A 135,468-nucleotide genomic window follows, 5' to 3' on the forward strand; every position below is an offset into this window, starting at 1 on the left:
GCACATTATCCTCTACCACTGTACTTTGTCCTTTAAAAGGACTTTATTATATTTATTTATTTGAATAAATAAAGTCTCAGATATGCATGTAATTATATTTCCTACGTTCAGTTTTATGGGACTTTTTGTGTGTATAGCAAGAGCAGCCACACGGTAGTCATAACTTTGTTTTTTAAGAAATTCTTCTAAGAAGAAGAAAAAAATTAAGTTTAGAATTAATCTAACCAGAAAGTGGAAAACTCACGTGACAGAAACAACCTTATTAAAAATGAAAAATGACATCAATTTTTTTTACAAAATTCTAAACAACTTGAATTGCTGTTGTATTTTTTCCCATTTAAATTGACAGCTGGTTTGGATACTCATATGTTCATATAGCCAAAATAATGGGGAAAAGGTGGTGCTGGTTATAGTATCCTTTACATAAGACATTCTAATTTTTAAAAGCTAAATTGAATTTTAACAGTTAATTGACTCATGTGGATACATATGGCCTTAAATCATCACTGGCATAAGTGGTGCCTTTAAGCATTGTTAGTTTTGTTGTTGTTGTTGTTTCTGTTTTTAAAGATGCTAACAATCATGTTAGTTAGTTCAGTGTGTTCAACATTATTTATTTAAACAAGAGCATAAATCATACGGATTCCAGAATTGGAAAGGACTTTCAGACGCTTCATTTTACTGATAAAGAAACTGGCATGTAGAAGGCTGAAGCATTTTAACCAGGACTTAAACTTAAGATGCTGAGTTTCTGGGTCAGTGACCACAATGTTTTGATAAAGTAGTAGAGAAAGTTTGACCAAATGTGTAACAGTTTTATTTCCATCAGTTCTTTTAAATTGCTCTGCCAATGAGTCTGAGATTGATTGAGATGATTGATTTTAATCTTAACTGCCAGACTTTAGCTTTATAGAACACATAACTTGATTTCTTCTATGCAGACATTTTATTAAACAGGTTAGAAAAACTGTGTTACCCTGCTATACTTTTAGAAAACAGCATAAGTCTATAGCCCAGTACTCATTCTCTGACCATGATCTTATTAGAAATTGAGTGAGAAAATGTGGTCATTGTTCTCCCTGACATTTATCTCAGAGATTAGAGTCATATACCAAACATCTTTTATTTCACTGTATGAAACTATTGTCCTTTAATTTCTCTAAATATCTTTCAATTCCTGTATGCTCGGCCTATGCTGTCTTTAATGAAACTGGTTCCATAAATATATTAGGCAGTGTGAAAAGATAATTTTTCTTGTTGTTGTTATTCCGTAACATTTCCTTCAGTTGGCTCTCTTTGACTGTGAATGAAGGTAATGTGGTCTCATTCAAGAATTATTTTACTAAATATTATATGCCAAGTATGCCAAGATACTGTCCTAGGCACAAAAAATAGATATGGGACCTTCCCTCCTTCTAGTATGGGGAGAAAAATATTGCAGAAATAATAACACAAAAAAAATTTACTTATAAATTGTGACAAGTCTTATCAAGAATATATAGGATGATTATGTAGAGAATGATTATAACAGGATTACTGAATTTATACTACCATATTAGAGAAGGTCTCTTTCATGTTTATGAACAAAGGTGCAAAAAGACTGTTAAAGTTACAAAAACTTTCTGATGACAGTCTTTTCACAATCTCTACAGGAGCTGGTGACTTGGGAGACTGGACTCTTTGCCCTGGTAGATATGACAGCATAGCAGAATGGGCATAGAATTCCAAAGTGCTCTCTACAGTTCTGTCAAGAGCTACCTTTAAGAGTTTAGGAAAGTGACTTATTGTCTCTAATCCTTAATTTCACCAGTAGAAAAAGTCTAGTACCTCAACATCCTTTTCTGGATTATTAGTACTAACACTAAGTGGTCATTCCTTTATGAATCTAAGTTGGAGATGTTCCTTACCTCTACCACACAGAATATATATTCTTTTTGAAAATTTTTTATCATTTTTTTTAACTCATTCACATTACTCTGGGATATTTACTTCGTCTGAGTTATTTTGGGATATTATAATCCAGAGAAGTTAAAATCATATACACCTGACATTTTACTAGGCATAAAAGATTTTTGAGATCTTTATAAATTATAATGAGCCTTTAAAATGGACCTGAAAAAAACTAAAAGTCTTACTCTTGAAACAGAAACATTCTGTAAAAATATTGTTTTACTACTTTAGTTATATAGATGTTCAACTGGCACAGAAGCCTGATTATCATATCAAATTAAACTACTTTATTTGTAGCCCCAAAAGAAAGCACACTGCTCCTTATTGAGCCTTTTCTAATTAGATAACCATTTATGCAATATGGAAGAGGTAGCCAGAATCACAAGCAATCAGGCTACTTATTCCAAAATGATTGTTTGCATATTTCTTCCAAATCTCTATTATACATTTTTCAACCATCATGGATACAACTTTGTTTTCTGAAGCAGAAATGATACATTTAACCTGATTTTACAGAAGATGCTATGAGGCATCTCAGAAAAATGTAAGTGATGATGTTAAGTAAAAATATAAGTTAAAAAAAAGATGTATGACACTTTTGTTAGTCTTTTTAACTAAGCAGGACATGAGCTGATTTCATAGAAAAGGATTTTCCGACAAGGAGGAATTGATAAACTGTTAGTTATAATACTCACCATTTTATATTCATGTATCATATTCCATCGAGTGAATGAACCGTAATTTACCAAGCTTAGTCCTTATGTTGGACGGTTTGAGTGGTTTCCATTTTTATATAGTATAAATTATACTGGGATAAACATTGTCAGGCATATAGCATTTAAAAAATATTTTGGATTATTTCCTTAGGATAGATTCCCAGAAGTAGAATTACTAGGTTAAAAGAGTATGAACATTTTTATGATTCTTGCAGCACATTGCCAAATTGCTTCCCAAAAAGGTTATATCAATTTACAATGCCATCAGCAATATAGGAAAGTGCCGTTCTCATGATACTCCTCCAGGTATTTGGCATTACATAGTTTTTAGATTTGCAAATTTTGAAGGCAAGAATGTTGTACCCCATTTTAATATATATATTTCTTAAATTTTTTAAGGCAAAGATAAATATTTTTACATACAGTTTAATAACTTCAAATTTCTAACATGTTCTTTAACTATGTTTTGATATTTTTATAAGCCTCTTCAGAATTACATGTGATATATACTAATCATTATTCATAGTATTATACAAACCATTTTATCTAGCCTGTTTTCAACTTGCTACATGTATATGTACGTGGTTCCTTTAGGAAGGCATATTGAGGCTTCAATTTGTGTACCTGGTCAAATGCGTTGTTTCCTGTAATTTTTCGTGGTGCTGTTGCTTTTTAGCATAGTATATCATAACTCTGTCTCTCTGTATCATGTACTCAAATTATTCTGATTTTCTTAAGTAGTGACTTTTAAAAATGTTAACTCTTGAACTCGCTTATAACTACGCTGATATATGAAATAAGGCATGATTTTAAGTGATCTTTTTCCATATTGGTAACTAGTTATCTCAGTCATTTATTGCATAATACTTCTTTTTTTGTATGTTTTAGGTAAAATCTCATCTGTTACATAATTAAATGATCTAATTCTTGGTTACATCTTTTTCAGTGATCTATCTGTCCTCGAGCCAGAGCTTGTTTTATTTAATGTGGAGTCTCTTCATATGGCTTTTTTCAGTATTTAAAATTGGTCTTCCCTATTTTTTCTTATATCAACTTTAAAATCCTGACAAATTCTAAAATAGTCTGCTTGAACTTTCATCATTTCTTTTAATTTATGTAATAACTTTAAAAAAACTGTTAAAACAGCATTTATTTTTGCCAAATCTACACCTCTGCATTTATTTACATCTTTTTTTCCCCTCATAAAAGTAGTACCTGCTTATTAAACTAGAAAAATACTGCATATAGTAAAAAGAATATAAAGTTGTTCATATTCATAGTCATTCTAAAATCTAGGTACTGGTCAACCTTTTGTTTTCAGACATTTTTGTTTTGCTTATTGTAAAAATACAATGCATATTAATTCAACAAATATTTATAGAGGATTTACTTTGTGCTCGGTACCTTGAGAGGTATTGAGGCAGGCTCTGATTTCAGTGACTAAAATAGACAAACTTATACCTTAAGTGTATTTTATCATAATCTGTTTTTGTATTTTAGCTTGCTTTGCACAACTGTTATTTTAATAATGGCAAATTTAATTATGTGGGTGAATCAGTATGTGTAATCATTTGCATATTGTTGGACATTTCCAATTTTTCAATATCATTTTTCTCACTTTTAGAATGTTTCCTTAAAGTACATTTCTTGAAATGGAGAAATCTGGTCAAAGGGTATGGCAACATTTAATGCTCCTGAAAAAAACTTCCAAATTGCTTTTTGAAACATGTACCAATTTTCATTGCTACTAGAAACGGGCAAAGGGATTTTTTTTAAAAAACCAATTTTCCAGGAATTATTATAACAACTAAAAATTGTTTTTGCTATTTTGGTAGATATTTCATTTCAACTTTCCTTTCTGGATAACTAGCAAGGCTAAATTTTTGTTATAATGTTAAATATTTCTTTAAAAATCTTTCTGTAATGCCTTTTGACATACTAAGGTGCTCATGGTTTTGTTTCACGTGTACAGGCTCCTTACCATGACATAAGCCTTTCTGGGTATATACCTTCCCTTAGAGTTATCTCAAAAGAGAAATACAGAAAATAATCACTGAGTTATCTGACGTCAAACCAAGGCTTATGCACCTTTCGAACTCCAGGGCTCAGCCCTTGGTGTAGCACACAGCAGGTTTTCCCCTCAGGATGCAGTGGAAGTGCACCCAGATGTCACTGGGTGCACTTGGATTCTGGGGGTCCAAAGACACTGGGACTAACAATGACAAACAAGGCTGTGTAAACTAAGGCTGAGCCAAGAAATACCTTTCTAGTAAACCAATCCAGTGTTTATGGGTAGAAAGAGAAAACTGCTTAGCCAGAGGACTGAGGATACAAGTAACTGGAAAGCATCAGAAACAGCCAGTAAAACTGAAGGGACACTCAGAAAAGTTATTGACTGGAAGGAAACAAAGCACCTTAAAATCAACAAAATAAATTCATATGTATTCTACATCTTCTATGTGTGAGGGATGCTGTTGGTCATGGTGGATGAGTTGAGGTCTATACCCCAGCTTACATAATCATTCAATTAAGAAACTTCTCAGGTAATTCAGTGAGAGATCCTGTGAAATTCTTAGTTACACATACTCACAATTATGTACACAGATAACAGAGACTCATTGAAAGGAAAAGCATCTCCCAAACTACGGAGGTGCAAAGGATTCTGGGGTCTGACTTATTTGCCCTTAGGCAGGCCTCTTTTTGTCACAACATTTGGTGGATAAGGGGATAAGAGATAATCATTGTAATACTGCAATTGGATTCGGCATCTTCCCTCCTACTACTGCCCTTCTCAGGGCTGTGAGTGAGAGGCTGGCAGGACCCCACACCAACAAGAGAAAAGAAAAGAGACTGAGAAGAAACAATCTTTTGTGTGGTAGCTGGTGTCTGCTTGTGAAACTATTCTGAGGGACCTTATGGGAAAAGGGCGCTTTTTATTATATATTTTATGAAATAATTTCATTAGGTCAAATTTATATGCTCCCAAGAGTGCCCGTGAAACATGAACCCTAATTTCAAGGACTGACATAGCAAAAACAAGAGAGAGAGAGAAAATAATTACAAAACAGGTTGTCACATGAGGAAGAACTAAACATTAGAAGCAATTTGTACCTTACAAGTTACGTCTGGTGGAGGTGATGCCATGTCATCTGGGAGAGGAGCTGTGAGTTGAAATCATTTGAGCAACCCCTTGAGTCAGCTGAATGAAGGGAGCCAGGCACCTCACATTGGGGGGGCAGGGCACTACTGCCCCTAACCTCATGGAACCATTCATTATATTTATGGTGACTTTAACAATAGGTATTATTTGTTGAACACCCAAGTTCCAGGTATTTTGCCAAGAGTATTACCTATATTATCTACATTATCACTAGCCCTAGTGCTCTCTCCAGGACTAATCTAATGTTTCCTTCTTTGACGTTTACCTCACGCCCCACAACTCCAACCTGAATTAATAGTTCCATTATTAATTAATTGATGATTAAGAATGCTCTATTCTCATTCACTTCTTTAATATAGCACTTCTCATTCTGCAGGCTACTTTTCTGGCTGCCCCACTACACAATCGAGCTTGGTTAAGAGCATGACCCATGTTTCACTCCAGTTTCCCAAGCAGTTAGTAGATCCTGAATATTCTGTTGGGTGAAAGTTAAGTTAAACTCCATGACTTCAAACTCACCAAAAAATCATGGAATCATGGAATTTTTGAGAAGAGGGTTTAGAACCTTTGATACAATCTCCTTTTACATAAGAGTAATTGAAATAACTTAACTTGCCCAAGGTCATATGAACTTAGTAGAATGAGGATTAGAATACACTTACCTTGCTTTTCAACCCAATACTATTTCTGAAGACGTTACCAAACACAACTAAATATCTTTCTCCCCTAAGCTCCTCACCCCACTAAATCCTATCAGCAACTGGCCTTTGGGCCTTCAGGCTATTTCTGTGTTCTTAAATTTCCTAAAAGAACCCATGTTTAGCATACAGCTTTCCTTTTATATCTCCCCATTCCAAACAAAGCAAAGCTTGAACTCCAAATTGTCTGGCTTTTGCTGTAACATCACATCGTGTAAAGCTGGGGGAAAATTCTGCGTTTATTTTCACTAACAAGCTTTTCCCACAAGCACTCTTTGACCCAGCCAAATCAAAATGCTCGTCCACAGACCGACCATGCTCTTTTTTGAGGCATGAGTTATTCTATCTGTTCATTCTGAGTGGAATATCCTTACTGCTTATGAATCTAGTGAACTTTAATGAACTGTTCCCCTTCTGGATGAGGAGCTCTTAGCACAGAGTAGAGACCTGGCTTTAGTCACACAGCAACTGAATGAGTGTGTCCAGCACCTAGCAACATAGAGCCCTCAATAAAGTTAACTGAATGACTGTGTCTTTGGAAAATTACGTAAATGTAACTTATTCTTTAGAGTTGTTATCAAGCTTTTACCAAAAGTTTTCTATTAGGAGAAATAATAAGCAAATAGTTGGCTCACTCAGTCTTTTCGTCTTTCCCTTAACTCTGGTACATGTTTTGACTCTGCCATTCTCACTCCCTCTGTGAACTGCACATTCTCACAGCACCCCTGCCCCTGGACACTTGTGGGAGAGGAATCCACAAATTCCTTTGAGGCTCCATCACCGGAACAAGTTCTCAGTAGCTGGAGAAGGTCTGGGCGGCAAACAGGAAGTTTTTGTATTCTGGCTACTTTGTGCCGCGGGGTAAAAACCGCACAGTCCACCTGGAGACTGCAAAAAGAATGGTAGAACAAACAAAACTGTCACTATCTCCACCTAAAGCTTTTCTGGGTGGACATTCTGACCCACCATCACTCAGGACTTCTTTCCAGAACTGGCACCTCGTGCAAGGCAGAAGAGTCCCGCAGAAAAGTGTCATGTATTTAGCTCTCATCGCCACCCCACAACCCCAAACTCTTCTCCTTCACTTTTAAGAATGTTGAGCGGGACATTTTAAACACTGTTTTGGATTTTTAAGGTTTCAAAGCATCCGAAGGACGGTCTCTTTTGGCAGCGACAGTTGCAAGCTGTGAGCCAAAAATAAATAGAGGTTGGTCCCCTAATCAACAAATATATTCTACTCTCTTCAATGCCCAGGACCCCACCTTGTCCCTTCCTCCAGCTTACACGAGGGGCAAGTGGCAGCTCTTCTCCGCCTGCGTGCCTGGCCTCGCCAACAACACCCATTAGTCTCCCGTCTCCCGGGGCGGCGGGGGACTCCCAACCACGCGCCCAGGGCCCTTTCCCAGGTACTGGGGCCCCGGGAGCCACGACGTCCCCCACGCAGGCGGACGGGATGGAACTAGCCCTGGGGACGCGGGTAGCCCAATGGGCAGCCTCCGCCCGGAGGCGGGCCCAGGCCGGAAGCCACCCCGCGGCACAGCGGCCCCACGATACGGTGCCCGCGCCCCCGCCTTCTCTGGCACAGGCTCCGCGGCCAAGGGCGGCAGGGGCCAGCCCGCCAGGTCCCCGCCGCGCTCTTTGTCCTGGCCGCGCGCGGGCGGACGCGTGCACCCCCCGGGTGAGGGGAGGTGCGGGGAGCGCGCGCGGGAGCGCGCGGGAACAGCTCGCGCCCGCCGGGCGCCGGCGGCGCGCGCCCCTCCGCCAGGCAAGCAGCGAGCACGCGCGCCGCCGCCGCGCCCGCCCCTCCCCCCGCGTTCGCCTCGGAACTTGCTGACTGCGCGGCCGGGAGGAGCCGAGCCGGGCGGCGGCGGCGGGAGGCCACAGCGCGCGGGGGTCTCCCGCGTCCCCTCCGCCTCGCCGGGAGCTCGCGCCCTCGCCCAGCCGAGCTCCCACCCCCCCTTTTTTCCGAAGGCGCTGGGCGGCGCCACCCTCCGGCCGGAGCCCGGCACTGCACAACCCCCTCCGACTTTCAATGTTCCACACTCCCCGGCCAGAGCCTCCTCGGCTTCTTTTTTTCCCTCCCCCCCCTTCCCCCCCCCACAGCTGCCTCCATTTCCTTAAGGAAGGGTTTTTTTCTCTCTCCCTCCCCCACACCGTAGCGGCGCGCGAGCGGGCCGGGCGGGCGGCCGAGGTAAGGCGGAGGGGCCGGGGGGCCGCGTGGGGGGCGGCCGGGGCGGCGGCGGCTGCGGTGGGGGAGGGGGCGGGGGCGGGCAGCTTTGTTCGCGCCGGGCGCCCGCGCCGCCGGTGTCCGCGAGCCGCGGCGGGGCCGGCCGGGCTGCTCGCATCACTTGGCGCCCGGCGCGGCGAGCGCTGCCCGCGGCCCCCGCGCGGCCCTCCCCACAAAGGGCCGCGGAGCTGCGTGGCCGCCGCCGCCGGCCGCGACTCGCCTCCGCGGGCGCGGAAATTTGTTGCACTTCTTGGGGCTTTGTTTGTTTGTTTGTTTTTCCTCTGGGTTTCTTATTTTTTTCGTTATTTTGGACAAAATGTCGGTCCGTGATGTAAAAATTGAGCGAGGAACCTTGGTGGCATTGGGAGCTTTGCAGAAGGTGCAGTTTGAATTCTGCTTTTCCCAGGGTGGCAGCTAGGTCTTGGCCGGATGAATCTTCGCTGCTGGCGGTGGAAACAGCTAGAGGAGCTCGTTAGTTGATTTTTAAATTTCCAAGTGTTGTGTTTAAAGCCTTTACGTGCACTGAGAAGGAATCGCCACCTTAAATAAGCATATGGGCGATTAACAGGGTGTGTTTTCCTCTCGGAAAGGGAATTTGGTAGCTTTGACCAATGTCAGTGTGTAAATATTTAGACGTTATTAGTGACTTTTAAACATTTTTTCAGCGAGATCTGTTATTTACAGTATGTCATATGTTATTAATGCTTGTTGCCTAAGTTCCTTGGCAAATCTGTTTCATGCCTTCTGAGAAAGTAGACAATTGATAGATTGTCCAAGAGATGGAAAAAAATGTGAGTGGGTTTTCTAACTTGAGTTCGGCAAATCCCTGAACGCTGGCGTTGTGTGACACATCACCTCCCTTGTAACCCTTGTTGTATGATGAAATAAGTGTGAACACTTTTGAAGCTTTTTCATTACAATACGATATTAGATGAATAGAAGAAAATGCTGTTGGTTTATTTCCTAGATTTAACATTTTCTCCCCATCCTCCCCTGTTCTCTTTAAAAGTTTTCCAAGAGATAACTTCACCAAGATGTCCAGTGATAGGCAAAGGTCCGATGATGAGAGCCCCAGCACCAGCAGTGGCAGTTCAGATGCGGACCAGCGAGACCCAGCCGCTCCAGAGCCTGAAGAACAAGAGGAAAGAAAACCTTCTGCCGCCCAGCAGAAGAAAAACACCAAACTCTCTAGCAAAACCACTGCTAAGTTATCCACTAGTGCTAAAAGGTAATGTGTAAAAGAAGGATCCAGCACACTTTGTCAGGTTGTCTTCCAGGTGGTTGGACGCTTTTGTTGGTTTTACATCAGTAGCAATAGTTCAGAAATATTTACTTCATTATCAGTTTATTTGTACTTGAATGAGTTGTCATTCTTTAGGTGGTATGTATGCAACCTTGCTAGAATTATGCTTTTAAGCAAACTTATTCTGTACTTCGGTAACTTCAGTTGAGTATCCTTGAGTAGAGATTAGACTAACATTCTGACAGATTGTTTAAGGAGTTGGCAAGGAAAATTTGGTGAACCCAAATTAGATGGTACTTTGGGGATGTTTCCTTTTATGAGTCATAATCTTCTTTAATGAAATTGACACTTCCAGAGATTAGCAGGGCCTCTCTTCATGAAACTTAATGATCAGAAATGATCATATTTGCTAGAAAATTGCAAATTCAGGCCTTTGCTATGTTTGAAAGCAGATTTAAAATCGTGCTGCAAATCTGCTTACAGTTTTACAAAACATGACTTTAAATCATGTATCACAGGTAACTTTCGTGGTTAAATTATGATTATCCCTCCCTGTGCTTGTGAGGGCAAATCAAACTGAAAAGTAGCCCTTTACAATTTGAGGTGTCACTGGTGATAGAAAACTTTCATTGTCCTTGGACCTCTTCACTCTGAAACTTGTGGATGTGCTTGACAAGTTAATACTCAACAGCAGGAGAAACATATTTAATTGGATGTAAGTGGAAGATCATTTGTTTCCTATTGATTTATATTTTCTGATAGAGAAGAAAAGATTCTGTCAATGAGACTCTGTCAGTGGTAGTAGTAGTGGAACATCCACAAACTCTAGTAATTATACATAAAATGTATAATCTCTACAGCGTTAGCCAATGTTGACATTTTGTTAATTTTTATTGATCACAACTAAAGGAAAAAATATTTCTACAAATACTGCATTCTGTGGTGATTCATAAATACTCATATTTTTCTATGGATTTTCACCTTTATTGTCTCAGTAATGATGTATTAATAACTTGAGAATATTTTTGAATGGCAGCAGTCTTTGACATAATATAAAATCCTTCTCAATTTGGTATAGTGTTGATGCAGAACATATTAGACACGTCTAAAGTTTTGAAAGCATCTTAAATTTGAATCAAATCAGAGAACTGCTTTTCTCCCCCTTAACTCAGGCCTATGTATTTTCTCTTTCTGTCAATATTTACTAAATTTAAGTGCTGTGCCTATGATCAGGGAAAACAGAAATGGGTAAATTAGAATGTCATGTAGTCTTCGAAAGTTTTTCACCAGTAAAGATATTTGTAAATTTTAAACTTTTTTTTTGACAGATAAAATATTGTCAGAACTGTTAATGTGCTGTTGCAGTAGCCTGTTAATTTTTACCTCAGTAAAAGTCACTCGAAGTCCTTGTCAAATATTCCAGTGCTTTCCCTCCTCCCTTTTTGTCTCATTTGCATATAAGCTTGAAAAGAGAATTTCTTTGGTAAAAAGTGTTTTGAAATAGATATTATATTCTTTACTGAGTACTAGTGGATGAGTATTTCTCAAATCAAGTGTAAATGACTTACTTATTTGCAGCAGCAAGTGAGAAAAAAAGCTGCAAAGTTTCTGTTAAGGGATTTGGGTTATGCCTCTGAGAACAAAGAGGAAGCAGCCATGTTAGCATTACTGAAGGCAGAGCCAGCCTTGCATTTAACTGCATGATGGTAGAGGGCAGTGTAATTCCCTGGTTATTCTGTAGACTATCTCAAATCCTTTTTGTCTCTTCTCATTTCACTAACAGAATTCAGAAGGAGCTAGCTGAAATAACCCTTGATCCTCCTCCTAATTGCAGGTAAGAAATGAATTTTGTTGTTTCGGTTTCAAATTGTGGAAAAATATCAAGAGATTGATGTATTGTCTGGATATGTGTGCAGCAGAGGAGACAACGTTTGCTTCTTTACAGCTTTGCAAGTGCATTAAACAAAAATTGTAGAAGGTGAACTAGATAAAATTGGGAGAAAAATACTTTTTAGCATAAGTATACTTTGTGGATTTATGAATATACTGATTTTGTGCTTCTGAGATTCTTATGAATGGTGCTGATTTTTGTTCTGATGTATTTCTGTAGAGGGTGTTTATTCAGAAGTATACTGAAGAAACTTCTAAAATTTTGCTCAGCTTTAAAGTTACTGCTTGTGTGCAGTCTGTACTGACCTTCCCTATTTAGAAATTGCTGAATGTGGTGTTACAAAATGTAAATGCAGTAAACAAGCATATAGTTGGTTCTGTTTGATTTATTCAGTTACTAGCCTTAAGGATAAATTTTATGGGCTAAGCTAATGGTTTTAGTCCTCGTTTTCTACAGAATGCATTGTTGGAATTATTTACGTTTTAAGCCAATGTCCTGATGGCTTGAGGAAATTTTTAGTAATTTTGGTAGTTGGAATTTGTGTATGAAAAGCAGTAAATGAATTGGAATTGTGAGAATTCATTTCAGTGGAACTCAGGTAGATGAATTTAAGATTATTGGTTGGTATAAGATACATTAAAAGTATCTGGTTGAGTATTTTTTCTCCAATAATTTTTTTCATTTCATTTGTATAGCGCTCTATTCTTTTTTAAATGACTATATGGCTTACAAAATTGAACACACATAGAAAACAATATTGTAGATAATTTGTGAAGAGATATGTGCCCAATAATGCGAACGGCTGCAAGAAATAAGGCAGTTTTATGGTTTGATAGGAAAATGTTTTCGTGTTTAACCTGTATTTCTGTTACAAGTTGTATTCACTTGGGATGATAGACCCTATCTCTGAAGTCTACTTGTGATATATAATAGGGTATAATCCAATTGCTTCTTACTGTGTATGTTAACTGGATCCTCAGATAAGGTGATTTGATCCTGATTTATCCATTGAATGAACAGTTTGCTTGTATTTGTAATTTCAGTTCAAACAGGAAACATGAATGTAAACTAATTTTAAGGAGATAGTGGTATGTGAGATCTCAAAGTATTACTTAAGAGCTGTGCTGTCCAGTAACGTCACCACTTGCCACATGTGGCTGTTGACCTCTTCGGTTGTGGCTAGTCCAAAATGAGATGTGGTATAAGGGTAAAATTTATACACATTGGATTTTGAAAACTTTGTACAACAAAAGAGTGTATAATATTGCATTGACTTAAAAAATATGTTCATTGCATGTTAAAATAATATTTTGGATGTATCTGGCTATATAAAATGTTATTAAAATGAATTTCAATTTTTTACTATTTTAATATGGTTATTGGAATATTTAAAATTACATATGTGACTTGCATTATATTTCTATTGAACAGTGCTGCTTTAGAGAACAAGCAAATCAAAGTATTTTCCCTCCAGCCTTCTAAATGGTGTGTCAAATCTGTAGCCATTTAGGGAGGTCAAGTTAAATTTGCTCGCTGGAAGAATCACTTAACTTGCAGAGTGTGTTCTGATATTTCCCATTATGAAAAATGTAAAGATCTATCAATTCAGAACTCTTAAATGTTTTAAAATTGCATGTAAGGTCAAACATTTTTAAAGGTTTCTGTTGATTTTCTGCAAATGGAAGAAACTAATGTATATGCATAAATCTAGAAAGCCTAGTAGACATGTGTTGAGTGCCCTCAGAGCAATAGCCTGCTGTTGCAGTTACCAGAGAAATCTGCTTTACATGTTTAACTTGGGAATGTTTCCTCAAGGTCACTGAGGATTATTTTAGAGGGAGTAGAATCTTTCCACGAGATAGGTGGTTTCACTTGTCTTTCTCTTTATATACCAGATTTCATTTAAGTCCTTGAAATAATGCTTCCTCATTTAGTGATTAGACTAGTGAAACATCAAAACTTTGAGTTTTCTGTGAACAATAACATGGAACACCTCATCCCTGCTTTCCCTTGTCACAACCTGTGATGACTCTCACCTATTGCAAATGACATCTTTTAGTTCTCAAGTTCTTTTAATAGATGAGTTTATGTGTGGCTGTGGTATGTGAAAAACAGACATAAAATATGTCTTAGTAGGGAACCAGGATAAGTTGTTGCTTATTATTGGAGGCAGTGTTTTTCCCTATGCCTCACATGTAAAATATCCAGATACTTTGTTTGTCTTCAAATTCTTTTGGGTGGAAGAAGACCTACTTTTTGTCCTTGAGTGGGAATTGGAATACTGAGTATTCAGTAAAGGTGTTTTAGAATTTTGACAAGTAAGAAGCCTGAATTTGTATTATATTTTTGCCTTTGTGTCAGATCTGTGACAGACTGTGGTGTTATGTTCTTTTAATTCACAAGTGCGTAAATGAGAATTTTAGCTTTACGGTGATTGTACAGTTTAAATTTATTAATTTATGCTGTAATTAAAAATGGAATCTATATTCATAAATTCTAGAATATGTGAATTCATATTGCCTGAGATCTATGAAACCTAATACATTTGGCTTTCATGTGTAGTTATTTAATCAGAATTCCATTACAGTCTTGAATACGATTTTTACAAGTTTGTCAAAGTACGTGACAGCTTTAATTCTTCCTCGGGGAAGAAATGTAAAGTATATCTGTGTACATTCAGGAAAACGTTGAATGAAATACAAGAAAACTCAGCAAAACAAAAATTATTCAGACTGGGACGATTTCTTTAAAATCCCTTCCTATTTTTTAATTAATGAAATATTGTTTAATTAGTATATAGTTATGTCTAGTACATACACACCCAGGGTGATGTTAGTATTGTGTATGGCTTTATACATGTTTTAGTATATTTTGATAGCATTGATATTTCTTTTCCTGATAATGTAAAAGTTTGATAATGACGTTATTTCCAGTGATTTGATGTTATTTTAGGTTTTAGGTATTGGAGGGCCATGGACCATAGTGTACTAAACATAGGGATATATTATTTATTGGTTTCAATTTATGCTGTTTACATAGAGTATAAATAATTGATACATCAATGAGAGTCAAGGGAAATTGTGTTATGGGCATTTCCCTATTTGTATTTAGAGAGAATTATTGACTAGAATTGTTTAGTGATGTGTTATTAAGACATTTACTTTCCATCTGTTTCCCAGAGGGTGTCCTTGTCCTCTCCTAGTCACCACTTGTGCGAACAGCAAAAGTTTAGCAAGGTACTTGATTTCTAACTTAACCCTTAATTTCTTTCCATATAGGAAGAAGCACAAATATACACTCTTAAAATACTCATCAGTATGTTCAGAGTGAATCTATTCTGAAGATATTCGGGGGTATTTGTATTAATAAATAGTTTATTGATGTGGGAAAGGCCATATTGGGGGATATGTATTACAGTTTCAAGTTTATAGTATGAATACACTGACTAGCAAAACCTGAGATGAGGTAATTTCGTTGACTTTCTTCTTTAAAAATAAAAAAATAATGAAATCATAAAAGAAGCAGTTGTTTCTAAACCAGTAGTTGGTAATCTCTAGCTTCCTCATTAGTCTAATTGTCTGAGGATAATTTCTACTTTCTTATGAGGGTTGCTGCCACTTTCCATCATTTTCTAGGGTAGACTAGAACTTTGCTACTTAAAAGAGTGACCTGCCGACTGTCAGCATCTGCGTCACAGATGAGTTTGTTAGAAATGCAGACTCTTGCTTCCCCCAACCCCCAACCCAGAATTTGAATTTAACAAGATTCCTGGTGAATTGCATATGTAAGTAGGTTTGAAAAGTGCTGGTACTGGAGCAAGACTGTCTGGGTTGAGATCCATGCTCTGCCACTAACTTGCTGTGTTACCTTAGATACATTTTGGAATATTTCTGTTCTTCTCAGTTGTAAAGTGGGGATTAAATTAATACTCCCCTTTATAATAGGGTTATTGTGAGGATTAAACGAATTAATATGTTTAAGTTTTGTAGCAGTGTAAATGGAGTCAGTAAAGTGGCCACAGCAAGATAAAAATGGGAGACACAGTGTAGTGGTGTGCTCTCACTGTTGCTGACATTTTCTCCAGTGCATTGATGTCTTATATAATTTTATCTTAATTCATCACCAGATTATTGAGTACAAGTACATAACAAGCAATTTGTTTTTTATTATCAGTAAAAGTAGTTCCTAGAAACTTGTGTAAAAAAAAATAAACCTAAAAGCTTCAGGCATAGATGAACAAATACTGCATCCCTTTTAAAGGAACATACATAAGATCAATGATATTTAATTCAATAGAGAATATTATGATTGTCCAGTAAAGTATAATAAACAATTTTTAGATAAGAGTAATGATTGTGTTTTCCCCTTTTAAAATATAAGAATTTGTGATTTTACTGTGAATGGGATTATATCAGCAGTTCTAAAATTCACGTTCTGGATTGCTGTTACCTGCATTACCTAACCCCATAGCATTCTTTCCTTGTCTGTGAACTAAGGAGAAATTTTGAAAGCTTTTTTCTAATTGGCATATGAAAGCAGGTAATAATTGAAATAACGTGTGATCCCTATATTAGCTTTGTTGGTTGATTGTAGAGTACTTGGTTGTAAACTCTCTCACACATATAGATAGATTGCTTTTTCTTAATACATTTGATTGTTTTTGTTTTGGTGTTTGCTACAAGATTGTATCTCATTGGTTATCTAGTCCTTTTATTTTCAACTCTTCAAAAAAAAAGATCCTGGAAGCCCCTTTTTATAAAAATTAAATCTTAATTGGAAGCTCGACTGTAAAACAGATAAATATAGAACTACTCTGACAAAGTATTTTTCATCCCACTGTGCCATGGTCATCTGTAGGTACTTTATATTAGTTTTATTGTTGATAAATTCATTTTGGCATCAGTGTAGACCTCAAAAGTCGTGAGGATTTTTCTGAGGACTTGGGCGTTAGTGATAATTTTAAATGATTTATGATCAAAGCAAATTGATGTTTTATTTCTCAATAAGCCAGTAGTTTTTTTCAACACAACTGTAATAAAGTACTTTTTTCATGCTGTATTATAATACTTGTCTACCTTCTGCAAGAGCGAGTGTTCCTTGAAGGCAGAGATTGTCTTATTCATTTTTGTATCTCTTCCTTCCTTCACATGGTGCTTTGCATGTGAAGGTCTGTTAATAAATAAATTGAAGTCTCTCAAATTGACATAGAAATAGCAATTCCAGGCAAAACAATGACTTCAGAGAAAATTTATTAAATATCCCATATGTTCTTTACCTTTTTCATAATTATGATATTTAATATTTAATAACCTATTCAAAGTTTACCTAGCTACTGTTTTTGCTTATGAGAGGCAATTGATACTCACAGTAGGCCTAGTTATTTCCTTCATACATGCCAGTGTAGCAAAAATGCTTAGTACCCTGTGTGACTAGAAACATTTTCCAAAGGAGTGACCAAGTGAAAATAATATTCTTCTCTCTAAACTTCACATTTTTGTTAAGAATCTATTAAGTTCAATGCAGATAACGTAATTAGAAGGTGGGTAAAACAGTGTGTGCTTTTAGAAAAGTTATGTGTTGACTTTGCAGCTACATGCTGCAAATCATATTCCTCTTATAACCAATTAGTACTTTATTCTTTCCTTAAATGTGTTGCTGTAACAGCAACTATGGCTATGTTTAATTTTCAGGAAAATCAACAAGTCTTGCATAGAGTGTAAGGACATTCAGATTGAGAATGAAGAACTTGACCTTTCAGTCTCTTCTTCCCTATCAATATGAGATGAAAACATAATAAAATCACTTGTAAATCTAGAGAAATAGAAAGTGATTTTTTTTTTTCACATACCAATTTTGACAGGTAAGTATATTTGGGCATTTTAATTGGAATCTGGAAGCTGAAATATCTTCAAACTTTTAATCTTTTTTTTCCCTTTGGATCAGTGGTTCTCAACTGAGGCAATTTTTGTCCTGCCCTTCCCCAGCCCCCCCAGTCTAGGTGACAATTGGTAATGCCTGGAGATATTTTTTGCTTTTCATAACTGAGGGAGAAGGGGGCTACCACTGACATTAGTAGGTAGAAGTCAGGGATACTGCTGAATACCCTATAATACATAGGACAGACCCCCCACAATAAAGGATTATCTGGGCCAAAATGTCTAGTGCTGAAGTTGAGAGACCCTCCTATAGATATTTGTTCCTGTACTTTGCCCCTTGAATGTTTGAATAGTTTGCTTTTGACTGTTTTCCTGTCTTATTAGTGATGCCTCTTTAATATATTCACCTACATGCTCCTCAGCTGGTTCTTCACTTCCTGCTACTTCTGTGCATAGTTTACACATATCTTACATTATTTGACATACGCGTGTATTATTTTTTATGCGAAACCACAGGAATGGCTACCTTGAGTACCTGCTAAATTATGGTCTTCTGAGGCCAGAAATGCTTACAGCAGTATTTTTATTTCTTTTAGGTCTTGTGCCAGTTAATTATATCCCTGCATGATCTAGCTTTAGGCTGGTTATGTCTATTCTACTAGGAGTATTAAAATAACATCATGGAGAAATAACATTGGACAGTCATCAAAATTCAGTTTGACATTGAGTTACACGCAGGTTAGAAATTTGTGCTCCTCATTTGGGTTTTATTTTCATCATTACGACAATACACAAGTTACTTCAATTTTTACAAGTTCCCAATCCTTTATTTCAAACCCTTGGGGCCGGATGTGTTTCAGAATGCAGAAATTTTCATGTTTTAGAAAGGTAATATGATATGTTTGTGGTGCTTTATGTAATCTGTTCCACAGCATTACTGTTTCTCTGCATTACTGTTTCCACACCAAAAATGTATTAATATTCATACAGGTGGGATAAATAGAAGCTACAAATAGTTTCAAGTCAGTTCAGATTTAGGGTTGCTACCAAATTATTTTGTAACAACCTTATTAAAACTTCGTTTTTTTTTATCCAGAGTTTTGAGATACTAGAATTGTAGATAAGCAGTTAATGGCCCTATACAGTAGTTCCCTCTTATCTGTGGGGAATACATTTCAAGACTCCTCTGTGGATGCCTGAAAGTTGACATAGTAGTCATTGTTAAGCAAAATGAAGGTTATTTGAAAATAAGCACTGCAGTAGTCTATAACCAATTCTAATAGTGGAGTCTGATAGTCAAGACCACTACTAAGTGACTAGAGAAAGCTTGTTCTACCTGCAGCCGTTGGGCCACATGGTGGCTAGGACATCTTTGAAAGTGGTCTGACACATTCATAAACTTTCTTAAAACATTATGAGATTTTTTTTTTCTTTCTCTTTTTTTTTTTTTTTTTTTTAGCTCATCGGCTATTGTTAGTGTATTTTATGTGGCCCAAGAGAGTTCTTCTACTGTGGCCCAGGGAAACCAAAAGATTGGACACTTCTGGACTAGAGCATATGCAGTGTGGGTAAACTGGACAAAAGTACGATTCAAGTCCAAGTGGGATGGAACAGGGCAATGTGAGATTTCATCATGCTGCTTAGAATGAGGTGCGATTTAAAACTTAAGAATTATTTCTGGAATTTTTCCATTTAATATTTTTGGATTGTGGTTGACCTAGAGTAACGGGAACTGTGGGAAGTGGAACTGCACGGATAAATAGGGACTGCTTTGCTACTTCTGTTACGTGACCATGACTGAAATTACTTACTACTCATGATGAAAGGGTGTTTTTATTTGCTTTGCTTTCTTTTTTACCTGTTTCCTAATAGCTGATTTTGGTTTCTCAGTTGTTATTTTTGGTTTATTGGGTTTTTTGTTTTGCAACTTGTATGCTTAAGAGTTCTTTTCTCTTAAGGTGAAACTATCAGTGTCCACTTGTTTTTAAGTTGTTCTTTGTATATTGGGTTGTTTTTTCACTTTGCTTTCAAATACTGTCTTTAAATCATTCCATTCATTCTAGATGCACAATATTACACAGAAAGGAAGGTAATCTTTAATACTTAAACACAAGTATTAAGTAATACTTAATACTTACGTATGTATTTTGCCTTGCATTAAGTGCAATTAGACTATAAAAGGAGACATTAAATTTTGCTGGTTGTGTTGTGATTACAAACAAAACTAGAATGCTCAGTGGCTCAACATATAAAGATTTAGTTTTCACTCATGTGAAGTCCACTGTGGGTCCAGAGACTATCTTGAGTAGCTCTTCTCTGTGTTGACTTGTATCTATATATCTTGTAGCTCTGACATTTGGAACATGTGTCCAGGCAAGACACCTGGAGGGTCATGTGGCAACTTTCAAGTGCTTTGGTCTGGAAGTAAGGCATGAATTAGTCATCCGTGTAGAGTAACTGCAAAGTAGCTGAAAAATGTGTAGAAGTGTACAGATGCTTGGGGAGAAATCAATTTCCGTGCCACAAAGTAGGCACACATTCTCTCTCTTTCTCTCTCTCTCTCTCTCTCTATGAATAAGTGACTTTCACTCTTACTTCAAAAGCTTAAAGAGGAAGTAATTGAGTACCAGCTTGGCACTGTGCTAGGTTCCACAGTATAGTAACCTAATAATACAATATTTTGTTTTAAATCCTAAAACAACTCTATGAAGTAAATATTATTATTCCGTTTAAATTTCAAAACTGAATGTGAGTGATGAGAAAATTGCCAAATGTCATGCAGTGTGTATGTATATATGACAGATCCAGGGCAAAAACCTAGTTTTTGACTTGAAATGAAAGCATTTTTGGTTTTGTACAGTGCTGTTTGAAAAATCTTGTAAAAGCAGAGTTCATATAGATCTCTAAGTACATGCTTAGTGTAAGTATATCCCTTTCATTTGCTTATTTCTCAAAGGATCCAAAATACTGTTCCTGTCAGGCTTTAGAATCTGGCAAATAAAGTCCAGATGGTGAATTGGAGAAAGAAGAGGGTTTCCTTCTTTGGCTTGGAGATGCCAGGCCCTTCCTACATTTATCTTTTAAAAATTATCATTCAGAAGCATTTTCTTTTCAGGTAGTATTCCCCAAGTGGTCAGCTGTCTTGTCTTGTTCTCTTTCTTTGTAGGAAGACTGTCAGGGATTGAATATGATCATAATGGAAAAGGTAAATCTGTTTGCAGCCATGTAGTTCTTTATGTATGGCTTTCTTACAGGCAGAGGAGTAACTTTTAAATCTACCTTTACTTTTTTCTCTGGGGTGTTGTGAAACATTCCATGTTTATGAATTGCTTTGAAATTGGAAAAATTCTCTCTGCAGATAAGAATTTTTGTGTTTTATGAGGAAGAACTCCAATCATGTAGGATTTTAAGGGATTTTTAAAGCTGATATCTCAGTAATGTGAGCATGTATTATCTTTTAATATTGATACCAGCTCTGATTTTTTTTGCAGAAATTTGGATTTTTTTATTAGGTTCCTCTTAATTTTGTCTTGTTTTATATATTTCATAGTTTATTTAAACTGTTTCTTCTAAACTTACGAATTTGTACTTTTAAATTTATGTAAACTGGTGATCATTAGTATGGGGATTTGCTTTTTCTCTTTTTTCTTTTTTTTTTTTTTTTTTTTGAGACAGGGTCTCACTCTGTCACTCAGGCTGGAGTGCAGCATGATCTTGTCCCAGTGTAACCTCTGCCTCCCAGCCTCAAGCTATCTTCCCACCTCAGCCTCCTGAGTAGCTGGGACTACAGGCGCACCCCACCATGCCCGGCTAACTTTTTTTTCTTTTTGGAGACAGAGTCTTGCTCTGTCACCCAGACTGGAGTGAAATGGCACAATGTCAGCTCACTGCAACCTCTGCCTCCCAGGTTCAAGCAGTTCTCCTGCCTCAGCCTCCCGGGTAGCTGGGACTATAGGCATGTGCCACCACACCCGACTAATTGTGTATTTTTTTAGTAGAGACAGGGTTTCACCATGTTGATCAGGCTGGGATTTGCTTTTTCCAGTGAGTCTCTTTGGAAGAGTGGCTGGTCCACTTTATAAAACAGAACTAATGTTCTCAGGGTGATCTACCACATTTATATATTTCATTTTAAATTGATGACATTATTGAGTTTTATTAAGCAAATACATGCCTTGCATCTTGTCTAAATGCAGTAGTAAAGTTAAATTCTAAAGCCTTGAGATTTTTCTCTCTGTTGACATTGTATCGGTTTTATAAGGGTGTATAGAGAAATAACAAAAGCTTGTTTATTGCATCTGTTTTGGATGTGCCTGTCGGTAGGTGGTGATAAAGTAATACCAATAGTGAGGATCAGCTCAGGGTCATTCAGTTTTTAAACATCCCAGTTCCTTCTTTTTGGTCCTTGATGTGTATAATAACTGTTTTAATTTTATGGTTATTCACAACAAATGAAGCTTTGAAAGGAACTGCGGTGTAGTCTGTCTTTTTTGGAAGCTTTTGGACTAGTTATTGCCATTCCAGAGTTTTTTGCTGCTTTAATGTTCCAGAGCAAATATACTCAGTCATTCTGTTTAACTTCCAGCTTGTCTGGGGAAAAATAAAGACATCTCTAGTCCAAAATTGCTTTTGGGAGTATAGTTCCACATCTTTTGGTCTGAATGAAAGGCCTAGGGAAACATGAATTTTGTTACCTTTTTATTTTATTTTCCTTCACTTATAAATCATCATCATGATCCTCCCTTTACATCCATGCATCTCACTTTTTATAAACACTGTTTATTCCCTTTCTGAGGGTGGTTATTTGTAGTTAGTTTTGCCATTTACAGTCTTATAGGTCCTTTACAAATGGATCATTTTTTCACATTAAATTTTAGTAGGTCAAGAATCCATTTATTCAGGGTCCCGAAGAGAATGGATCTCAGAAGATTGTGGCTACATATTTTTTATGGCTTCCTATTGCTTTCTGTAGTCTTCTCAATTTAAACAGTAGCAATAACAAAATGTAGACGGTAGCATAAGGCATTGGCTTTATGATTTATTCTTGCCTCATACTTGTTTCTTAGGGTATTGGTGTTATTTGTTAGATTTGGAATATATATGCTTGTACTAAATTTACCTGGTATCACAATGAGAAGAAACCTGGCATTTGAAGGCTTTGAACACAAACTCAGAGGCATGTAAATCTGTGGAATTCAATGGCAGTTTTAACTAGTGTGCCTTTAATTTTTATTCATTTTATATTTACACCAGTGTCCTTGTTAAATTTTAAAAGACATTTTTCTCATCTTCCCAGATGCTTACTATCCCCATTTCCATTAGAAGATGCCAAATACTCATTTTGTTCTTTTGAAAACCCTAAAATAAGCATGTTGCAATTACCACTTTTCCCTTCTGCCGAGGTTTCTTAATTTTGGAGAACTTGAAACATACACAAAAGTAAACAGGCTGGTATGATGAACCTCCATAAATATAACCTTTATCCAGTTTCAGTAGTTACCTAATCATGGCTAATCTGGCTTCATCTATGCCCCCATCCATTTCACTCTCCCATTATTACATTAAAACAAGTCTCAGACATCATTTCATCTGTATCTTAAAATATGCAAGTATTTCACTATGCACTTTCAAAAGATAAGACTCCTTTTAACTTAACCATTGTGACATCAGCATGCCTACAAATTTTCAGTAGCTCCGTAATCAGTCATTGTTTAGGTTTACAAATGGGTGTTGTCCTTCCTTCCCCACAGTTATTTGAATGAGGATACAAGTAAAGTCCAGTTGACCTTTGAACAACATGGATTTGAACGAGTGCATTCATTTATACATAACTTTTTTTCAATAAATGTATTGGAAAAATATTTAGAGATTTACAATTTGAAAAAACTTACAGATGAATGGTGTAGCCTAGAAATAGTGAAAATATTAAGAAAAGGTTAAGCTTGTCATGAATCCACAAAACACGTGGATACTAGTCTGTTTTATCATTTACTACTGTGAAGTAATACACAAATCTATTATAAAAAGTTAGAATTTATCAAAACTTACATAGACATTTACAGATCATACATGGTGCCATTTGGAGTCAAGAGAAACGTAAACAAATGTAAATACTAAATCATAACTGCATAAAATTAACTATAGTACATACTGTATTATCGCAGTAATTTTGTAGCCACCTCCTGTTGCTGTTGCAGTGAGCTCTAGTGTTGCAAGTATCTGCTTAAAACTATGTGATGCTGATCATTTCTGTATAAGCAGTTCATCACTCCAGTAAATTGGGTATTGCAGTAAAAAGTGATTTCTCCTGGTTCTTGTGTGTATTTTACTGTGTTTAGTGCAATACTGTAAACCTCGAATAACACCATGGGACCCATGTGAAGTGGCGCTAGTGATGCTGGAAATGCTTCCAAGAGGCAGAGAGAAGTCATGACTTTACAAGAAAAAGTTGAATTGCTTGTCATGTACTGTAGGTTGAAATCTGCAGCTGTAGGTGTCTGCTGTTTCAGATGAGCTTACAATATTGATAAATACAGTATAGTACTGTAAATGTATTTTATCTCTCATGATTTTCCTTTGCTTATTTTACTGTAAGAGTACAGTATATAATACATGTAACATACAAAATGTTTTTGTTATTGGTAAGGCTTCAGGTCAAGAATAGGCTATTAGTAGTTAAGTTTTTGGGGCATCAGAAGTTATACTCAGGGTTTTTCTTTTTTTATTTTCTAATCTATAAGGTTCTCCTCAGTGTTTTCTTCATTTTTGCAATTTGTTTATTGAAGAAACCGGGCTGAGTTTCTTAGAGTCTGTTTTGCTTATTGGATTTCTGTGGTGTAGTTTAATATCTTTCTTCATCCTTAGTGTTTCTTGTATGTTTGGGAGTTAGATCAAGAGGCTTGATCAAATTCAGGCTGGATTTCTTTTTCTTCTACTACTACTTTTTGTTTGTTTGTTTTGTTTTAACAAAACAAAACTCCTGATGTGCTTTTGTATCAAAAGGCACCTAAGATCTGGTGGTTGTTTTGTGATGTTAGCAGCCATTGGAATACAGTTCTAAACAGAAACTTATTCTCATCTCCTATTTGGTTACCTAGTCATGCAAGTTGCATACTAAAGGTATGATATGTGCTTAATGTTTTTTTCCCTTACCAGTTTTTTCTTCTTTTTCAAAATAATGAGTTGGTGTCCTAGTATCCTTTTCAGAATGACTGCCAACTCATAATTGTGTTTCAGCCCATTGTAGTACTTCAGTTTATTGCTATCATCTTTATAGAATTTCTTAATTAAAAAAAAACTTCAGCTTAAATTGCTTTGCTCTAGGAAACCTTAGAGGGTAAAAGTCATATGGACCTATTTGGTGTGTAACAATGCAAGTGCATGCATTCAACTTAACCATTGCTCTAGGTATTATTTTGAAAACTGAGTACTTATTTAAGCTGTTGTTTCAAACATGACATTCTCCTAGCCACTTCCTTGTCAGTTGTCAGAGATAATTAAGTCTTGGCATTAGGAGAACTGAGATATCTTTATTAAAACTATAGATCTGCTTTAAGTTTTGAATTAAACTGAGGGGTAGATTAAGGTAGAAGGCAAACCTTTATCAGAATCAAATTAATTTGTCACAATAATTGAACTTAAAAATTAACTCTGTTGTTAATATACAAGAAGCAGCCTCCTTTGTTTCGTGTTTCTCGTCAGGGGCATCTTAGTTATTTTTGACTGGATTGTGCTTTGACTTGGAAGACATTGAACATCCTCGGACTCTACTAACTAAATGCTATGTTCTGGCCACCAAAACCTGCCTCTTCCCCCCATTTCCAGATATCTTGGAGGGGAGGGGCTATCACTTGCACTTGCAAATTACTGGTCTAGATTCCACATTGCAGTGATAGCAAATCATAATGCTGTAAGAAACTAATTTTATATAGCATTACTTTGAGTAAAATATAATAATTTGTAATAGTTGTGTTTCTTACATGAAATGTATCTCGACTAAGTTTGTGTGATTTTTACTGCATATGTAATTGTCTAATATGTGAAAAAAAAAATTTCTTCCTCTAGATTTTTACTTTTTACACCTCCCCGCAATTCTGAACTCTCATAGTACATTTGAACTTTGTGCATGAGCTTAATGGGTACGTACGCACACACACACGGCTCTTATAAATATGTGACTCTGCGTATCCCTTTGATCTTTTTATTATTAATGAATTCTTTTTTTTCATTTACAGGAAAACTTTTGTTCTTAAAAGGATTTCTGTTTACCCCATTGCTTCAAACTACACTTTTTTTAACTCTTATTTCTAATCTCTCTTCAATTATTTAACCTCTTTCTTTTTCTAAGAGTTTTTTTAAGCTCATTTAATTGTTTCATCTTTCTCTACTTATTATCCCATTTATCTATCTATCTGTATTAATTTTTTTTGTCCAGTTTTGTGTCTTGTATTTCTTTCATCTTTTTGTTATCTGGCTTTTCCTCTTTCATTTTATTTTAGAAAGGTCATTTGGAAATATTAGCTGTTAGTATTTTTTCATATGACTTATTCTGTGTCTTTTTTGTTTTATATGCCCATGTTCTCTTTAGTTTAATCTTTTCTGATGTACTTGAAATGTCTCTTCTTTCTCCCACCCTCCTTTAGTATTTAATATTTCTTCATGTTGTGATATATATTCTTTTTTCACGCTTGTGTCGTTTATCCCTTCTCATCTCCCCTAGGCTCTCATGCCACATTGTATCATAGCTGCTTTTTGGTGATGGATTTCCCTCAGAGTCCCAGTGGTTGTCTATCAAAATTACCTGCATTTAGCTCTCTTAATTGATCTTTATTTTTATCTTATCTTTATTTTTTTTTCCCATTATGTAGAAAAGTCTTATGTTGTAGCAAAAGTATTGTTTCCTACTACCTGAGTAAAACTTGGGTTTTCTAGATTCTGCATCTTTGTTTACATCTCTCGTTGCCTAGAATGGCTTTCATCCTTCAAGTGGTAGTGATCTTTTAAAGTCTATTTCAAATTTTGCATCTTTCCTGCACATGTCTCTTTTGGAAGACATTTGTACTACTAATATTTAATTCACTGGTACTGCCTCTTGTCATGTGCCCTTTTTTCCCAGCTGAACCGGGCGCTAGGACTGGGTATAGCTCTTACGTTTCTTTACATTTTCGTGTCAGTAAAATGCTGTAGCGCTATGAGAATAATTTTAATTAACTTAGTTGAAAGTAGTTCTAAAACTTGCCAGATTCTCAAAGTGTAGAGCACAGCAGCAACAGTGTTTGACCATACGCCTTGGTTTACATCTATTGTCTTGACAAAAATATTAATAGCATTTCCTTTCACTTTTAGAAATACCCGAGTTTGTATGATAAATTATAGGTTCACCTTACCCTCATGCTATAAATTGGTGGTGCTCTGGTTGGACTTGGTGAATCAGGAGATTCTTATAATTAGCAATTACCCAAAGCAGAGATTCTTATTTAGTGGGCCAAGGGTGGCCTGACAATGTGCATTTTAAGAAGGCACATCTAAGGATTCAGGTAGTAATGTGAGAAGCAGTACTCTGTGTCTGGTACTGAGGCCAGTGGTCTTAGTAGGGATAAGGAGAGTGGGCTTAGTAGGGATGAGGAGAGTTGGGAAGGGGCAGGGGGAGATGATGAAATTCATTTATCCCCTATGAAGCTATGGAAGAACAATTACGATCATGTTTCCTACTTGATTTTAATGGCTAGTCATTTCTTAATCTAAGCACCCCGTGTAATTTGCCTACGTCATAATGCAAAATAACCGTTGGTAATAATGTTGGGGGGAGGAGTCTGTACAAGAATATTAAGGCCCTGTGTGTGAGCGTGTCTGTAGTTACAGAGACTGAGAGAGCATCACATTGTAGTGCAAACAGCTGAAAGTAGAAGTAAATCGGAACATAATAAGATGCAACTTTGGAGGAGCTGAAAACAACAGGTATGTTTTTATACTAAAAGGAGTAAAACAAAAACATCTTCAACAGCAGTTCCTTCAGATAACTAACAGATGATTCATTCGAAAACATTAACTAGGTTGTATGTAAAAGAACTTTTTTCAATTTATACTTTTAATGTTTATTAAATTACTTTTCTCTGTAAGATATTTTAAATGTGTAAGTGGTATAAATGTCCCGTGTGTCTTATTCTAGAGCATAAGACAAGACGGGAGGCTACCTCAAACTTGTTTTGAAGCAAATGTCATAAGCATCCCCAAGCGTAACACCAGTACTGCTGAATGACAGTTATCTAATCTTACTGATGAACAAAAATATTAAAATTATAAAAGGTCAAATTTATTTATTATGATAATAATACGCGTCCACGAAGGGTATTACAAGACCGTGAAGAATTGCAGTTCCCAGTACTCTGACACACCACCGTAGGCTAAAGAAGAAAAACTGAACATTTCAAGAAATACCACAATACCCAAAAAAAGATTTGGTAAATTTTGTCTCCTCAGCAGTTGTGAGCCTTTGGGTTGTTTCCACCTTTTGGGTGCTGTGAATAGTGTTGCTATGAAGGATTCACGAACACACATTTGTTCGAATACGTGTTTTTATTTCTTCACTGTATATTCCTAGGAGTGGAATTGCTGTGTCATATGATAATTTCTCTGTGAGGAAACATTGAACTGCTTTTCACAAAAGCTGTACTATTTTACTTTCCCAACAGCATATTAAGGTTCCAATTTGTCCACATCCTTGCCATACTTATTTTCTGTTTTTTTCTTTATAGGCACCCTCCCCGCCGCCCCCCTCCCCCCCCCAAAAAAAGAAAAAGCCAAAATAAAAAACAGATCTTGTACATCCGGGACATCCACATGACGCAGATAAAGGGCTTTGGAGTTAGACAAATGGAAGTTCAAGTCCTGGCTTTACAATTGAGTAACTGTAAAAGCTTGAGCAAGTTATCGCCTCTGATTCTCAGAAATGTGAATAATCCTGTTTCATTGTTCTTAAGTGTTTTGGATATTATGTAACTGGTATATGTTACATATAATGATATAAAAAGCAGTTGTATGGACAAATAAACAGGCGTGTTTATGAAAGAACATTTTGAAAAATGAAGTATTAGAACCAATTATAATACAAAGATATATTTTTGAAAGTGGTTCTGGCCCACAAATAGCACTGACCAGTGATACAGAATAAAGTACTAATACAGTTTGATAATCGTTTTGTGTTTTCAGCAGCCTTTTGCAATTTTTGTTCTTGGTATTTAACCCAATTTCTAGACATATTAGATATATACATATATATAGTTTTGAAGTTTTGTTCACTAGATGTTCAGAATAAGACTCAGTATATTATAAAACAAACACCTCTTAAAAAATCTACTAAAATAGCTTTCTAAAACACGGGGTTAAGATTATTAAGTGACAGGAATATGTGAATAGTGATTTTAAAAATTGTTAATCACAACTTTTATAATATAAGCTCTAGATGGATGAAAATCTTATATGTTGTAAAGGATTAAGCTATTGAAAAACTTTGCAAATAGTCATATATATTACTGGTTGAATCTAAAATGTTAACGCTGTACAACTCCAGGATGTACCATTCACACTGTACTCTGTATTCAGCATAACACAGCACAGAATAAGTATAGTATAAATGGTATCCATGGAGTTGTATAGTGTCGCGGCCAGGATTAGACCTTAAAGAAAAACTTTTTTTTTTTTTTTTTTGAGATGGAGTCTTGCTGTGTTGCCCAGGCTGGAGTACAGTGGCTCAATCTCAGCTCACTGCAAGCTCTGCCTCCCGGGTCCATGCCATTCTCCTGCCTCAGCCTCCTGAGTAGCTGGGACTACAGGCGCTCACCACCATACCCAGCTAATTTTTTGTATTTTTAGTAGAGACGGGGTTTCACCATGTTAGCCAAGATGGTCTCCATCTCCTGACCTCGGCCTTCCAAAGTGAGAATAACTTTTTAAATTCATAAGCAAAATCATGAAGGCATTGATTGAAACTCTGTTGTGTAAAGTAAGAATTCTTGTGCTTTGAAAAATAACAAAATTTTAAACATTAGTATTTGATGTGTTTAAAATATTTGCATCAGCATTACGAAGAATATATGTTATGCATCGTTAACTCATATCAGTAATAAAAACATTAAGATTTACAATGATGGGATGGAGAATATGACACACTGACTCTTAAAGAGGCAAAAATTGGAAACAACTTGGGACGATTGCATTACTTGGACTCTTTCAAAAACCTGTTGGAAGTTTTGAACCACCACTTCAGAAGAATGCTTAACAATTTTTGGTTTTCTGGACTCCAGAGTTCCTTTCAAGCTCTAGTGTTTTATAAACATGAATTACTACATTTAATGTAAATTAGAGTGAAGAAATGAAATGAGGTAAAATAGTCACTTATTCAGGAAAGAGAGGTGGGAGAGAAATACACAGTAGCCTCCAGAAAGTTGAGAGCTGGGATTTCCAAAGTAGAATTTTCTAGCTTCTTAAACGGCTGGGGAAAAGAAACATACAATTATGTTTTGCCTTGAGTCCCAGAAGTCCTCCACCCCCCACCCCCCAACTGTGAATGTAGAGGGTGGGACATCAAGACGTGGAGATACAGCAAGAGAGACAATTTGGAAAAGGAGTCGATTGATACAGCACCTGATAAGTAGATTTGCTTAAGCACAAGAGAAGGAATAGGCAGAAAGGTGAAGAAAAAAATAAAGGAGATTAGGAGCCTGAAATGACCTAAGAGGCCTGTCAAAACCGAAGATAAGGATTCTGACATGTAAAGGCCATAGGAAATCTTTACAGAGTATTGAAAAAAGGAGCTCGGATTTAGAAGGTGACAGATTAGCATATAACTTGAGTTGTGGTGGTTAAAGAGACTTGGGTAACTAACAAACTGGGGAGGGCGGAGAGAAAGAAAACAGGCTGAATGCAATTCAGCTTTCATATCTGTTAATATACTGTTCTCAAGTATGGATGAGGGGATTTTAAATTTTATTATTTAATCCTCTAAAATGGCAAGACTGTCTTTACTATTAAATACTTGTTGATGAAAAGAAATGTATTTTTACATGTCTTTGCTTTAATAATAGAAATTTGCAAAGAAGTTGTAGTTTTCCACCTGTTGCATATGGAGATTGAAGGGCTTGACTATCCCAAGCAGCAGACAGTACAGTATCATAGAAGCCTAGTTGGCATTAACTAGAAATACATACGGCCTTCCACACCTAGCATTTGCTGGCAAATGAAATAGTAGGGATGAGGTTGACTTAATGGCTGGCCTACCGATCACATCTTGGAATGAATTTGTTTTAATGGATTTCTATTTTACTGAAAATCATATCGCTTGTTGTCTGCATGATAAAAGTACTAGTACACAATTAATATAATGCCTTTTGATCTAATTTCATGTTTAATCTATATTATCCATTAATATGTTTATTTTTTGTTGCTCACTGCGGTAGGTAAGGCATCCCAAGAGGTTGTATGAAAATGTATAGAAGGATAAAGTACATACAGAATATTTAAACTGGCGGATACCTATCAATTCACAATACTTTTTTTAAAGACAAACTTAGGAATGATTACAAATGAAGAAAATCCTCTAAATTCATAGATTTAATTGCCATGATTTACAGCAGTGCTTTCCAATGAAAATGTAATGTATACCAGATACGTAATTTTCAGTTTTCTAGTAGCCACATTAGAAATTGAAACAAAGGAAATGAATTTTAAGTTTTTTAAACTCAAATATGAAAAATTACTAATTTTAATGTAATATAAAAATTAAGGAGATATTTTATAATTGTTTTGTACAATGTTTTTGAAATCTGATGTTAAAATATACGCCACCTTTTAAGGGCTTAGAGTAGCCACAGGTAGCTAGTGACTGCTGTATTAGACAGCAGAGATTTACAGTTGCTGCTCTGTGTTCTTCCACTTATCATGGATTACCTTTTATTCCCTCTTACATCTTTTTATCGTGCATAGATTTCAGGAACTGGGGCACACCCCAGTTTGTAAAAAGGTGGACATCCCTTCTTGGCTAAAGGTAATTAGATGTGAAAAGTCTGAAAGAAAACTCAACATCCTGTACAAAAATGCAGGCTTCTTTTTAAAGACTTTTGTTTTGAAACACATCTCTCTGCCCATGTCTTTGTTATTGGTATCTTGTGTAGTACATGTGTGCTTTTTGTTTTGAGAGAGTCTCTCTGTTCCTTTTGAGAATGGAGTATATGTCCTGAACATCACTTTTGTGACAGGAAGTAGAATATATGTAGCTTAATTAGTATTCCCAGATGGAGTTTATTTAGTAAGGAGCTTATATTAGCCTAAATATATTTTCATTGGTGTTCTGAGGTGAAATGTTATTTGTTATGAGTTTAATTTTTTTTATATTAACAGCGTTAAGCAAACATGAGCTAATAATGTATTTATAACTGCTTTATCACATTATAGGCAATCTTGCCATTAGCAGTACTCATGTTTCAGATGACCTCTAATGAGCAAATGTGGTATTGTCACTTGAGACATTTCTAGAAGTACTTTGTAAATAACTTTAAGTCAAATTATTTATGTCTACTTTTGAAGAACTTCCAGGAGGGATGACGCTGTCTCAAGAGTTAAAAACAATCTAATTACGATTTGATATAAATTAAGATGGAGTTTCTGGATATTTGGATTGTGATTTTACTCAGTACCCAAATGTCATAAGTCAGTTTGCTGGCTTTGAACACTGAAGTTGAATATTGTAAAACTTTATAAAACAAAATGTATTTGTTTGCACATAGTACACTGTGGAACCAGACTGTCTTTTCTAAGACTTCTAGCCATGGACATTTTTATTGCCATTTACTTTTTCCTTATGTGATGAATTGTTACAAGTATCACTTAATTGCAGCTATATATGCCCATTTGAATATGGTTTCAAGACATTACTGGTTGAGTGTGGTAGGTACTATTCTAGGTAATTTACATGTATTGTTGATATTTCTGCATTCTCCCAGGAAGATGTTATCTTTTTAGAAATGAGAAGAATAAATCCTTCAGAAATTATATAACTAAACACATACTAATAAATGATGGAAGCAGGATTCAAACTTAGGTCTGTCTGACTAAAGATCATGCTCTTCACACTGCCTGCATCAGGTGTGAATGTGCATTCGGGAAGGTCTTTGCGAGCCTGGAGTGGAGAGTTAAGAAATGTCTACTACTGTGAAGTTAAATTAATCAGTACAGCATAATACTTTGCTTTTCTCTTCACTTTCCTCTGTATTGTACAGAGTTTGAAATTAATTGACTCAGAGCAACTTTCAGAAATTATAATTTTTAGAGTTGAAACCAATGGTGTAGTGTGTAGTAGTTTTAGTTGTAAAACTTGATAACATAATGCTAATATTTTAAATTTCTTATTTGTACACAAAAAGTTAACTAGCTTATTAGCAATAGCTTAAGAAACAATACAGCCGAGTGTGGTGTCTTGTGCCTGTAATCCCAGCACTTTGGGAGGCCGAGGCAGGCGGATCACAAGGTCAAGAGATCGAGACTATTCTGGCCAGCATAGTAAAACCCTGTCTCTACTAAAAATACAAAAATTAGCTGGACCTGGTGGCACATGCCTGTAGTCCCAGCTACTCGGGAGGCTGAGGCAGGAGAATCACTTGAACCGTGGAGGCGGAAGTTGCAGTGAGCCGAGATTGTGCCACTGCACCCCAGCCTGGCGAAAGAGCGAGACTCCGTCTCAAAAAAAAAAAAAAAAAAAAAAAAAAATTGTATTAAGTAACTTTTGATTTGGGACTAAATATGTTTAATATCAGGAATACTTGTCAGTTTATGTATGTGTCCTTTGCACGTGCTTACAGCATGTTTCTTTTTAAGGAAGCTAAGGCATCATAGCCTCCTATATTGTGAAAAAAGGCAATATATTATGTAGTAGGTGACAACCAAGGCCTTTATTGTTTCTTGGCCTTTTGCCAAATGTGATTTTGAAGGCTAGTGTTTGTATGATAAATCTTCAGACAATGTCTTACAAAGAAAATATTTTGAAAGGATTTTAAGTAAAACCCAAAACTTACGTTTGCATATGCTTGCATACTGTCAGCATATAAGACAAACTCAGCACTGTGTGTGTGTAAGTTACTTTTAAAAATTGACTTTGAATACCTGTATCGGAACTCATTTGGTTGCAACGGCATACAACTCAAACCAAACTGGCTTGAGTAAAACATGAATTTGTTGGTTCACATAACTGATAAAGTCAGAGTAGATTTGACATTCGACATGCTGTCAGCATCTAATTTACCTTTCCATTTGCTTGCTCTCCTTCCTCTTAGTTGACTCCATGTTTAGACAGACTTTCTCCTTGTGATCATAAGATAACTGGTAGTACCTCCCAGCTACGTTCTTCAGATTGAGATGCAGTGTGAAATAGCGTGAATCTTGGCCCCAGTTTTTTCATCAGAAGTCTAATGCATTTCATTAATTCCAGTTGGGTATATTATATACATATGGTTCATGCCTAGGCCACTGCTCTGTCCCCAAGATAGGAATGGCATTAATTCCATTGGAAGCATATAGACTATTAGAAAGGGTGCAAAGATGAACTGGGTTATCACAAGTTAAGTAAATGAAGCTGAGTAGCAAAATTAGTATGTATCTTTTTGGAGTGATAGGCATTATCTGTTTCCCCATAGTCCTTACCTCTTTCTATTATGATGGTCACTTAACTAATTTACATTACCTGTGTGGCACCTTACTGACATTTGGGTTTGATTCCTCTGGTTTATAATTTCCTGTTATCTATTGAATAATTTGTTATGGTTATATAGTTATATATTTTTTCTATTTAACAGACCTACATTTATAGCTTTAATCTTCTGTGTATCTATGTATTTAATATTTTTATGAATCTGAAGTTATATTTATTTCAGTTGTGAAATGGCAAGGATGTTTATAAAGGGTCAGATTAATTAGTTTTTTTAAATGATTTTACCAAACACAGGTTTATGTGTTGGTTAAAGCTCAGCTGGTAGTCTTGAACTGCTTCTGGCAATTTCTTACAAGAGGCTGTAGCCCAGATTTTGGCTCATGTGTATAATTATAGCTAAGCCAAGAGCTACTGATGTAAACACCAGTTTATGGGCTGAGGGCTGGGAGGCTGTCATAGCTGGAACAGAGGAGGTCCAAGCCTAGTCCTTCTGCAGGAATAGAATTGGGAGGCATTTCCAGAGTCCCTTACTCTTGACAGCAAGGCAGAACTGGAGAGGGTAAGGAGGCAAAAGTCTGTGGGATCAGAATTCATGTCACCAGGATAAAATGAACAAAGAGTGAGAGCTAGAATTGAGCACAAGTATTACAGAAAAAATTCCCCTGTCAAGATTCCCTTTAGCTAGCATTAGATTTAAGGCCATAGAGTTTGCTTAAATAGACATACTTTCACTTGTTTTAAAGTAAAGGCACACCTCCCTGTTCAGTGTATATGCATTCTGTTCATATTGTTTGTGATTTCAGATTTTGTTGCCTTCCACCTTTTGCCTTTCCAGATTCCACAAAGGATACTACTTCTGGATCTAGGATGGCCAGATAAAATACAAGATACCTAATTAAAATTGAATTTCAAGTAAACAGTAATTTTTATAAGTATGTCCTAAATGTACATGGAGCATACTTATGTGCATATTAAATATTAGGAACATGCTAAATATTTCTTGTTTAACTGAAATTCAAATTTAACTGAGTAGTTTTTGTTTTTCTTTAAACGTTTGATTTTGATACAGATTCATATGTGGTTGTAAGAAAGAATTCACAGCGATTTTTTCTGTATTTTTATTTGCTAAATTTGACAACCCTCTCTGGGTCTTTTCATCATAAAGCAACCCAACCTCCAAACATTTGTGTTTTGCAAATGGTAAATCTAGTTAGAAACCCTTTGGATCCTATGATACTTTAGAGAAGACTGATTTTTGAAAGACCAGTTTTTAAAGTAAGATACTACTAAAATTACTTAAACATTTGCAATTTCTTAGAGTAAAATTACTTTAAAAGCCATACAGAATTTATAATACCTAACAATCTAATCTTTCCAGCAAGATACTGCATTGGAAATGTTAGGAAACAAATAATTTAGCTTGAGGCATCTCTGAACAGGTAATATTTTGAACCATTCAGTCTCAGGTCTCTTTCATCCCCCAGTCCTTCAAAGTTCTTCCAACTCCTTTGACCCAGATTTAATCATATTTTTTTCCAGTAGTCTGTGGTGACTTTATTAGTGATTTCATAACTATGGGATTATAATTTGGATAGATAAGATGCTAATGCCCACCACCCCTTTGAGTAAACGGAAAGAAAGAAGTGATCCTTCAGGTTTTTAGAATTTTTGAGCCTAATTAAGATAGCTTGCTTCCTTATCCTTTTCCCTCATCTGTACAGTAGGTGGTATGGCCTGGGGAGAAAGATGGCTAGCGTGTTTTCCATGCAATTACTTAGCCCTACACTGTTGCTCCCTATTGATAATCAGACCTTGTGAGTACTTCCATCGTTTTATAAATACGAGAGTAGACTGGACTCGGGAAAAGAAGAGGAAGTGGAAATAAATAAAACTGGGAACTAAGTATAATTGATTATTGTTTTTTCTTTCTTTATGCTTGGAAATACCTGGGCAGATAGCTATAGAACATTGTTCCCTAATGAGATGCAAATTGGAGCTGGAATTAATTGGTCCATTTGACCTTCCATTGGTTGAACTTTGGTCTCCAGCTTTACCATCCTGGAAGGGGCAGTGCGTCAGTGTATTCTTTCTGCCACTACTGTCGAGGGGGCCCAACAGTGAATGGAGGCCAGTAGAGCCAGAAGTGCTGCTGCAGGTTTCTGTCTACACTAGTGCTGGACAGGAGAACTTTCCACGATGGTAGAAGGGCTTGATATCTGCCACATGTGGGAATTGAGCACTTCAAATATGGCTAGTGTGAATAAGAAACTGACTTTATTCAGTTTTAATTATTTTAAATGTATAAATAGCCACTTGTGGCTAGTAGCTAACTTATTTAATGAAGTCTTGAACCCTTATCAAGGAAGGTTTCTACAGGAGAAGTTTGTTAATCCTTATTCTGCAAGCATCCACTGAAGCTAAAGCCAAACAAATACAGTACTTTGTATTCTGAATTGTGGTTTTAATCTGACTTTAAAAAAGTAGGACTTGAAAAGTATTGAGATTTAATCAGTTTAAACTTTGGCCTTGGTGATAAAATAACCAGTTGTGACATGGGATCTCTGCAGTATAGACAAATATGGGTATGCCAATCACGCATATGTTATTTTGCTTATGGTGTTTCGTTTCTTCTGCATGAGATTTGATTGGAAGCTGTACAAATAATTCTGCTAATATTTATTGACCAATTACTATGTGGCAGGTGATAGTCTGAGTCTCAAAGCAGCCTTATGAATGTTATCCTCATTTTGAGGTGAGAAGACTGAGGTACAGAGAGAAGTTCTTCCTAGGATCACATGGTTGGTGAAAGGTGGAAGCAAGATTTGAAATCAGGCAGTCTGGCTCCAGAGTTCATGCTTTTTACTGCCACACTGCACTAGTCTTGTAAGTTGTTCTTAAAGTGGTCATAGACGCTTTGTTTGTGCATTTCTAGTTCTGGCTGAGGTCCAACTGGATATATATGGCTGTCCTGATTGGGTAAGGGGAGGTTTCCCTGTTCCAAGCCATTCTCAGGGCAGCAGTAGGGGCAGCCCCAGGTTCTAGCAGAGACAGGAATTAGGCCTGGCTGTGGCGGAGTCTCTAGTGGTGAGAGGAGGATGGAGGAATTCCTTAGTGGCTTTGGGCTAAAGGGAGTGTCAGTGGGAATGCTTAAAGCAGGTCAGAGAGCACTGGGTGTGCTTAAGTCAGGTCTGTATCGCACAAGCAAACATTAAACAGTTATTGAGAGTGATGGTTTAATTTCTTTACAGCTAAGCTTGAAATAATTTTGTAGACAGTGACCATGATTCTCCCTTGCAGTCTTTGACAACGTCAGTCTTGCAGTATGTGCTTTTTTCTTTATCACACTAGGCTATAATTTGTTTTATTTTTCATGGGAATGTAAACTTAGTTGAATGAAACATCATTGGATCTTGAGGCATTAAATATTATGGCAGCGCTAAGGATGGTTATTCTAAAACAACATAAACAGATACCATTTGTATAAAATCATTAAAAGGTAACGGAAGTAGTTATTTCTTCTAGCCAGGTCTTCTACATTTTGTCACTTGTCCTTCTCCTTTAGAATGTTCTATCTAGTCCCAGATTTTCTTCCTTAGTAATTGTTAATGTAACGCTAGAGTGATGTTTTTCCCCAGGCCTGTAATATTTTTGATGCTAAGAGATTGGACACATTATAAAACGAATAACTGAAAATAAGTGGCCTTTTATACTATTTATCTATAAAACAAACTTTGAATTATTAAATTATCTTACCATTTTTGTTTGTTTTGGTGTATACACCAAAATAAAAAGCAGTTTTTACCCATTCTTGATTACAGTAATGTTTTACTAACCAGAAACAAAGTAAGATGAAAGTCCATCACATACTACTTCTCCTACCATAATGGTGTAATAATTGGAAAATATATATTTGTACTAGGCTTTATTATTTTATATTATGAATTGTGATTCTCTGTATAGTTCTTTTTCATTCAAATAGCCAAATGTATTTCAGTATACACCAAAATAAACACTACTTGAGGTCAGTGAACATACGATTTTCTTTATTTTAGTGTTTGTTTTTCTGACTTCTTAAGTGATAATTGTGACAGTTTCTTCTGACTCCCATACTGTAAAGTACAAGCTAAGGCTAATTCCTTTATGAAATGTAAAATGTACTATTTTATGGATTTGTTGATAACTAGAATGCAAGGTGGTATTAATAAAGTACACTGGCACTTAGCTATATACTTTGTAAATGCTTTTTCTATTTTTAATGTATAGCCTATTTTTCTTGATAAGCTAGATTTTCCAGTTTTTTAAATACTTTTTTTACTCTTCGTTTATTCTTCTCAAACATATTTGTATTTTGATATTTTAAATGCTATTTCTGCTTTGTTTTATGCTACCCAGATATGTGGTTGCAAGTGTAAACAGATTCTGGTCACATGCAATTTTTACCTATTCTTGATTACAGTAATGTTTTACTAACCAGAAGCAAAGTAAGATGAAAGTCCACCACATACTACTTCTCCTTACATACAGGTGTAATAATTGGAAAATATATATTTGTAGTAGGCTTTATTATTTTATATTATTAATTGTGGTTCTCTATATTGTTCTTTTTCATTCAGATAAATCAGTAGGCTTAATTTCAGGTGTGTCAGCTCGTTACGGGGTTAATATGTTACTATGATACTATTTCTTGTCAGTCGTATTCTGTGTTTTCAATACAGATTTTTTTGGGGGGAAGGATTTTTTTTTTGAGGTGGTCACTTTAGCTGGGTAAAGAGTAGTGGGTGTACAGGATGTGCTCTTATTGCAGCCGGCAACACGTCAGTCTCATACTCTGAAGAGCAGTTGTTGATATTCTTAGTTGTAGAAGAAATCAGGGAAATCAAAGGGATATTTGCATATTTCCAGATTCTGCCTATCCTCCTGAATCTGTGTTCTCTAATATAAGAAAGAAGATCTGAGTTTCACAGGTAGATATAAAAGGAAAATAGTAGCTAGCAGAATTTTTCCAAATGTCATCTTATACTTTACTTTTTGTACATTTGTATAAACAGTGTTTTCTGGTGGGACTTGAAAATAACTAAAACAGCCTGTGACTAATACAATCAATTTAGGGACAAAAATCTTTGCTAAGAAGATGTCTGATGTTATAGAATGTTGAAAATATTTACCTCCTGTTAGTTGTTTTTGTTATATTCTCTTTTTTTTACATTTTGCGTAGATGTGTTTATTGGCAACATTCAAATCTGCCTCAGACTTTTGTGTGTGCTTTGAGTATCTCTTTGCAAAAATGAACCTACTGATTTCTTTACTAGTGAGTGTCTTGAATTAAAACTTCCTGCTGAAGACTTGCCAACTTCAACTTCACAACATACAACAGCCAGAGCTTTCACAGACTTATCTTAATATAAGCCCTTCACGTAATAAAATTAAAGAGAGACTAGGTGACTTGAGCACAAGGTATTGACTTTTTTTTTTTAATTAGAGCCAGAACAAAAATTCAGATTTCTAGGCTTCAGTCCTGTCTTAATCTATTTTGTGGTGTTGTAACGGAATACTTGAGACAGTAATTTATAAGGGACAAAATTATTTGACTCATTATTTTGGAGACTAGAAAATCCAATATCAGGGTGCTGGCAGGACCTTCTTTCTAGGATGCTGCTTATCCCGTGGCAAAGTTCAAGAGAGATAGGGGATGGGGAGAAAATGGGGGTGATGAGGAGGTAGAGAGAGATAGAGATACTGCACACAAGAGCAAAAGGGGGCCACACTCAGTCTATTATAATGAACTCACTCTAGGGTAGAGCCCCTGCAACCCAATTACCTCTTAGAGGTTGTACTTCCTAACACTGTCACAGTGTCAGTCAAATCTCAGCCTCAGTTTTGGAGGGGACAAACATTCAACCCATATAACAAGTCCAGTACTCTTCCCAGTGCACCTACATCAAAACTAAGCCAGAAAAATTTTAAGAAAAATAATGCACTGGCTGCACAGGAATGATGGTATAGAAGTGCCATTTTAACTGTTAGTTGCTAGGTAATGCCTGTCTATTTTTTAACTTCCAGCTTAATGCCAGCCTTGTGTGAGCTGTAACAATTTAATCATTGAGGTCCTCTGGCAATCAATGTGTTACAGAAATTGGATCATACCATTATTTATTGTTTTTATTTTGGCTTTTAAAATGAATGAACCATGTGTCCTCCTTTTAACTGATTTTAGGAAGAGCAAATGATAAGGATGGACTGTAACATTTTTTTTCCAGTTATTTAATTTCACTTTATGAATAGTGATTTTTATTTGTTTTAAAATTTCCTGAGTGAGGGTTATTAGGCAAAATGGACTCCATAATGCGCGTCATATTTTCGTGTCACTTTAGTGTCTCAGAATTAAACCATCATTTTACGTGGAAGCGTAGCTCCGCTTTGCTCTACCGCAAGTTAGAGGGCTCAGTTATTAGGCAGGAAGGAAACATGTTAATTGATGTTTTCTTTTGAGAGAGGGCAATATGATGGGTCAGCAACTCCAGATTTTTGTCACTTGTGATGACATTTTTTAATAGTATGCATGTTCCTTTCTTGTGCCTAGTTGTAATTACAATCTAGGTTCTGAATTACGTTGTTAAACCATTTGGTGGCATCACACATTAAAGTTTTATTATCTAACACATGTATAGGCATGAATTTAGAGATACTAAGTACTGGTGTTTCTCATATTGAATATACATGGAGCCCCTACTATGTGTTAGACATTGCTTGGTATTTAGAATATACCAGTGGACAAAGTCAGGCCTTGTCCATTCCCATATACTCCTTCCTAACAAGGGATCAGGAAGACATGCATATTAATTTTTATTTTTTACATGGGAGTCTAATTATGTTGCCCAGGCTGGCCTTGAATTCCTGGACTCAAGCAATCCTCCCACCTGAGCTTCCCGAGTAGATGGGACTACAGTCATGCACCACCTTGGCTGGCTACGTTAATTTTTTAAAATTGCAAATATATTAAGTGCAACAAAGGAAAAATACTGAGTGTTTATGATAGTGAACCATAGGAGTTGTGTTATACGTTGCTACTTAACAAATTACTCCACAATTTAGTGGCTTTAAATAGAAAACATTATTATCTCATACTTTCTGTAAGACAAGAGTTTGGGAGAGGAGTAGCTGTTAGCTGGGTGGTTCTGGTTCAGGGTCTTCCATGAAATTGCGGTTAAGGTATGTAGCTGTCTGAAGACTTGATGAGATTGGAAGATCTATTTTCAGGTGGCGCACTCACATAAAAAGCTGTTGACAGAAGGTCTCAGTGCCTCACTGGCTGTTGGCAGTCGTCTTAGTTTCTTGACTTGTTGGCCTACCCGTAGGCTGCTTAAGTGTTCTCATAAAAGGGAAGTTAACTTCCTCTAGAGTAAGTGACCTGAGGGAGGGAGGGATGACATTTCCATGTAACCTGGACTTCTATAAATCTGATGGCTGGATTTCAAGAGCAAATATTCTGAAGCAGGGGAAGTGGGAAGAAGAGAGGGAGCTCATGTGTGTGTATGTGTGTGCAGCAGATGAAATCCTCATTACTTTTTTTTGACCTAGCCTGGAATTCATACAGCATCACTTCTGCTGCTTTTGGTGGAGGTAATCAGAAAGTTCCACCCAAATTCAAAGAGAGCAGAAATAGACCATGCTTCTTAATGGGGAATGGCCAGGTTCTGGAAGACCATTTGGACCAATAGTATTGATGTGGTCATTTTTGGAAAATACATTTTGCTACAGAAGGGAGAGCAAGAGCAGATGCTGGGAGATCAGTAACATGCTTCTAGTAGTCTAGGAAGGATTTGATGGTAGTGGAAGTGGAGGTAGTAAGAAGTAGATAATACAAAAGATGTGCCGAAGGATGGATAGCATCTATTGACTGAAAAGATGTGGATGGTGAAGGAGATGGGTATGTCAGGGATGATCCCCATATTTCTGACATGAGTATTAAATGAATGCAGTGCCATATTCAGAGATACGAAATCCTGGAGGGTGTGAAGATGGAAGTTTGAGTTTTTGTTTTCTATGGTTGTGGTTGTGGTGGGTGGGGGAACATTTTAAATTCATTTCTGAGCAAAGTGAGTTTGAGTTACTTGAGGGATATTTAGTGGAAATGGAATGTTGCTAGTTGGCTACATTCATTCTGATACAACTCACAGAAGCAGCCTGGGTTCGAAATTATTTGAGAATTTTAGTTGTATAGATGGCAGTATATATGAATAAAGTTCACTTAGGTGAGTGTAGACTGAGAGGATGAAAATAGGGGAAAATAGCTTTGAGAAATGTCAACTTTTAATGATTGATTAGAGAAGGCTACGTGAGCAAGCAAGGCTGAGAAGAACTGACCTGAGAGATTGGAAGAAAACAGAGGTTGTGTGTCATGCAAACCTAAGGTAGAAAGTGTTTCATAGGTGTGCCAGGTAAGTTGAAGACTGGATAATCTTTATTAATTTTTGTCTCTTGGAGGTGACTTAGCAGAGTTGTTTTATTATTTTTTAAATTTTTATTGATACAGCTGTACATATTTTTGGGGTACATGTAATGTTTGATACCTTTATATGATGTGTAATGATCAAATGGGGATAGTTGGGATATCCGTCACCTCAAACATTTATGTTGGTAACATTACAGATCTTGTCTTCTACTACTTTGAAATATACAATAAGTTATCAACTATAATTTCCCACTGTATTATTGAAGTGGAAGTGAAGTCGATTTAGAATGGTGTGAAAAGTGAGTGGGAAGGAAGAGAATGGTGATGCCTGATGAGGCAGCCCTTAAGATGTTGGTCAAAGAGGCATTAGAGACTGAGGTCAATAGCTGCAAAGAAAAACAAAGTAAAAAGTTGCTTTTTTCTTAGTATTTTTTTCTCTTTTAAGATGGAAGGAGTTCAACGCCTTTATATGCTTATGGTAAGGATCGGGGAGAGAGCAAAAAGGGTAAAATCCTGTACATGTGAATTTAGTATAAAATTCAAGACATGCAAAAACATATTTAAAAATTGAAACAGCATTTATGGCCCAATGTATTAAGCCTACATATAGTCACATAAGGACATTTTAAAATGAGGGCTTTATCACGTAGCTTATATGTGTTCTTTGTGAACTAAATTGGTGACTTTTGTTTCAATACATCTAGAACATTTTGTTAGTAACTACAGTGTTTATTGAGACAAAGTAGGGATCGATGATAGTACTTAATGATTTTTGCAATAAAGACTAACAAAAACAAAAAGATTTTACTTATTAAAAAGACTAAGTGGTGAAATAAATGATAAAGTATAATCTGAAGGAAATGCAGTATTAAAAGACAATGTCAGAATTCTTGGAAAATGAACAGTTTTCATTATATGATAAAGGTAACACTATTTTTTACTTTAAAGTTTTTATAATAACAGATAAGAATGGAATAAAAGCAAGTTAATTGGTTTTAGGAAGTCCCTAGGAAATAATTGACATTTAAAAAATAAATACCACAAATTCCGTCAAAGCCAAATGATAACAGAAAATCTTAAAAGAATGCACAGAAGCCTGGACTGGAGTATAATCACTAAAACGATCACATGGTACTTGTTCCATATACTAGAGATAATACCCACAAAACTTAAGTCACTAGTTCAATAATTTACAGCTAACTATACTGCAAGTGCCCAAACTAGAAATTGGGTACTCTTCTTACCAGCAAGTATTGTTTCTGTTACATAATAGCATGGAGCATGTTAGAGCAATGAGAATGAGACCAGAGTAATTAGCAATGAAGATTAAAATTTGTTCAATTCAACTAGCTTTATAAAGTTATAGGAAATTTTAGAAAGATAACCACATGCTACTTCTGGCATTCATATGGCAGACCTTGAAATAAATGCTAGTGAACAATGTAGTGGGCCCGGTTTCAGATAACTGAGTTTTAACTCTAAATCTGCCACTGATTTCACTTTGTGAGCCTGGGCAAGACACTAACCTTTACCTTCTTTATACCTTTTTGGGATTTAAATTTTTTTTTTTTTTTTTTTTAATTTTTAGTAGAGACAGGATCTCACTGTGTTGTGCAGGCTGGTCTTGATCTCCTGGGCTCAAGCGATCCTCCTTCCTTGGCCTCCCAAAGTGTTGGGATTACAGGCATGAGCTACCATGCTTGGCTAATACCTTTTTGTCTCTATCAATAAAATGACAGGGTTGGAGTCAGAGCTATAAAAAAACTCAAATTTATTGGGCACCAACTATGTGGCAGGTCATGTCATTTTCTTAATATTTCTTATTTAACATGTAACACCCTATAAGACTGCCTATGTCAGACTCATTTTACAGTTTAGCCTAGATAACTTGACAGTTACCCGGCTTGTAAGTAATGGAGGTAGAATTCCAGCTCAAGCTTATTGACCCCCAAACTGATGCTTGTTGCACAGCGACAGTGTCTCCCAAACCTTAGTTTTGTACAACTTTAACAACTGTTGCCCTATCAGTGTCACGACTACTATGATTTACTACATATTTTTCTTTAAATGTGTATTCGTATATTTTACTTAAATATATTTCAGAAGGAAACTGCTTGATAAATAAGAACAAAACTTAACAAAAAATTGGTATGAAAGTCTGAAAAGGTAAGGAACTCTTTCTTTTTCCTCTGAGGGGCAGCAGGGTGGATATATATGAAAGGTAGGAAGGACCAAGGGCCCAGAGAGAGGGAATCTCTTTGAGTTAGAAACCAAAGCCTGGAAATGCCATAATTGTTCAAAGAATTGTGCTTGAAACTGGTAATTTGATCCCATCTGATTAAGAACCTTATATCACAGACAGAGTAGGGAGAGTGAGAAGCACCTGGATTTGATTTAAAAGAGAAAACTGGAGGTGGAGACAGAATTGGGCCAGGAATGGAACCTGGGTTATAGAAGGGCCTGAGACTGAGGATAGTACATTCCCTGGAAGTGAGGAGAAGGTTAAAGTCTGAAGGAAGGACATAGGGATTGGGAAGTGTGGAGGAATCACAGGGGCTGGAAGTTTAAAGTGGGATACGGTGGTCAGGACTCCTGGAAATAGATGTGTGCAGGTGAAGGCTGAGGTCCTGGCAGGCCCAGTGGGACGAGTTTAGAGTAGGACCAGTAAAGGGGGCTCAAAAATGAAGCCTTAGAGATGGGTGCATCTGAGGTTGGAATGGTAAGTTTTGAGTTAGGAGCATGAGAGAGGGGGAACCAAGCATGATCCCTCCTGGATTAAGCCCACACTTTTTCTTCTGAAACTGGACTGTGAATGTGACAATTCTGAGAACTTTTCTCCAAGGGAAGACAGCGTGTATGTGTACTGTCTAAAGTCACTTCATGGAAATGCAGTAATATGCACACCATCCTTTTGGGAAATGTAGCTTTTTCTAGACTGGATTCATCTGTGCCTTCCTACTGTGGACTCTTCCTTGATCCATTTTTTTTTTTTTTTTTAAATATAGAAGTGTCACATGTTGCTTATTTAACAACAGCATAAAAGGTTTTTTGTTTGTTTTTGTTTTTGTTTTTCTTCCTAATTTGTTTAAGTAATAGATCTAGTATGCTTTAGGCTTCCCTTGTCTTTCAGCTCCGAACTAAAACAGGGGGATCTGCTAACTACAGGTTAGGGGGTTTAAGATGCTTTCTTAAAGGAAGTGATTGACGAGGGCCCTGTTGCTACAGGATTTTTTGGTTAAAGGAATCCCAGCTTCACGTTACCCATCATCTTCCAGCTCAGTCTTCTGAGTGTGACTCACTTTTGTCTGTATTTCTTTTTACAGTGTCTTTACTTTTTGCTCTTTCTTTCTACCTAGAAGATCACCCTAATTTTGTTTTCGTTGTAGTTTTTACCTAGCTCTACATTATGGGACTGCTACAGTGATTGTGCTTTGGCTTTGTTTATGCCTGTGGGACTTTCATTTTCTTTGCTCTTCTTGGTACTTTACTGGCTATCTTCTAAAATGAATAATCTTGAATGTATAATAAAAACAGTTATACTCTAATAGCAATTTATACCAATAAAATATAAAGAACACTACTTATATTTAGAGATTCTGTCCACCTTGGAGGAATGCATTCTAGTGATATACCTGTACACATAAATACACATCCACACATATAAGCACCTATATTTACACATGTGGTTAATATTTTTATCTGTATATAAGTATATATTTGACCTAGGAAGATAATATTTTTATCTGTGTATACATATATATTTGACCTAGGATTGTGTAGTATATCTATCTGGGTGCAGATACCTATCTACCTTTCAGTGCAGTTAATCTGTTGATTAACTTTTGTGCCTGAGGACTCGGGAGTATAGTAGTAAAACTGTGTGCTGTTTTTATTTGCTGATCTCCCTGCATTTTGTTTCAATTTCTGTTTTTTGTTTTGTTTTGTTTTGTTTTTTCATTAGTAAGCTGATTCTGAAGAGCTTGAAGGAAGTCATTTTAATTGAAGGAGTTAGGGCTTCTTCCTTACGCTTTCCCAGTCCACTAGGACTCTTCATCTTTGATTTCATACAGTTGGGAACATCTTAACAAATGGCCGTAGTGTAATAATAAATATGTATAATGAGATGGAGTTTTGCTCTTGTTACCCAGGCTGGAGGGCAGTGGTGTGATCTCCGCTCCCTGCCAACCTCTGCTTCCCAGGTTCAAGCGATTCTCGTGCCTCAGTCTTGTAGCTGGGACTATAGGCATGCGCCACCACACCTGGCTGATTTTGTATTTTTAGTAGAGATGGGGCTTCACCATGTTGACCAGGCTGGTCTCGAATTCCTCACCTCAAAGGATCCACCTGCCTCGGCCTCCCAAAGTGCTGGGATTACAGGCATGAACCGCCGCGCCCGGCCGAGCTCTAAAATTTATGAGAATATGGGTCCCTGAAATTCTTAGTTAATAGACATTAAATCATTGGAAGATGTTCAGCCAGTGCTCAAAATGTGCTGCCCATAAATGTCACTAGGAAGCATATTAACTTTGCATTAATCTTTTTTCTACCTATAATATAAACTTTTAAACTTTCAAAATTCAGTGTTCAGTGTCATTTTTAACTTAGCGGTTATTTCATCTTGCTACTAGGGAAACCACAGCATATATTTTATTTTCATTTTGTATTTTGAAGGAATAATAGAAACTAGAAAACTCTTAGGAGATGGGAGCTTCATTTGTAATTATCTCCAAAATTATTTTCATTGGGGACACGATGTACCAGTGACTTTTTTAAAAAAGTCACTTACTGTTAGTTTTTTTAAACGTAAAAAATATGAGCTTTATTGAGATAATTGACAAATTTAAGTATTGTATATAGTTAAGGTATACAGCTTGATATTTTGGTATCTATATTTTGATATATGTATATTGTGAAATAATCACCATAATCAAGCTAGTTAACGTAGCCTTCACCTTACATACTTACCATTTTCTTTTTTTTTTTTCCTTTTTTTGTGGTGAGAACATTTAAGATCTACTTTCTCAGCAAATTTCGAGTGTGTGATACAATATTGTTAACTCTAGACACATTGTTGTACATTAGCTCTCCAGAACTTACTCAACTTGCATATCTAGAATTGTGTACCTTTTGACCAATATCTCCCCATTTCCCTGTACCTCAACCCCTGACAACTAGTGTTCTACTCTCTGCATCTATGAGTTTGGCTATTTGTATTTCCTATCCGTTTTTGTGGGAAGGTTGATGTATTAGTTTCCTAGGGCTGCCATACCCAAGTACTACAAATTGGGTGACTTTGAACATCAATTTATTATCTCACAAATCTAGAGGCTAGTTCTCCAGTATAAGGTGTGGACAGGGCCATGGTCCCTCTGAAATCTGTAGGGGGAGCATCCTTCCTTGCCTCCATTAAGTTGTGTTTTCGATGTCACTCTGCCTCCATTGTTATGTGACTGCCTTCTTCCTGAGTATCTCGGTCTCTCTTCTCGTCTTGTAAGGACATAAGCCATAAGGATTAAGGGCCACCATACTCCAGTATAACCTCATCTTCTCTAATTATATCTACAGTGACTCTGTTTCCAGATATGCTCACATTTTGAGATACTGGGGGTTAGGACTTCAACATTATCTTTTAGGGGCCTACAATTCAACCTGTCACCGTTGATGAAAAGATTTTGATCTTTAATAATAATGTAATAAACCTAGAATTATTTCCTTTATTTTTACTTCATAGTCATTTCAATAATACCACTACCACTTTTCCATCTGCTGAACAAATGTTATCAAATACTTCTTTGTTTCTTGTGTCTAAGTTCAAATAAAAGCCATAGTATGGATTCAGAGGGAATGCCTAAACTAGTCTTCATATAGAGCTAAGGGAAAGAAGGTAAAGGGTTAAAATGGGTTTCATATGTAGTGCATAAGAAAAAAAATAAAGTAGTCATAAGAAGTAGACAACTTTAAATTCACCTCATTATTTCTGGATTTCCCTGACACGGGTAAATCTAGTGATATGGTTGTAGATGACTGGATGGATTAAATTATTTATTAAGTTTTTAGAGTTAGGAAATGGTAGGGGATAGAAAAGGGGAATTTTTATCCTTCCTGTTTTGTAATATTTTAGTTGGACATGTTTCAATATTTGTGCATGCATTTGAAACTAATGAAAGGGTTATTACACACTTTGTCAATGATATCGTACACTATTATATGTGAAAAGTAGTAATTATTTAAGGGAAAGGTGATTTACAGAAATAGGATAATTGCTACAGCAATATCCTATTTGTGGACTTTCACATGTAGTAACATAGTTGTGACTACAAAACATGAGATTAGTCAGGATGGTGATATTTTTGCTGACAAATAAGATACTAATCCTAATGGACTATTGTTTTCCCTTGTGAAGGCATGTATTCATTTAAGTTACATTTTTCTGTCTTTATGTGAGCTTTACAAATTGATTGTCCATATAACTTCCCCATTACGATGTTTCTCCTTTTCTCTTCTTTTTTCTTTTTTCTCTTTTCTTTTTTCTTCTCTTCTCTTTTCTTTTCTCCTTCCTTCCTCCCTCCCTCCCTCCCTCTCTCTCTCCCTTCCTCTCTCTCTCTCCCTCCCTCCCTCCCTTTCTCTCTCTCTTTCTTTCTTTCTCTCTCTCCCCCTCCCTCTCCTCTCTCTCCCCTTTTCTTTCTTTTTTTTCTTTCTTTACAACTTTTCTTTTAAATGTACTCCTGTCTCCTTCCTCCCTCCCCTCCCCCTCCCCCTCCCTTCCCCTTCCCTCCCTCTCCCCTCCCCTCCCACTTTTCTTTTAAATATACTATATCTATTAGTGTCTGTGGTCATGGAACCGTATAAAGTAATTTAGCAGTTTTTGACCAGTGAATTTCTTAATACTTTTGCATACTAGCTTTCTGTTTGTTTTTATTTTACCTTTTTCAAGGATGATATGTAGGTTGGAAAATATTTCTGGGTTTTGCTTTCTTAAGTGATTTTTAAATGCATCTAAAAGTTTAGAGTAAAAGTCCCCAGAATCCTTGACCTTAGTCTTCCTTATATGTGAAACCACCAATTTTTCCCTTTTGGTCAAGTTTTTTACTGTTAAGGTTAAAAACTGCTCTGCCCTACAGCTTTTGTGAAGGTAAAATAATAATGTACGTAACATTTTGGAAATCGTAAAATGCAGTACAGATGTAATAAGATAGCATTAACAGTAATATTGAAACGTAAATGGAACGTTAAACTTTGATGTCCTATGATTAATACTGTTATGGCAAACATACTGTAAGTTTAGGAGTCAGACTACCATTTTTTATGAATGTTAATAGTTATAGGAAATTTAATCTTTTCATTAGACTCTTGAAAATAAGATTAGTATTATTGCTAGCTGTGTCTAATTCAGGAAGATATATCAAACAGAAAAATAAACACAGTTGATTCTCATTATTCTCAGTGGTGTTATGTTCCATAAAGTTGTCAAACACTGAATTAGTGAATACTGAACCATTACTCCTAGGGGAGATAAAGGATTATCTTTTTTGATCTTCTAGTTAGAACATTTTTGTTAAAAATTAATACATAACCATTTTATGTTTCTGTTGAAAAACATCTTTTAAATGTATATTGTTGATTCATTAACATTTAACTCATGGCCAACAGCAACTATAAGCTTAAAGGAAGCTTATCTAACATGTATTTTCTCAGTAAAGCATGTCACAGCCTTCTTGCACTTAGAAACACTAGATAACACTTCAGCATTATGTTGGGCACCACTTCAAACAATGAAATTACTAACAAAAAGCACAATAATGCAAAAAGCATGGTACCAAGTAGGCTTCAAACACACACACACACACATACACACACACACACACACGCACACACACACACACACACAGGTTTACAGAATGAGAGCTGGAACAGAAGGCAGAGCGCTGCCTTGTTCAACCTCAGCTGGACTCAAATTTTTCTCCACTCTGCGTATTGTCTGCAAATGACTACAAAAGCTCCTAGTATTGATTTTTGGTTTGCAAATACCAGATGTCCTTCAACTTACAATGGGGCTATGTCCTGATAAGCCCTACTGGAAGTCAAAAATACATTTATTGCTGGTAATGAACCAGATAGTCCCAGACCAACAGTGGTTTCACTGAATGTTTTTTATGATGGTGGGAAAGCAATATACATTTAGTAGAAATCACATGCATTCAGTAGAAACCATAACCCCATCATGAGTAAGTTGTGAGGAGTTCCTTGACTTGCAGTGGGGCTATACCCCAATAAACCCATCATACCTTCTAAAAAACATTAAGTAGAAACATCATTAAGTACAGGAACATTAAGTACAGGAACCATCTCTGTATTTTAGGGAGTAGATGAATTCACAGACACAAAATCCCCAAATAATGAGAATTGACTGTATGCTGAATAGTGAGAAAATGAATTGGATTAAGTTTGTATTTCAGTTGTTAAAATTTGATTTAGTTACTTTTATCTTGAATTTCTTAATCTTTCATAGTAAATAGAACATCCTTTTGTCTTAAATTTCTCAATATATATTGCCACAAAAACTCTGTTATCAATGATATTTGTGCAAATACTTAATGCTTTCAACTTTCATTTGATGATAAGGAGTCTGCTACTTAAAGGAATCATGAATTGCTTTGTGGCACAAGAAGACGGAGGAATTTGGCCAGTGTGAGGCATCCCTTACCTTCTTTAACACAGCTGCCTGATACAACAGTAGCCGTGCTGTTTAAGTAACTCTACTCTGACAACCTTGAAATATTTCTGGGCATAAAAATTGGGGGCATCCAACATAGCAAAGGGGTTGAGAGCGTGGACTCTATCCTGGTACCATCACTTACTGGATGTATGGCTTTAGGTTCATTACTTAAATTCTTTGTGTGTTGATTTCTTTTAAATGATGATGATAAAATGTCTACCTCATAATATTGGTGTGAGCATTAAATGAATTGATACATGGAAAGTAGATTAACCAGTGCCCACCACATAAGTTGCTGCTCGATAAATGTTAGCTGTAATCATTACTACTATTATTATTATCCTTAATTTAAGTAGACTATTTCTCCCCACTCCTTACTGTCACAAGTGATAAAGCAATGGGAATACCTGTGTTTTATATTTCTTGCATTTGTAACCTCTCCTAGCACTCATGTTTGTTATTAATATGGTTAGTCATTTTTTTCCTATTGATACTGTCATTGTAGGTCAGGTAAACATGTATGTTCAGTCCTTCATTATGAATGAGCCAAAAGTTCATTTTAAGACTTTAGCTTTGAGTCCCCAAAGGATTTGTTAAAAAGTTCATTAATATCTTCATTTGTCATGTTCCAAGATTAGCCTCTTGACTGACTCTTCTCAGAAAATGATTGACACTTCATGTAAGATTAACTCTTAAAGTGAACTATGAATTATGTTAAAGCCAGACAGATTACAAAAAAGTAAGACTTCGGCCGGGCGTGGTGGCTCACGCCTGTAATCCCAGCACTTTGGGAGGCCGAGGTGGGCGGATCACAAGGTCAGGAGATCGAGACCATGGTGAAACCCCGTCTCTACTAAAAATAGAAAAAATTAGCCGGGCGCAGGGGCGGGCGCCTGTAGTCCCAGCTACTCGGGAGGCTGAGGCAGGAGAATGGCGTGAACCCGGGAGGTGGAGCTTGCAGTGAGCCTAGATTGCGCCACTGCACTCCAGCCTGGGCGACAGAGCGAGACTCCGTCTCAAAAAAAAAAAAAAAAAGTAAGACTTCATCCTAGCATTCTACCATCCTATTATCCACTCACCTTTTGCAAAAAATATAATCTAGAAACATTTTCAAAAAGGAAGGAAAATTCAATCAAGTATTTTGGAAACTGAGTTCCAGTCATCATGGAGTAAACAAGCAATAACCAGATTAGGTATTGCTCCAATAAATTAAAATTGTAACAGAACTATACATTAGACTTTGAATGTTTTTTAAATGTATTTTCAAACTTGACTTTTAATATATATGATTATAAAGATGTAATGGTGATGTGCTGTGTAGATATGAATCAGTGTTACAGTAATCTATTTTTCTCTAACATTTTATCATGGAAATGTGTAAACATACAATAAAACTGAAAATTTTAGTGACTACCTATATGCTCATCATCTAGATGCTATCCTTGAGTAATCTATTTTTATAAAGGTATTGATGTAACCACTTTATAAATGAAAAACTACACTATGAAAACCAAATTTGTGATCTCCAGCATCACAGAAATGAAATAAGGATTTTTTTTTTTTAACTTAGGTAGTATTGCTTGAACTGTAGTAATTCAGATGTAACAATTTCAAAGGTAGAATTTTCTGGTGTATTGTCATATTGCTTCACATCGGCTCTATTGATAAAAGTAGAATAGTTACCAAGGATCTCTGACAGGACAGACAATTTAAAAAGTTGTTAATAAAGGTTTTTAGAATTCACTGTAAGCCTTTCATGTGGCTTTAGTTACTCATATGGAGATACGTTCTGGGACGAAAGTTGGAAGTATTCTCAAGAAGAAAAAATACCAAATAATTTCTAGGGGCACGAGTGGTTTGAAGTACAGTTTAGGATTAGCGTGGGTCTTGGCATTTGTCCAGAAACCAGACTACTTTGCACAATTATGCTTGAATTCCTAATCATATCCACTAGCCTACTGTCTTAAATAGACCACAGAAACCTTGCTCGTAACATGTAAGACAGTGGAGTGTCTTGCTTTCTAGAAATGCTTTTATTTTATTACCACTATGCAAATAAATGCAATTTTCACAGTGTCATAACCTTGATTTTGTCATTGAAGATATTACCAATTTTTTTCCCTGACAGTTCATGTTAAAATGCATTTAGCTTTGTTAGGTAAGAGAATTTTGATACTTCCTTTTCATATTTATTGTGTAAACAGGTCTATTTGCCTGGGATATATGGCATTTAAGGGTATTCTTTTAGAAGAGTTGTCTAAGTTGTTAATAGTTGTTAAATACCACGTTAATTTTTTTCTACATTTAAATGACCATTGTCCTGTGTTACTGGACTTGTCTCAGAAATGAGGGAAATATAAGACCATTATTAATTTTGTATTTGAATCATATCATTGGCTGTTAATCTTCTACAGTCACATCTACATATATTATCTGTGAAGAAACATTTTAGTGACCATTTGTTAGTCTTCAAAGAGAAAAAAGAGAAATCTGAGTTAATACCAAGTCTTCTATAAGAACAATTCTACTGTCAATGTACAGCTCTTTCTTTTTTGTTTTTAAAACTCTCTAAGATAGTTCTATTTTATATGGAAGCAATTTTCTGAAGAGCAGGCAGTGGATTTATGGAAATTTGCACATAAACATGTAATCACATTTTGTTTAAAAAGTGTAAAAATATTTTTTTGTTATGTTAAATTTTGTTAACATAAAAATATGTTAAATTTTGAATAATACCAAGAAGCAATTTGATCTCACTGACAGGGTCAGCAGAGCGGTTAATACAATGACTAGATCTGGGGAAGCTTTTGCTGTAGAATCTCCTGTGTTGGGATAATGAATACTTAAATAGTTTTAATTAAAACAGCAGGAAAAGCTGAAACAACACTGAAACCCTTTGGAAGATTGAGTTAAATTTTGAAAAGAGTGATTAAAGCTAATACTTTAGATATTCTCATAGAAACAAATACAGATTGTTTAGTATAGCAACTATGGATTACATATTCTGTAGATTGTCATGGCATTTTCTTGTAATCTGATTTTTTGTTTCAATTTCAGAAGATAATGAATGAAGTCTAGGTAACTCTTTCAGTTCCATTCCCTTAAAAAATAACTGCAGTCTCTCATAGACCATTTTGATTCCTGCTGGTTTCTCTATCTTGTTTGTCTGAAGGTAGAGCAGAGACACCTCTGTGTATTGTATTTTCTGTCAGCTGGTTCTTAGATCTTTCAACTGTTTTTTTTAATTTAAATCCTTGATACGTGCTTTCCAAAGGCTGAGGAAACAAAGTGAGAGAGGAGCGAAAACCATATATAATGGGGATTAGCTGGAGATTAAAGTTTCACTAATGCCATTAGTTTAAATATTTGACTCTGGCCCTTTCGTGTATGAGATTTGTTCCACCATTACTTCAGGTAGATTTCATTACCTCAGCTGGACTGCCTAAATACAACTTTTGTGTCAGTCAATATGGTTATACTTATACTTAATTTTACACATGCCAATGGCAATATTAGATCTACTGAACATATATCATCAGTAAACTTGTATTAATGATTGATATTCATGTCCAACTTTGATTATTGATCATATAATATTTTGTGTAATTTCTGTGGTTATTATAAAGATTGATAACCAGTTACTCAGGCAATTTGCATTTAAAATTTTGTTATGTAGATTTTACTATTCAGCTAGAAATGTCTCTTCATGAAGGTAATTATTAGTAAAAAATTATTAAAAAATATTTGTGCAGAGAATTGCACAAAGTATCTTAACTTTATTCTAACTTACCCTACTATTAGGAATGTTCTTAATAATCTTTATTAAAAATTTACTCAGTTTCTTAGATTATCTGTACCTGTGTTAAAATGTGGTGTACAGCCGTTTAAATAGAGAGTCTCTGTTTTATAACTTACGTGAATTTTGGATTTGTGACATGTATATGTGTGTATATTTGTGTGTGTGCGTATGTGCATAAATTAAATTTTTGACTAAAAGATGGACTGCAACAAGTGTGGGAAAGTGTTATAGTTACAATATCCTACTTTTTGCTTTTCTGTATAAGAGACTTGGTAGCTTCATCATGGTCATCCAAACCTCTTGTTTTAAATGAGAGACATAGTTAACCATAATTAAAAATGCTAAATAAATTTGAAATAGGAACTATTTGACCCATTAAATAAAAGGATCCCAGGAATATAATTCTTAGCTGTAAAGTTATTTAATTCTTGAGATTTAACTTAATATAATTATTTATGGGTAGTTTTTTTCATTGTGGAGACTAGAAATTTTGTGTTTTTCTTTTTTTTTTTTAATTTGAAGGTCCTTAATAAAACAGTATGTAATTGTGAGAAGCAAGAGTGCTGCAATATGTTGTATCTTTTAAAGATCTTTGAGAGTAACAGAAAAGCCCAAATTCTCTCCTAGTGTCATTTTTAAAATCAGGTATTGAAACTGAATATAGTCCAGCTAAGCTTTATTTGCTGTCACTCTAACATTGCCATAACTCTACTTTCCTAGTCATTTGATTGTACAGAAAAAGTATATCCTTATCATCAATCATGTACTGCATAATGTGTAGAAAAGAATACATGTAACATTTTTTGAAGCATAACAGTAACACAATACTGATGATTTCTCACCTAGCTTGAAAACTAGATGGTTTCATTGAATCTCTGTATGTTGTCTGTCCCTATTCAGTCACTCTTTTTCCCTTCACCCAGATGTGATCATTATTTTAAGATTTTTCATTCATTTCCTTACTTCTTATTAAAATAATGGTTTCTGAATGTATTACTAAACAGTATATATTTAATTTTGAACATTATACATGACATAATGTAATTACATATTAAGGTAATTTTATTATATTAAAATTATATTATAATGTAATTATACTTTTTTCTCTTAAATGTTCCAAGATTTATTTGAGTCTTGGCATGTAGCTATAGTTAAATTTCATTGCTGTATACGATTTTATTATGTGGATATACTCGGATTCATTGTAGTAGGGTGTATTGGGTGTTCCATGTTTATTTTGTTTTTTGTTATTATGAACAATTGTACTGTGAAGACAACTGAACATGTGTTCTAGTATATGTGAGTAAATTCTTTCATTGTATATCTAAGAGTGGAATAGGTGAGTCTCACAGAGTATGTGAATATTCAACCATGCAAGATAATGCCAAATTGGTGATATACTGGTAGACATTTCTGCCAGCAAAGTGCAGTAGTTCTCTTTGCACTACAGGTTTATCAACTCTGACAATCTTCAGACTTCTTGATTGTTCCTAATCTATGAGTATACAAATAGTATTTCATCCTGGTTTTAATTTGCATTTTCGTAATAGTGAGGTTGAACTTTTTTTTAATGTTTGTCTTCATTCCCATTTCTGTGAACTGCCTGTTTTTGTTATTTGTCCCCCTGCCACCGATTTTGTTTTATTAGGAGTTCTTATGTATTGTGGATACAGATGCCTTTTGTTTATATGTTGCAAAAATCTTCTCTCTGTTAATGACTTGGCTCTTCTGTGGTATATTAGTGAAAACTGAATTTAAATGGTAGTTAAATTTATCAGTCTCTTATATGATTAGCACTTTTTGTATCACGGTGAAGAAATTATTCTTTGTCCCAAGGTCTCGAGGATAATATATATTTTTTTTTTCAAAGGCTTACCCTTCGTGTTTCAAATTTATTTGGAATTGATTCTTTGAAAAGGGTAAGGTGGTAGTCCAGTCTCATTTTTCTCCATATGGATAACTATTTGTTTTAGTAACTTTATCAAATGGTCCAGTGACTAGAGTGCCATCTGTCATTTCATGATTCTTTTTGCCTGGTTCTGTGTTGGGCTCTTCTGTTCTATTCATCAAGTTGTCTATCTCTGCACAAATAATTTATGATATAGTTTTAATTACTATAATTCTAAAGAGTCTTGATATCCAGTAGGACAAGTTTCTGTATTTTCATTAGGAGCTGCCTGACTCATTCATATAAAATGAGAATCAGCTTATCAAATTCCTTGGAAAAGTATTCTTGTGGTTTTAATTAGAATTTTATTGAATTTGAGAAATTAGAAGTGGAATTCTTAAAAATGATGAATTTCCTTTTCCATGAACATACCATATCACCCTCATTTATTTAGGATTTCTTTAATTCTGATTTTGCTTTGTAATTTTCTGTATACAAGTATTGTACATCTTTTGCTAGATTTATTTCTAGGTATTTAATATTTTTGATGCTATTGTAGATTTTATCTAAAAACAAGTTTTTAAATTAATTTTTGTCATATCTAGCAACCTTGTATAAATGCTTTTTAATTCTAATAATTTGCTTATACATTCTTTGATTTTTATATGTAGACAGTCTATCTTCTTTTTTTTTTTTCCTTGCTTTACTACTTTACTGTACTGTCCAGGACAACCAAGTCATAATTGGGCTTTCTTTCTTGTTTCATGTTTTAAATGGAGCCGTATAAACTTGTCATCTTTAACATTGATGTTTGGTGAGGGTGTTTAAAGAGGTACTTTTTATCAATTAATTCAGTCATTTTTTTTTTTTTTTTTTTTTTTTTTGAGACAGAGTCTTGCTCTGTCGCCAGGTTGGAGTGCAGTGGCGCAATCTCGGCTCACTGCAGCCTCCACCTCCAGGGTTCAAGTGATTCCCCTGCCTCAGACTCCCGAGTAGCCGGGACTACAGGCGCCCACCACCATGCCTGGCTCATTTTTGTATTTTTAGTAGAGACCGGGTTTCATCATCTTGGCCAGGATGGTATTGGTCCCTTGACCTCATGATCCACCTGCCTCGGCCTCCCAAAGTGCTGGAATTACAGGCATGAGCCACCGCACTCAGCTCCTCTATTTTTCCATGAAAGCACTTTGGTTCTCTTTGGTGGTGGTGGTGGCCTTATGTAAAGTCTTCATTGGGCATTAAGTTGTAATGAATACTTTATCTACTAAAGTAATAATCATATGGTTTTGCTTTAATCTGTTAATATGATGAATTGAATGTGTGTATTTTTCTAATGTCCGACTAACTTTGCATTTCCAATTTGGTAATATATATTATCCTTTTTCAATATGAACACTCTTGGATGTGATTTGTTACTAAGAGACTTACATGTATGTTCATGATTTGAGATTGGCTTCTTTTTTTCTTACACCTAATTAGCCTGTTTTTAATACTGGCCTCAGAGAAAAAATACATGTATTTTTTTTTTTTTTTATTTTTGGTTCTCAGAAGAGTTTTAAGAGTGGAATGGTCTCACTTGAAATTTCGTAGAAGTCTCCTGTAAAAACTATTTGTACCTGGTGGTTTTGTATTTGGGATAAGATGAGGGGGAGAGGTGGAAATTAACTACCAGTCCATCTCTATATTGTATAACCAATATTCACGTAGTCTGTTCCTTTTAGTAGGTTAAATTTTTCCAGGAATTAGAGCATTTGTTTTTTTCATGTCTGTTGTTTCTGTCTTCTCTCAGTCTTGTCACAAGGTTTGTATGTTTTATTAGTCTTGACCCAAAAATTGTAAAAAAACTTTCAGTCTTTATTGACACTATTTTGTATTTATGTTGTGTTTCGCTGGTTTATACTGTTACCTTTGTTACCTTTTCTGTTTACTTGAGCTAATTTTGCTGTTCTTTTTGTAGTTTTTTAGATTGGATTCTTAATTTTTAGCTTTTCTTCTGTAATACAAGCAATAAAGCTGTACATTTACCTCTAAGTACTGATTTTGTGGCCCCTCAGACTAAGTTTTTAAAAAATGTGTTGAGAATTGCTTTTGGACCTAATGTATTGTTAGATTTTATACACATGTCCAGTATGCTTGAGAAAAATACCTCTTCTCTGATTGTTACATATAGGCTTCTCTATGTTTCCATTAAATCATGTTCATTTATTGTGTGGTTCAGATATTCTGTATCTTCATTTTTTCCCTCTGGTTATCAAAAACAAAACAAGATATGTAGAAATGTGTTTGCTGTATTACTTTTTATTTATATATTGCTGTATAATCTTTGCTGTATTACTATACCTTGAGGCTATTTTATTATGCAGAGCAAGCTTACGATGTTTCAGTAGCATTTATTTTTACCGCTTTTTTTTTTGTCATTTTAAAATACCACATTACTCTGTGTGTTTTTATTTATTTAGTCTGACAGTCTTTAAAGAGTTTGGTTCATTTGTATTCATTATGATAGGGGTGTGTTACTACGATTTTCTTATTACTACTTTCTGTTTTTCTCTTTCTGCGCCCCTCCTCCTTGCCTTGCCTTTTTGATTGAGGACTTTTTGCTTATCAGTTTTGGTATTTTGTTTTGTTTTGCTCATAATTCCATTCCTTCTTTATACCCATTCTTGGAGGATATACACTATTTCTGTATCCTTAGTGGTTCTGCACCTTTACTGTGCTTACTTAAAAAGAAGTCGTAAGTTAATAATCTTTACTCAGTCTCCTATAAGACAATGATTGTGAAATAGTTTAATTTTAGTCAACTCCTTTCCTGATTTAAATGTTTCCAGACTAGTGACTTTTAAAATGCCAGTTGCTTCTGTTTAACTCAAAAGTTTGCCCGGCTCACAAATGTCATTTGGAAATGCCATGTAGCCTGTTCTTACAATCTAACAGTATTCTGCAATGGAAAAGCAGCTTCAGGGAGGTGCTCCGTTAGCAAAATCTAGAAACCAAAACCTGGATAATTACTCTGCTGAGGTTTTTATTCTCTGAAGAAGCAAAAGTTGCTAGTCTCCCTTTGAACAAATTTTATGCCTAGCTTTCCTTGGGTTTAGAGGCAAAATTAACTTTTTTTGTTGAAGTAGTATGTTACGAAAGCTAAAGTGAACATCATTGTTTCAAAGGAAAAGTAAAATAAAATATGGTCTTGGTAGCAATTGCATAAAATAACATGTATTCAACATTAGTTTTTAATCGGTGATATTTTTTCCTCTGGAGAGCCAGCTTCTGCTATCTGATAAAAATGTATATTATCCTTTTATATACATGGGTTACAAAATTATTTGACTAACTTACTCAAATGGCCCCTATTTAAAGGAACCTCTGTAGTAGATAGTGTAGATAAGATAATGAAGTGTCAAAGAAACATTTGAGTTGTTTACTAGTTTTGAATATCTTTATATCTTAGGACTTTCTCATTTGTCAGTGTCTCATTTGACCCATTTCCTTATTCTTAACTCTAGATTTTTTAAACTTGACATTTCTTCTAAGTAAGAAAAATTTACAATCTCTTTGAAAAAATAAATGTTACCACTGTAATTTGGACATGCAAAGAAAACAAAGCTGAAAAAATGTAATTTTTAAATATGCCTCCTTATTCCCAGCTGATTCAGAACCACTGAAATTTATGGACAAGTGCTTTAATTTAGGATTATCAAACACTATCTGAAATTTCCTGGAACTAGCATATCACAATACCATTTTATTCCCAGCTCAACGTTTAGTGTATACATTGAATTTTATTTCATTTCTATTTATTTTCATTTCTATTTATATTAAAGTTTCTAAAGAACAGAAGTTTCCAAGAACAAATGTGGCTTTTAACAGGTGAAATGATTTGAGTAATAGAAAAAATTAGAATTTGAAAAATTTGAAGAATATAAAAAGTTAACATATTTGAAGAATATGAAATAGCAACATCAGGGAGAATTAGTTTGATACTTTTAATTTAGGAACTATTAGAGAGAGGGGAAGGACAACTAATATTTTAGGTGATTCTATTTAGATAAATGACAAAATCCACCTTGGAAAAGCTACATTATATATATAATATACAAGTAATTTGTAAACTGTTGGGATCACTTAGGTGCTTTATGGTTAGTATTCATATTTTAAAATTAATGTACATTATAGCAAAATAACTCTTTTGTTTTAATATTTGTATGTGTTCTATATAAGGGATAACAACATTTTGAACTGTAAAAAGTGAAATATACAAAGTAAAACCTACCCCTGTTATACTATGATTTGCATGATGTAGGGCTTTAGATGTATATTCCTTTTTCTGAACTATTCTTTTGACAGTTGCAGTAGTTCTGTCAGCTGCTGATTTTTCCTTTTGAACTTAGACATAGATTTTGTTGTTGTCATGGAAATAATTACCATTTTCTTTATTTTTATTTTAAAATGTATTTATAAAAAATATGAATTACCTTTTAAATAGTAATAATTATTGCTGATACCACTCTGACTAATGATATATATTACTCTTAGTAGATGTATTATATATTACTCTTAGTAATATTATATATATATATGTTAGTAAACATGTAAAAAACATGTAATGCTAAACTTATTAGTAATAGTATATAGTAATATATCAGTAATAATATGTAGCAAGCTTGTTCAACCCATGGCCTGCGGGCCACATGCGTCCCAGGACGGCTTTGTAGCCCAACACAGATTCAGAAACTTTGTTGAAACATTATAAGATTTTTTGCAATTTCTTTTTTTTGCAATTTTTTTAAAGCTCATCAGGTGTCGTTAATGTTAGTGTATTTTATGTGTGGCCCAAGACAATTCTTCTTTTAGTGTGGACATCCCTGATATATAGTCGTACTTGATTGTTCCCAAGGGTTTTTACCACAGGGACAGAGGAAGGTCACATAATAGGTAACAGAAGCTGATGATAAGTTTTACTCGTAATTTAATGGCCAGCTGTCTTAGAATTTAAGATTTATTTTGTTTGGTGTTGAACTCTGTAGGTATAAAGTAAGCCTCCAATGTGGTAAGTGATGTCAGCACAGTACATTCTTCAAACAGTAGAGTCAATCCTGATTTCTTGAGTGGTATGTTTGAAATATCAAATTCCTTATTGAAATGGACAGAATGAAGGACTTGGCTCACAGCAGGCAACATCTTGTACATTCTAATTTTTGCGAAGAAAGAACGAAGTTGGAGGACTCATACTACTTGATTCTGACATACTAGGTAAACATACAGTAATCAGAATAGTGTGGTATTGGCATAGGATGGGCATATGTATCAGTGAAACAGAATAAGGAGCCCAGAAGTAGATCCACACGTAAATGGTCAGTTGATTTTCAGTAGAAATGCCAAGGTAATTCAGTAGGGAAAGGATTTTGACAGAAGGTGTTAGAATAACTGAATGTCTGTACACAAAATACAGCAGGTCCTTGAATAATGTTTCATTCAACATTATGTTGTGGTTATAACGTTCATGAGGAAAAAACTGATTCCTGGCAGGGGCCATTGTGTGGAGTTCGCATCTTCTCCCATGTCTGCGTGGGCTATCTCTGTGTATTCTGGTTCCCTCCCACATTTCAGAGATGTGCAAGTTAAGGAAATTGGTGTGTCTAAATTGTCCCCACCTGAGTGAGTGGGTGTGGGGGGTATGTGAAAGTGTGCCCTGTGATGCAGGGGCATCCTGTCCAGGGATGGTTCACACCATGTGCCCTGGGCTGCTGGAACTCTTCAGCCACCGTCTACCCTGAACTGCAATAAGGGGGTAAACAATACTCTTATTTCTTTTTTATTAAGCTTTCTTAACTGGATGTATAGCTATACATTTATTTCAATGCTTGATATTAGAAATATTTTGGTCTTTAGTAAATTTTGGTGATGTTGTTGTGACCAGAAATATGACATAGGAACTTGAATCTTGTTTATGTCAATTAGCCTGTGGTTAAATTGGTTTCAGTATATGTCATTTCACATAAAGTTGCAGTTTCCAAAAACCTGTCAACAATTGTAAGTGAAGACTTACTGTATTGAACCTTGATTGTTACCTCACATCATCCATATGTTATGCATTGTATAATGACATTTTGATCAACGACAGACCACATACATGATGGTGGTTCCAGAAGATTATGATAGAGCTGAAAAATTCCTGTCACCTAATTGAGTTTGTAGTCATCGTAGCATTGTCAAACAGTGCGTGCTGGTGGAAACAAACTTGTGCTGCTGGTCATATAAAGGTATAGCACATATAATTACGTATAGTACATACTTGATAAAATGACTATGTTCCTGGTTTATGTATTTACTGTACTTTTTATTGTTATTTTAGAGTATACTCCTTCTACTTATTTTTTTTTAAGTTAACTGTGAAACAGCCTCAGGCAGTTCTTTCAGGAGGTATTGCAGGAGAAGGCGTTGTTATCCTAGGAGGCGACAGCTCTCTGTATGTTATTGTTGATGAGGACCCTACAGTGGAACAACATGTGGCAGTGGAAGACAGTAGTGATATATATGCTCCTGATCCTGTGTGAGCCTAGGCTAATGTGTGTGTTTGTGTCTTAGTTTTTACAAAAAAAGTTTTAAAAATTAAACAAAATAAATTCTAAAAATAAAAAAGCTTAAATGTGGTACATGTCCTTTGTAGGGACATGGATGAAGCTGAAAACCATCATTCTGAGCAAACTATCACAAGGACAGAAAGCCAAACACCGCATATTCTCACTCATAGGTGGGAATTGAACAATGAGAACACTTGAACACAGGAAGGGGAACATGACATAACCGGGGCCTGTTGTGGGGTGGGGTGGGGAGGAGGGAGGGATAGCATTAGGAGATAAACCTAATGTAAATGACAAGTTAATAGGTGCAGTACACCAACATGGCACATGTATACATATGTAACAAACCTGCACGTTGTGCACATGTACCCTAGAACTTAAAGTATAATAAAAAAGAAAAAACTTATAGACAAATACAAAGGAAAATATTTTTGTACAGCTATACAATGTGTGTGTGTTTTAAGTTCAGTGTTATTACAAAAGAGTCAGAAAGTTAAAAAATTTAATTTAAAGTTGACATAGTAAAAAAGTTACAGCCAGGCTCACACCTGTAATGCCAGCACTTTCAGGAGGTCGAGGAGGGGAGGATCACTTGAGGCCGAAGTTTGAGGCTAGCCTGGGTAATATAGCAAGACTCCATCTTTACCAAAAATTTAAAAATTAGCTAGGCATGGTGGCATATGCCTGTGGTCCCAGGTGCTTGGGACGCTGAGGTGGGAGGACCACTTGAGCCCAGGAATTCAAGATTACAGTGAACTATGATTATACCACTGCACTCTGGCCTGAGTGACAAAGTCAGATCTTGTCTCTAAACAAAAAATAAAAGTTATAGTAAGCTAAAGTTAATTTATTGTAGTGGAAGAAAAGTATTTTTGCATAAATTTAGTATAGTCGTAAGTGTTTATAAAGCCTGCAGTAGTGCACAGATATATCCTGTGCCTTCACTACTCACCCCTGACTCACCCAGAGCAACTTCCAGTCCTGAAAGCCCCATCGTGGTAACTGCCCAATACAAGTGTACCACTTTTTTAATATAATTTTTACTGTACCTTTCCTGTGTTTAGATACACAAATAACATTGTTTTACAGTTGCCTACAGTATTCTGTAGAATAATATGCTGTATGAGTTTGTAGCCTGGGAGCAATAGGCTATACTATGTAACCTAAGTGTGTAGTAGGCTATACCATCTAGGTTTGTGTAAATACACTATGATGTTTGAAAAATGACAAAATCCCCGAAAGACACATTTCTGAGATCATATTCTTGTTGTTAAACATTAAGTGACACATGACTGTACAAAAATTAATTCAAAATGGGTCATTGACCTAAATGTAGGAGCTAAAGCTATAACTTCTAGAATATAACAAGAGCAAACTTTTATGCCCTTGGATTAAGTAAAAATTTCTTAGGACAAAAGCAAGAAATAAAATAATTGACAAATGGAACTTAAAGTAAAAGACACTGTTGAGAAAATGAAAAGGCAAGTCACGGAAAGGGAGAAAATAATTTCAAAACCTCTGTCTGATAGAAGACTTGTATCCAGAACATGCAAGTCTTAACATTATAAGTCTTATATCTTAATAGACAAACCAATTTAAAATAGACAAAAGATTTGAATAGACATGTTACTGATGAAGCTGTATGAATAACAGTGGTGCTTACCCATAGAAAAATGCTAATTAAAACCATGATGAGATACAACTACATACTGACTAGAAGGGTTAAAATAATTTTTAAAAAACAGTTTTAGGAAGGATATGTAGCTGTTGAAACTCTCATACATTACCATTGAGAAGGCAAAATGGTACTGCCACTTTGGATAACAGTTTTGCAGTTTCTTATTATAAACATACACTTATTACATGTGACTCAGTGATACTGGTTGAATTATGTCCTGCAAAATGGTATGTTTAAGTCCTAACCTCCAGCACTCAGAATGTGACCTTTTTTTTTTTTGGAAATAGAGTCATTGCAGGGTAAATAGTTAGAGATGGGGTCATACTGGAGTAGGGAGTTCTTAATCCAGAAGGATTTGTGTTCTTAAGAGAGATAACAGAGGAAAGATGGCCTTGTGAAGACAGAGACTTACAGAGAATGCCACATAATGACAGAGGAAGAGATTGTTTTCATACAGCTGCAAATCAAGGACTTCCAAGGATTCCCGGCAATGGCAGAAGCTAAGGAAAAAACATGGAACGTTCTTTTCTAACGACTCTCCTAGATGATTCAGGAGAGCATGGCTCTACTGACACCTTGATTTCATACTTTTAGCCTCTAGAATTGTGAGAAAATAAATTTCTATTGTTTTAAACCATCTAGTTTGTGATATTTTGATATGACAGCTTTGGGAAACCAGTAACCAGTAGTACCACTTCTAGACTTTTACTCAAGAGCAATGAAGACATGTTCACACAAAGATGTGCTTGAATGTTTATGTAGTTCTGGTTATAATAGTGAAAAACTGCAAACAACCTGGTGTCTATCATCTGAGCAATTGGGTGCTATATCCATATAATAGAATGAACTATTGATAGACATAAACACTCACCATGTATAAGTCTAAAAGCATTATGCTGTATAAAAGAATCCAGTAATAAAAGTCTATGCCCTGTATGTTTCTCCAATAACAGCATTCTAACAAAGGCCAAACTATACTAACAGAAAGCAGATCAGTGGTTACGAGGGGTAGGGAATAGGGACAGAGGACATTGACTTCAGAGGAACATGAGGAGACATTTTTGGGGTGGTGGAAATGTTCTATATCATGGTTATAGTGATGTTACAGGACTGTATACATTTGTCGTACCAGTGTTTATTTCAGAATGGTGAATTTTATTGTAAATATACTTCAACAAAGCTGATTAAAAGCATTTGAAAAATACAATAAATGGTTACATTGAAAATGTAATGAATATACTTTTAAATCAAAAAGTGGGTGCAGATGAGCATTCTGGCTCCTAGAGCAGCTGGGAGGGCAACTTATAACTAGAATGCCTGTGGTTGCCTAGGTGTCAAATGTAAAAACATTGTCTTAAGAGTGTACAGGGACGGGTGTGGTGGCTCACACCTGTAATCCCAACACTTTGGGAGGCCGAGGTGGGAGGATTGCTTGAACTTAGGAGTTTGAGGCCAGCCACCAGTCTGGGCGACCTGATGAGACTCCCATCTCTACAAATAAAAATAAAAATAAATAAGTGTACAAATGCTAATTGTGGCTATGATAAAATTTCTAATAGTGTCAATTCCAGAGTCAAAAAAAAATTCATCTCAATAACTTAGTAATGACAAAGACACTGATGTCTAGGAATTGAATAAAATTTTCATCAAATGTGATTATAGAGAAGACAGGGACTAGTGTGGTGGCTCACGCCTGTAATCTTAGCACTTGGGATTTCGAGGTGGGCAGATTGCTTGAACTCAGGAGTTTGAGACCATCCTGAGCAACATGGCAAGACTCCCATCTCTACAAAAAAAAAACAAGTGTACAAATGCTAAGTTTGGTCATGATAAAATTTCTAATAGTGTCAATTGCAAAGTCAAAAAAATCATCTCAATAATTTAGTAATGACAAAGACACTGATGTCTAGGAGTTGAATAAAATTTTCATAAAATGTCATCCCGTGGTATCCTTGGGGGATTGGTTCTGGGACGCCCACAGATACCAAAATCCTCAAAATACTCAAGTCGCTTGTATAAAATGGCATACTGTTTGCATATAACCTATATATATCTTCTGGTATACTTTCAATAATCTTTAGATTACTTATAATACCAAATACAATATAAATTCTATGTAAATAGTTGTTAAACTGTATTGGCTTTTTATTTGTATTATTTCTTATTAGTTTTTTTCTGCATATTTTCTGTTTGTGGTTGGTTGAATTTGTGTATGTAGAACCCATAGGTACAGAGGGCTGACTGTATAATTTACTATATGGGGTGATTTTTAATATCTGTAGCTAAACTAATAAGTATTTGAAGTGGCCATTTGACTGTTTCCTTGACATTTCTAAAAATTTATATACTTAAATTGTGGAGGAAAATATGTTTGTGGTGTTCTTAGTGGGTAAATGGAAGATAGCTTTTTAGTCATATATTCATAGAGCTTTCTGATTTACCCATTTAAGCAATTTTGATATATTCTCCTTTGTCCTTCCACGGGACATTGACCTGTCTCTAGTTCTGCACATGTTACACTGTTTTGCATTTAGCCTTTTCATAACAATAAATTCAATTAGATGGCATTTATTCCTTTTATCCCTACTACAGTGCCTGGCTTATGATGTACATAAAATAAATATTAGTGGATAGGAAAATTTTTTTTATAAAGAATCATTTTTGTGCCACAGTGCAGTTTTCCGTGGTTGACAGTCAGCAAGCATTTATTGAGCAACTGTTATGTGGAAAGCGTTATGCTGGCTGCTTTGGGATATATAAAAGAACTATAACATCTAAACATGTAATGTTAGAATGAAATGTAATTTCTATTTACTATAAGGTATACTACAAAGTATAGGATTTCAGATGGATCATAGGTGAAGTACATATACTATAAGGTATATGTATTTTACTATACATATATACTATAAGGTATATGTATAAATACAAATACTATAAGGTATACTACAAATTGTAGAGATTTCAGATGGATCATAGGTAAAAAATACTGGAAAAACAGTTTAGCCTGATGACAAAATCACTTTTTAGTAGCTGTGGTATTCAAAATAATCATAGTTTAAAATGTCATTTAACAGTTTCCGGAATTTGTATAAAATGGTTCTCCTTACTGTCATATTGTTAGATCCAGAGAGTTAGACTGTGCAGTAAATGAGCTAGTTTTTACCTTAGAAGAGCAGAAGACTTGAAGTTTCATAAGTAGACTCTTAGAGCTCCCTTCTGATGCTTCAACACAATTCCTTTTCTCTAAAGAAATGCTTCAGTGCCGAGTGCAGTGGTTCACGTCTGTAATCCCAACACTTTGGGCGGCCAAGGCGGGCGGATCACGAGGTCAGGAGATCAAAACCATCCTGGCCGACATGATGAAACTCTGTCCACCAAAAATACAAAAATTAGCCGGGCGTGGCAGCACGTGCTTGCAGTCCCAGCTACTCGAGGGGCTGAGGCAGGAGAATTGCTTGAACCCGGGAGGCGGAGGCTGCAGTGAGCCAAGAGCAACAGAGAGAGACTCCGTCTCAAAAAAAAAAAAAAAAAAAAAAAAAAGATGTATTTTTTTTTAATCTTTGTATAGAGTGTCAAATAGCGCTTGACCCAAAGCCCTTTACCTCTCCTCGTAGGGGCATCTAACAGTAATAGAAACTTAGAACGTAACGTACTACTTTTTATATAGATGATCAGTATAGATCTATTTTAATTGTTAAAATGGATGTCAGGGTTTTCTGTGAGCAGTGTGCAACCTAAGGATTTTTTTTTTTTTTTTTTGAGATGGAGTCTCTCTTTGTCGCGCAGGCTAGAGTACAGTGGCACAACCTCGACTCACTGCAACCTCCACTTCCCAGGTTCAAGCAATTCTCCTGCCTCAGCCTCCCCAGTAGCTGGGATTACAGACACGCACCAGCATGCCTGGCTAATTTTTGTATTTTTAGTAGAGATGGGGTTTCACCATATTGACCAGGCTGGTCTCAAACTCCTGACCTCATGATCCACCTGCCTCAGCCTCCCAAAGTTCTGGGATTACAGGCATGATGTGGGACACTGCTCACAGAAACTGTGTAATAAGCTTTTGTCAAATAGGAATTATGTTTTTGGCCAGTACTTTCGCTAGGTGAATTGAATGACAGCCAAACCACTGTCAGGAGGCAGCGTGGTCTGGAAGAGCAGTGGAGTGAGTCAAAACACCTCATCCTTGCCATCAGGTGTGGAGAGTCATCTCAGCAGAGCCTAATACTGTTGACTGTAAACATTATGGTGATGTTTATCTATCACCATAGACTGGAAAGCAAGTGGAAATGAGGATATAATTGTGGAGCCTTCTGCATTTGTCAAAACTAAGAAATTAATATTGGCAAATTAATATTAACTAAACTCCTGGCTTTATACCAGTTTTTTTCGCTAATGTTCTTTTTGTTTCAGGATATCACATTGCATTTAATTGTCACATCTTTTAAGTCTACCTTATGCCCATCAGTCGTTCTAAGCTTTCCAGATGTTTGAAAATTTGCCTGTCTTAGGAATCAGAGAATATGTGCTGAGTGTTGCTCAGTCTTTCCTTGTTAATTCAAGGGTATTGTGAAACATCAGTTAATATTCTGTGCCTTCAGGGGCTATTTACATGTTTGATGTTTTCTGATTTAACTTTAAGCGGCTGTGCTCTTCTGGTTAGCCCTCCGTCAATGTGACCTAGTCAGAAAGCCAAACAGCAATCTGTACTAGAGTTCAAAAGAGGGAGAAGTCCCTTTTGGAATTAGGGAAGGCCTTCTATTTATTAATTGAATTCAGATAAAGAATATTGAAAGAGTCAGTAGTCATCAGGGAGATAGGAAAGAATGGCATGAGCAAAGTCCTGAGAAGTTTTCCAAGGATGCCTATGAAAGAGTGCCAAACTGGAAGTCATGGAACAGGTTAGAATTCAGGTTCTGCCACGTATTAGCTCTGGAGCCTTGAGCAAGCACCTGACCTCAGTTTCCTCATTTGTAAAACCAGGGACCCATAGTAAATGGTATCTAAAGACCTGTCAATTCTAAACATCCATATTTGAGTCCCAGGTCAAATGTGCTGAGTATCTGGGTTGGAAGTAGTGATAAAGAAAATTACATAATACTAGGAACTGTCAACTTCACTATAACTCCAAAGGCAGGTGCCATCACATACAGATGGAGAAAAATTGAGTAATTTGGACGTCACACATCTGGTAAATGCAACCAGATTTTAGATCTTGTGTGATTTCCAAGCCTTTTCAATACAATTTACTGCTTCCTGTCTATTGTAATAAGAAAGATTATTCAGAAGAACCTTCAGGATGTCTGGTGAGCAAGGAAGCTTAAAAGTCAAGTTTTATGCCTGCACAACTGGAAAAATAAATGAAAGTGCCATTTAAAAAAATTGTTTTTAATAGAAGTATAACAGGTTGAGCATCTCTGATCTGAAATCTGAAATGCTCCAAGACCTGAAACTTTTTGAGTTCCAACATGATGCCACAAGTTAACCTGAACACATTTTTTCATTGTATCCATCGTATGTTCTGCTTTTTACTAAATACTTACATGTAAATAAATATAAGAAAATGAATGCTTACCAGTAGCATATAAATTCAAGAGTCAGGAATGGTTGTGATGCCAGTCAACCAGATTGTCCACATGTGTGGAGAGTCATCTCAGCAGACCCTAGTACTGTTGACTATAAATATTATGATGATATCTATCCTAATTTAGACTGGAAAGCAAGTGGAAATGAGGATATAAAAGGAAATACACATAGACATATTGTATACACATATACAAATTGTTTACACAATACGATTACTGCTGTGTATATATAGTTTTGTGATCTACTCTTCCCTCTTAATCTGTCATGAACGTTTCTTCATGTCATTTAACAGTCTTCAAAATCTTGAATTTTTTTTCAGTGCCTACATCATGATTGATTGAGAACTGTGTGATTTAACCATTATGATTTAGTTGGACATTTAAGCTATTTTGAGTTTCCCTATTGTTATTTTGCTTTGAGCCTCCTTACACAAAAACTTTTATTCACATCTCTGTTTTTTGTCCTAGGATAGCTTCTTGGATGTGGGATTACTTGATCAAATGACTCTTGATACATGTGGCTAAGAATTTTTAAAAAGCTGTATTTCTCCTCCGATTTAGTGGTATTTGAGCATGACTATCCCTCCACATTTTTCCCAAGTACTACAATTTCTGGTCTTTGATAGGGCCAGGTTTTATGTTAAAGATAATTTTGATTTTGTTGAGTTTGAGGTGATGGTTGGTCGGAAAAGTATAACGTTCAATAAGTACTTAAAAAGTGAATATTGCAAAATACACAGTGCTGCTACTAAAGATTTAGAAACTGATTATATGTAGTTTATATAAAACAGGATGAAATCTCTAAGTGATAAATATGTATAATTTGTATTATCTATGGCACTGTGTATAGCAAGAAGGATGCCAAAGACAACTTCAGGGCAAACCCCAATCATAAGGGATAGAAGTGGAAAAAAAGAATGTTTAGTGGTAATGGAGAATACTAGAAGTGACAGAATGCAGGTTTACTTTAATAGGAGATTGTGTTTTCTGTAAGGCTTTATCTAAGGAAGATTCAGTTTTAACTTACTGTGTAGAAACTGCTTTTTGTAATTTCAAGATTAGTGACATAATTCCACTATTATACCGATATAATTTTTTATGTCGCTAGATTAGTGTATAGATCTTCTTAATGTACCTTTTGCTATTTTGTATGCTTATAGATAACGTAATTCCTAAAGTCCCTGTGAGTGGTTCTTATGTTAACCACTATGTTCAAAAGTCTTAATTGCTCACTAGTTTCTGATTTAGCTTACTGTACTCTCCAGTAACTGTTCAGTTCTAGGAGTATTTTATGGCATAGTAGTCATATAATGTCAGTGGTGCACTGGTTAATGTTCTAGAATTAATAATACATTTTATTTTCATACTATGTAGAATTTTCTAAATGTTAGAATTTGAAGTCAGAGAACTTACTAAATGTTTACATAGGATACTAAAGTAAGATTTTACCTTTCTCTAATAGCATACCTTGTGTTTATGCTTTTAAGTCTGCTGCTTTATAAGCAGAAAGAGAGGGAGGGAAATGGCAAGAAAGCATACAGCAGCAAGAGCTGAGAATCTTAAACTGTCATAATCTACTTTTTAAAGACAAATGTATAGGCAAAATTACTTGTGCTGTGTATGAGAAAGAAGATTATAGAGACATTTTCTCATTTGATCAGTTTTAAAAAGCTGTTACATTATGCTGATGATCATTACAGCTTTTTGAGGTGGCGATGGGGAAGTTTTCCAAGGAGGCTGGCGTGCCCCTGGCTGAGCCCAACTATTACCTTAATAAATTCACCACAATCTAAAGATGTTAATGAGTTTTGGCAGAAGTTATAATAGCTTCTTACATCTTTCTGCACAATAGGAGTAACAGTTACAGAGCCCAGGCAATTATGTCATATCTGAGGATTGGAATACTTTCTTGTTTCCATTCTGTTTTTTCCCATTCTTTCTGCATATCTGCTCTCCTCGTCTCCAGTTTTGAGTCATGGCTGAGCATTTTATCACCTGAGGAGTTTTTAAGCCTCTGTAAGCTCAGACCAAGCCCCAGACTAATACATCAGAATCTCTTAGGGGTAGGAGCTGGTATTGGGTAAGTTTTTAAACTCCACGGGTGATCACATTTGGCAGCCAAGGTTGGGATCCATGGTTTTAGATGTAGTAACCACATCAGTTAACTTAGTACCTCTTAAGAAGGTTGCTTATTAGAATAACCTGGGAGATTTTCTCCACACTGTTCCCTCCCGCCCACTTCCCTTATTACTTTAGTGAGCCAGTGTTAACTGATGGGAATATAGACATATCCTTGGATATGTTGGGACAGGAAAAAAAAAGACCATCAATTTTTTAAGTACTATTTTTCGTACACTCTTTGGAATATAGTCTGCTTATTTAAGTGACTTTGTATTTATCCAGCATTATTTTGTGTGAATAATTTTGTGGTGTTCAGTATTTGCATAATCACTGTGAGGGCAAGGACCTAGTATGTTCTGTTCATCACTGTATTTTCAGTACCCATTAGTGCCTGGTACATAGTAGGTAATCAGTAGATGTTAGAAGAGTGAATCAGTAACACTGAGTACCTCACATATGTGCCAACTGTGTTATGAAGCTTTGTAATTACATTGTCCACCAAGGAAAAAGATCTTCTATAAAGGCAAAGATAAGCAGGAAATACATTTATTGAATTTTGAGTCTTTTGCAGGTCAGGGATTCTGTGTAGGCATTAAGATTTTGAACAAAAATGTAGCACAAAACACAAATACTTCCTGGTGGAAGATACATTTCCATACCTGCCCTCGTATGTCAAACTGCAAAACATACAGAAAAAAACTAATGGACAAACAGGTACTTTTGGAGTCTGTGCTTAGTTTAAACCTCATGATAAACTGGACTAAAGCTTGACACATTTATCAACTGTTAGTTGTATTTTACCTAATCATAGCCTGTCTTAAAGTTAAAGGCAGAAAATGAAAACAGGATGATCTGTCATATATGGTTAAGTTGTAATTCAGATTTACAATATATTGGTAAAATGGCTTCAATTTTGGATGAGCCCTTAAACTGTACAGTATGCAAAGAATGGGGGAGGGAAGATACCCAAGAAGGGTAAGTAATCTTAGCCAAGATTTCTAAAAGCTCTTATTAATCTGATTTTTCAGAATTGGAAAATCTCTGTTGTCAGAGATCGCCAGTTTGGGGTTTGATAAGAAAGCATATTATAGAAATTACTCTGCCTACCTAAAATCCTTTCTGGTTTAGACTTTCTTCTGTAGTGCTTTTACAACACTCTTAGTGCTTCAGTCATAGCCCCAGTTTTGACTTACTGGGCCCCGGTCCCTCTTATTTTTCAAATTAAAACTTAACACAGAAAACTATTCAGAATGGAAAGAGTATACAGTGAAAATTGGGTTTCCTTTTCATTCTAGAGCACCACATCCTTCTTAGAGGTAACCACTGTTAGTAGTTCCTTCTGTATTTTTACAGAAAGGATTAGTTCATAATGCCAGCATACACATGCAGATAGTTTTTGCAGTTTATTGGTATGATCCCCACATGACTAGATGACGTCTTCTTTAGTTTCTAACACACTTTTCAAACCCAGCTTCTTTCCATATTTCTTCATGTAATTAATCTCTCCTCTGCTTTGTTTCCATTTGCTTTTTTGTCCCTCTTTTATACACCTGTCACAGGTCTGACATGTGTTATTGGGACTTAGGTGTGGTGGTCTCATCTCAGGCATCATCTCGCCTTCTTACTCTGTACCCTTTACCTAGTCTGGTGCATCCCACCTGCAGGACATTAAGGACCTGTGTATCAAAGTCTCACAAATTTATATCTATAGGACCAGTCCCCTTTATCTTATTTGTCTGTCTCTTTGACATATTTATCTTTTGGATATCTCATAAACTTCTTAGTCCCAGTGTGTCCAAAACCAACTTTTTTTCAACGTCCATATCTTAGTTAATGGCACATACATTATCTCAGTCATACAGTCTGAAAACCATAAGCTATTCTTGATACCCCCCTTTTCCTCACTTGCCCTATTTCAAAACGTAAGTCTGGTTGATTTTTTTTTTTTTTCCTCCTAAGTAACTCTCAAGTCTCTCCTCTTTGTCTCTGGTACCACCTTAGTCTAGCCTGTCATCATCTTTCACCCAGATTACTGCAGTGGTCCACCCACAACCCCTCCAGGCCTCTTCCAAGCCATTTTCCACAGAGCAACCTGAGGCGGCTTTGCAAAATGTCCATATTAGTTTAACACTCCCCCTTTGTTGCTTAAAATCTTTTGATAGCTGTCTATTGCTTTTAATATAAAGACAAGTATCTTTCATGTAGCGTTACAAGGTCCTGCCTAGATGTTGGTTACAGCTTCCCTCATCAGGTCCTGTTTCATTGTACTTCCCACGTTCCCTTCACTTCTGCCACATTGTCCTTCCAGACCCCGCTACTTGTTCCTAATAGCCTCAGGGCATTTGCATATGCTATGAATTCCTCTTTCCCAGCCCTTTCCTTTCACCTTCTCCTGATTAGCCCCCACTGGGGTATTTGAAGTAATCTAAGTATTGCTTCCTCTGATTCTTCCCTTACCTCTCTAACATTTCCCTGGCATTCAACAAAGAACACCTTGCCTTTGTAGCATTTTCTGTTTTATGGGTTTTTTTTGTTTTTTTGTGTGTGTGTCTGTGAGTTTATTTGATTAAGATCTATATCCTCAGCTAGGCTGAAATCTCCATTGTGTATTTAGTTCCTTGTACAGATTCCTAGCCCCAAATCGTAGACACTCGGTAACTCCTTGATGAATGAATGAATTTGTTTCCTTTATTGAATCTATCAAGTACTATATTTTGTATATTGTTAAAGCTTAAATACTTTTTTTTTATTTCAAAGCAAATTCATAGGTTCACAAGGTACAGTATGGATTAATAAGCAATACCATTTCCTGGTTGGTTGTAATAGAGATTACATAAGAATTCACACATTTACCAAAAAGAGGTAATTCTTGGGAAGAGGAGTAGGAAGATAAAATCATTGGAACTGCTAGCACATACCTAGGTCTGCCCTGTTAGTTAGTAGAATTATTTTTCTATATTATTTCTCTCCCCTCACCCTAATTGTCTGTATTATAGCTTTCCCTAATTGTGAACTCCTAAATGCTTTCAACCTAAATAAATATAATTCTTTCTAAAACACTCAGGAATAATAACTGTTCACTTATAAACAGCTTTTGAAGTTTGGAAAGCAATATAGAGGTATGACTTTCCTTTAGAAAAACATTACAAAAGCCACCTATATTCTCTGTCTAGTTCACACATGCCCATTTAGCATTTGATGTACTTCATATAATTAAATTTGTTCTGCATCCTAAGGATATTCCTAAGCCCCAAACGCCTTGATAAGGTTGTTAAAATGAACAACTTATTGCTAAGATTACCTTTTCTCCCTCTCTTGGGCAGTGAAGATAGAACTCAGCTGAGAGAGGGAATAGAGGCGATTAGGAGAAGAAAGAGTGGTGGGTTGAGATTTCTGGAGATTTCAGCTGAGGTAGTAGAGAAGCTTTACAGGATAAATGTATCTTTATGTCATCATTAGCAGAGAAGTCAAGGATCTTCTGGACAGAGCAGCTTTTTGAGTGTAGGTGTTTTAGCTAAGTCGGATATTATACACCACAATCAATGTGAATATAAAAAGCAAGGGATTTAAGTGTGAAATTGTGACCACAGTATTAGTGAAAGACAATATACTTACAGATGTTGATGTTTAATTTCACCATACCCACAGTTTATTCTGGCATCCCAGTGCTTGGTCCATAGTAGTTATTTACAATGTTGTTTAACTGACTGGACTTGGATGTGTGTGTGTGTTTTTAATTATTTCACCTTGTGTATGGTTTTACTTTTAGAAATATTTTCACCTATGTTTATATAAGTGTACAGTACTTTGCAATGAAAAATACCTGTACCAGAATTCTTCTCTTACAAAGCATTTCTTCTGATTATACACAATAGATTTGACTGCATTTGGATGATGAATGTCATAATAGGCCTTAAGATAGACAAAGCGCAAGCTTTATAGTAGCAGTTTTGAAGAAAGACTATATGGTAATTACTAGATCAGTAAAGCATTATTGCATTATCTGTGCAGATAGAAGCCTTTAGGCGATGCCATAAATATTTTTTTTTACTTCTGCCAGAAATAGTTATTAATTCTTTAATGAAGATGGTTTTGCAGACTGAATTTATATGTATGTATATAGCACGCACACCCAGCCATTTTATTTTTGTGTTCAATCTAATTCCTTTAAAGAAGAGACTATGAAAATACTACTATTCTGTAGACCAGGTGATAAGGTTGTTAGGGCTGGACAGAAAGAAAAAATACGTTTATTTGCCATACGCTCAATATATGAAACGAAGACTAGGTTTCAAAAATCATACTTGCAAGCATCACAGTAATTTACAAAAGGGCCAAGAAGTTACACAAGCATTTGTAGTAATTTATGTAAAAGATGTGAAGCTGATAAGGGATGGTTCAAAAACTTATGAATCAGAATCTGCTTAATACAAATTTTAGGAAAAGAATCTACTTCTTTGCAAGGCAGTACTCTGATCACTATTTTCTGAACAGTTATTGAAGGTGTTTCAGGCAAGGGTTACATGCTAGTGTAGATTTTTAATGCAAATGACCATATTTGTTTTGAAGGTGAGACCTTGTGGATTTTCTTCTACTCTTTCAAAACTTGAATTTTATATCATTTTGTTTTTCCTCCCATCCCCACATTCTAAGCGCTAAACATAAAAAGACTCTAAAACTCATCTTGTCACCTGCTGTTTTGTTCAACAGGATTCTCTTCAGAAATATAATCCTAAAGTTTTAGAGGAACTCTTGGACACTTAAAACAGAGATGGAACAAAGGATTAATAATCCAAATTATATGAAGCATTTAAAAGTCTATAGAGTAGAAGCCATTACAGAATCACCTTTAGTACATGATTAGATACCTTTATTTCTGAATCTGTTTACCTTTAATTTTTGGCAGGCGCTGGGTAATTAAAAATATTTGTATGGATTTATTGCTTTAAAATTTGTGATGAAGACATTTTAGAAGAGAATCTTAGCTCTGCATATGCTGCATATATGACCCTAAGCAAGTCACTTAACCTTTCTGGCTCGTTTTCTCATCTATGAAATTGTGATAAAAAATACTTGAACAGGATTACTACTATCGAGTTAGATGTGATACAAAGCACTTGGCATAGAGTGGGCACTCCATAAAATGTTATTTCTTTCTTGAGTTATGTTAACAGTAAAATAGAGCTCTGGTGTGCTTTGAAACTTCTTTTTTTGTTTCAACGTACAGTAGTAGGTAAGACTTGAGTAATAATCCAATAATCCTTTCATATATTCTAGCTTGAACATATTTTTTAAAGGAAGTAAAACTATATATAGTTGAAGTTTCTTCATACTTTCTTCCCAGTCTCATTCTTTTTCCTTCCTGCCCAGAGGCAATAACTGTTCTGTATTTTTGGTCCATGATTTCTATATATGTTTTCATACTTTCACTGTGTGTGTATGTATGCATTCATAAACAATATGTGGGATTTTTTAAATATTTTTTTAATGTGAATAAATGGTATTCAATTACGTGTTTAATCCTACAACTTAACTTTTTTCACTGAGCATTATTTTTGAGATCTGTCTCTTGCTGGAAAATGTAGGTCATTCATTTTAATTGCTGTGTAATTATCTGTTTCCTTATTGGTAGACATAATGGTTTTATGCAGTTTTTTCATTATTTTAAACAATGCTAGGTTGGATATCTTCGTATTAATAGTCTTCTTAGAACTCAGGTCTGCTTATTGAGTCACACCTTAATCCCTGAAATGTGTTTTACTGACCTACAAATGTTTGTAATGAACTTACTTATAAATGAACTTATTTATAATCTTAATTACGTAACTCATTCCAGTCTTTTCTAAAGATTGGTCTAGTTTAAGGGCTCCTCTTTCTAATCTCCCCTACTCCCATTACTCATACTGAGATGCTAACTTGATAACCTCATTGTGGGAAAAGTCATATCAACATTAGGAACAGTTATTGCTTATTTTGGTGATATTAATAGTGATTGATTTTAATTTTCAATATTACACATTTTAAGTATACCAGTTCTAAAGTATACTTTTGCAGTAGAATATGTGTGCAAATTCTTATGACTATTAAAATGCTTAGTCCAACCTAATGGAGTAACTTTTTGTATGTAATTTCTTTTTAAATATGTATTTAGAGTGAATACATGAGCTGGTTTTATAATTACTATTCTCTATGTTTTCTAGACTGCTTCTTTTTTATGCAGTATGGCATCATACCTAAAATTTTGTATCTCTGTTTTTAAGTCAAAAATACATTTTCCAAATAAAATTTTTTTGTATACAGCCTGCAGACACTAGATACGTTTCTGAATCACTGAAGTATTTCCATATAGTTTGGCACAATATAAAATTATGTGATTTAACTTAATTATGACTGAATCATGGTGCTGAAATGCCTCCTTTCATTAGCCATATTATTAATCTGAGTGAATCTTATCTAGTTGTTAAGGTTGAGAAAAGAAAGGTGGCTGACACAGCCACATCCTATAAGAAACTGTAATGCTTAAATTACAGTCATTAGGGTGTAACTAATTCTCCTGTTTAGTTAGGATGTTGGTAATGTCAAGAATTAATTAAAATAATTCACGGGGGTGTCCAGGGGAAAGAATACAGTCATAGGTTCTTGAAGTTTCTGTTTCCGGTTAGGGCAGTAAAGCCCCGTCCTCATCCTCTTTTTCTTTTATCACTAGAGACAGAAACTAAAAACCATGGCTTGGCTGGGCGCGGTGGCTGAAGCCTGTAATCCCAGCACTTTGGGAGGCCGAGACAGGCAGATCACGAGGTCAGGAGATCGAGACCATACTGGCTAACACGGTGAAACCCCGTCTCTACTAAAAAATACAAAAAACTAGCCGGGCGAGGCGGCGGGCGCCTGTAGTCCCAGCTACTCGGGAGGCTGAGGCAGGAGAATGGCGTAAAACCGGGAGGCGGAGCTTGCAGTGAGCTGAGATCACGCCATTGCACTCCAGCCTGGGCGACAGAGTGAGACTCCATCTCAAAAAAAGAAAAAAAAAAAACAAAAAACCATGGCTTTAGGCTGCTAAAAGCATAAAACAAAACAACAATAACAGCAAAATAAGGCAGGTTGGACAAGTTTGCTAGAGTCTGTGTGGCATTTAAATATCTTTGTTAACTTGTTTAAGGTATATGCTTATTGCTTTTCAGAAATTTTGAATTTTAAAAATATCTGGAAATGGTTGAGTGCTGAAAGTTAACAGTGCAGTTATCATTGAGAACACCTGACTTTCACGTATTAATTTAACACCACCAACATTGGCTAGTCCTTTTTATTGTCTAGTAATAGCCACAGAAATACTCCTTTCCTGCTTACCTCCCAGTTTGTAGTTTCTAATCATATCAAGACCTAGTTCTTAATCACTTTTGCTAAAAGGTGTGCCCACTCTTAAGGCCAGGGGTAGATTCCTTGTTTTATTTTCTTTGTTCTGCTTCTTCTGCCTCTGCTTTCCAGGAGAGTTTCCATTTTCCTATCTGCTGTGAAATGCTTGCTGGTCACTTTTCTACCTTGGTTTTCTTTTATCCTTACCTCCCTTTTATCTGGCCTATTGGTGGGCTTTCCATGTGCCTCTCTGTGCACAGGACACCTCGCCGTCGCTTTTACAGTGCTGTTCCTTCTTAGTCATTTCTTAGTCATTTCAGCACCCTTTAAGTCTCCAGGAATAATCTTGTTCTTTTCCTCTCATTCTTTTGTGACCAGAATTTCCTTAATTTTACATCTTTTCTCCTTGGTTTATAAACATATGTTTGAAAGAGTAGGAAAAGATCAGAGGCCAGAGTGAATACTGGCCAACTACATGAACTTTGAGAGCCAGAGTGATCAATTTAAAGATACTCTGGGTTATGTATTTTTTAAATGTCTAACTATATATCAATACTTTTCAGTATTTTTCACTGCAGATACACAGTACCTTATTTAATGTTATGGAATAAATAGTTTAAATAAATTTTGTGGACCAGGATTTAAACCACCTTAGTTCTGTGGTCAAAATGTGTTTCAAGTTCCAAAATACCTGATTTCAAAACAAATTTTTGGAACATATTCATTTATGAAAGTTAGTAAATCTTTTTATAAACCAGTACTTAGAGAAACACAGACTTATTTTAATATATAAATATTTGCTTGTTCTAAACTTTATTTGTATTTTTTAAATTAATAGCTTTTTCTGGGGAGTTTTAGGTTCATAGCAAAATTGAGTGAAAACCCCTTGTCTCTCTGCCCCTGCACAGACACACAATCACCCCTGCTATTATTGTCCCACACTACAATGGTATAGTTGTTACATTCCAATCAATAAAATCATGCAGAGTCCCTAGTTTTCATCGCGGTTCACTCTTGATGTTGTACATTTTATGGATTGTTACACATACATAATGAGATATCCACCATGTCATACCATACTGAATAGTTTCACTACTTTAAAGATCCTCCGTGCTATGCCTCTTCATCCCTTACACGCCACTAACCCCTGGCAACCACTGATATTTTTACTGTTTCTGTAGTTTTGCCTCCAGAATGTCATATAGATGGAGTCATACAGTATGTAGCCTTTTCATACTGGGTTGTCTTCCTTAGTAATACGCATTTAAGTTTCATCCATGTCTTTTCATGGCTTGATAGCTCATTTCTTTTTAGCACTGAATAATATTTTGTTGTCTGGAGGTACCACAGTTTATATATCCATTCAGCTACTGAAGTACATCTTGATCACCTTCAAGATTTGGCAGTTACGAAACAAACTGCTATTCACATCTGCATGCAGGATTTTGAGTGGACATAAGTTTTCAGTCATTTGAGTAAATACCCAGGAGTGTGATTGCTGGATCTTATGGTAAGATATGTTTATGTTTATAAGAAAATTGTCAAACTGTTTTCCAAAGTGGACATCCAGATGCGTAAAAATGAATCTAAATATTTTGCATTTCCTGTACCATTTTGTATTCTCCACTAGCAACGGATGAGAGTTCCTGTTACTCCACATTTTCGTCAGCATTTGTTGTTAGTGTTTTGGATTTTGGCCATTCTGATAGTTGTGTCGTGGTATGTTTTTCTTGTTTTAACTTGAAATTCCCTAATGACATTAGGTTGAACAGTTTTTCATATGCTTACTTGCCATCTGTTTATCTTTGATGTAAGGTATCTGTTCAGGTATTTTGCCCGTTTTATAATCAGGTTGTTCATTTTCTTGAGTTTTAATGGTTCATTGTATATTTTTGATAATAGTTCTTTTGCAAATAATTTCTCGAAGACTGTTGCCTGTCGTCTTCTCTTGACATAGTCTTGCAGAGTAAAAACAATCTAGGCTGCAGTTACAGATGTGGAAGTTAAGAGCATATTGGTGCTATTGGGAGCCATAAAACTGCGTAAGATAACCAAAACAGTACAGGTAGGTAGAAAAGAGAAGAGGTGTAAGGTCTTAGCTCTGGAGGACTGGCAATATTTAAAGTTTAGGGAGATAAGGAATAGGAATAGAGAGTGAGAAGGAGGGGCCAGGAAATGTAGGAAAACTAACAAAGTATGTTATTCTGGGAATTAAAGAGAAAGTGTTTCAAGGATGATGTGATTGGCTGTATCAAATGTTGCTGGACCAATCAAATAATATGAAGACTGAGATATGATCATTGGGTGTAGTGATGAGGTCACTGGTGACCTTGGATAAGAGCTGTTTCAGTGGAGCAATGGGAGGAAATGCCTGTTTGGAATGAGTTCAAGTGACAACAGAGGAGAGAAACTGAAGATAGCAGGTGTAGATAAGATTTCCAAGGAGTTTTGCTGTAAAGGAAAGATGATTGAGATGGAAGCTAGAAGGGATAGAGAAATAGAGATTTAAAATAATAATAATAAAGTTGGGAGAAATGGCATTGTTGGATTCTTGTTGGCATCACTCACCAGAGAAGGAAAAATGGATGATTCAAGACAGTGAAAGAGGCAGAGGGAGTGTCAATCAGCTGTTAGCCTCTAATATGGTTTGTTTAAATTACAGTGGACTCAGCCCTGCAGCTGCTCATGTCCCTTCCTGACGCCTTCCCATCTTGCCCCATGTTTTGTCTAACAGATGGTACATCTATGAGAATGAAAAGAGACCCCTAACTCCAGACAGGTAGCCAAAACTACTTGGATTTTAGGACTGGATTTTAGCCCTCACTTGCCCTAAGCTAGGTATCTTTGGGTACAGCAAAGTAATCACACTACCATAGATTCTCTGCTTAGTCTACTCTGAGACAATAGGAAAAGTTATTTACTATCCTGCTGTAGTAGTTAAATGTACACTTTGTCCTATAGTTAAATGTACACTTTGTCCTATGGCAAACAGCATGATAAGTGGGAAGAGAGCACATTTAAGAACTAAGAATTTGGTGTGGGAATCCAAGCTCTTCTACCAACTGGCAGTAAAATATATTTGAGGAGAGTTTAAGGCATATGAGTCGTCTTACCAACAAGTAATTATGAGTTTAGATTTTATTTGAACTATCTCTCCTTTGTATTTTATAAAGTAATGGTGTTAAGCACAATGCACCAAAATGTAACTGAGACTTAGTAGCACCTAGGACTCAGATCTTGGTTTTTCTGATAACATGCCCATTGAAAGGAACCCTGGCTCTTTGGAAAAATGGCTGATTCCAAGGATGGGATTCCTTATGCCAAAGGAAGGAAATGCTTTAAAAAAAAAAAAATGCTAACGTGTTGCAAGGATATAGGAGTCATTTTGAAAGAGTTCTCCATTGGCCAAGCCTGCGATAATTTGGGCATCAAAATAATTAAAGGCAGTAATGACTTACAAAGCATTGGGAAAAAAATGAGACCATACCAATAATACTTACTTCTGTACATACGTACAGGCAGTAGAAAGGGCTCAAGGGGTAACTGTTAAGTGTAGAGAAAGTTCTAGAATTGGAAAATCATGATTTTATTACTGTAACAGAATACCTGAGACTGAGTAGGTTATAAGGAAAAGAGGTTTATTTGGTTCACCTGATGGGCATCTGCATCTGGTGAGGGCCTCAGGCTGCTTCAGCTTGCAGTGGAAAGGCAACCATCAAATGCAAAGAGATCACAAAGCAAGAGAGGAAGGAAGAAAGAGAAACCAAGGAAAGCCACTCTTTTTAACAGTGAGTTCTCTTGGGAACTAATTCATTTTTGCTAGAGTGAGGACTCACCCCTGAGGGAGGGCATTAATTTATTCATGAGGGATCTACCCCTGTGACCCAGACACTTCCAAACATTGCCACATTTGGGGGTCAAATTTCAACATGAGTTTTAGCAGGGACAGATCAAACTATAGCAATCACAAATGGATGCTTAATATTGGGAAGAAATTTTGATGAGAAGCAGGATATTTGCTTGGTCTTAAAGTGTCTGTCCAAAGATTGCTTATTGGTTGCAGGGAAAAAATGGTAACTAAACAGTAGGAAAATTGGATAGCACTATGTCTGGGTGATGAAACTTAACATCACCAATGAGGTACAGGTAGATGTTGTGTGCCTCCAAATGTGATACCATGAGAAGGACACATCACATTCTATTTGAGCCAGAAATGCATTACATGAGTCAAATCATGAGGAAACATGGAAAGCTCAAAATGATGAGCATTTTTAAAAAAAGAAGACTAGATTCTGCAAAAAATGTTAATGTTACAAAAGTTAAAGAAAGGCGGAAAGGACCCATATTAAAGGAGAATAAAGACACAGGAAATACATGGTTCCAAGACTGGGTCCTGCATCCGGAGAAAAATTAATTTTTTAAAAGGATATTACAGAATCAGTTGACAACATTATAATACAAATTGCAGTTTAAAGAATTGTATTCATGTATTTACTGAAATTGTAACTGTATTGTGATTTATAGATTATTTTTAGGAAATGCACGCTGAAGTGTTTATGGGGAAAAGGCCATAAAGTGTGCAACTTTCAAATGACTGAGAAAAAAGCGTGTCTGTATGCATGCTTGCAGGTTTAGAGGGGTGTGTGTTACGGGGAGAGAGAGGAGCAAATGGGGCAGAGCAGAATGCTAATGGAGACTGGGTAAAGTTATACCGATTTTCTTTGTACTTTTCTTGCATTTCCTCTGTAAGTTTGTAATATTTCCAAATAAGTTCTTACACACATGCACATGCAAACACATTGGGGCTTATTTCTTTTATACTTATTTCACTTCTTACTGCTCTAGATTGCTAATTTACCTTTAACACTTCCCTGGTTTTAGGATATTAACATGAATTGCTAATATATGTACATACTGATTTTTAATTTCTTTTAAATAGTGCTGGGCCTAAAGGAGATAACATTTATGAATGGAGATCAACTATACTTGGTCCACCGGGTTCTGTATATGAAGGTGGTGTGTTTTTTCTGGATATCACATTTTCATCAGATTATCCATTTAAGCCACCAAAGGTAAGAAGCTTGAAGTGCATTCTTTAATATTTAATCCTCCTTCTCTAAATTTAACTGGTTATTCTAAAACTTAAATGTGTATTGATGCAATTATTTTTATTTCATTGCTTTTCATGGATTGATATGGAAAATTTCATGTAATCAAGAATTTTAAAACTGGAAGTAATTGACTCCTTTCACAAATAATTTGTAATAAGCAGAAAGTTTAATTCTTAATTGTAAATAAAACTATACCTTGCACCTCAGTAAAGCAGATAAATTGTATGCTTATGAGGGAAAATATCCTATGAACCTTCATTAATACCTTAATTAATAATACCTTAATTAACTATTAAGGTATTAATGAAGATATTAGGATAAAAAGTAAAACTGACAGCTTCCAGAAATAAGTGTTTAATAATGTGAATTTTGTGCTGAATACCTTATCTTTATAGATAAGCAAAAACTTCATAGCCAAGAAGAGGGAAATGAATAATATTTAGTAAACTCATTTTGTACCTTCTGTGGGTATGATGTAGTAATGGAAACAGAATGCCTCAGTTTTGTTGGCTCTGAGTTCATTTGAAGTATGAATTAGATGGATAACAGAGAACGGGGTGAGTTGTGCCTTGTAATGACCGTCAACTTTGCAAAGCTTAAACATAACAGTTACTTGAATGGCTCCCTCCCGTAACTTCTGTTTCTACGATGGTCAAGTCAGCAGGTAAAAACCATTGGAATTAAGTATGAGCATTATTATGCTTTTGTTACAGAGATGTCTGACATACTAGAGGAAAGTATATTTTCAAGTCCATAGCCCTTAACTACGGTGAAATGTTTTTCTTTCCAACATGGTAACTTTTGTTCTCTATACTTTATAAAGTTTATGTTGCAATTTATACCATTTAAAATTTATGTAGCCTGTGTGTATGTGCACATAAACAGATTTATTTTGTGAATAAAAGAGGGTTATTTCTCAGTAATGAATCATCTAACAAGGTAGCAAGAGTTCCATCTAGTGGTATTTACCCCAAACCGCAGACACCGTTTACTCTCAGTTACAGCTGTTAGTGTTTAAAGTGCTTTAACCGTGTGGTCCCATCAGAATGTAAGATCTTGAAATTATTTTTGCATATGGGGAAGATTAATTGAAGAAAAAGACTCTTAAGTTTTTCTGACACCTTTTAATGGAAAATGGAAATTGACTAATATAAGAATTTCACAGTATATAGTACTGTATATGATTTGCCAATAATTTTGATTAATATAATGATTATAAATTTAGCATGTTAGTTTTTTGCTGAAATTGCAATATATTAAATTTCTAATTCTTTAGTGTTAGTTCGCTCTGTTGCTAAGATATACAGTATTAACCATTATTAAGATCTGTAGTTGGACAAGTGAAAAATGATTTCTGGTGTGATCTTGGTATTTGGAACAATTATTTCTCTACAATGCTAAATCTTTTTGAAGTTTGGAAAAAATGTTGAGCTTCTTGAAGGATAATAAATATTTAATAGAAATCCGTTCATGAATGTTACTCTGTTCAGTAGTTATAACTGAAAATATATTTGTAAATCACATGTGTATTGAGTAGTAATGTCAGTGATCTGAACATAAATTATTTCTATATTCTAGAACAGCATTAATGGAAATATAGTAAAATCTACATGTATAATTTTAAATGTCCTACTAGCCACATAAAACGTAAAAACCAGAATTTTAATACTATATTAGTTAACCCAACATATTCAGAATATTGTCATTTCAACATGTAATCAATGTAAGAGTATTGTTAATGAAATCTTATACATTTTCTTTTTGGTACTAACTCTTTGAAATCTGGTATTTATTTTACAACACTTTTAGTTTGTTTCAATTCACTTTGCCACAATTTAAGAGCTGTATCTGCACATGTAGCTAGTATATGCTGTATTGGTCAGAGCAGTTCTGGAAGGGCATTCTCTTTTCCTCCCCCACTAAACTAGTGTGGTGCTCCCCCACCCCCTCCCCATCATGCATTCTTTTCAGAAAGACACTTTTGAGAGCATTTAATATTTTTTTCCCAGATTCCACTTTTGTGCCCACAGTGCACTGCTAGTTTCAAATGATCAGAAATTGTTTTTTTTTCTCAGCAACTCCAATTATGAATTAACTATCCAATTAGTGTTTGTGATTGTTTTGAGACTTGGCAGTGTTTGTTCTTATGATTTATCTTCTTCTCTCACACATTTCAGGGATATATTAGTTTCCTTTATCCAGTAGCTAAAAACCTTGTTTATTTTATTTTAATATTTTAGTCTAACAAGACAGTGAACCAGCTGTAGAAATAAAAGGCTAAGAAACAGAAAGGTGGTAGTGTAAATGATTTTACCAACCTTCTTCTAAATTCTCCAGTATTTTCTAACGTTTGGTAGGAAATTAGCTGAATTGATACTGATCTTTTCTACTAAGAAACTGATGTAACTTTTATGTTTTAAAAAAAATCTTCATCAGTTCCTCTTACCTTTGGCACCAAAATATTTCTCTTCCTCACTTTGTCTTTCTGTATGTGTGTGTGCACACACAGTTGTATATGATGCAAACACACGTACCCACACACATAGATAGAATTACTGTATCAGTTATTTAAGTATAACTGATCAATTCCTTACTTTAGTTCTTTCTATACAGGGTAAAAATAAAGATTTCAACTGAGTCAAAACCATTTAATTCTGTTATTAAACCTAATCTAAGGTTAGCTCCAGTCAGATAATTTAGTATCTTCTATGATATATTACCCTTCATCTTTTTCTAGTGTTTTAGTTGGTAATATAGCATTCATTTTCCTTCTGTTTTTAATGTGACTGTGCTTAGGTTACTTTCCGCACCAGAATTTATCACTGCAACATCAACAGTCAGGGAGTCATCTGTCTGGACATCCTTAAAGACAACTGGAGTCCCGCTTTGACTATTTCAAAAGTTTTGCTGTCTATTTGTTCCCTTTTGACGGACTGCAACCCTGGTAAGCAAATCTTTATTAACACAAAAACCAGTGCGTTTTTTTTTTTTTTTTTTTTAGTTAGCTTTAAATGTAGATTGAGAGGTAAATGTTATTGATAGGAAGATCTCCGTAAAATAGTTTGTAAGGAAATTACCAGTGCCATTTGAAGTAGACTAGGCCAGAAGTTTCTCAATACCTTCATTTAATTTGTTAATGGCATACCACTCTATAATTATTTTGTCACCATCACTAATGGAATCTTTACTTTTAAAACTGTTTAGGTGCACAGACTACTTCTACCAAGAGTAAACCAATGTCTCTGAAACCAGTGCCTCCTTTTCCTGCTCCTTCCATTCTGCGATAGGCTTTTAAGCAGCTACTTTAATAATAGAGGGCTTCTTGTTCTCCCTTCCTTTTTGAATTAATTAGTTATATTAGGTGTAGTAGTAATGAATATTAAAATGATAGCCAATGAGAATTGAACTAGATTATGATTATATAAACTCAGAGATAAAATCATTTGTGTGTAATTCATAACTTTAAAAAATGCCTGCCACATGTGAACTTCAGAAACTTGAGTAGCTGACTTGATAAAATGATGTTTAGACCTGAAATTTCACACATTTTGTTTTGCTATGTGATTTTTTTTTTAAGTTGACTTACTTTTTCTAAATATTTGATAAGTCACTGAAAACTGTTACTGTTGTTACCTTGTGCTTGGCCGAGATACATATACAATAGATAGAGACAGATGGATATTCATTGTGGTATCATTTATTAGAGTATTGGAAACAACCTCAATGTCCATTAATTGATGTAACTTTTTAAAAGAATGTTTATATGACTCTATATGAACTCATAGGGAAATATCTTCGAGATATATTAAGTATAAAAGGCACTGGAAAAAATACATATATACAACATAATATTCTAAATGCTTGTCAGTGCATCTAAGAACTCTGGAAAGTAATGTTGTAAATGGGTAACAGTTGTTTGCCGGGGAAAGAAACTTCTGAGTAGTTGGAGTCAGGAAGGAAGAGAGTTTTTTTTACTGGCTATGGTTTGGTACAGTTCAAATATTGTACCATATGTACATATTTTTTTCTTTTTAAACATTATGATAAAAATTTATATCAGGTTCACTCTCTAGTTCAGAATTCTACTTAAAACAAAATGGCAAGTAAGGTTTCAAGTGGAAATATAGATAGTGATTAGAGTCATATCAGGCACAGAATGAAGGAAGCATTGTATTTGAAATAGCATGGTATCGTAAGACTGGGGTTTTACTTAAAACTTGCCATTTTTGAACTATTCATAAGCAGAAATATAACCTCCTAGTATACTTCCATTGTTGAATGAAAGGCCAAAATTATAAAATAGTTTTTTGTATATTAAAGACCTGTGTCTTTCATAAAAGTCAAATCTAACTATTTTTGTATATAGCTCAAAATTTGTTGTTGTTGTTGTTGTTGTTGTTGTTTTGCTGAAGGGGGCTTTCCTAACTTGAATATTAAAATACACATATGATCATGTTACTTTAAATTTTTTCTTTTGAAAATCTAGCTATTATATATGAAGATACTGCGGAAAAGTAAGCATTTCATTTTAATAGAATATTAGAACTATACCTTGAAGAAGATACCACAAAATAGCTTTTAATGTTCTTTCCACTTTTCCAGCGGATCCTCTGGTTGGAAGCATAGCCACTCAGTATTTGACCAACAGAGCAGAACACGACAGGATAGCCAGACAGTGGACCAAGAGATACGCAACATAATTCACATAATTTGTATGCAGTGTGAAGGAGCAGAAGGCATCTTCTCACTGTGCTGCAAATCTTTATAGCCTTTACAATACGGACTTCTGTGTATATGTTATACTGATTCTACTCTGCTTTTATCCTTTGGAGCCTGGGAGACTCCCCAAAAAGGTAAATGCTATCAAGAGTAGAACTTTGTAGCTGTAGATTAGTTATGTTTAAAACGCCTACTTGCAAGTCTTGCTTCTTTGGGATATCAAAATGTATTTTGTGATGTACTAAGGATACTGGTCCTGAAGTCTACCAAATATTATAGTGCATTTTAGCCTAATTCATTATCTGTATGAAGTTATAAAAGTAGCTGTAGATGACTAGGAATTATGTCATTTGTATTAAACCCAGATCTATTTCTGAGTATGTGGTTCATGCTGTTGTGAAAAATGTTTTACCTTTTACCTTTGTCAGTTTGTAATGAGAGGATTTCCTTTTACCCTTTGTAGCTCAGAGAGCACCTGATGTATCATCTCAAACACAATAAACATGCTCCTGAAGGCATAGTTTCCTGTCGTAATATTTTACGTCAGTCTTGTTAGAAGGTGTGTCTGAGATGATTGTTGATGAAATAAAAATGCGTCTATGAAGATTACTAAAGACTAGCACAAATAAACCAATTCTTAAATTGAAAACATTTAAAGTCCTATTAAATGTGTAGAGATTTTTTCCTTTGTTATTGAAAGAATGACCGTAAATAATCAAAAGTGGATTTTAACCCATTAGTCTCAAACACATAGAGCTGTATTTTGGTAATATGATGCTTAAGTCAAAATGCGTCTGGTAATATCTTATGGAACATGTTGTTCAGCATTGGGCAGTATTGTTAGATGGTAACTTTGATGTGGTAGCTAGTGTACTTTTTACTTCTAATCCTGGTCTTGAATTTTCGTGGTGTGTATTACCATTCTTACTATGGCAGGTGGCCAGCAAATACAGCCAGAGGCACAGTTGAACACAGAAATCTTTGTCTGCCTTGAAGGTAGACTAGAACTGTGTTAGTGTACAATGTGATATTTCTCAATTGGTAAAATACCAAATTGTAAGGTTTTTAGAAGGTTAAATTTCTTCTTCCTAGTTGTAATTGTGAAGTGTTAGATTTCTTGAAAGTTAGAATTACTTTGCAATATTTAGATTTGCTAAACAGAGTATCATTGTGTGTGGTTTGTTTTGTTTTGTTTCCATATGACTAAGGTAATCATCTCTGGTCATGTAGCCAAGGTTGTGGTTTATGGGGCAGGTGTCTTCTCCAGTCCTCAATATGGAAATGAAGTATCATCTTAAAAATGTATAGAGTGAAAATATTAACATAAAAATGCTTCAAGATAAAGTCAAACGTGTAGTTGTGTGTGTCACTAGAGTAGCAGACTCCTATTTGTCAGTAGAAGTCTTATAGCAGAGTAAAATTAAAATTACACGTACATATCTGTTTTTCACTTGAACTCCCTACCCCCCAACTTTATTACAGAGGAACACCATACCAAGGGACTATTTTGAAGAATTCACACTCTGACCTCTGTAAAAACCTAACTAATAGTTTATAATGGAGTCCAAGTCAATGTGATGAAAGTGGAGACCGGTTTTTAAGTTGTAAGGGTTTTTATCAACCATGGGTGAGCTGTAGAAAGTAGTTTTTCCTCCACTGCCCAAATTGTATATTCTACGTCTTAGAGTAATAAACTTGTCTCTTGGTGGTAGAAAAACTTAAATCATACTGAATGTTAGGATGTTTGGGGATGCTATGATTAGACTTCTTTTAGTTACTGTAAGCCTAGTTACCACTGCCAACCTATTTTGCTTACTTGTTGGCTGTGTCCATACTGGTTTGGGATAAAGTGGAGGGAATTGGTTACTTAAAATATTTGCAGCTCTTCCACAAACTACCACTGTGGCCTTAAATAAGACACTTTAACTCTGAGTTTTAGTTTGTTTATATATGAGACAGAAGAGTCGATTAGATAATTTCCCTCTTCTCTATTCACCCTCAAACTCAGTAAATTTAATCTTGTAAATTTTGTTGTGCTTGTCCTGCTTTTTCTTTTAGGGAACAGGCTACTCTCTGAAGTGGACTAGTAGTATCTTGGTGTTCTAATGAATAGATCAATCTATGACATGAGAGCCACTGCATGCCAGGGCACTGTTCAGTCACTGATGTGCCTTATCTCATTTGAGACACCTAAAGAGCTTTAGGAGAGCAGACACTGATGATCCTTAGTTGACAGTTGACAGTGTACATAGACAAGTTTAAAAAACTTGTTCTATATTACACAGCCAATACGATACTTCCTCTCCCCCTGCACCTTCATGCTTTCCCACTAGGCAAAGAGTTTTTGTTTATAACATCACAACTTTATATTGAACACGTGCGCGCACACACACATATATGTATGTACACATACACAAGTTATAACTGTTCCCTATAAAAGTAGATATGCATAGATTATAGCTTCTGGAAATTATACAGTATTTCATTTTAGCAAATCTTTGTTTCAGTATTTTATTTTAGTCTCAAATGGAACCTTATAAAATATAACTGCTGTTTGCAGTGAATATGAGTTAGGTAGGTTTGTATTCTCCCTTAGATATTTGTCATAGAAATACTTTCAACATCACTGATATTCCTTTATCAATTTGGAAAATGAGATAAACAATGTTATTTCAAATTTATTTAACCATATATTGCATAACCACATCAGAAAATTTGTGTTGATAAATAAAGCAAGCATTTAATGGAATACCTTTTTCAAAACAGAAATTTTAGTTATGTAGACATTGCCTTTCTAAAAAATGAGTAAATTTTAATTAATCACAGGAATGAAATTCATGTGATGCTTAAAATTTGACCTATGTGTATGCCACCCTTTGTAATAAGAAATTTTAAGGTGATGTTTTCTGATACGTAAAGAACTTGGAGTATGCCCCACTAACTTGTCTAAGTGTTCTGACAACAATATAAGAATGTGACTGTATGGTAAGATTTCAATCCATTTCAGTCCTGTGACTTTAGATAGTAACCTACGTTATAGTGATATGTGCGCACCACGTTAACACATTTTTGTTAACATTTACATTGAGGTCTTTGGACGGAATTATGGCATGATGTGAAACGTCAGTTATTTTTCTCAAGTGTTTATAAATTGTCTTAAGAGAGTGAGGTAATGGTTCTACATAAGCATTATCTACTTATATTACAGTTAGTGGTCTTTATTTTAGGTAAATAACATACACGAATACATTCATTTGTTTCATATTTAAATACTAAATTTTCTCAAGTAATAGCCAAGTAAAAATTATAGTTACATTCTAGTAGATACTCATTATTTGAAATGAAACAAAATTTTTCTAACTAGTTTGTCAACTTTTTCTTGTAAAGTTCTTCAGTGATTTAAATGTGTATCTGCAACGTGTAATGGGATGTTTCTACAGAGTAAAATGATAGTCCTTTCAAAATGGCTATAAAATGACTGGGAGTGGCATTTATAACTGCATTGCTGACAGCAATAGGTAATGTGAAAGCCTTTGTCTTTGTCAAACAGAATCAATCTTGTTAAATTAGAAATGAGTGATCCTGTAAGATGTATGCCTATCATATCTAAGGCATACACACACTAGCCTCACTTTCTTCTTTTTCTCCCTGACTCTCTTATGAGTTCTCCTAAACTCATAAGCAGTTCTCTTAAGGGAATATCCTTGGAACTCCAGCAGTATCTCTCTTACTTCAGTTTACGCCTTGCCGGGCTCTCAACTTCTGTGGTTCTGGTTATTCGTGTAACAGGAAGCCCAAGGTGATTTTTAAATGGCAGCATCCAATATGTCAATAAGACCATATATTGAAAAGCTAAGTTTTGAAAAGAAAAAAATAAGCAATAGATTACCCAGATTCAGGCACAAGTACAGTATAAATAGTCTTTAATCGTCTTCGTTGTTAATTTATACATGAGAAAGAGTGATTCAACCATGATTAGGCAGCAGAGCTTTGGTACCTAGTCCTGGATATATTTTGAAGTAAACAGAACAATGCATAGCAAAAGGAATTTTTGACGAATGTAGGTATTATCATTGACATATATTTATGGAAATTTAAGTTCACATTAAATCTTCATATCTATAGGTTACTTTGTTGAAATCTGGTGAAGCTAAAGCCAATTACGCAAGTCCTCCAAACACAGGTCACTAAAAGCATTTTTTTCCTCCAAATCCTCCAATCTCTAAATCCCTCAAGTTTATCTCAAGTCCAGCTCCTTCGATGGAAACCTTTCTGTTATACTACTGTCATGTACCTGTTGGTCTGTTTCTCTGAGATGCCTTCTTCACAAACATCAGAAATAACAAAAGGAAGTCAAGCATATGCATATTTCCAAGTGCCAACAAGAAGCTAGGTGCCTTCCTCAACAATGTGTGCCCTAAAGCCAAGAATTTTTCCTTTTTCTTTTTTCTCTTTGGAAAGGATTGGGGGAGATGAAAGGTGGTTATGCTATATAACTCCTTAGCTGATCTTCACTCTGAGTTTATTTGCTCTACAAATTTTATGTGTTTGCTAATTACAAGGTTCTTTCTGTCACTGTGGTACATACAGAGATGAATACATTTTCACATCCTTAAAACAGTTTATCATTTCCCTGTCCAGATAGACTTTTCCCTCTTTTTAGCAGAGAACACATCTTTGCTAATGTATATCCATTTTTATTGAATGAGAAACTGAACAGATGTTCCTGATGATTTAGCAATGAAAATATTAGTATAATATTGTTTTACTCTATATATATTAAATACGCTTAATACTATTTGATGCTTTTAAAATAATTATTCTTAAACTACACTTAGTAACCCATGTTTCTAGCATGTGTTTTGGCATTTTATGCAATTTTATTCCATATCCATATTTCTGGATAATGAGCTTTTGGAGGATATCTATGCCCCGTGTCTCCTTATTTCAGTATCTAGCCCAATATGTAACATGATACATGTTTGTTGAGTGAATGATAATATCATGGGTGTAAGTCTTCTCCATAAGGTTATCCAGAAACCATGTGAAGCATATCTGTCGTGTCTCCTTTAATTCTCCATGTTGATTCAGTGTTTTGTATGTGGTTGGTGCCACATATATTTAAATTGTTAAATTGAAACTGTTAAATTGAAATGTGGGAAATAGCAATGGGTTATTCATATAACGTACTTAATGACAATGTGTTTAAAATAGACTTAATCTTGTAATTTTAAACTTCCTTAAATTCACCAGAATACTTTCTGTCCTACAAAGTTTACATAATTTCTTATTATCATTACTGTCTTCTTAATTGATATTTCTCCTATCCTTTTTTATTGGTAAAAAGAAAACAACGAAATACATGTATCTGCTTGCAGTATTTTAGGGAAATCTAATAGAAGAAATGAAAACGGATGGCCTTTGAGAAAATCTTTTAAGATAAATATTTTAGGGAAAGGGAACTAGTATACCATTTGGTAATGTGGAACAGAGCATTCTGGAGTGTTGGAGGTCATTTATTGAAATATTATTCAAGTCTTTTTGTTTTCTGTATGTCGTGTGTGTTTTTCACTTCAGTGAGAAAAGGGAAATGGAGGACGATGAAGAGTTACAGGGTCATTTTTTTCTGTATTGCCCCATGTTCTTTCTTTGCCAGTAGGTTGAATTGAAAGTTACCTGGGTAAGAAGCGCCCTAGTTTCAGAAGTATAATTTCAGCAACTTCTATTTTATCTCACACCATGAATATTTCTTGTTAGCTTAGCAAACTCAGAGGTGTTGGCTGCTCCCACCTCAGTCCAAGAGAGGGAAAAGGTAAATCTGTGGAGAAATGAGTTGCCAAGAGGTGTGTGGTACTGAGAAGTCCTGACAGTTAGGGGCCCAGGTATGTAAGGAAAGTCAGGGATTCTCTAGTGATTGAGATTGGGGTAGTTAAGTCTTCATATGAGCATTTCAAGTTTTCATCTACAAAGTGATGAAGAAGAGTCATAATTTATGAGATAAAGGGTAGGAGGGGATAACACTATAGAGCTTTCACTGGCCCCCTTACCTGACTTCCTTGGTTTGAAGAGCACTTTTTAGCCCTCTGCTACACTCTTGCTGTAATCACACAACTCTCAAATGGTGACGGTCATTTTAAATATGCATGAGAGACCATGTTTTTTCTTCCATAGTTCCTTTTTTTTTTTTTTTTTTTTTAAGGACACATATAATGTTTTACTCGTGTATGTATATCATCTCAATTATGAGCCCCTAGAAATAAGGGATCCAATTTATTTCACTCAGTAAGTTATTAGTTGTGTCCACCCAATATTGGTTTGGATACTTAGCATTAACAGTGAATAAAACGAAAATTCCTGCCCTTATGGAGTTTACTTTCAATTGCTAGGAGACAGACCAAAAAAATGTTAAAGTATATATATGTGGCCGGGTGCGGTGGCTCAAGCCTGTAATCCCAGCACTTTGGGAGGCCGAGATGGTTGGATCACGAGGTCAGGAGATCGAGACCATCCTGGCTAACACAGTGAAACCCCGTCTCTACTAAAAAATACAAAAAAACTAGCCGGGCGAGGTGGCGGGCGCCTGTAGTCCCAGCTACTCGGGAGGCTGAGGCAGGAGAATGGCCTGAACCCGGGAGGCGGAGCTTGCAGTGAGCTGAGATCCGGCCACTGCACTCCAGCAAGGGGGACAGAGTGAGACTCCGTCTCAAAAAAAAAAAAAAAAAAAGTATATATATGTATGTTAGATGGTAAGTGTTATGGAGAAAAGCAAGGGAAATAGTGTGTACAGCGAGGGAGAAAGAAAGGGGAGGTTGAATTACAGTTACAGCAAGGGTAGTTGGGGAAAACCTCACCTAAAAGATGAGTCAAGAGCTTAAGATGGGGCTGGGCGCGGTGGCTCACGCCTGTAATCCCAGCACTTTGGGAGACCAAGGCGGGCGGATCACGAGGTCAGGAGATCCAGACCATCCTGGCTAGCACGGTGAAACCCCATCTCTACTAAAAATACAAAAAATTAGCCGGGCGAGGTGGCGGGCGCCTATAGTCCAAGCTACTCAGGAGGCTGAGGCAGGAGAATGGCGTGAACCCAGGAGGCAGAGCTTGCAGTGAGCTGAGATCGCGCCACTGCACTCCAGCCTGGGCGACAAAGTGAGACTCCGTCTCAAAAACAAACAAAAAACAAAAAACAAAACAAAAAAAAAAGTAAAGATGATGAGGAATAAGCCACATAGGGAAAGAGTCTTACAGGCAGAAGGAATACCAACTGAAGAAATCTTGTGGCAAGAGCATGCCCAATGCGTTCAAAAAGTAGCAAGTGCTTAGGAGGGCTGGAGCAGGCGAGCATCTAGGAGAGGAATAGGACACTAGGTCAAGAAGGTGACAGGTGGGCAGATCACATAGGGTCTTGTATTTCATTTTAAGGAGTTTGGCTAGTATTTTGGAAGCTGTTTTTAGCCAAAGAGCAACAGGACATGATTTATTAGAATCTCTGATCAGTCAGGGAAAAAACTTGCTGTGGGGCTAAGGAATTGGGAGCAGGGGGACCAGTTAGGAGACTAATGCAGTAATCCAGGTGAGAGATACCAGTGACTTCAGTCTGGCTAGTGGCAGTGTAAGTAGTAAGAAAAGGTCAGATTCTGGTTAAAAATAGAGCTAAGAAGATTTGCTGATAGGTTGAATATGTGGTGTGAAAAAGGAGTTACAGTGTAGGGCCTGAGCAAACTAGTAGGCTATAGTCATTAACCAAGGTGAAAAACTCGAGGGTGAAGCAGGATAGGGAGAAAGATTATGAGCTTAGTTTTTAACGGGTTAAGTTTGAAATGCCTATTAAACATCCAAATGGAAGTGCAAGACTGGATATACAAATTTGGAATTCAAGAGTTCTGGGCCAGGGATGTATGTTTGTGACACATGAGTGTGTAGCTGGTATTTATAGCTGTGAGACCTATGATCACTCATTGAAGGGAATGAGTGCTGCTAGAGAAGTAGAAGCCTAGGCACTCCCAGCATTAGGAGGCTGAGGAGAGATGAGTCAGCAAAGGAATCCAGGAAGGAACACTCAAGAAGTGAAAGGAAAATCAGGAGAGTGTGAGAACCTGAAAAGGAAGTGAGAAGTTTCAAGGAGGTGGGAAGACTACTGATAAGCCAAATGAGATAAGGACCCTAGCCATTAGTCATAGACACTGGTGACTTTTATATGCAATTTTGTTGGAGCAATGAAATCAAAGCTTGATTAAAGAAAGTAACAAGGAATAGAGAACTTGGAGACTCCTGACAATTTTGCAGTGAAATAGAGAAGTGGGGAGTAGTTGGAATTTCTTTAAGATGGGAGAAATTACAACATGTTTGTATATTGATAGGAAAGATTAGAGAGGAGGAAGTGGATGGTGTAGGGGAGGAGGAGCAGTGTTCTTGAAAAAGTTACCTGCTATATCATTTATTCAGAGTGTTTTCAAAGCTCTGTGCACACTACCCTGGAAATCTTTCTTTCTCCCTGACTAGAGTAGAAGCTCTTTGTGAAGTGCGGCATCCACCACTTACAGCAGCATTGTCGTTCACCAAATTCTTGAGTTCCCCTAGATAAGCAAGAGGGAATAGGATCTAGCACAAGTGAGGTGTTTGACCCTTGTTGTGAGTTTGCAGAGGACACGGGCATAGGTGAGACTGGAGGGTAGATGTGGTTAATAGGAAGTCCTTTGGTAGCTTTTCCTCCTCCATGAAACAAGAGATGTTGTTGACTGAAAGTGAGAATGGGGAGACCACAGTTCATTTATCTGTGTGACCCATTAATGTCCAGCAGAGTAACTAGTCGTTCCTGGTCAAGTGTAAAAATGAATGATTGAGTTGTCTATCTGGATTAACCTTTCGTTTATTTCATAGTTAGCATGTTAACAAACATGCAGTTAAAACATCCATATTAGCTCGAATGACCCCTCTTTTTCATCAGGCATAGTTTAGCAGTTGTTTGAATCTTTAGCATCTTAATTTTTGTTTCATTCAAATGATTTTCCTGAAATCACTGAAGAATCTACATTGACACCAATTTTAACTAGAGAAATTCGATTATTTGCTGAAAGTTAATACTGCTTTAAATGCTGGACACAAAAAATAGTTATGCTGTGTTTCCCAAGGAGGTCATCATAGTCTAGTCAGGAAGAGGGATGTCCAGGGTGAGTTACACAGAGCTTTGGAAAAGCCTCAGTGGATAATGTGGCAGATGTCGTCTCTGAGTTTGCTAGAGGAAAAATGACTAGAAAACTGAGTATTCTTTACCCCAGTTCTATTTTATGGATATGGTGGTCAGAGAAGGACATAGTGACACCAATTTCTGTGATCCTCCCTTCCACCACCGGTCCCGTGGCAAGACTCAGTTACAAGCCTTCTGTCCCTTTGGACTGTACCTCACTCAGGAAGTAGGGAATTTGAAGATAGGTTTCATTTCCAAAAAATCCATAGGGCAGTCACAACTTGTGACCAAGGCTCATACCTTTTATTCTGCTTACCTTTCCCTGCTATTGTCCTGACTTCTTGCCTCCCAAGATTGATATGTAAGAAGTGGGGCCTTTTTTGCTTATTTTCTCTGAAAAACTAGTCAGCAAAGAGGTTGGAATTTTAATTGGCTCAACTACTTAACTTAGAAAGCCAAGAGTTAAGAGTTAATAAATACTTAGAAGTGAAACTTTTCTTTTTTTTTTTTTTTTTTTCCTGATTGGGTCTTTCTGAACAATACTTCTGCTGTGATTATTGCACCTTTAAGCCCAACTATAGTTTTTATCTGAAAAAAAAATAGGATATGACTCTTCACTTTCATAAGCTGATTACAATAATATTCTTTAGAACAGGAGTGTCTAATCTTTTGGCATCCCTGGGCCACATTGGAAGAATAATTGTCTTGGGCCACACATTAAGTACACTAACACTGTAACGGTAGCTGATGAGCTAAATAAATCGCCCATGCGTAAATCTCATAATGTTGTAAGAAAGTTTACGAATTTGTGTTGGGCTGCATTTAAAGCCATCATGGGCTGCAGGTAGGACAAGCTTGCTTTAGAATATTTCACATTTAGACTGGTAGTTGCTTTCTTTTTTTCTTATTTCTGAAGGAAATCATGTCTTGATTCTGTTCTCTTCCTTCCACTCCTGCTGTCTCATTCAGGCCCTTGGTTATTCCTTATCTAAAGGAACCTTTTAAAAGTTATTCTCTTGTTCATCCAAACAACACCAACCCATTCTTCACACCACTATTACATTAATCTTCCCAGAGTAAACTCTTTACCAGGACAGTCCCTGCTCCAACTTCAGCGGCTGCCCGTTGTTTACTGAATAAACTCCACACTCCACAGAAGCCTTTCTGTCATCATATCAGTGTACTCCCTGGATGAAGCAGCATCTATTTCAGTAGCAGCTTCGGATGCACTCATTTCCTAATGAAATATCAGAGTCACTCTTAACAGTGGCAGCAGTTCCATGTATCACGGAAAAATATTTCCTCAGAGAAAGCGATAGTGACTCATTGAGAACATTTCCTTAATTCACTAACTCTTCTTCAAGGTTTTCTGCTCATAGGACTACAACTCTTTGATGCTCTGACGTTTTTATAAATTTACTACTAGCAGTTGAAAGTATTGATGCATGTAACCTTGTTGCTAGCCATGTTAAGTTTCAATCAAGCATCAGAAAATGGATTGCTCAAGATACTTGGCTAGGCACACCAGTATTTTAAATGTGAATGGATATACTTGGTGCTTCAAGACAGATGGTGCATTGCTTCTGTGCCTAAGAGCATTTGGCAGTGCTGAAATTGAGCCTTCTGTTCAGTTCAAAATAATTCACTGATGAGTGGACAACTTTATACTTTTTTGAGGGTTTTTTGTTGTTGTTGTTGTTTTGCTGAATTTGAGTATTGGAAGTGTTTTAGCTTACGTGCTAGCTATATGTAGCACCTTCAAAAAAATGACACTACAGGTGTAAGCAAGTACACGATTGGGATAAATACTGTATATCAGTTTGACATATGGTGCCACATGTTTTTATTTTTATTATAGTGATATGTTTCCAGTAAGATTTACAAGTGCATTTGACCCTTGAACAACACGGGTTTGAACTGCACAGGTCCACTTAATATGCAGATTTTTTTTTCAATAAATGTATCAGAAAACTTTTGGAAATTTATAACAATTTGAAAAAACTTGCAAACTATTTAAAAATAGTTACATCATGAATGCATAAAATATATGTAGATATTAGTCTATTTATGTGTTACCCTACTTTGTTATCAGTAAAACTCCTGGTCCACTGTAGGCTACTACTTTTGAGAAATCAAAAGTTATATGTGGGATTTTCCACTGTGTGGGGTCACCCCCCTGTGTTGTTCTTCAAGGGTCACCTGTTTGGCCACATTTAAACATGGGCCCAAACTTTCCAGATTTAAAGTTAACAGGCTAATGTTAGTTAAGCTCAGAGGGAAGGCTTTTCAATGAAGTGAGTTTAAGAGACCAGAGAATGTTAAATCTCATGTTGATCACCTTTCCTGTTTCATATTGTTAATACGTCTCCTCAGGCACCTTGCTAAAACAGCATTTTCTTATTTAAGGCCTGACTGGAATATTGCCATGAATAGTATCTCCGAAGTCTGTACTTAGAGAATAGCATCTCTGAAATCCTATGTATTGTTAACTAAAATTAGAAATCATTTGTATTTCTTTTGACTTGCAGCTTGTTAGAGGCTTCTTAGTCATTAGCTAGAAATGTATTTTTTCTCTTCGTGTAATTTCAAAGAAGGATTTATGTAACCATGTGGTTGTCACTGGGGAGGCACTGAGTGTTAAATATCATAGGATGCCAGAAGCCCACAAGAAGATAAGAACACTCCGGTGAGGACCTCTGAAGAGAAACAGCAAAAGCATCCCCATCCTGCACTGAGTTGTGGGTTATTATTGTCATGGAGGTGAATGAAGGTTGATTTAGGAGAGCGTATTATAATGTGGAGGAAACATCCAGCCCATTTATGATTTGGGAAAAAGGTTTACTCCTTTGAGCTTGGTTGGGTTAAAACATTGTATTGCCTGCTCTCATAATGCTGGAAGGATAAAGAGATCAATAAAGTTTCCTCAGATTCTGTAAGTCAGACTTGTCTCTATTTTCTTAACATTTCCAGGGAAGTCAATATCACAAAAAGTGGTTGATTCTGGTGGTGGTAATATTGATATTCTATAATATTACTGTAAATGCTTTTTCCAAGATTAAATATATTGTGCACAAGTACTCTGACCACATCTCTGGATTCATTTTATGTAACCTGCCCATGGACTGATCTTTGAATAACCACCTCTTCTTAGAATCTGCAACTTTGGACATGTCTGGAAGACTCATATCCTGTCTAGGACATGGCAGCATGTCCTGGGAAAATGGAACTAGAAGATCTATTTAGGAGGATACACAAACACGCATGCCCCCTTCCCCCCAAACAATTTGTGAATTCTCTCAGAATCACTGGAATCTGCTGCTTATGCACTGTAGGGACAGCAGCCTTAGTTCCAAAGCTGGGATCCTGCTGGGAAATCTTTAAAATCACCATCTGTAGAACATATCCAATAAAATCTATATTACACATATATAAAAACTAATTACCAAGGGTTGTGGCCTAACACATTTTGACACTTTCTCTTGAAAGAAATGAATGTGGAGATCACAACTTTTAAATGTTAGTTATATCTTTGGAGTAATTATTGGTCATTGATTTATCGCAATAGTTTCTTAGTGAGTAAAACACTTCAATAATAATTGATATTTTAAATCTGACTTCTGGGTCTTTAGAATACTGAATTCCAGAGCCAGAATAGTTTAATTAATGCAACCACCAGCCTATAATAGAGTAAGCTTTCAAATGCCTTATTCGCTGTCTTGCTCTGTAGCAAGGAATTCTTGTTTACTTCTCTGGGCCTGAGTTTTCTCAACTATGTAATTGAACTAAAAACAATGAACAACACCGCAGAAATGTAGTGAAAGGAAAATTTATGTAGTGGTAAAACAATGGGCAGTGTAAAGTGTCTGAAAGACTTTTTTAAAGCAGTAAAAAAAAATTTTTTTAATTGTATGGGTAATTGTACATTGGAGTGCAGCATGAAGCTTCACTGTTAGAACGTTGTTTTTGCTTGTGCTAATAGGTTGTGTCGCATCTTTTTTTGTTGTTTTTTTTGTTTGTTTTTGTCTCTGGGCTCTGAAGATTGAAGTTTGTTAATTGCTGAGAAGGAAATAAGTGAGTATATTTCTTCTTACAAATTTAACAACACCATCAATGGATACATATTTATTTAAGGACATTTGGTTATAATTAAGTAACATGGCTGCCTTAAGATTATTTTAGGGGCAGGTGTGGTGGCCCGTGCCTGTAATCCCAACACTTTGAGAGACTAAGCAGGAGGATCGCTTGAGGCCAGGAGTTCAAGACCAGCCTGGGGAACATAGCAAGACCTTTATCTCTACAAAAAAAAAATTGAAAAATTAGCCAAGCATAGTGAGCACACCTATAGTCAAGCTACTTGGGAGGCTGAGGCAGGAAGATTGCTTGAGCCCAGGAGGTCGAGCCTGCAGTGAGCCATGATCATACCACTGTATCCAGCCTAGATAACAAGACCCTATTTCAAAAAGAATATATATATATATATATATGATTTTCCACTTGAGAGCTGGTCTAACCATTTCTGGATGATGATTCTTATTTCCAGACATCATTGAAAGAGCGATTAAAGAATTTGGAAGCATTCTGGGTGTGGAAGGAGCAACGTCATACACATTCTTGTCAAGAGAAAAATCACATATTTCCTAGTTCTTGAGGATTTCTTTTAGTTCCATGTTTCCTCCAGGCCAACAGTAAGATGTTTTCACTTTTCTTTTCCTTTTTTTTTTTTTTTTTTTTCCACAAGAGGTGTGGTGGAAAGGTCTTCCAGAAGCAAAGGCTAAGCACACAGCAGTTTAAATATAAATTCTTTATTCCAGCTTCCAGAATTCCTCCTCTTCAGCTTTGCCTGTTGACTGGAATAATGAAGCAATTAAACAGTGGTGTAAAGAAGTTCCATCCAGTGGTTGAAGTTCAATAGAAAACAAGGAAATAGGCTGATGTATATCAAATATACCATCTGCACTCCGAGTCCTTCCCAGGTTCACTAAAGGGGGAGGAGGAGACACAGTTTTAGATTTAACTGTACAGATATGATATGATTGTGATAATTTTCCAATGAATAATTGTTAATCTGACCTAATTTAAATAATTATATGTTAAATAAAATATGCAGATGTTAAATTGACTTCCTCCTGGGGCCACTTAGCCTTTATTTCTTGTTACCTGTGGAAGGACAGAAAGGTAACACAAAAGCCATGCTTTTACTGATGGTGCTAAGCATTGGGAAAGCCCAGGGTAATAGAAACATTTTGTTTTATATTTTTATTCCAAAGTAAATACAGTATATTAAATGAGCAGGTTTAGATAAATGCTTAGTGACATGCCAAATAGCTTACACATATATTTGCTTAAAGGAGCTTTCCTTCTGGAATTAATAAAATTCTAACCACAAGGAGATGCAGAAGTTAATTCAAGGGATGTAGTGGAAATCCTGGAAGGCTTGCTTCTCACGTGCCCTTTCCTCATTTCTCCCCCGCTCCCCTTCCTTCCTTTCTTCCCTCCACCCTTGCCTGCATTCACTATAAAAAGTAAAGAGGAAGTGAGCACATAATTACATCTTGCTCCTTTAAATTCTGAATTAGTGAGATATTTTTTGGGATCTCTTAAGCCACAACATGAAACAGTTTTTCACCACTCCCACCTCTAATATTCCATGTTTTTATTTTATGTTTTGTGAATTGGCCAGTGTTTCTAATTGAACAAGCAAAACTTAAGTATACAAGAAATATACATTTCTTTAATCTTTTAAAGATCTTTTTCTTGATGCCTTGCATAAAAAACAAAAGGTGCTTTTTCTTTGCCCCGTCAGAACTGTGGTTATTTTTGGGTGTGTGATATCCTTTAGCACACCATAAATCTCCACTAGATGTCAGTGTGTCACTAAATGAAAACAGATTCGCATGCTCTCCAGACAATTCTTGAAACATATTGGAAAGGTAAACTCATTTATAATTTTTAACCAGAATGATACAGAGATGTTTTAGTAGGACAAGTTAGTACTAAGTGGTATTTATTCTAATGAATTTTAATAACAAATGAAATCTTCTGTTAAAAAATCCAGTATCTTTCATCTGAGGATTTTGAAATGCTTATGAATATTCTTGCTTTTTTGCCATCATATCTACAAAGAATTGGAGTGCCAGTAAGATCTTCCTTTTACAGTAGACTTAACCTGAATTGCATGGGGCCAAAATGATAGGCCCAAGATCAATCACAGTCGATGTACGGTGGAACCAGGCTCGTACTTCTTTAATTGCAGACTCGATTCTACCTAGATAATGTTACCCCTCCTTTGGTGTTTGTAGTGTACTTAGATGCGGATGTCCTTTGAAGAAGTCTGTTTGCCTTCCTTATTCAACAAGAGAGGAATAAGAACAATGAGATATTTGGTTAAGTTACTATGGGGATGTTTATACCAGAAAATTTAAAAAGCAAAGTGTATACAGGAAAAAGTACTAAAATTACTTGTGGAAAAGACATTTGATAACTTTAAACTGTTTTATGCAGATTTGAGAATCTGCATTCATAATTTTAAGATTTTATGATGATTGCATAAAGATAATGCTAAGCAAGAAGATAACAATATTTTACATGTATTCTTAGGGACAGTGCACTCGAACTAATGAAAGCCTCCTATTCATTTACTCAAGCGGAGAAGGAAGGAAGGGAAGTTGTAATTAGGTCTGATAGTTGAAACTCTTAAGTCTATGAGGATTATGGTGTAAGTTTTACACTGTATACTTTCCTTAAAGAGAAGTCTGCATAAACCCTTTATATTACCCCGTAAGTAGTGATTTCCTCTAAATTGTATGAATACATGCTTACAACTATGTAAAAAGTATGTTGTGAATAAAGATTAAGAATACATTGAAAAAAGGTTAGAGAATAACCTTTCTAAAAAGGTTAGAAAATAAAGATTAAGAGAATACCTAGAAAAAAAGGAACTATGGGTAAATTTAATTTCCTCTTTATGTGGCAATATTGTTTTTATCATAAATACAATGGGAAAAAATTGTTTCTCCTTTATTGTCCATATTGTAAAAACTTGCCACAATCTCAACTTTAGAAGGGCTTACTCATATCATTGAGGTACATTGTAAACAATTGTAATTCAAGAAGCTAGGCTTCATGCTTAGTTTGTTTACCAGTGTTTCAGTTAAATTATAAAAATCAAAGTAGAAGTACCTAGTCAGATTTTCAAACTTTAAATTTTAGGTAAAGATCAATGATTGTCCAAATCCCAGCTAGCTCTTTGCTGTAGTATTTAGTGCATAGTTAGTGTTCAGTAAATTTTGATGAAGAAATGCTTAATAAATGTAGCCATCCTCAGCTTGTATTTTCATTTTAAATGGTTTACTTTTTTAAACAGTTACTAGCAAAATGCAAGGTAATACCAAAATTACAATTACTGTTTATTTTGCGTGCTTGGACCTATATTTAGATGCAGAACTTGTGTTATAACAAATCATGCATGCATCAGATTGAGGTATAAAATGGTAGCATTTCATATATATAAAAGAAAACTTCTATTATATGTCTTATTCAAGTAATAACAGTATAGTCACCATTGAATTATGCATGAAAACTTCATGAACAGTAACACAACTGATCAGTAATTATCAGTATTGCCTAAAATTGTGTATTATAATTGGCTAAAAAACTTTAAAAACCATGCCACCATCTCCATCCTATAATCATAATATTTGGAAACCGGGATATCCAGATTTGGGCATAGGGTGGTTGGAGGAGGCAGGAGTATTTGATTCCAGGACTTTTCAGGGTGCTGTAAAGTGCCAATGTGTACAGGACATTCAAAATCACCCCAACCCCTAGGTGTATATTTAATTTTTGGTCTCTTGAAACCACTGCAGTGTTACTGGCTAGACCGACCACCAAGAATACTGGGCTCATACTGGTCTGGGGTTATCAGATAGTTGAAGAAAATCTAGGTGACCGGCCAGTGGAGGTGAATTATTTGTGCAATCATTTCTTGTTTATAAAAGAAAGGAGTCAACCTATTCATGCCTGATTTGTAGAATACAAAAAACTTCTAGCCCCCCCAAGCCTTGAGTTACTCCACCAGTTTCTCACTGTGCCTAGAATCTCACATTAGAGAGTCATTCAAGGAAAAATGACACACAAAAAAATCCAGTTTAAAAATGGGCAGGTGATCTCACTAGACATTTTTCCAAAAAGAAGACAAATAGCCAATAACTATATGAAAAACTGCCCCAAATCACTAATCTTCAGGGAAATGCAAATCAAAACCATAATGAGATATTTTCTTACCCTGGTTATAATGGCTGTTTTCAGACCAACGAAAAACAATGGATGCTGGCGAGGATTTAGAGGAAGGGAAACACTCCCACACTATTGATGGGAATGTAAAGTAGTACAGCCATTCTGGAAAACAGTCCAGAGATTCCTCAGAAAAACTAAAAATAGAACTACCATAAGATCCAGCAATCCTACTTTTGGGTATTTATCCGAAAGAAAATAAATCAGTATATCAAAGAGATACCTGCACTCCCATGTTGCAGCAGTAGCCAAGATAATGGAATCATCCTAAGGGTCCATCAGTAGGTGAATGGATATAATGTATATACACAACGCAGTACTATTTAGCCATAAGAAATACACATTTTCACTCATGTAATCTAAAAAACATGATCTTACAAAGGTAGGAGGGTAGAATAGTGGTTACTAGAGGCTGGGAAGGGCAGGAGAGAAGGGATGTTAGGGAGAGGTTGCTTAACAGACATAAAATATTACAGCTAGATAAGAGAATCAGTTCTAGTGTAGTGTTTCATAGCATTCTTGAGTGACTATAGTTAACAATATTTATTGTATATTTTCAAATAGCTGGAAAAGAGGACTTTGGATACTCCCAACACAATGATAAATGATTGAGGTGATGGATATGCTAATTAATTTACTCTGATCATTATACTTTGTGTACGTGTATCAAAATATCACTGTACCCCATAAATATGTACAATTATTGTATTAAGAAAAGCCTTACAAGATAAAAAATAAAGCCTTTTTATAGAAGCAATGTATTTATATATATAGAGAGAGAGAGTCATCTCCAAAAATCTTTTCTTTTAATGCCAGTGTTGTAGGAATTCAAAGCACATTGAATTTTACCAGTAACTATACACTAAAACTTACTAGCTCATACAAATCACTTCCTGTCCCTGCGCCTGCCTGAAACACATCGTTGGGTAAATGAGGATTTTGGTATGGGAGAGGAGAGAGAGGCCCAGAGCACTCTAGCTACTGCTGGAGAGGAGAGGCCTCAGGGGGAACACTCCCTCAGAAAACAGGAGATCAGCGCCCTTTCAGTTTCCAACTTGGACTTGAAATCCCATAGGGACCTTCCTAAAATGTAGACCGACTCTGTAGGGCTAGGGCAGAAAAGTCTGTGTTTCTCAAAAGTTTCCAGGTGATGTCTATGTTGCTGTTATGGGGGAACAATCTGATTGTCTTGTAACCCGGCACCCAGAAGTCCTTTAAACCAGAAGTTCTAGCGCTTAAGTGAGACTAAGAATCACCTGGACACCTTGTTAAAACAGAGATCCCTGAGGCCCATCTCAGAGATACTAATTCAGCAGGTAAGGGTCACAAATCTGTATTTTTAACTGCTGATGCTGGGGTCAAACTTCAAGTAGAAATGCTTTAGATGAGACATTCCCAAGCCATATGTGCAATCCTGACAGAGCACCTGATATTCCAATATATCCTTGAGTTCCAAGTTATAGGTGTTTTGTGACATGCTGCAAACGTGAGCCCAACATTTTCATTTTTGCCAAAATAATAATCATCCACATCTTTTCATTCAAGCTCTCAAGATGTCTTCTGTGTCTTTGTAAGCTCAGCCACTAACAGGAAGATCAAGATTTACTGCTGATGGCTTGTATACTGTGATCGGGAGGATAAAGAAAAGAACTTCAGTGGGCACTAGAACTGAAAACATTTAGATCATCATTTCCTGGCTGCGGTGTGTTGCATTGTTTGAAATCCACAACTTGCTTAAGGACATTTAGCCAGACTTGGCAATGATACTGTTCTAAATATTGCAGACTTTTCTTGCCAAAATCTTTCCAAAATTGATAGAAATATATTAAGAACTTGGAAATGTATTGAAAAAATATCCATAGGCAACTGGGGAAAATTTCTTAAAGTTATTATCTCCTTAGCGCAATGATTATTCCATTCTTAAAGGATAAAGATGGAGCTAAATATAGAAGTATTTTAACTTCACATAAATTGACCTGAGAGAAAATTTCAATTATTATTGCAATCGCTTAAAATACAAAACTGTTACTTGATTTTTGTTTCCAACCAGCAGTTCCCTTTTTATTTTATTTTATTTTATTTTATTTTTCCTTTTTTTTTTTTTTTTTTAGAGACAGTCTGGCTCTTGCCCAGGCTAGCATGCAGTGGCACAATCTTGGCTCACTGCAAACTCTGCCTCCCCAGTTCAAGCGATTCTTCTGCCTCAGCCCCCCAAGTAGCAGGGATTCCAGGCGCCACTCTATTTTTTTTTTTTTGTATTTTTTTCTTTCTTTTTAAAATTTATTTATTATACTTTAAGTTCTAGGGTACATGTGCGCAACACGCAGATTTGTTACATATGTATACATGTGCCATGTTGGTTTGCTGTACCCATTAACTCGTCATTTACATTAGGTATATCTCCTAACGCGATCCCTCCACCCTTCCCCCTCCCCACAATAGGCCCCAGTGTGTGATGTTCCCCTTCCTGTGTCCAAGTGATCTCATTGTTCAATTCCCACCTACGAGTGAGAACATGCAGTGTTTGGTTTTCTGTTGTTGCAATAGTTTGCTGAGAATGATGGTTTCCAGCTGCATCCATGTCCCTACAAAGGACATGAACTCATCCTTTTTGATGGCTGCATAGTATTCCATGGTGTATATGTGCCACATTTTCTTAATCCAGTCTGTCACTGATGGACATTTGGGTTGATTCCAAGTCGTTGCTATTGTGAATAGTGCCTCAATAAACATTTGTGTGCATGTGTCTTTAGAGCAGCATGATTTATAATCCTTTGGGTATATACCTAGTAATAGGATGGCTAGGTCAAATGGTATTTCTAGTTCTAGATCCTTGAGGAATCGCCATACTGTTTTCCACAGTGGTTGAACTAGTTTACAGTCCCACCAACAGTGTAAAAGTGTTCTCCACATCCTCTCCAGCACCTGTTGTTTCCTGACTTTTTAATGATTGCCATTCTAACTGGTGTGAGATGGTATCTCATTGTGGTTTTGATTTGCATTTCTCTGATGGCCAGTGATGATGAGCATTTTTTCATGTGTTTGTTGGCTGTATGAATGTCTTTTTTTCAGAAATATCTGTTCATATCCTTTGCCCACTTCTGATGTTTTTTTTGTTTGTTTGTTTGTTTGTTTTTTTTTTTTAATTGTAAATTTGTTTGAGTTCTTTGTAGCTTCTGGATATTAGCCCTTTGTCAGATGAATAGATTGCAAAAATTTTCTCCCATTCTGTAGGTTGCCTGTTCACTCTGATGGTGGTTTCTTTTGCTGTGCAGAAGCTCTTTAGTTTAATTAGATCCCATTTGTCAGTTCTGGCTTTTGTTGCCGTTGCTGTAGGTGTTTTAGACATGAAGTCCTTGCCCATGCCTATGTCCTGAATGGTATTACCTAGGTTTTCTTCTAAGGTTTTTATGGTTTTAGGTCTAACATTTAAGTCTCTAATCCATCTTGAATTAATTTTTGTATAAGGATAAGGAAGGGATCCAGTTTCAGCTTTCTATTTATGGCTAGCCAATTTTCCCAGCACCATTTATTAAATAGGGAATCCTTTCCCCATTTCTTGTTTTTCTCAGGTTTGTCAAAGATCAGATGGCTGTAGATGTGTGGTATTATTTCTGAGGCCTCTGTTCTGTTCCATTGGTCTATATACCTGTTTTGGTACCAGTACCATGCTGTTTTGGTTACTGTAGCCTTGTAGTATAGTTTGAAGTCAGGTAGTGTGATGCCTCCAGCTTTGTTCTTTTGGCTCAGGATTGTCTTGGCAATGCGGCCTCTTTTTTGGTGCCATATGAACTTTAAAACAGTTTTTTCCAATTCTGTGAAGAAAGTCATTGGTAGTTTAATGGGGATGGCATTGAATCTATAAATTACCTTGGGCAGTGGCAGTGTGGCCATTTTCACGATATTGATTCTTCCTATCCATGAGCATGGTATGTTCTTCCATTCATTTGTGTCCTCTTTGATTTCACTGAGCAGTGGTTTGTAGTTCTCCTTGAAGAGGTCCTTCAGATCCCTTGTAAGTTTGATTCCTAGGTATTTTATTCTCTTTGAAGCAATTGTGAATGGGAGTTCATTCATGATTTGGTTCTCTGTCTGTTATTGGGGTATAAGTATGCTTGTGATTTTTGCACATAATTTTGTATCCTGAGACTTTGCTGAAGTTGCTTATCAGCTTAAGGAGATTTTGGGCTGAGATGATGGGGTTTTCTAAATATACAATCATGTCATCTGCAAACAGGGGCAATTTGACTTCTTCTTTTCCTAACTGAATACCCTTTATTTCTTTCTCTTGCCTGATTGCCCTAGCCAGAACTTCCAACACTATGTTGAATAGGAGTGGTGAGAGAGGGCATCCTTGTCTTGTGCCAGTTTTCAAAGGGAATAGTTCCAGTTTTTGCCCATTCAGTATGATATTGGCTGTGGGTTTGTCATAAATAGCTCTTATTTTTTTGAGATACGTTCCATTAATACCAAATTTATTGAGAGTTTTTAGCATGTAGGGATGTTGAATTTTGTCAAAGGCCTTTTCTGCATCTCTTGAGATAATCATGTGGTTTTTGTCTTAGGTTCTGTTTATATGCTGGATTACATTATTGATTTGCATATGTTGAACCAGCCTTGCATCCCAGGGATGAAGCCCACTTGATCATGGTGGATAAGCTTTTTGATGTGCTGCTGGATTTAGTTTGTCCGTATTTTATTGAGGATTTTTGCATCGATGTTCATCAGGGATATTGGTCTAAAATTCTCTTTTTTTGTTGTGTCTCTGCCAGGCTTTGGTATCAGGATGATGTTGGCCTCATAAAATGAGTTAGGGAGGATTCCCTCTTTTTCTATTGATTGGAATAGTTTCAGAAGGAATGGTACCAGCTCCTCCTTATACCTCTGGTAGAATTCGACTGTGAATCCATCTGGTCCTGGACTTTTTTTTGGTTGGTTGGCTATTGAATATTGCCTCAATTTCAGAGCCTACTATTGGTCTATTCAGGGATTCAACGTCTTCCTGGTTTAGTCTTGGGAGAGTGTATGTGTCCAGGAAATTATCCATTTCCTCTAGGTTTTTTACTTTATTTGCATAGAGGTGTTTATAGTATTCTCTGATGGTAGTTTGTATTTCTGTGGGTCGGTGGTGATATCCCCTTTATCATTTTTTATTACGTATATTTGATTCTTCTCTCTTTTCTTCTTTATTAGTCTTGCTAGTGGGCTATCAATTTTGTTGACCTTTTCAAAAAACGAGCTCCTGGATTCATTGATTTTTTGAAGGATTTTTCGTGTCTCTGTTGCCTTCAGTTCTGCTCTGATCTCAGTTATTTCTTGGCTTCTTCTAGCTTTTAGATGTGTTTGCTCTTGCTTCTCTAGTTCTTTTAATTGTGATGTTAAGGTGTCAATTTTAGATCTTTCCTGCTTTCTCTTTTGGACATTTCGTGCTATAAATTTCCCTCTACACACTGCTTTAAATGTGTCCCAAAGATTCTGGTATGTTGTATCTTTGTTCTTATTGGTTTCAAAGAACATCTTTATTTCTGCCTTCATTTCATTATTTATGCAGTAGTCATTCAGAGCAGGTTGTTCAGTTTCCATGTAGTTGAGTGGTTTTGATTGCGTTTCTTAGTCCTGAGTTCTAGTTTGATTGCACTGTGGTCTGAGAGACAGTTTGTCATAATTTCTGTTCTTTTACATTTGCTGAGGAGTGCTTTACTTCCAACTATGTGGTCAATTTTGCAATAAGTGCAATGTGGTGCTGAGAAGAATGTATATTCTGTTGATTTGGGGTGGAGAGTTCTGTAGATGTCTATTAGGTCTGCTTGGTGCAGAGTTGAGTTCAATTCCTGGATATCCTTGTTAACTTTCTGTCTCGTCGATGTGTCTAATGTTGACAGTGGGGTGTTAAAGTCTCCCATTATTATTGTATGGGATTCTCAGTCTCTTTATAAGTCTCTAAGGACTTGCTTTATGAATCTGGGTGCTCCTGTATTGGGTGCATATATATTTAGGATACTTAGCTCTTCTTGTTGAATTGATCCCTTTACTATTATGTAATGGCCTTCTTTGTCTCTTTGGATCTTTGTTGGTTTAAAGTCTGTTTTATCAGAGACTAGGATTGCAACCCCTGCCTTTTTCTGTTTTCCATTTGGTTGGTAGATCTTCCTCCATCCCTTTATTTTGAGCCTATGTGTGTCTCTGCATATGAGATGGGTCTCCTGAATACAGCACACTGATGGGTCTTGACTGTTTATCCCATTTGCCAGTCTGTGTCTTTTAATTGGACCATTTAGTCCATTTACATTTAAGGTTAATATTGTTATGTGTGAACTCGATCCTGTCATGATATCAGCTGGTTATTTTCTCATTAGTTGATGCAGTTTCTTCGTAGCATTGATGGTCTTTACATTTTCGCATGCTTTTGCAGTGGCTGGTACTGGTTGTTCCTTTCCATGTTTAGTGCTTCCTTCAGGAGCTCTTGTAGGGCAGGACTGGTGGAGACAAAATCTCTAAGCATTTGCTTATCTGTAAAGGATTTTATTTGTCCTTCACTTATGAAACTTAGTTTGGCTGGATATGAAATTCTGGGTTTAAAATTCTTTTCTTTAAGAATGTTGAATATTGCCCCCACTCTCTTCTGGCTTGTAGAGTTTCTGCCGAGAGCTCCGCTGTTAGTCCGATGGTCTTCCCTTTGTGGATAACTAGACCTTTGACTCTGGCTGCTCTTAACATTTTTTCCTTCATTTCAACCTTGGTGAATCTGACAATTTTGTGTCTTGGAGTTGCTCTTCTGGAGGAGTATCTTTGTGGTGTTCTCTATATTTCCTGAATTTGAATGTTGGCCTGCCTTGCTAGGTTGGGGAAGTTCTCCTGGATAATATCCTGCAAAGGGTTTTCCTACTTGATTCCATTCTCCCCATCACTTTCAGGCACACCAATCAGATGTAGATTTGGTCTTTTCACATAATCCCATATTTCTTGGAGGCTTTGTTCATTTCTTTTTACTCTTTTTTCTCTACACTTCTCTTCTTACTTCATTTCATTCATTTGATCTTCACTCACTGATACTCTTTCTTCCAGTTGATCGAGTTGGTTACTTAAGCTTGTGCATTTGTCACGTAGTTCTCGTGTCATGGTTTTCATCTCTATCAGTTCGTTTATGAACTTCTCTGCATTGGTTATTCTAGTTATCCATTCTTCCATTCTTTTTTCAAGGTTTTTAGTTTCTTTGTGCTGGGTACATAGTTCTTCCTTTAGCCTTGAGAAGTTTGATCGACTGAAGCCTTCTTCTTTCAGCTCGTCAAAGTCATTCTCTGTCCAGCTTTGTTCCGTTGCTGGCGATGAGTTGTGTTCCTTTGGAGGGGGAGATGCACTCTGATTTTTTGAATTTCCAGCTTTTCTGCACTGCTTTTTCCCCATCTTTGTGGTTTTATCTGCCTTTGGTCTTTAATGATGGTGACATACTGATGGGATTTTGGTGTGGGTGTCCTTTCTGTTTGTTAGTTTTCCTTCTAACAGTCAGGACCCTCAGCTACAGGTCTGTTGGAGTTTGCTTGAGGTCCATGCCAGACCCTGTTTGCCTGGGTATCAGCAGCAGAGGCTGCAGAAGATAGAATATTGCTGAACAGCAAGTGTTGCTGTCTGATTCTTGCTCTGGAAGCTTTGTCTCAGAGGTGTACCCAGCCGTGTGAGGTGTGAGGTGTCAGTATGCATCTAATGGGGGATGTCTCCCAATTAGGCTACTCAGGGGTCAGGGACCCACTTGAGCAGGCAGTCTGTCCATTCTCAGATCTCAACCTCCATGCTGGGAGAACCACTGCTCTCTTCAAAGCTGTCAGACAGGGACATTGACATCTGCATAGGTTTCTGCTGCTTTTTGTTTATCTATGCCCTGTCCCCAAAGGTGGAGTCTACAGAGGCAGGCAGGCCTCCTTGAGTTGCGGTGGGCTCCACCCAGTTTGAGCTTCCCTGCAGCTTTGTTTACCTACTTAATCCTCAGCAATGGTGGGCGCCCCTCCCCCAGCCTCATTGCCACCTTGCAGTTAGATCTCAGACTGCTGTGCTAGCAATGAGGGAGGCTCCGTGTGCATGGGACCCTCTGGGCCAGGCATGGGATATAATCTCCTGGTGTGCCGTTTGCTAAGACCCTTGGTAAAGTGCAGTATTAGCATGGGAGTTACCTGATTTTTCCAGGTGTTGTGTGTCTCAGTTTCCCTTGGCTAGGAATAGGAATTCCCTTCCCCCTTGCGCTTCCCAGGTGAGATGACGCCTCGCCCTGCTTCAGCTCTCGCTGGTTGGGCTGCACCTACTGACCAGCACCAAGTGTCCGGCACACCCCAGTGAGATGAACCCGGTTCCTCAATTGAAAATGCAGAAATCACCCGTCTTTTGTGTGGCTCACACTGGGAGCTGGAGGCTGGAGCTGTTCCTATTCAGCCATCTTGGGTGTCCCCCTCCCCTTTTTATTTTAATCAGTTTTATTTTCTTCAGTGTCTTTGAATGTTTTATTATGAGAAAATATGCTTATAGTTCCTTGACATTTTTATAGCAGTATTTGATAATCTCTTTAAGTATTATCAAATTTTAACTTTTCTCAAAGATTAAAGCATGTTCAATGTGAAAATTATATTTTTTTCATTTTTAAAATCAGTTTTACTTCTTTCATTAATACACAGTTATTCTTTTTGAGCTGTAGTGTTTTGCAATTTGTAAAATTTCTCTCAGTGGTCATGCAATTAACAATATTAGCTTTCCCCATTGGAGATTTGTGAGAGAATTAATAAAGTATTCCATGCCACAACTGGTCACTACAATTGGAAATAGCTAAGCAACCTTGGTTTCATAACATAACAACATGTACTATTTGAAAACTACAATAATAAGATTTTACCAAATACTGCTTGTTAGAGGCTGGTCTAAATAGCAATGCTATTCTGAACAAATCTATCCAAAGCATATTTTTTTTCGTTCCATAATGTAAAAATCTCTAGGTTATCTACTACATTGGATGGATTATTTCTTGGATAACTTTCAATGTTGATAGTTTAGTTACACACTATTGTAACACTATGAAAGATTTTAAAATGAGAAAGCTCCTCAACTTCATCAACCCACCTAGTTCACAGCTGTTTAACCTTGGGAACATTGCTTAACCAATGTCCTTTGTTATATGTTACAACCAGGCTTTTTCCTTAATAGAAATGACTTCAGTCGGTCATTAGGGTACTTCCTCATTTGTGTGACTATCTGATTGTCTTCCCTGCCTGGGCTTCTGAAGCACATGAGCTCAAGGACTGAAGCTTCTTACTCTTCATTGCATCTCCAGGGTCCTGCATATTGTCTCACTTTGTAGTAGCTCAATAAATAATTAGTAGTTATTTGGTATTAAAGACTTATCTATACTCATATGTAACAGATATTATTTCCTTAGACCATCAGTCTTGGGAGCCAGTCAGAATGTGTATTAGTAGTTATTTTGTGCCTCAGTCCCCAAAATTTCTTCCTCTAGTTCAAATAAAGGAGGACTGATTGCTTGGAAACTTCCCAACTGCCATATTCCTTCTGTTAAAATGTGGTTGCTTTGACATTCTCTGATTAACCTCCAGAGTAGCCCTGAGAACCCACAGGCCATGGCTGCTGCAGCAGGTGGAGCTCCCACCTCCCCTGGACATGGGGTGCCTCACTTCACATGAAGCTGCCTTCACCAAGGAGAAGGGAGCTGTCAGATGCTTGCAGAGTCAACCTTCTCCTCCATGTCCATACTTTTCTGCTTCCACTCCCTGTAAACCCAGCAGACCCTCCATAGCTAGGGACTGCTGAAATATTGTATTTATCTCATCCTATGCTACAAATAGGCTCCTTGGAGACAGGGTTGTCATTTTTCTATATTCATTGTCTAACTTGATGACATACATTTTTATGCCTGTAACAAATGATGCTAACAAAGCATATTTGAGAGAGATTTTCCTACTTCTGTGTCCAGGGACTTGGGGCTTTCAGGTCTATTTCTTCTGGTAAACTAAAATTCTCCAGAGCCTATCACCTAAAGGTTTACCTAAGCACACTGTTTCCACCGCTTCTGAAGTCATTTTGTGGGTTGTTTCTGACTGTTCTCAACTCAGCCCAGCCTAAGAATTTTCTTTCCCTCTCCCTCTGTGTCCTCCCTCCTTCCCTTCTGGATCCTCTGCCTGGCCAGCCAGGTGTCTCCCACTCCCTGGCATAATTTCCTGTGGGAGAGAGGAAGAGGACTTTTGACTACAAAAGTGTGAACTCATATCTTAAAATGTGACATCAAGAAATATACAGAGGCAATGTTTTGCATCAAATTGTTTCTACATTTAGTATTGTTGCTATTTCTTTGAGGTTATAGATATAAAATACACGAAGACTTTTACAAGTTTAAAATTAAAAGATATGTAAACCAGGTCTTGGATTCACATTATCTTGGGCCATCTGTACAGTTTGAATTCCTTTTTTCATTAATAGGAAAACTTTGTTTTAGACCTCAAGAACACTGGCCATCCCTGTCATTTTCATCTAATCATTTGATTCCTTTATCCTTATTTTTTTTTTACAGTATAATCCACTTAATTGTATTAATTAAATCTTTAATTTTATCCTCTGTAGAGAGGATGAATGATTTGGTAGTTGCCTTCAAGCTTTTAACAAGATTTTTGGTAGTTGTTTGTTTGTTTGTTTGTTTCTAGTTTATGAGAAGCAAACAGAATTTGCTGAGAGGAAACTGTTGATAACAAGACTGGGCATGTAGCATGGCAGAGCTTTGGGCTCTCGGACCCACACCAACTGTTTAACCTTGGGAACATTGCTTAACTCTCTGGTCTAAATTTTTCATCTGTAAGATGCAAATGTCAATAGTACTATTTTGTAGAGTTGCTATAAGGATTGAATGAGATAATGATTGTAAAAAAAAAAAAAACAAAGTATCAAACAGCTCCTTCAAGTCTTCGTTTTCAGAAAAGGAACCCTATTTCCTAGACAATCTGACCAATCCAGTTCTTTCTCTTGCTTTAATCTCCTGATTAACTGAAACGATTCCACTTTGTCATAGCTAGCTTATTTATTTATTTATTATTTAATAAATAAGCTAGCTTATTTATTTAGTGGAAGCAGAAGTGGCATAAATATTTCCAACCATACGTAAACTTTTTTTAAAAACCCACAAAAAAATGGGAGATTAGAGCAGTCAAGTAAATTGTCATATGCCTCATTGTCATGAAGTTGCAGAAGGAACATGGCTCTCCTTGAATCCTAAAATGCACTCTTGTCATAACCTCATCAAACTGCCTTGTATTCGGCAAATGTTTCAATAAATCTGTTACTCTCCGGGAAGTCCTAAATGTGTTTATCCCTTCTGAGGGCAGATTTCCTGGGCCATACACAATGAACCTGTCCCAGGGCCTCAAGCAGGCTGGTTTTCTTTTCCTACTAGATCTAACTTTGCCCCTGCTGGTTTTATAACTGTGCTGTCAATAATTGACATCACTCCTTTTTGGATGATTATATTTTGTATAACTGTACTCTTTAATATCTATTTAGCTTCAACATGTACAACAGATACATTAATTTCTGAAAATCATTTAGTAAATGTTTACTGGTTTTCTAATATGTAGTCTCTGTTGTTTAGCTTTCAGAAATGATTTGGAAGAACCAAGGTAAAAAGGTAGGATAGTTACACTTTAAGATAAATCTTTTGAGATATTATTCATTCTTACATACATCATTCTTTTTTTCTACTTTTAGAGAAATTTTTTTCTCTGAAAATATCTCTTGATTCCTTTTTTCCAAGCATCCACATTTCTGATTAACATAGCTATTTTTTTGTATCTTGATTCCCTTAATTAAAACAAATTCATACAAAACTCCTTTCAGTCAAGTTGAAACAATGTGGCTTATAGCTCATAGTGTCTGTAAAAGGAGTGATTTGTTTATCTTACCCGAGGAGTAAGCTGGCAGTGGGCTTTTATTTTTTATTTTTTCCTTTTACACAGGTGGCCTTAGGAGCAGCATAAGAGGGAAGGGGTAAGTATTGATTATATACATTAAAGATGGTGACTCTTTAGGACTCTACTGGGAGCTCTTATTAAAAGGTCGCTCTGTAACTCCTACAGCAGTGATCCAGATGAAGGAACACAACCACAGGGAATAACCAAGGTGCACTGGGGCATAGTCTCGACTGTGGCACTGTGTCATTCAGCTTGCTTGTTACCCTGGGGAAGACTCTGCTGCACTGAATAATCAAAGGCTTTGTGACACTCAGAGCATGAAACATCGCTGCCTTCCCTGTAGAGGAATAGAGGATGGACATTCTAGTTAAAGGGCACATCACGGTTAGAGGCCTGATAGAGCAGATAGCAGTCAGTCAGCGTTTTAGGAGCAAAGTTGATATACTTGGTAACTAATTGGATAAGAAGTATGAAGAAGGAGGTGGATTTTTAAAAATGACCCTACGTCTTTTAGTTCAGGTAACTTGCTATATCAATCAAGAAAGGAATTATCACTAAAGAAAACAGTAAGAGCAGGAAAAGGAAAGAACTCACTGTTACTGTACCTGGTCATTGCCATGTGTGATTTCATGATTCTCTGAAAATTCCAGTGAGGGAGACATAATAAGACTAAGTGATTTGTCCAAGTTTACAAAGCTAAAGAGACCAGGATTTAAGTTCAGGACCTTTTAACTGCAAAGCCAGTGGCCTTTTGTTACAACATCATGGTGAAGAGAAACATAAGCCACACTATCTTGGTAAGGACGCTACTAGAATTGTGTCCCAATTCTATAACACAAACCTGTCAAATGAATAGAACTATGCCAAAAAAAGAAAGTAATAGTTTTTGTAAAGACTCAATGTCTGCAACAACCTGCCTAATCATACTTTCTCAATTTGCTTCAAATGCTGCACATTTAATTAAAGAGAAACTTGCTTGGGCACACAATTGAATCACTGAAAATATAGTGCTGCAGTGTTTTGCTGTTTTAATAGTTATAAAATTGGCCACAGACCTTGAAACTAAATATCAAACATTCCTGTACTGAACCAACTGCCGTTTGTAAGCTGTTCTTATATTGAACCTTCGTTCCTGGAAATTTTTGCATTTGAAATCCTTCCTGGCGGGCCGTGGCGCCTCACGCCTGTAATCCCAGCACTTTGGGAGGCCAAGGCAGGTGGATCATGAGGTCAAGAGATTGAGACCATTCTGGCTAACACGATGAAACCCCATCTCCACTAAAATACAAAAAATTAGCTGGGCGTGGTAGCACGCACCTGTAGTCCCAGATACTCGGGAGGGTGAGGCAGGAGAATCACTTAAACCCAGGAGACGGAGGTTGCAGTGAGCTGAGATAGTGCCACTGCACTCCAGCCTGGGCGACAGAATGAGACTCCATCTCAAAAACAAAAAACAAAGCAAAACAAAAACAAAAACAAAAAAACAGAAAAAGAAAAATCCTTCCTACACCAGTTCAACATGTTGCTTCAGACATGATAAACTGCCATAGAATACAGATTGGTTCAGGTCCTAAACAGTATTGGGGGCAACTCATCATTACTTCCATTTCCTATCCCAGACAATGTAGAGTCTATGTTATACAAGAGCCAAAGCAGTGTTTCTTAAAGTGTGGTCCAAGAACACATCATTTTAGTGATAGTTAATATCCAGGCACCTGGACTCTGCTCCAAATCTCTAAAAGAAATTATTGCAAAGTGGCCCAGGAATGTGCATTTTACTAAATGTCCAATATAATTTTTATGCATACAAATGGTTGAAACAACTGGTCAAGATGTGGATCGTGGCCATATAGTGCTTTTCAACAGTAGAGGTATTTTTCCCAGAGTAATAGACAAGAACAGGTCCATAGAAATAGTTTCTCTACAGCCATCTGTTGTTCATCTTTCTTCTCCACATCCTGAGATGGGGCACACAAAAAAAGAAAGTCATCATTTTTATTTGGTAACAACCACTGCTTTTTATTTGGTAACAACCACTATAGCATACCTGCTATAGTCACAGCCTTCTAAAAGGATGCCTCTTGCTGGTTAAACATTTACGTGCTTTGTGTGAGAGGGCATTTCATATGCCATAAAACACTGGTGTTCCATTTTCATAGCTTTATTCTTTTTTTTTTTTAATTTCTGTAGTTGTAATTTTCAGTGATTTTTCATGGAGTTAGCCAAAAAAATATGTTTCTCCCAAGTAGTGCACTATAATAGTGCTGTTTAGTGCTACCCAAATACAATGCTCAATCAATGAAATGAAGCAAAAATTTGTCCCATACAGAGCACAGCATGCCATGGTCACTCTGACTTCTTAAGTGATATGAAACAAAAAGTAACCAAGAAAAAGTACAAAAAGTGTTTGTGGAGACAGCTTTATGGCTCCAAAATTCCATTTTTACATTTATAGAAAGATCAACAAAATAATTTGATTGATTCTATGTGTGTAAAGGGATTCGATGTTGATTGAAAACCCTCAGTCAAAAATACGTTGTGCCTAGGAAACTATGCTTAGTGCTAATCGGGAGTTTCTGTAAAGAGATAATTCACTGAGCATTTGATAAATAAGCACAATGGGTGTGCTCTACACACTAGTAGAGCCTGAGTCCTGTGCACCCCAAATTAAATGTTTTGTAGCCCGGGCTTATGATGAAAATCCATTTTCAAGCATTAGCCAAAGCATTGTGCCACAAAATTATTAAAAACTCAAAGAAATGAGAATTAACCAGATTTTATTATTAGATGTAATTCTGCTTAAAACATAGCCGAAAAATGGAAAAGCTCAGGCTGCTTCCTTGTCATTTTTCTCTATAACATTAAGCAATGGAACTCAATGATGTTTTCAGTTACTTTTACTAAACTTACAAGCACCTTCCCTAACATATATACATATGAAAAGATAGGAATGAGAAATCAAATTTTATATATATATATATATATATATATCCTAAAGACATTAGGGTGGCGAGGAGATAGCTCTAAGCTGGAATAATCAAGAAGGCTTCCTGGAAGAAGGGGCCATTGAGCTGAACCTTTATAGGAATCGGAGAACAGAAGATGGAAGAAGACAGTGGTAATAACATGGGTGATATGAAAAAGTGCATTTGGTAAATTATGTGCTTAAATATAGTTTTAGGAAAATATGTGTGTTGAGAAGGAGTAAGAAATCAGATTGGATTCCTGGGCAAGATGGCAGAATAGGAACAGCTCCGGTCTGTAGCTCCCAGTGAGACCAACGCAAAAGGTGGGTGATTTCTGTATTTCCAACTGAAGTACCCGCTTCATCTCATTGGGACTGGTTAGACAGTGGGTGCAGCCCACAGATGGCAAGCAGAAGCAGGGTGGGGCGTCACCTCACCCAGGAAGCACAAGGTGTAGGGAACTCCCTCCCCTAGCCAAGCGAAGCCATGAGGGACTGTGCCATGAGGAACGGTGCATTCTGGCCCAGGCACTATGCTTTTCTCATGTCTTCACAACCCACAGACCGGGAGATTCCCTCAGGTACCTATATCACCAGGGCCCTGGGTTTCAAGCACAAAACTGGGGGACTGTTTGGGCAGACACCAAGCTAGCTGCATGATTTTTATTTTTTTTTTCATATCCAAGTGGCACCTAGAATGCCAGCAAGAGAGAACTGTTCACTCCCTTGGAAAGGGGGCTGAAGCCAGGGAGCCAAGTGGTCATGCTCAGCGGATCCCACCCCCACAGAGGCCAACACGGTAAGATCCACTGTCTTGAAATTCTCACTGGCAGCACAGCAGTCTGAAGTCGACCTGGGACATTCAAGCTTGGTGGAGGGAAGGACATCTGCCATTAATGAGGCTCGAGTAGGTGGTTTTCCCCTCACAATGTAAACAACGTCCCCTGGAAGTTTGGACTTGGTGGAGCCCACTGCAATGCCACAAAGCTGCTGTAGCCAGGCTGCCTCTCTAGATTTCTCCTCTCTGGGCAGGGCATCTCTGAAAAGGCAGAAGCCTCAGTCAGGGTCTTATAGAAAAAACTCCCATCTCCCTGGGACAGAGCACCTGGGGGAAGTGGGGCTGTGGGCACAGCTTCAGGATACTTAAACATTTTTGCCTGCCAACTCTGAAGGGAGCAGCAGATCTCCCAGCACAGTGCTCGAGCTGTGGTAAGGGACAGACTGCCTCCTCAAGTGGGTCCGTGATCACTGTGCCTCCTGACTGGGAGACACCTCCCAGCAGAGATCAACAGACACCTTATACAGGAGAACTCTGGCTGGCATCTGGTGGGTGCCCCTCTGGGACGTGGCTTCCAGAGGAAGGAGTGGGCAGCAATCTTTGCTGATCTGCAGCCTCTGCTGCTGATACCCAGGCAAACAGGGTCTGGAGTGGACCTCTAGTGAACTCCAGCAGACCTGCAGAAGAGGGGCCTGACTGTTAGAGGGAAAACTAACAAACAGAAAGCAATAGCATCAACTTCAACAAAAAGGATAACAACACAAAACTTCATCTGAAGGTCACCAACAGCAAAGACCAAAGGTAAATAAATCCAAGAAGATGAGGAAAAACCAGTGCAAAAAGACTGAAAATTCCAAAAACCAGAATGCCTCTTCTCTTCCAAAGGATCACAACTCCTCACAAGCAAAGGAACAAAACTGTATGGAGAATAGGTTTGATTAATTGACAGAAGTAGGCTTCAGAAGATGGGTTATAGCAAACTCCTCCGAGCTAAAGGAGCATGTTCTAACCCAACGCAAGGAAGTTAAGAACCTTGATAAAAGGTTAGAGGAATTGCTAACTAGAATAACCAGTTTAGAGAAGAACACAAATGACCCAATGTAGCTGAAAAACACAGCACAAGAACTTTGTGAAACATACACAATTATCAATAGCCAAATCAAACAAGCAGAAAAAAGGATATCAGAGATTGATGACCAACTAAATGAAATAAAGTGTGAAGACAAGATTAGAGAAAAAAGAATGAAAAGGAAGGAACAAAGCCTCCAAGACATATGCGACTATGTGAAAAGACCAAACCTACGGTTGATTGGTGTACTTGAAAGTCATGGGGAGAATGGAACCAAGGTGGAAAACACACTTCAGGATATTATCCAGGAAAACTTCTTCAACCTAGCAAGACAGGCCAACATTCAGATTCAGGAAATACAGAGAATACGACAAAGATACTCCTTGAGAAGAGCATCTCCAAGACACATCATTGTCAGATCACCAAGGTTGAAAGAAGGAAAAAAATGTTAACGGCCGCCAGAGAGAAAGGTCTAGTTGCCCACAAAGGGAAGAACATCAGACTAACAGCAGATCTCTCTGCAGAAACCCTACAAGCCAGAAGAGAGTGGGGGCCAATATTCAACATTCTTAAAGAAAAGAAGTTTCAACCCAGAATTTCATATCCAGCCAAACTAAGCTTCACAAGTGAGGGAGAAATAAAATCCTTTACAGACAAGCAACTGCTGAGGGATTTTGTCACCACCAGGCCTGCCTTACAACAGCTCCTGAAGGAAGCACTAAACATAGAAAGGAAAAACCGGTACCAGCCATTGCAAAAACAAACCAAAATGGAAAGATCATTGACACTATGAAGAAACTGAATCAACTAACGAGAAAAATAACCAGCTAACATTATGATGACAGGATCAAATTCACACATAACAATATTAACCTTAAATGTAATTGGCTTAAATGCCCCAATTAAAAGGCACAGACTGGCAAATTGGATAAAGAGTCAAGACCCATCAGTGTGTTGTATTCAGGAGGCCCATCTTACATACAAAGACACTCACAGGCTAAAAATAAAGGGGTGGAGGAAGATTTACCAAGCAAATGGAAAACAAACCAAAAAAAAAAGCAATCCTAGTTTGTGATGAAACAGACTTCTAACCAACAAAGATTTAAAAAGACAAAGAAGGGTATTACCCAATGGTAAAGGGATCAATGCAACAAAAATAGCTAACTATCCTAAATATATATGCACCCAATACAGGAGCACCCAGATTCATAAAGCAAGTTCTCAGAGACCTATAAAGAGACTTAGACTCCCACATAATAATAGTGGGAGACTTCAACACCCCACTGTCAATATTAGACAGATTGATGAGACTGAAAATTAACAAGGATATTCAGAACTTGAACTCATCTCTTGACCAAGTGCACCTAATAGACGTCTACAGAACTGTCCACCCCAAATCCACAGAATATACATTCTTCTCAGCACCACATCACATTTATTATAAAATTGACCACATAATTGGAAGTAAAACACTCCTCAGCAAATAAAAAAGAATGGAAATTATAACAGTCTCTTAGACAGTGCAATCAAATTAGAACTTAGGGTTAAGAAACTCACTCAAAACCACACAACTACGTGGGAACTAAAAAACCTTCTCCTGAATGGCTATTGGGTAAATAACAAAACTAAGGCAGAGATAAATAAATTCTTTCAAACCAATGAGAAAAAAGACACAATGTACAAGAATCTCTGGGACACAGCAAAAGCAGTGTTTAGAGGGAAATTTATAGTACTAAATTCCCACAAGAGAAAGCAGGAAAGATCTAAAATTGACACCCTAATATCACAAGTAAAAGAACTAGAGAAGCAAGAGCAAACAAATTCTAAAGCTGGCAGAAGCAAAGAAATAACTGAGATCAGAGCAGAACTGAAGGCAACAGAGACACGAAAAATCCTTCAAAAAATCCGTGAATCCAGGAGCTGGCTTTTTGAAAAGATTAACAAAATAGATAGACCATTCACTAGACTAATAAATAAGAAAAGAGAGAAGAATCAAATAGACACAATAAAAAATGATAAAGGGGTTATCACCACTTATCCCACAGAAATACAAACCACCATCAGAGAATACTATAAACACCTCTATGCAAATAAACTAGAAAATCTAGAAGAAATAGATAAATTCCTGGACACATGCACCCTCCCAAGACTACACCAGAAGAAGTCAAATCCCTGAATAGACCAATAACACGTTCTGAAATTGAGGCAGTAATTAATAGCCTGTCAACTAAAAAACAGCCCAGGATGAAACGGATTCACAGCCAAATTCTACCAGAGGTACAAAGAGAAGCTGGTACCATTCCTTCTGAAATGATTCCAACCAACAGAAAAAGAGGCTCTCCTCCCTAACTTATTTTATAAGGCAAGCATCATCCTGATACCAAAACCTGGCAGAGACACAACAAAAAAAGAGAATTTCAGGCCAATATCTCTGATGAACATTGATGCGAAAATCCTCAATAAAACAATGGCAAACTGAATCCAGCAGCACGTTAAAAAGCTTATCCACCACGATCAAGTCAGCTTCATCCCTGGGATGCCAGGCTGGTGATAAATGTAATCCATCACATAAACAGAACCGAGGACAAAAAACACACACACACACACAATTGTCTCAATAGATGAAGAAAAGGCCTTCGACAAAATTCAACAGCCCTTCATACTAAAAACTCTCAGTAAACTAGGTATTGATGCAACATATCTCAAAATAATGAGCTACTTTTCACAAATCCACAGCCAATATCTTACTGAATTGGCAAAAGCTGGAAGCATTGCCTTTGAAAACCAGCACAAGATAAGGATGCCTTCTCTCACCACTCCTGTTCAGCATAGTATGGGGAGTTCTGGGCAGGGCAATCAGGCAAGAGAAGGAAATAAAGGGTATTCTAATAGGAAAGGAGGAAGTCAAATTATCTCTGTTTGCAGATGACATGATTGTGTATTTAGAAAACCCCATCGTCTCAGCACCAAAACTCCTTAAGCTGGTAAGCAACTTTAGCAAACTCTCAGGATACAAAATCAATGTGCAAAAATCATAATAATTCCTACACACCTATAATAGACAAACAGAGAACCAAATCATGAGTGAACTCCCATTTACAGTTGCTACAAAGAGAATAAAATACCTAGGAATCCAACTTACAAGGGATGTGAAGGACCTCTTCCAGGAGAACTACAAACCACTGCCCAAGGAAATAAGAGAGGACATAAACAAAAGGAAAAACATTCCATGCTCATAGTTAGGAAGAATCAATATCATGAAAATGGCCATACTGCCAAAAGGAATTTATAAATTCATGCTATTCCCACCAAGCTACCACTGACTTTTCTTCACAGAATTGGAAAAAACTACTTTAAAGTTCATATGGAACCAAAAAAGAGCCCGTATAGCCAAGACAATTCTAAGCAAAAAGAACAAAGCTGGAAGCATCACTCTACCTGACTTCAAATTATGCTACAAGGCTACATTAACTAAAACAGCATGGTACTGGTACCAAAATAGATATATAGACCAATGGAACAGAACAGAGGCCTCAGGAATAACACCACACATCTACAACCATCTGTTTTTTGACAAACCTGACAAAAGCAATGGGGAAAAGATTCCCTATTTAATAAATGGTGCTGGGAAAACTGGCTAGCCATATGCAGAAAACTGAAACTGGACCCCTTCCTTATACCTTATACAAAAACTAACTCAAGATGGACTAAAGATTTAAATGTAAGACCTAAAACCATAAAAACCCTAGAAGAAAACCTAGGCAATACCATTCAGGACATAGGCATGGGCAAAGACTTCATGAGTAAAACACCAAAAGCAATGGCAACAGAAACCAAAATTGACAAATGGGATCTTATTAAATTAAAGAGCTTCTGCACAGCAACAGAAACTATCATCAGAGTGAACAGGCAACCTATAGAATGGGAGAAAATTTTTGCAATGTGAAAAATGGCTAGTATCCAGAATCTACAAGGAACTTAAACAAATTTACAAGAAAAAAAAACCCATCAAAAAGTGGACAAAGTATATGAACAGACACATCTCAAAGGAAGACATTTATGCGGCCAACAAACATGAAAAAAAAGCTCATGATCACTGGTCATTTGAGAAATGCAAATCAAAACCAGAATGAGATACCATCTCATGCCAGTTAGAATGGCGATCATTACAAAGTCAGCAAACAATAGATGCTGGAGAGGATGTGGAGAAACAGGAACGCTTTTACATTGTTGGTGGGAGTGTAAATTAGTTCAACCATTGTGGAAGACAGTGTGGCAATTCCTCAAGGATCTGGAACCAGAAATACCATTTAACCCAGTAATCCCATTACTGGGTATATACCCAAAGGATTGTAAAGCATTCTACTATAAAGACACATGCACATGTATGTTTGTTGCAGCACTGTTTTCAATAGCAAAGACTTGGAAACGAAACAAATGCCCATCAATGTTAGACTGGATAAAGTAAATGTGGCACATATACACTATGGAATACTATGCAGCCATAAAAAGAATGAGTTTATGCCCTTTGCAGGGACATGGTTCAAGCTGTAATCCATCATTCTCAGCAAACTAACACAGGAACAGAAAACCAAACACTGCATGTTCTCACTCATAAGTGGGAGCTGAACAATGAAAACGTGGGCACAGGGAGGGGAACATCACATACTGGGGCCTGTTGAGTGGTAGGGGGCCAGGGCAGGGAGAGCATTAGGAGAAATACCTAATGTAGATGATGGGTTGATGGTTGCAGCAAACCACCATGGCACGTGTATATTTATATAACAAACCTGCATGTTCTGCACATGTATCCCAGAACTTAAAGTATAATAATGAAAAAAAAAAAAAGAAATCAGATTGAAAAAGCGAATTCATTGAAAACTGGTAGGTTCCTTGAGACTTTATGGGACAACACCTTCTGTTCTGGGGTCTTTAAAATATATGCCCCTGAGAATAAAAGTACCTGTGCACAAATGAGAGCCCATCTTAGCATCTTGGCAGTGACATCTAACAAAACTCCAATGTATGAGGCATTGCATTTGTTAGCTACTCTACTATCTGAGGGTTCGCTGATGAGTCACGTCCCTCCTTCCAGGCTTTTTTTCTACCTTGCTGGCTTCTTTCCTTCCCTCCTTTTCTCTGACCATTACTCATTTTTGCTTCTTTTATCCAGAGGGAGAAAAAGCAAACAAACACACAAGAAATTCCTCCTTTCATCTGACAGCTTCCCCTTTCTCTGATGTCTTGTTTACTGCTGACATCCAGGCTCTGCTCCAAGTTGGGAAGGAGTAACCAATCAAGTTATTTTCAAATAAAGACAGTTTTTTTCCTAACAGAAATTCTGCTGCTGGCTATTAAAATCTTAATAAAAATTTAACCTCATTGCACATACAATGACAAGTGACAAATGTAACAAGTAAGTATAATCCCCTTTTGTTCCTGAGGTCTCTGCCTCACTAACTTGAACACTCCATCTACATTTTCTTTCAAAATGACAGTGCATTATTTTTGGGTGGTCAGTGTTCTTTCTCTGCCCTTTTCCTTCTTCTCTCTCCTTTTTCCCCCACCTCTCCTCTGCGACGATGAGAGGGATATTAAGCTCTCCCTGTCAGGAAGTCACTTAGGACTTGGTGTCCTTTAAACTGCTCCTTGGAAGCAACTAATATTCATTACTTTTTCACGACTTCTTGCCCTCCTTAATGTGGGTTTTACATTCATATACATCCTCTTCTTTAATTACCTCCATAACCATATGAGAGAGGTACAATTATCCCTTTTTTTTTTTTTTGAGATGTAGTCTCGATCTGTCACCCAAGCTGGAATGCAATGGTGCGATCTTGGCTCACTGCAACATCTGCCTCCCTGGTTCAAGCCACTCTCCTGCCTTAGCCTCCTTAGTAGCTGGGATTACAGGCACGCACCACCATGCCCAACTAATTTTTGTATTTTTAGTAGAGATGGGGTTTCGTCATGTTGGTCTCAAACTGCCTGCCTCGGTCTCCCAAAGTGTTGGGATTACAGGCATGAGCCACCGCACCCGGCCCCAATTTTTATAAATATGGTAACACAAGATTACGGAAATAACTGGTTCAAGACAACACAGCAAACTCAAGACAGAGTAGGGCTTTGAAACCAACTCTGTCCTCAGGGGTTTGAAAGCAAGTTTGTCTGACTTGAAATATTTCTATTATTTCAGCTTCTCATTTTTTTTAAATCTTTGGCTCGACTGAAAGACTTACAGCTGCACTAGTGTAACATAGCTACCAGTATGTCATCTCTCAAATTACTATTAAAATTCAAATCTTTCCACAAATGTGCCTCATATTATGAGCCTTACTATGCAAATTTTCTGTACTCCAATCACGGAAAATATCTAACTAGTAGATCGTTCCATTCTTGAAAGACTTTAGAGAATATCCCAGATTTCTTGTTTCAGACTCATTCCTCCCAGCCTTCAAGTCCCTTCTCCGTATGTCCTTAAACACTACTGTATTAGAGTTCTCCAGAGAAACAGAATCAATAGGGTGTATGTGTGTGTGTGTGTGTGTGTGTGTGTGTGTGTGTGTGTGTGTGTGTGTATACATTAAGAGAGATTTATTTTAAGATATTGACTTACATGATACGGCTGGCAAGTCCAAAATCTGCAGAGTCTACTGGCAGACTGGAGACTCAGAGAAGAGTTACTATCTGAGTTCTAAGACAGCCTGGAGGCAGAATTCCCTCTTCACTGGGGAACCGCTTTCTCTTGAGGCCTTCAACTGATTGGATGAGGTTTATCTATGTTAGGTAGGGCAATCTTCTTTACTCAAAGGCTACTGATTTAAATGTTAATTCTATCCAAAAAATACCCTTACTGAAACATCTAGAATACTGTTCGAACCAAATTTCTGGGTATCGTGACCTAGCTAAGGTGACAGACAGAATTAACCATCATAACTACTTACCCCTAAGCTGCTGTTTTTCTTTTCATTTCTTTTCTTTTCTTTTCTTTTCTTTTTTTTTTTTTTTTTTTTTTTTGAGACGGAGTCTCGCTCTGTCGCCCAGGCTGGAGTGCGGTGGCCGGATCTCAGCTCACTGCAAGCTCCGCCTCCCGGGTTCACGCCATTATCCTGCCTCAGCCTCCTGAGTAGCTGGGACTACAGGCGACCGCCACCTGGCCCGGCTAGTTTTTTGTATTTTTTTAGTAGAGACGGGGTTTCACTGTGTTAGCCAGGATGGTCTAGATCTCCTGACCTCGTGATCTGCACATCTCGGCCTCCCAAAGTGCTGGGATTACAGGCTTGAGGCACCGCGCCCGGCCAGCTGCTGTTTTTCTTAGATGTATATTTTTGTGTGCAGAGAAAAATCTTGGGAAGAATATACACTAGAATGTTTACAACTAAAGAGAATGTGTCACCTTAGACTTCGGAGAAGAGGGAGAAAGTTAATTTGGGGTAAGTACCATTTTGTATTGCTCCTATTTTTTGAGTGCATTGTTATTTTCAAATTAATTTTAACCAAAATAACACATCATATAGTTAAAGTAAAATAGTACTACAAAGCTTGTGAGGAAGTTCACAGGCCTCTTTTCTACCCCTCCCCATGCTGTGATTCACATTCCCCACAGGCATTCACTTTCAACTCTTTTAGCTAATTTTTCTGGTTTTAAACTCTATGTTTTGAATAACATATTTGTACTGCTATTTCTTGCCTTTCCTATTTCAGACATTATCTATTGACATGACATTCTACCATGGATAATGGATATTTATACTAACCCCTTACCCAGTCCCATACACTCTTCTAATTTCTCTTACTGCATTTTTCTCAAAGCATGTCACATTTGAGTCAAATATATATTGAATGTTACATTAATATGCCAGCATAAATATAGCAATGTAGTACACTATATTGCTTCGATAGCAAAGCAATATAGTGTAGTATAACTGCATCTTCTTTCTTATACAACTTTCTCCTCCTGAAAATCACCTAATTTTATTTTGCTTACTTGCCTTGCTATGTTCTTATTGATAACTTATTTCTAAACATTTATTAGCTCTCTAAACATCCTCTTAATATAAAAGTTGGACACATAGCTAATCTATCAGTTTCTTCTTGAAACAATGATAATGGACACACAACATAGTAAAACCTGTGGGATACAGCAAAAGCAATACTAAGAAGGAATTTTATAGCTATGCGTGTCTTTAAAAAAAAAAGAAGAAGAAAGCTTCAACTGAACAATCTAATCATGCATCTTAAAGAACTAGAAAAGCAAGAGCAAACCAAGCCCAAAATTAGTAGAAAAAGAATAAAGATCAGAGCAGAAATAAATGAAACTCAATTAAAAAAAAAAATAAAAAAGATCAATGACACCAAAAGTTGGTTTTTCAAAAAGTTTAAAAAAGAAAAAAAAAGGCAAACCTTTAACCAGACTAAGAAAAAAAAAGAGAAGATCCAAATAAATAAAATCAGAAATGAAAAAGGAGACATTACAACTGATACTGCAGGAAATCAAAGGATCATTAGTGGCTACTATGAGCAACTATATGCTGATAAATTGGAAAATCTAGAAGACATTGATAAATTCCTAGAAACATACAATCTACCAATACTGAACTGGGAAGAAATCCAAAACCTGAACAGACCAACAATAAGTAATGAGATTGAAGCTGTGATAAAAAAATAAAAAGTCTCCCACTAAAGAAAAGCCCAGGAACTGATGGCTTCACTGCTAAATTCTACCAAACATTTAGAGAAGAATTAATACCAATCCTACTCAAACTATTCCAAGACTGGGTGCTGTGGCTTATACCGGTAATCCCAACACTTTGGAAGGCTGAGGCAGGTGGATCACCTGAGGTCAGGAATTCGAGATGAGCCTGGCCAACATGGTAAAATCCTGTATCTATTAAAAATCACACACAACAGTGGCCCTAGGGAAGACTGGGTTAAGGAATACACTTGACTTGGTACAAATCCACTGTGGCCCAGCAAAAAGTATATAAACCATACCCTACTTAAAAAAAAAAAAAAATCACACACAAAAAAGTAGCTGGGTGTGGTGGCACACACCTGTAATCCCAGCTACTCAGGAGGCTGAGGCATGAGAATCACTTGAACCTGGGAGGTGGAGGTTGCAGTGAGCTGAGATTGTGCCACTGTACTCCAGCCTGAGGTAACAGAGTGAGGCTCTGTTAAAAAAAAAAAAAAAAGAAAGAAAGAAAAGAAAAGAAAAAAAGAGAAAGAAAGAAAAAATAAAAGAAGAAAAGAAAAGAAACTATTTTGAAAAATAGAGGAGAAGGGAATACTTTCAAATTCATTCTATGAGGCCAGTATTATCCTGATTCCAAAACCAGAAAAAGACTGTCAAAAAAGAAAACTACTACAGGCCAATATCTCTGACGAATGTTGATGCAAAAATCCTCAACAAAATACTAGCAAACCAAATTTAATAATACATTAGAAAGATCATTATCATGACCAAGTGGGATTTATCCCTGGGATGCCAGGATGGTTCAACTATGCAAATCAGTCAGTGTGATACATCATATTAACAGAATGAAGGACGAAAACCATATGATTATCTCAATTGATGCTGAAAAAGCCTTTGAGAAAATTCAATATTCCTTCATGGTAAAAACCTTTAAAAAACTAGGTGTAGAAGGAACATACTTCATAACATAATAAAAACCATATGTGACAGACCCCCAGCCTGTATCATGCTGAATGGGAAAAAAAAATTGAAAGCCTTTTACTCTAATGACAAGGATATTCACTGTCACCACTGTTATTCAACATACTACTGGAAGTTCTAGCTAGAGCAATCAGACAAGAGAAAGCTATAAAGTGCATCCATATTGAAAATGAAGAAGTCAACTTATCCTTGTTTGCTGATGATATGACATATTTGGAAAAATCTAAAGATTCCACAGGAAACCTATTAAAACTGTTAAATAAATTCAGTAAATTTGTAAGATACAAAAGCAACTTACAAAGATCAATAGCATCAGGGAACAATGTGAAAAAGAAATTAAAAAAAAAATACAATAGCCACACATAAAATTAAATACCTAGGAATTAACTTAAACAAAGAAGTGAAAGATATCTATAACAAAAACTACAAAACATTGATGAAAGAAACAGAAAAGGACACAAAATTGGAAAACGATTTAATGCTCCTGGACTGGAAGAATCAGTATTGCTAAAATGTCTGTACTACCCAGAGAAATCTACATATTCAGTGCAATCTCTATCAAAATACCAATAACATTTTCTATTTCTATTTCTACAGAAATAGAAAAAGCAATCCTAAAATTGATATGGAACCACAAAAGACCCAGAATAGCCAAAACTGTCCTAAGCAAAAGGGACAAAACTGGAGGAATCCCATTACCTGACTTCAAATGATCTACAGAGCTATAGTAATCAAAAAAGCCTGGTTCAGGTATAGAAACAGACACATACAGAAATGGAACAGAATAGCATCCCAGAAAAAAATCCACATATCCACAGTGAACTTATTTTTGACAAAGGTGCCAAGAACACACACTGGGGAAAAGACAGTCTCATCAATAAATGGTGCTGGTAAAATTGAATATCCACATGCAGAAGAATGAAACTAGACCCTTGTCTGTCACCATATACAAGAATCAAATCAAAATGGATTAAAGACTTTAAGACCTCAAACTATGAAATTACTACAAGAAAACCCTGGGAAAACTCTCTAGGACATTTGTCTGGGCACATCTTTCTTGAATAATAACACATCAGCATAGGCAACCAAAGCAAAA

At 36.4% G+C, this 135,468-nt stretch overlaps 2 protein-coding genes and 1 long non-coding RNA gene across 6 annotated transcripts; 2 read left to right on the forward strand and 1 right to left on the reverse strand.

Moving 5' to 3' along the window:
- Positions 1-3,990: 3,990 nt before the first annotated feature.
- On the reverse strand, positions 3,991-9,603 carry LOC141408128 (uncharacterized). The gene is made up of 2 exons (XM_074008563.1): positions 9,561-9,603; positions 3,991-9,040 (listed from the first exon to the last, which is right to left on the reverse strand). Exons 1-2 carry the CDS (start codon positions 9,601-9,603, stop codon positions 7,635-7,637), a joined length of 1,449 nt encoding a protein of 482 aa, XP_073864664.1. The 3' UTR covers positions 3,991-7,634.
- Positions 8,347-90,978, forward strand: UBE2E3 (ubiquitin conjugating enzyme E2 E3). 4 transcript variants are annotated; one of them, XM_045367337.2, is made up of 6 exons: positions 8,347-8,715; positions 9,761-9,979; positions 11,778-11,828; positions 85,570-85,702; positions 88,538-88,685; positions 90,344-90,978. In XM_045367337.2, exons 2-6 carry the CDS (start codon positions 9,786-9,788, stop codon positions 90,439-90,441), a joined length of 624 nt encoding a protein of 207 aa, XP_045223272.1. In that variant the 5' UTR covers positions 8,347-8,715; positions 9,761-9,785; the 3' UTR covers positions 90,442-90,978. The 4 variants fall into 4 exon arrangements, with proteins under 4 accessions (XP_045223272.1, XP_073865652.1, XP_045223273.1 ...); XM_045367338.3 differs by having other exon boundaries at positions 8,670-9,222; XM_045367339.3 differs by having other exon boundaries at positions 8,670-9,130.
- A 31,897-nt stretch (positions 90,979-122,875) lies between these two features.
- Positions 122,876-124,377, forward strand: LOC102125987 (uncharacterized). Its single transcript, XR_001483980.4, has 2 exons — positions 122,876-123,173; positions 123,536-124,377. It is a non-coding gene; the product is annotated as an uncharacterized lncRNA (long non-coding RNA).
- Positions 124,378-135,468: the final 11,091 nt, after the last annotated feature.

Source organism: Macaca fascicularis, chromosome 12 (genome assembly GCF_037993035.2).
Source record: "Macaca fascicularis isolate 582-1 chromosome 12, T2T-MFA8v1.1".
NCBI lineage: Eukaryota > Metazoa > Chordata > Mammalia > Primates > Cercopithecidae > Macaca > Macaca fascicularis.

Bases quoted from the DNA above. Each gene is read 5' to 3' on its own strand.
- UBE2E3 (XM_045367337.2), top strand. From the start codon at position 9,786: ATGTCCAGTGATAGGCAAAGGTCCGATGATGAGAGCCCCAGCACCAGC. The intron at 9,980-11,777 runs GTAATGTGTAAA...TTTCACTAACAG, and splicing joins TTATCCACTAGTGCTAAAAG to AATTCAGAAGGAGCTAGCTG. The intron at 11,829-85,569 runs GTAAGAAATGAA...TCTTTTAAATAG, and splicing joins GATCCTCCTCCTAATTGCAG to TGCTGGGCCTAAAGGAGATA.
- LOC141408128 (XM_074008563.1), bottom strand. From the start codon at position 9,603: ATGTGTCACACAACGCCAGCGTTCAGGGATTTGCCGAACTCAA. The intron at 9,041-9,560 runs GTTAGAAAACCC...GAAAAAAATAAG, and splicing joins CAGGGATTTGCCGAACTCAA to AAACCCAGAGGAAAAACAAA.